The sequence below is a fragment of the Lissotriton helveticus genome, chromosome 7 (genome assembly GCF_964261635.1).
Source record: "Lissotriton helveticus chromosome 7, aLisHel1.1, whole genome shotgun sequence".
In the NCBI taxonomy this organism is placed as follows: Eukaryota; Metazoa; Chordata; class Amphibia; order Caudata; family Salamandridae; genus Lissotriton; species Lissotriton helveticus.
Genome location: NC_136068.1, coordinates 793,434,926 through 793,579,104, shown reverse-complemented (window position 1 = coordinate 793,579,104; position 144,179 = coordinate 793,434,926). Strand labels below are relative to the sequence as shown.

Sequence of the window (144,179 nt, the reverse complement as noted above, 5' to 3'; positions counted from 1 at the left end):
AAATGTCCTAGTAATGAAAAACTCTTAAAATAAATGTTCAACTTCCGTGAAAGCTACCTCTCCCATAAGATAACATTGGGTTGTCTGATTGAATTTAATAAGTGTTATCTTTTGATTGGGAAAGGTAAGCCTTTCAAAGTGGTAAACATTGTTTACCACGCATAGAGACAACATATGCCATTACAATGGGGTCCTTACAACAACCACGTTGTTACAACGCATGTCATTACAACGCAAGTCGGAACTTGCGTTAGGGGGCAGAACGTGTTGGATTTAAAATCCAACACCTTCCCTACTGTTGCACAGACTAGAGTTGGAATAGTAAATTATACTATTCCAACATACAGTGCCCCCTACAGCAAGTTGTTGTTCTGACTTGCATTGTAAAGGTATGCAATGTAACAATGCAGTCATTGTAACGACCGTGTTGTAATGGCATGCGTTGTAAACACATGCAGACTAACGTGCCATATTCTTCAGAGTATCTGACAAATTGTAATTAAAAATCCTCTTTAATGGTAAAGTTGGATTTTAAGTTGCAATTCTGAAAATGCCACTTATAGGAAGTTACCATTTTCCGGCCCCAAACTATTTGGTATATACAGTCTGTACTGGGTCATATGACTGGGTGTACTTGTCAGTTGGACTTTGCTTCCTTCTCTCAGACAGTCACACAATGGAGGGTTTAGGTTTTCCTGTATGGGCAAACTGAGCTGGGCACAGCCCCACTTGAAACTGAACAGACTGTGATCTGGCTTCACTCAAAGGACTTGTCTCCCTTGCATTGTTCATGCTGCCAGCTTGGAGCCTGGAAAGGGGAGTCAGAAAACTTCAATAACTTCAAATGAAATTCTCTTGAAACTTCTTCACTTCAAAGAAGGCAGCATGTTTAAAAGAAGGGACCCCCAGATCCACTCTTCATTTCTCTTTCTGGACCTGTGGAAGGACTCTCAGAGGACTGCCTGCTGCCTTGGCCTGCTGTGTACATCAGAAGACTGCTTTGCTGTACCTGGAGGGACTGCTTTGTTGCCTGGAGACTGCTGTAAACCCTTAGAGGCATGCCCTGCTGCTTTAGCCCCATTTCATCTCTTGAACCCAGAACTACTAGATTGACTCCAAGGGCTAATTGGCATGCCTCCTGATTAGAGTTTGAACTCATACCTGGACCCATCCTGCGTGAGTCCTGAAACCCAAAATGAAGCCCTTCAGTCCTGGACTCTTGGTTGTGGAGTTTGGGGTGCCTGAAAACCAATCCAAAAACTGCTCTGAGAACCGAGGGAAGATCAAAACCAACCTGCTCGTCTACCTTGGTGAGTCACCGGTTGACCTGACTTTGTGGTAGCTCCCTTTATCTTTTTCTCCACATCAGAAAATCCTCTTATGTAGACATTTGCCAAAAAAGTATCCGGCCTTGTGACATCTCATTAGCTACAGTCTCCCTCCTCATCGTGCTGGAGGTTTTTTGCTTCCAAAAAATAAAGACAAGTCCGAACAAAGAAATCTTCACAGTGACTTTGTCCAGCATTTCCCTGATGATGATGCTCCCTCTTCGGATATCACGTGCAGCCTTGCCCTGCTGAAGTTACTTTCTCAGGACATTTTGTTAACAATTTCTTCTCAGCCTGAAAGTAAGCATCCACTGGCCCAATCTACTCTCTACATCCAATCCACATCCAAACACGGTCAGCCATATTTTCAACTTTGACCTGGTCTTGTGTGAACAGATATCCGTGGTTGGCGCTTTGATCATTTAGATGCTAGATTTTTCCTTATATTTTAAAAGTTCATTACTTCGGTTTTACTGTTTTTTGACATTTTGGTGTCCAATAATTTATTAACATTTACTCTATGTTTTGAATTTGGTATAGAATTTTTCTTGTGTTATGTTTTCATATTATTACTGTTTGTGTACTGGATAAATACTTTACACATTTGCATTGTAAAGGTATGCAATGTAACAATGCAGTCATTGTAACGACCGTGTTGTAATGGCATGCGTTGTAAACACATGCAGACTAACGTGCCATATTCTTCAGAGTATCTGACAAATTGTAATTAAAAATCCTCTTTAATGGTAAAGTTGGATTTTAAGTTGCAATTCTGAAAATGCCACTTATAGGAAGTTACCATTTTCCGGCCCCAAACTATTTGGTATATACAGTCTGTACTGGGTCATATGACTGGGTGTACTTGTCAGTTGGACTTTGCTTCCTTCTCTCAGACAGTCACACAATGGAGGGTTTAGGTTTTCCTGTATGGGCAAACTGAGCTGGGCACAGCCCCACTTGAAACTGAACAGACTGTGATCTGGCTTCACTCAAAGGACTTGTCTCCCTTGCATTGTTCATGCTGCCAGCTTGGAGCCTGGAAAGGGGAGTCAGAAACCTTCAATAACTTCAAATGAAATTCTCTTGAAACTTCTTCACTTCAAAGAAGGCAGCATGTTTAAAAGAAGGGACCCCCAGATCCACTCTTCATTTCTCTTTCTGGACCTGTGGAAGGACTCTCAGAGGACTGCCTGCTGCCTTGGCCTGCTGTGTACATCAGAAGACTGCTTTGCTGTACCTGGAGGGACTGCTTTGTTGCCTGGAGACTGCTGTAAACCCTTAGAGGCATGCCCTGCTGCTTTAGCCCCATTTCATCTCTTGAACCCAGAACTACTAGATTGACTCCAAGGGCTAATTGGCATGCCTCCTGATTAGAGTTTGAACTCATACCTGGACCCATCCTGCGTGAGTCCTGAAACCCAAAATGAAGCCCTTCAGTCCTGGACTCTTGGTTGTGGAGTTTGGGGTGCCTGAAAACCAATCCAAAAACTGCTCTGAGAACCGAGGGAAGATCAAAACCAACCTGCTCGTCTACCTTGGTGAGTCACCGGTTGACCTGACTTTGTGGTAGCTCCCTTTATCTTTTTCTCCACATCAGAAAATCCTCTTATGTAGACATTTGCCAAAAAAGTATCCGGCCTTGTGACATCTCATTAGCTACAGTCTCCCTCCTCATCGTGCTGGAGGTTTTTTGCTTCCAAAAAATAAAGACAAGTCCGAACAAAGAAATCTTCACAGTGACTTTGTCCAGCATTTCCCTGATGATGATGCTCCCTCTTCGGATATCACGTGCAGCCTTGCCCTGCTGAAGTTACTTTCTCAGGACATTTTGTTAACAATTTCTTCTCAGCCTGAAAGTAAGCATCCACTGGCCCAATCTACTCTCTACATCCAATCCACATCCAAACACGGTCAGCCATATTTTCAACTTTGACCTGGTCTTGTGTGAACAGATATCCGTGGTTGGCGCTTTGATCATTTAGATGCTAGATTTTTCCTTATATTTTAAAAGTTCATTACTTCGGTTTTACTGTTTTTTGACATTTTGGTGTCCAATAATTTATTAACATTTACTCTATGTTTTGAATTTGGTATAGAATTTTTCTTGTGTTATGTTTTCATATTATTACTGTTTGAGTACTGGATAAATACTTTACACATTGCCTCTAAATTAAACCTGATGGGGATTGTGGCTGTTGCTTGAACAGGGGTCTCCAACATTAAACCAACAATCCAATTTCTCACACCCTTTTTGCAATAACTTTGAGTCCTGTCCTTGTTCATGAGTAGGAACTTGTTAAAAAAATTATTCCTCTTTTTTTTGTTGGGCGCTACAGCCTTCTCACTTTCTACTACTTCACTTAAGTCAGATACATCACTTTCTTCCCTGGTGTGTGATATTTCTGTTGCACCTCTAGATGCTGCTGTAGACCTCCTCTACAGACCATTGGTGTAATTGTTTCAGGTTCTTGTGTCATATTGCTGAACAACCGTGCTCTCATATCAATGTATTTTTTGCTAACTTTTAAAACACATCCAGTTTTATATTCACATAAGTCTCTTTGAAATTTTCTTAGTTTTTTAGCTTGAATATCATACTTAAGTTCTCCAAATTCACATAGATTTTTGTTTTATGTGTTTCAATCTCCTCCTGATTCTCAAATTTTTTGGAATTTGTCAAAATAGCAACCGATCTCTAGAAGGCATCAATCACAATATTTAATAGCATATTTAACCACATTTTTCAGCATTTTAATGGAGCACAAGTGGTTGTTCTCGTACCATTCTTCTATCAATGAGTCTAGTTCTTCATACGAGGGAATGGTGACAATTCTCAAACAGAGGCTCTCAGAATATGACCTACATCAATGTATTTCTGGAGGGTAGTTGCTACCCAGCACTCATTTATTTATTTCTTTAATAGTTATCCCAAACCTTAGAGTAATGTGTGACTGTTCAAATCAGTGTTTGTATCCTTTTTGTCCCTTGCAGAGTGTTCTCCTATATCCTGCAATATGGCCAGAAAAATGTAATCTGCTGCTGTTTTTCTACATGCTAAGGAGAGGGGTCCCAGCAATCATATGAAGTAATTTACAAATAGTACGCAATCAAATACAAGAAACTTTATGGGCCTGCATTGTTGTTTATTCACAATGTAGGTATGAGCTAATTATTATTCATTTTCAATACAAAATCACACAATAATTCAGAGTGCCCCTGATAGGGAGGGAAGCGATAGTGCAGGGTAGTGTAGGTAGGAATAGTGACAATAAAAAACAGCCATGAAGGGCCTCAATGTACTATGTAACCGAGTTTCAGACATAGACAAAACAAAAGACCATTGGTTCAATACGTCATATTATGATAATCATGCTCCACCTATCACATTAAATGAGTAATTTATGGAAATGAAGCTGACTAAATACAGAAAGCTGTCGAGGTTTTGACCCTCTATAATTGGCAGGCATTAATTGAAACCTTGCAACCTATTTAATAAACAATATAAATGCATTTAGCACATGTTTGCATTAATCAAAAGGCAATTATTAATTGAGCACACATAGATGGAGACAAGACATACCAGAGGTTGCTTGTCTCTAGGCAGGATGACGAGGAGATCGCTCTCAGGGAGGGTGGTAGTCAGATTCTACAATGAGGGGATCATGATTAGTAACCTAACATTTAAAATTGTCCATATTAAAACGGGAAGAAATCCCACTTACATATAATCACGGTGTCGAGCAGCCAGTCGGTCTACAAAGAGAGTCAAAGGTGAAGATACCATAAGTAATGGGTTATCACCCACAAATTAAGTTGTAGATTGAATGGACTCGCGGGTATTGCAAAGTAACTTACAGAAATTGGAGCATGTCTATGTCTCTCATTTCTAAAGCTGGTCTGATGATTCCATCGTGCTCATTCGTTATTCGGAAAAATTTCACAATGCGTCTGGAAATACACTCATCATCTAGAAATTAAGGACGGGATTTAGAAAAGGAATGCCTAAGGAATGCAGATAAGAACTCATCTGGGTATCACCCTCTGCATACTTAAAGCTATCTCACCTGCATGTAACGGTATCAGAACTGAATCCGAATACACAATGCTTTCACGATGATACTAATTCAATGAATGAGGAGCCCGCATTGATTCGTCGGTGTCGGGAGATACATTCACCATCTAAAATTGAAAGACAGAGGTTAAACTTGCGGTTCTCACGAGTTTCGCTCTAAGCTTGTTAAGATAGTTAAACTGAATTGGCCTCAACATATCCTTGTGTGGATTGAATCCGCATCAAGGACGCCTCGCTTCGTGTAATGGCGATCGGCTCAAAAGGCTTGGCAGAAGTAACCTAGGTTACCCAAACACGTGATCAATGTAGGTCCGTGTTGAGATAAAAGAAAGACTGGGCATTACGCATCACCATAGTTACTCAACCACGAAAGATCGGAAATTTATAGAATTTTATAGAAGGACATACCGTTGCAAAAACAAGCTACTGTGAAGTTTAACGACATTATCCAGATCTTATTACTACAGACCGATAGTAACTGCTCAGGATAATAATTCTCATACAGTCTGTTTAGATATATACTGACAAATGCTCAACAGGTTGTTGGGGCTGGAGACGGTAATTAGTTGAAAAAGTGCTAGTCTTGGTTGGGGCTGGAGAAGGTAATTAATTGGAAAAGTGCTAGTCTTGAATATTGCAGAGCGGACATCTCACATGGATGAATATTATCACAGATTATGCCATGCCCAGCATGTTACATTACAGACAATTTGCGAAATAAAGAGATTTGGATTGGCATAGTTTAAACAAATTAACATTGTTGAAAGAGACACAAAACTGTACCCAGTGTGGAGTTTGGCACCTATTCAGATATGCCTTAGTACAATAGCAAACCCATCTTATCTGTCATATGATGGTATAGGCCACAGACATAAACACGTTGTTATAGGTGCTTCACAGATTATGGCATACCTGGCAGAGATTTGTAACAGCTAATGCATATATGATTATATATAATGAAGAGTGCACAATACTGGTCTTAAAATTAAAAAGCTAACTCCATATATAACATGATGCATGTAAGCAACCCTGTATGGCGTACCTATCATAAGATGGTAAAGGCCATTTAAAGATTGCACTATCATAATTAATACATGTTACTTGTAAGCACATATATAAGACAGAGATATGTTGATTATGCCCATTAGTTTAGTGTGGCCAGTTGGGAAAAGGAACTGTCTGTTTCATTAAGGCCATTCTCAATCGAATCAAAAAAGAACATCCATTTCAATTCGCGGATATTCAGGATGTTGGTGACATTACCACCACGTGGGCCTAGGGTTACTTTCTCCAAAATCACCCATTGGAAGCTGTCGGGGGGATGTAGAGCAACTCTGAAATGATCAACCAATGGTGCACCATGTACATCACAGCGGATGCGGCTGGTGTGTTGAAGAATTCTCATTTTGACTTTCTGTTGTGTCTGACCAACATAAATTTGATTGCACGGGCATATTATAGCGTAGACTATATTGGAAGTGTTGCAGTTAGTAAATGTTTTCAATTGCACCGTACGATGATTGTGTTCAAACTCCTTGGCTTGTATGGTGCTGATACAGGCCTTGCATTGTCCACACTTAAAATGACCTACGATTGGTGGTAGATTCCACATAGATGCGACCGTGGGTTCATCTTTGGTTGGCAAAAAGGATCGTACTACGTGGTCCTTCACACTTTTGCCTTTCTTGAAGGCATGTAATGGTGTATTATGCTGGCCCACATAATCTGCAATCAATTTCCAATATTGATTGACAATCCGTTTGATTGTATTGCTTTTGGTCGAAAAAGTGGTAACGCATACCAGCCTCTGTTCATGTTCATCTGTTTTGTCTTTGGGACTAAGTAGACATTCCCGAGGGTAGAATCATGCTCTTTTTCGGGCTTTCTTAATCAGTCTCTTAGGATACCCACGTTGTTCAAGACGGTTTGCAAGGTCCTCCGACTCTTTGAAATAGTGTTCTTTAATGGAACAGTTCCTACGGATCCGTAGGAACTGTCCAAAAGGCAGATTGTCCCATAGTGCTCGGGGATGGTGGCTATTATATTGTAGAAGTACGTTCCTCTCCGCTGGTTTGCGGAACAATGTCGTTTTTAAAATACCTGCATCTTCATAGATGGTAATATCCAGAAAATCAATTGTCTTTTTATCAGAGTGAATTGTAAATTGAAGATGGGGTGATTGTACATTAAGCCAACTATGAAAAGAAGTTAAGTCCGAGGATTCTCCATGCCAGATTAGCAGAATATCGTCTATATATCTCATCCAGAGACCAAGATGGTCTCTGAATGGATAAGACACATTCAAAACAGTCCCCTCTTCAAACATTGACATATATATAATAGCCACATCTGGTGCAAAAGGAGCCCCCATTGCTACCCCCTTTGTCTGGAGGAAAAATTGTTTTTTAAATACAAAAAAGTTTCTGGTCATCGCTATCCGTAATAGAGCTACAATAAATTCAGTGGGAACCGCCATAGGTGCAGGACGTTGTTGTAGGGATCTGGTTACCACAGCCAAAGCATCTTCTTGAGGAATTGACGTGTAAAGCGAGACCACGTCACATTTAGCTAGTATTTACTTACTAGGATCAAATGGTAATCCTTCCACAATGTTAATGGTATGCATTGTGTCCCTTAGATATGTCTTTGTTGCCTCTGCCAGGGGTTTCAAGAAATGGTCAACATATCTTCCAAGTGGTTCCAACATTGAACCACATCCTGAGACGATGGGACGTCCCGGGGGATCAACCATACTTTTGTGGATCTTCGGTATGGTATAGATGGTTGCTATTCTCGGATGGTCTTGATTGAGATACCTGAGCTCTTTAAGTTCTTCAGAAAGATTTGTTTGAAATATTTCTTTCGGAAGTCCCCACCTTACCAGAATCCATCTCACACTGGCCTTAGGATTTCATCTACCTTTGTTCCTCCATCACAAGCCATGTCACACAACATTCTGGCATATGAAGCTGTTGCCTGGAGAGACGTCAACCAAACATTGTTAAAAAGAACATACACCAAGTTCAATGTAAGCAAAGGGGAAAAGGCTGCACTCCAATCCCTTGCCAAGAACATTCAGGTAATCATCAAGCCAGCCGACAAAGGCGGGGCGATTGTTGTCCAAGATGTTTCAAAATATGAGGCTGAGATTCTCCGGCAACTTAATGATGGAGTAAGCTACAAACTACTCAGTGCCGACCCTTCAGCATCTCTGTCCCGTGAGATCTTAGAAGTCACTACAGAAGGACTGGATTTAGGTTTCCTCACAGACAATGAGTTCAGGTATCTCAATCAAGACCATCCGAGAATAGCAACCATCTATACCATACCGAAGATCCACAAAAGTATGGTTGATCCCTGGGACGTCCCATCGTCTCAGGATGTGGTTCAATGTTGGAACCACTTGGAAGATATGTTGACCATTTCTTTAAACCCCTGGCAGAGGCAACGAAGACATATCTAAGGGACCCAATGCATACCATTAACATTGTGGAAGGATTACCATTTGATCCTAGTAGGCAAATACTAGCTACATGTGATGTGGTCTCACTTTATACGTCAATTCCTCAAGAAGAAGCTTTGGCTGTGGTAACCAGATCCCTACAACAACGACCTGCACCTATGGCGGTTCCCACTGAATTTATTGTAGCTCTATTACGGATAGCGATGACCAGAAACTTTTTTGTATTTAAAAAACAATTTTTCCTCCAGACTAAGGGGGTAGCAATGGGGGCACTTTTTGCACCGGATGTGGCTATTATATATATGTCAACGTTTGAAGAGGGGACTGTTTTGAATGTGTCTAATCCATTCAGAGACCAACTTGGTCTCTGGATGAGATATATAGACGATATTCTGCTAATCTGGCATGGAGAATCCTCGGAATTAACATCTTTTTATAGTTGGCTTAATCTACAATCACCCCATCTTCAATTTACAATTCACTCTGATAAAAAGACAATTGATTTTCTGGATATTACCATCTATGAAGATGCAGGTATTTATAAAACGACAATGTTCCGCAAACGAGCGGAGAGGAACTCACTTCTACAATATAATAGCCACCATCCCCGAGCACTACGGGACAATCTTCCTTTTGGACAGTTCCTACGGATCCATAGGAACTGTTCCATTAAAGAACACTATTTCAAAGAGTCGGAGGACCTTGAGAACCGTCTTGAACAACGTGGGTATCCTAAGAAACTGATAAAGTAAGCCCGAAAAAGAGCATGGCTCTACCCTCGGGAATGTCTACTTACTCCCAAAGACAAAACAGATGAACAGGAACAGAGGCTGGTATGCATTACCACTTTTTCGACCAAAAGCAATACAATCAAACGGATTGTCAATCAATATTGGAAATTGATTGCAGATGATGTGGGCCAGCATAATACACCACTACATGCCTTCAAGAAAGGCAAGAGTGTGAAGGACCACGTAGTACGATCCTTTTTGCCAACCAAAGATGAACCCACGGTCGCATCTATGCGGAATCTCCCACCAATCGTAGGTCATTTTAAGTGTGGACAATGCAAGGCCTGTATCAGCACCATACAAGCCAAGGAGTTTGAACAAAATCATTGTAAGGTGCAATTGAAATCATTTACTAACTGCAACACTTCCAATATAGTCTACGCTATAATATGCCCGTGCAATCAAATTTATGTTGGTCAGACCCAACAGAAAGCCAAAGTGAGAATTCTTCAACACACCAGCCACATCCGCTGTGATGTACATGGTGCACCATTGGTTGATCATTTCAGAGTTGCTCTACATGCCCCCCACAGCTTCCAATGGGTGATTTTGGAGAAAGTAACCCTAGGCCCACGTGGTGGTAATGTCACCAACATCCTGAATATCCGCGAATTGAAATGGATGCTCTTTTTTGATTCGATTGAGAATGGCCTTAATGAAACAGACAGTTCCTTTTCCCAACTGGCCACAAACTAATGGGCATAATCAACATATCTCTGTCTTATATATGTGCTTACAAGTAACATGTATTAATTATGATAGTGCAATCTTTAAATGGCCTTTACCATCTTATGATAGGTACGCCATACAGGGTTGCTTACATGCATCTTGTTATATATGGAGTTAGCTTTTTAATTTTAAGACCAGTATTGTGCACTCTTCATTATATATAATCATATATGCATTAGCTGTTACCAATCTACGCCAGGTATGCCATAATCTGTGATGCACCTATAACAACGTGTTTATTTCTGTGGCCTATACCATCTTATGACAGATAAGATGGGTTTGCTATTGTACTAAGGCATATCTGAATAGGCGCCAAACTCCACACTGGGTACAGTTTTGTGTCTCTTTCAACAATGTTAATTTGTTTAAACTATGCCAATCCAAATCTCTTTATTTCGCAAATTGTCTGTAATGTAACATGCTGGGCATGGCATAATGTGTGATAATATTCATCCATGTGAGATGACCGCTCTGCAATATTCGAGACTAGCACTTTTCCAATTAATTACCTTCTCCAGCCCCAACCAAGACTAGCACTTTTTCAACTAATTACCGTCTCCAGCCCCAACAACCTGTTGAGCGTTTGTCAGTATATATCTAAACAGACTGTATGAGAATTATTATCCTGAGCAGTTACGATCGGTCTGTAGTAATAAGATCTGGATAATATCGTTAAACTTCACAGTAGCTTGTTTTTGCAACGGTATGTCCTATAAAATTCTATAAATTTCCGATCTTTCGTGGTTGAGTAACTATGGTGATGCGTAATGCCCAGTCTTTCTTTTATGTCAACACGGACCTACATTGATCACGTGTTCAGGTAACCTAGGTTACTTCTGCCAAGCCTTTTGAGCCGATCGCCATTACACGAAGCGAGGCGTCCCTGATGCGGATTCAATCCACACAAAGGTATGTTGAGGCCAATTCAGTTTAACTATCTTAACAAGCTTAGAGCGAAACTCGTCAGAACCGCAAGTTTAACCTCCGTCTTTCAATTTTAGACGGTGAATGTATCTCCCAACACCGATGAATCAATGCGGGCTCCTCATCCATTGAATTAGTATCATCGTGAAGCATCGTGTATTCGGATTCAGTTCTGATACCGTTACATGCAGGTGAGCCATCTTTAAGTATGCAGAGGGCGATACCCAGATGAGTTCTTATCTGCATTTCTTCGGAATTCCTTTTCTAAATCCTGTCCTTAATTTCTAGATGACGAGTGTATTTCCAGACGCATTGCGATAATTCCCGAATAACGAATGAGCACGATGGAATCATCAGACCAGCTTTAGAGATGAGAGACATATACATGCTCCAATTTCTGTAAGTTACTTTGCAATACCCGCGAGTCGATTCAATCTACAACTTAATTTGTGGGTGATAACCCATTACTTATGGTATCTTCACCTTTGACTCTCTTTGTAGACCGACTGGCTGCTCGACACCGTGATTATATGTAAGTGGAATTTCCTCCCGTTTTAATATGGACAATTTTAAATGTTAGGTTATTAATCATGATCCCCTCATTGTAGAATCTGACTACCACCCTCCCTGAGAGCGTTCTCCTCGTCATCCTGCCTAGAGACAAGCAACCTCTGGTATGTCTTGTCTCCATCTATGTGTGCTCAATTAATAATTGCCTTTTGATTAATGCAAACATATGCTAAATGCATTTATATTGTTTATCAAATAGGTTGTCTGCCCTGCCCCCCCGTCCTGATGAAGACCCCGATGCAAGGATTCAATTAATGTCTGCCAATTATAGAGGGTCGAAACGTCGACAGCTTTCTTTATTTAGTCAGCTTCATTTCCATAAATTACTCATTTAATGTGATAGGTGCAGCATGATTATCATAATATGACATATTGAACCAATGGTCTTTTGTTTTGTCTATGTCTGAAACTCGGTTACATAGTACATTGAGGCCCTTCATGGCTGTTTTTGATTGTCACTATTCCTACCTACACTACCCTTCACTATCACTTCCCTCCCTATCAGTGGCACTATGAATTATTGTGTGATTTTGTATTGAAAATGAATAATAATTAGCTCATACCTACATTGTGAATAAACAACAATGCAGGCCCATAAAGTTTCTTGTATTTGATTGCGTACTATTTGTAAATTACTTCATATGATTGCTGGGACCCCTCTCCTTAGCACTTAGAATACCCAGGTCCCAGCAACTTTCTGGGTTAACCCTTCTCTTTAACGCTGTTTTTCTACAGGCCTCACACTCTGCAGTTGTCATCACCATTGTAATGTCCACAAGCACCTCTGCCAGAGTTTGCATTCAGCTGTGAACACCTGTCTCAAATGCAAGATATTCTTTGATACATAAATAAAAGAAAGCCACCTGTCTCAAATGCAAGATATTCTTTGATACATAAATAAAAGAAAGCCCAGTAAGATCTCACCTCAAACATCTTTCTTTATTTTTTTGGCAAACTGTAGAGCTGGGGTTTCTGGTTTTACAGACAATGCTCTCTGTACAATCAGGAACCACCATTCAGGTTAGGGTAAGCTGAATCCACCCTAAAGGTTAACCTGTGCTCACCCTCTGGCAGCTTGGCACAGAGCAGTCAGACTTATCAATGTGTAAAGTATTTTTGCAACACACACATACACACTCACACACACACACAGTAGCACAGAGAAAAAACACCACACATACTCCACACAGGGTTAGAAAAATATATTATAGTTTTATGTGGAAAACAAGACAAAAACAACAAAAATCACAAAAGTAGAACCAGAGATATGAATTAAAAAAAAGAAAATCACAAGTACTGTTTAGAAAAAGTGAGTAGGGGTTACTTGAGGTCACGCAGGACCGGGGTAAATCCAAACCTCAGACCGATCGTGATGGAGGGCAGGATGGCTACAGGACCCACACAGGTCCCACTGAAAAAGAACCTTGGATTGAGCAAGAGTCTTTCCTGAAGACTTGATGTTAGGAGTAGAAGAGGTGATGCATCGTCGTTGATCATATGGATACATGCAATGCATAAATTCCAATAAATGCTGTTGAAGAAGGCTTTGTCAACAAACCCCTTTAGGAGGCAGGTGCTACATTGTTGTCCAGCCGAAAAGTCTGTGAGCATTGAGCCGTGCAGTCCATCGCACCAATGTTATCGATCAGCTCCTGCATCGGCGTCGAAGGTCAATGCGTCGGTTCCGATTGGTGCAAAGTCGTCACTGCATCAATTTTGACGTCACAATGGTCAGCAGAAATTACCTTTCAATGGCCCAGGACTGCTTTGGCACCACTTGGTGGGGCAATACTCATAGATGGCAGAGTCCTGGTGCTGTTGCAGGGTTGAAGGAAGTCTTTGATAGCCCTGAGACTTCAGAACAGTGGGCAAGCCAACAAGTGCTTGGAGTCACTCTGGGTTCAAGGGAGATGGGTTCAGGGCAGCACAGCAAAACAGAATTGCGGTTCTTCCAGAGCAGATGTTAAGCAGAGTGGCAATCCTTGTAACACAGCAGTCTTTACTCCAGACAGGGTACTTCACAGGTCCAATACTGTACTGTCTCTGTAGGGTCAGAGGCCAAGTACTTATAGTTGTGCCTTTGATGTAGGGATGACTTTAAAGCAGGCCCTTAACATGCACAGGTCCCACTTTCTTCTCAGTCCTGCCTCCAGACTATCAGTAGGTGATAATCAGCCCTTTTCATGGGAAATAGGACACTGCCTTTTCAGGTGTAAGTGTCAGTCTCTCCTTTCTGCCCAGGAAGAGCTATCAGAATGCAGATTAATGCAGATGAGTTCTCTGTCACACCCACCATTCATGTTTCTGTCTAGACAGAGTGCACAAAATTGTAGCTGCCTCCCACCCCAGACGTGTATTGAAGACAGGCTGAAAGTAACACCATGAAATGTCCACTTTTTAAAAGTGACATTTCTAAAATATTAATGTTACATTCTACTTTACCACTAAATCAGAATTCTCATTACCATTTAAAAGATATGAACCATGATGCAGCTACTCCCTTTCAATCAGAAAATACACCTTAAAAGTGTACTTTCCCAATGTTAGCTTCTGAGAAGAGTAAGCCTCACAGTAGTAAAAAATGAATTTGGGTGTGTCACCACCAAGACATGTGAAACTTAAAAGTACATGTCCTACTATTAATTTATACAGCAGCCTGCCCTTAGGGGTACCTGGGATCTACCTTAGGGGTGACATCTATAAAAAAGGGGAGTTTAAGGCTTGGCAAGAAGTTTTAGATGCCAAGTCGAAGTGGCAGTAAACTGCACCCATCAGCTTTGCAATGGCAGGCCTCAAACATGTTTGAAAAGCTACTTGTGTGAGTATCACAGTCAGTGATGTAGGCCCCTTAGTAGCATTTAGGTTACATGCCCTGGGTATATTGTATACAATTTTGCAAGGGACTTAAAAGTAAACTAAATATGTCAATTATGTATACACTAGAGTTACCATGTTTAGGGGTGAAGCACATGCACATTAGCACTGGTCAGCAGTAGAGTCTTAAAGCCCACAAATAACAAGGCCAGAAAAAGAGGAGGAGGAAGGCAAAAAGTTTGGGATGACCCTTCAGAGAGGACAATTTTCCAACACAAACATATTTTCTAAGAAATAAAATGAAGAACTAAAGCATTATGTGATTAGTTAATAGCAACATGTGGGTTATAAACACAGCCCAATACTACTAAACACCCCCAACAACCATAGACACCCTGATGCCTGTTGGAAAGTAACACCATCTGGGCTCTAAACACAGCCCAATACTACTAAAAACAGAGAATAAACATTGAGACGTTGCTTCCTGTTCGGAAGCGATAAAATGCTCTATTTCTTCTTGAAAGAAATAACAGAGAAACTGAAAATGATGCATTATGGCCTCCATATACATATGTTTCTATATAAAATGGATCTGTACGGCTGTTCTAGGAACAATAGCTACCAAACGAACTGAGATTCTCTTGGGAACATAAATGTTTACATAGTCTACAATTAAGCACCACTATTACAACATTAGAAAGATTTGTAAATCTACCAATATCTGATTGAAAATCTATGCTATTGAACAATGTAATATAAAGCTGTGGTAAACAAAGGATGTCCAAAATGTAAATGCATACTTGTCTCCAGACTTTAATGTAACTTAATGTTAACAATGGTAAACAAAAATGTCATTTTTATCATTCAAACATGTTTTATCTGCTTCTGACTCCTATCCTTCTGCATGCACCAAACCTGGTGGAATGAATTGCTTGCAGATATTTTCTCATTCCCATAGACATGCATAGCATCTATGGGTTGTTTTCACAATTCAATTGCCTGGTGTTTCTTGATAACAACTACCATATAAGCTGTAATTGTGTTAAACGATGACATAGTAATGCAACAGAAAATGCGGTTTTGTCTCAAAATACATAGAAAGAACAACAATAATACATTTACTATGTACTAAGTTAGAATTCTGTTTTAATAAAGTAAAAAAATACACATTTTATGAAAATATCAAAGGTTAAAGCTAGTTATAGTTAGGAATACTTTTTATATATTATTTTTGTTCCATACCAACTTAAACTACAAAACGATTAGAAAATCTACTGATATAGTTAGAACTTAAAGCTATAATGTACGCATGCCATAAACTTAATATAGGCCGTGCACCTCCGTACACAATGTTGTAAACTCGCTAGCCACACTGCATTAAATATAACTCAACACACTACTATGCTCAGTGTTCTGATAAATTATATAATTTGTGATGTCATAAGTGTTATCATGAATGCTATGATTTCATATGCTATAAGTGATGTCATACGAATTTGAATTATGTGTATAAGCAGTGCATCGGGAAGGCAGGTCATATAGTTAATAAAGTGTGGTTAGCGAGTCAACAGCATTGTGAATGAGGAGTCACTGACTGTCGCTGTTCTAGCACAAAGAGCCAGTCATTGCTGGAGCTTCTCTTTGTTGATTGCCACAAGTTGACGATGCTGTAGCACATAGTGCAGGTCTCATGTTGCCGGTTGTTGTGAATGGTCACTATTGGTGCAAAGAGCTGATCCTGAGGTAGCTTTACATTGGCTGTCATCATGGGTGATCGATCTTTGCAGTCGCAAGGAGCCCAAACTTCACGATTTTCACCTTTAAGTGTGAAGGAGATCTTGCTGATGGACCAGGGAGTACCTCTTGGGTAGCAGGGCTCACTTTTGCAGAGGCCAGCAGCAAGGCGCAGGTCAGTCGAGGCAGGTCCAGTGGTGCTGGTTGTAGAGAGGCCTCTGGAAGTTTATTGTGTCCCTGAAGCTCACACATGAGGTTAGTCAATCGACCCTTGGAGTCACTCTCGGTAGCCTGGGATAAAGGAAAGCAGGTCCAATGTTCCTTCTTCAGACACAAAGGAAGTCCTTCTAGCAGCAGGGTAGACCTTCTAGCAATAGGGCAGTCCTTAATCAGAATGTTCCACAGGTCCAGGAGTGTCTTTAAGAGTAATTCTAATTTTTCTTCCTGGTGTCATCCTCAGTTGCAGCCCATGCAGGTAAGAGTGGTGGGGCTGTGGCGTCGGGTGGGGGGCTATTTCGACAGACGATGATGAGGGAAAATGTATTACTTATTTAATTTTCTATCGCCATTGTCTGTTGAAATGCCCCATCACCTGGCCCCACCGGCCCGCCGCCCTTACCTGCACGGGACACAGCTGGCCAGCCTTTGTGTGGTTGAATCTCCTGACCTACCCCCAAAACTGGTTCTGGTCACTTCTTCCCCTTCCCCTGGTCCTGCCTCTAAACTGTCCAGTGTGACATGGGCAGACACGGTGTTAGGTCGCTTTGTGGGTGCTGGGGTCAAGGTCCGGTGAAATGTAATCAGCGCAGGATACAGCTCCTCCCGTGCCATCCTGCCAGGAAGTCCCTCTTTCGGCTACATCCAGGTTCCAGTGTTTCCTGTTGATGACGGTGAGAACATTCACGTGCTCAGGCAGCTGAAAAATCCTAAAAAGGCTTTCAGAAAATTTGGGCAAGAAAATGCTAACTCTCTAAAAGTGGGATTTTGAAATTTTAGCATTAAAGAGTGTTTTAAATTACAATTCATTTGAGTGTGAACAGCTTATCTCTATCGGCTTCCAATCTGAAGGTGGCACATATTAAATCTATTGAGGTAATCCAGTATTAGGCTGTGGAAGAGACAGGTCTAACAGTGGAAAACGACTTCAGAGGTTTCTCACTGTCAGGACATGTGAAACTTAAGCACACATGTCTTAATTTGTAAAATACCATGCACTCTGCCAAATGAGCCTCTTGGAGTGACCTATAAGTATTACAGAGAATGCTTAGGCCTGGCAAGCGTTTAATTTTGGTATGTTTTGCCAGGTTAAAATGCAGTTTTAGGCTTCACTACAGACCGTAGAAGCAGCCCTGAGAGAGGCTTCATGAGTCTACTTTAGGGGGTGGCACACTGAGTGCTGCAGCCCACTAGTAGCATTTAACATACATCCCCAGGGTACATGTACTACCATTTACTAGGGACTTACTAGTAAATTAAATGTATCAATCAGGTGTAGGTCAATGTCACCATGTTTAAAAGGGAGAGCACAAGCACTTTCTCACTGGTTAGCAGGGGAAAAAGTGCACAGTGTCCTAAAAGCCAACAAAAACAGTTTCAGCAAAGGGAAAGGAAGACAAAAATATCTGGAGTGACCCTACCAGAAGGGTTATTTCCAGCACAGATGGATGCTCTGATGTTGATTGCAAAGATGCATTGTGCTACTGTTTTGTCAATGAGTGTGAGGTGGGTAAATTCACAGTGTTTATTTGTCCTGTCCTATAGTGAAGCAACTTAGCAGGGTGATAAATAACACACATATAAAACAGGTATGGCCAATGAGGAAAAGATGCATTTGGGGTGACGAGACCTTCAGTGTAACTGATTCTAAATAACTGCAGACCAATTATTTATATAACTAAAGAGGGGTAGTAATGTGAAAATGGATTATGAGATCATAGGGCCACATATATGAAGTATTTTTGTAGTTGGAAAAGGCCAATCAAGCCATTTGCGACCACAAAAATGTTTTTCCATATGTAAAAAAACACAATTTGTGATTTGGTAGCACGTTACCGAATCGCTCTTTGTGTTTGTGATTCGGTATTTGGAAGGAGCTTGTTTAGGGTATCTCTTCCAAATATCAGATCTGAACGCGATGAATGAATGTTTTGCGACTAAATTGCGGCTGCAAAAATTCATATTGTACCAACTCCTAGAAGGAGGTGGTAACCCATTTGCAACTGTGAAGGGATCCCCAGGGGACCCTTCCCCTTTGGGAATGGAAAACAAATATACTTCTAGAGCAGGAAGTGGTCCCATGGGCCACTGCCTAATCCTAATAAATGAAACTGCAAAGTTTCATTTTTTCTTTTTAAATGCATCCCATAAAGGAAAATGGGCTGCATTTTATAACAAAAAAGAGATTGTTTCATTAAAAAGCAATCAAAGACATGGTAGTTTGCTGACCTCTGCAGGCCACCATCCCTTTAATGTCTGTGATTCCTTATGGGACGAAAATTGCAACGTACATTATTAAAATGCATGACGTAGGTCTATTTGCGACCGCCTAGGAATTGCTCATGAAGCTTAAAATAATTTCATTCATTAGGAATACCGATTTCCAAATTGCGATTCAGAGATAATTGCAATTAGGAAATCAGTATGCCTAATGTTATTTTCTTTAGCCCATAGTTCCTTAAATCTATGCTTTCTTAAACATATAGCAGTAGCTTTAACAATAGGTAAATAAGAATATCATAGGACCTTGAAATACAGCATATACTGAGATGAAGTCATTAGACTACATAACTAGACACAAGCCTTGAAGATTGCACAATTGTAAACCAATATTTAACTCAGTTTCAGTACAAACGTAATTGAGTTTGTCAAATTATTTAGTTGTCACTTAGTTTGTTTGTCACTTATCTTGTATACTTCGGCTTGATATCATTCTATAAGTACCTAGTTATTAACTTTGAAACAAGTTAGCATCATTTTGGTACTATCTGAGGAAATAGAACAGGCAATAGTTTATAATGATATTCTCTGAACGCTAAGATGTCTGCCACATCATCAGTACCATCATCAGAGAAAGTAATTAGGACGCTGGGCAACAATACATTAATTGTTTGCATATTTCCTTCAATTTAACTGTGATATGTGCACTTATTTCCTTCATTGTCCAGTTGTTCTGAAACAACACACACTGTCTCAAATGATCAAAATTAATATATGTGTAATTCATACTGTACTGTAGATCTTTTTCCCATTTTTGGTGGAGTAATAGTTTTGACTATGTGGATACAGAGGAAGATCTGCAGGTAAGGAACAGTCAGTCAGATTTATTTAATTTATTTTGGATGGGAAACGTTATATTTCTTTGCTTTTGGTTGGTTAGGTTGACATTTGTCATGTAAATTATTCATATATTAGTAAGTAAGTGAAGTATTAGAGAATAATAAGAGAGGCAAGCACTTTCCCAGGAACCCACAAACAAAGTCCCAGACGATGTACCCCCTAAAGTCCCTGAGTTCATCAGAGGCCAGCTACCACATATACACACTTTAAAATGTTTAATTGCACAATCTAAAAAAAGCACCACCTGCACTCCTCATGCCCCTAGAAGATACCAAGGGGCCCATTAGGATGTCGGGCCGCATTCAAATTACCCCGGCCATATTAGTATGGCGGGGGGGACCTCGGCGGACGGAAAGACCGTCCGTAGCTTTTCCGCCCCGGTCGCCTTGCGGCCGGGGTGGAAAAGGATTAATATGGTGGCGGTGTTTATTAGACACCGCCAGCCCCTGCATTTGCATAAACGCTTTGTTTATGCAAATGTAAAAGTGCATTTTTAGCATTGTGGCGGGCGGTGCTGAGAGCACCGCCCGCCACAATGCTAAAAATACAGGATGCGCCCGCCACAGTGACTGACGCATCCTAATACCCCCTGCGAGACCCCCGCCCTTATGGCATAGCAATACCTGAACATTTAACAACAACACATATTGAGGAATATTTTCTTTTATATGAAAACCTAAAGAATGATAAACAAATCATAAAACTCTGTATAGCAAATAACTTATTAAAACTAAAGGCCTGATTTAGATGTTGGTAGATCAGATCCCACTTTACCTTTTACAATGGTCTTCCCATCCAGTGACTTGGTGTTCCGACCGCTGTTTTTAGATGTTGGCGGGTCTATGAAGGAAAGACCGTCGGAGTCGAAGGGAGTCCAGCTAATATTCCCGCTGTCCCGATTACAATGCGCTTTTTTGTCAAGGCAGCTGTGATACCTCCTGCTTTGAGTTGGCGGAATCAAAGGAAATGAGAGAGGAACATACCTTTTTTTAATGTTTCCTGCTTCCATTCCCATCTTGAACCCCATCGTACAGGTCCCCCCTGTCTGCAGCTTTGACTGCACCACGACGCCAAATGAATCCATTGTCGCCAGGATCGCAGGTAAGCTACTTTACTATTGTATTGCTATGAATCATGTGTTGACAATTGCTGTATTTTTGCATTACTCTTACATGCACTATTTTCTCATGTGCAATACAGTAGTGTTAATTTTACAACTTATCAAGGTAAAATTCACACACCTGTATTGACACTCAAAAAAATATAATGGTATTGTTGTACGTTTGGTACATGTGGCTGTAGATTCAATAGTGTGTTTATGTAGTTGTAGGTCAAAGCTAGTTGAGAAAAGGGCATTACAAATTACCTACATATATATTAAGACACATTCACAACATATATGTTTAGTAAGATAATGATGAGTAGTACTTACCTGTCTCTACACCACCATGGCCACGCTCAGTAAGGACTCTGCCAACAGATCACCGCCAGAACAATGGGAACATCTAAATTGACCAACTTTGATTAGGTTACACGAATCACTGACAGAATATGGACGGACACAATATCGACAAAATATCGACCTATCTACAACATGATAAGTACAAAAATATCTAAAACAATATATTGATGTTTATTAATATCGTAATTAAAAATATCCGTTTTTTTGTAATTAAAAAAGTGTAAAATAAAGTAAATAATACTTATAAACCAAATAAACATAGTTAAAAATATTTAATAATGTTTAAAATTAATAAATAATACTTATACAATAATATAACATTAATTAAACATTTACATAAAATATGTAATATATACTAAATTATAAGTTTTAATCATTATTTCAATAACTCATAAATTATTAAAGAATATGATAAATTACAAATACTTCTAAACATAAAAGACTAACAAATAAAAAGTAAATAATTATATTTAATACATTAAAAAATTAAATATACTTTCAATATTTTAAAAATTATTATTATACTACATTATCAAAAATAATAATAAAAATAATAAATAGATAAATAAAAAAAATAGTACTTTTCAAAGTCCCTAAAAAACGACAGCAATTAAAACATTGGTTGCTAAAGCAGGGAAAGCATTGGATAGCATAGGGGTAAAAATTAGTATTCCAACTCCAGAGGGGGCAACAGTAAAGAAAGCGTTGGATAGCGTAGGGGTAAAAATTACTATTCCAACTCCAGAGGGTGTAACAGTAGGGAAAGCATTGGATAGCGTAGGAGTAAAAATTACTATTCCAACTCGGAAGAGTGCTACAGTAGGGAAAGTGTTGGATAGCGTAGGGGTAAAAATTACTATTCCAACTCCAGAGGGTGTAACAGTAGGGAAAGCGTTGGATAAGGTAAGGGCAGAAATTACTATTCCAACTCCAGAGGGTGTAACAGTATGGAAAGCGTTGGATAGCGTAGGGGTAAAAATTACTTTTCCAACTCCAGAGGGTGTAACAGTAGGGAAAACATTGGATAGCGTAGGGGTAAAATTACTATTCCAACTCCAAAGAATGCTACAGTAGGGAAAGCGTTGGATAGCGTAGAGGTAAAAATTCCTATTCCAACTCCAGAGGGGGCAACAGTAGGGAAAGCATATGGATAGCGTAGGGGTAAACATTAATATTCCAACTCCAGAGGGTGTAGCAGTAGGGAAAGCATTGTATAGCGTAGGGGTAAAAAGTACTATTCCAACTCCAAAGAGTGCTACAGTAGGGAAAGCGTTGGATAGCGTAGAGATTAAAATTACTATTCCAACTCCAGAGGGGGCAACAGTAGGGAAAGCATTGGATAGCATAGGGGTAAAACTTACTATTCCAACTCCAGAGGGTGCAACAGCAGGGAATGTGTTGGCTAGCGTAGGGGTAAAAATTACTATTCCAACTCCAGAGGGTGCTACAGTTGGGAAAATGTTGGATAGCATACGGGTAAAAATTACTATTCCAACTGCAGGGAGTGAAACAGTAAGGATAGCGTAGAATTTAAATATAACATACTTATAAATAATTTTATATTTAAAATAATAAAATATTTAATTTTTAAATAAATCTACATCATTTACAAACAATTAATAATTATTTAAAGCAATTACAATTGAATAATTAAATAAGAATAAATTAACAATAAATACAAATAAATATCAATTAATAAATATTAATCACCAAATAATAAATATTAAACAATAAAATATTTTTCAATACAAAAAAATATTAATTATTTAAAATGAATTCACAATTATATATTATTAATCAATACAATTCTTTTTCATACCAAATAATACTTTTTATGAAACATTGATTACCAATTAATTAAAACTAATTTCCAAATAATACAAATTAATTACCCATTAAAAATATTAATTGCCAAATAAAAGCATTATTTACCAAGTAAAAAATAATTAACAATTAAAAACATTAATTGCCTATTAAAAATTAATTATCAATTAAAATAATAAATTGCCAATTCCGAATTAATTATAAATAAAATAATTATCCATACCAATAAATAAATAAATATAAATCATTAATGAATTACAAATAAATTACTTCCCACCCAATTCCCCTATAAACCCACAACCCGCTACAGAAATAAAAACAAAAATAAATTAAAATTAATTTATTATTCCTAAAAATTAATAATTCATTTAGTATATTTAAATTACTTCCCACCCTATTCCCCTATAAACTCACAACCCGCTCTGGTACTAAAACATAAAATTTACTTAAAAATAACATTATTAATATATAAAAAAAGTACACATATAATTTAAAACAATTAAAATACTTAACAAAAACATATTACACATACATAATAAAATACATAACAATAATACAAATATCGGTATTAGTAACATCGAGATTAGTTACATCGATATATATGCTATCGATATTACTAACTTTGATGTTACTTACATCGATATTAAAAAAATCCATATTACTTACCTTAGGGTCGATATTCTGTCCAACGATATTCTTGACCTCAATATTCTATACCTTCAATACTTCCAACTCGATATTTTTGTAGGTCAATATATAAAGCTCGATATTTAGACTGTGCACCGGTTACACAATGATAATTTTGCTCGTGTAAGGTAGGGGAAACAGGGGTAACTCACCTACCCGATTAAGATCCGGCGGGGGGTACGCCAAGGATACGTCTTGGCCACCACCCTATTTTGGTGGTGCTCCCTCATTGGCAAACCAGAAATAGTTACACTACTGTTTGCAGATGATACCCTTTTGGTATCTAAGACCCCTATGGGCCTTCAAAAGCTCCTGAACCAATTTAAAGCCTTCTGCGACTTGAGGGGCTTGGTCATTAACACTACGAAAACTAAATTGATGATGATGAACCCCTGCAAGTCTTTTAAAAGAAATCTGGTTCTAGACAATGTCCCGCTAGAGAGGGTCAGCTCTTTTGAGTACTTGGGCATCAAACTGTCTGACAAAATAACTTTGAAGAACCACTTAGACAAAGTGTCCCTGAAATTTTCCCAGCTTCCTGGGGCTTTGCGGCGGGAGCTTCATCTTTCATATACCAAGCCTGTCGCCCCAGTCCTAAAACTATATAGCTCTAAGGCAGTTAGTAGTGTGCTCTATGGGGCAGAACTCTGGGGATCAGTGGATGCCAGCTCGCTAGTGACAGTGGAAAATAAGTTCCTTAGTAGTCTGGTATCACTTCCCAAAAGTACCCGCTCCTCCCTTTGAAATTGGACTTGGGTATTAGATCAATTAATGACCAAGTGAGACTGCGGCCTTTGCTTTTTTGGTACAGGCTGGTCACCACTCCCAACCTGGCCCTTTATGCCGCAGCTTTTAATAAAGTTTTAGCATTGTATACAATAAAAAAATTGTGTGGTTCAAATACATTAATAATACCCGGCAGCTATTGATCTCCCAAAAGAGCTTGTGGGTTCCCGGCCCTCATACTCTAAGGTCCAATTCAAGTCATTATATTGGTCATGGATTGAGCAGAACATTTACCTGCAAACACGCCAAGGTAGTTTAACTGAAGCTTTTCTAGATATCAAATCTGGAAAACTGCTTGAGCATTTTTTTCGACATCATTAAGGAGCCAGTAGACAGGAACCTGTATACTCAGTTTAGATATGGCTGCCTACCCATTAATGCTCACACTAACTCCTGGTTGGCTGATAATATCCAGCCCAAGGGCTGCCTAGCTTGCTCATATGCGCGTGAATCCGTAGGCCATGTTTTTTTTGCATGACCAGCGTACACCAGACCAAGAAGGACTTTGCTGGCACCAGTATGTAGACAGTTGGGAACCTACAGTTCTAATGAAGCTCTTCCTATCATGAAATCAGACACGGGACCACTCTATGGGGCCCATTATGATGACGGGCGGACTTAGTCCGCCCGCCATCATATCGGGACCCGGGACCGCCCGCCATAAGGGCGGGGGTCCCGATCAGGGCATTAGGATGCGCCCGCCACACAGGCGGGTGCATCCTGTATGGTTACCATTTCGGCGGGCGGAGCAGAAACCTCCACCCGCCACAATGTTAAAAGTGCACGTTGTGCTTTTCAAAGCGCAACATGACAGGCACCGCGCGGTGCCTGCCATGTTGCGCTTTGAAATGCGGGGGGGTAACATAGGTACCCCCCATGTGCAACCCCCCCAAGCCATGGACTCCCAGGGGGCCCGCAACGGGCCCCCGCAGGGAGTCTCCGCATGCCGCCACGGAAATTCATTGGTGAAAGCCCATTGTAATATGGCGGGCGGTGTCTAACAGACACCGCCACCATGTTACTCGTTTTCCGCCCCGGCCGCAAGTCGACCGGGGCGGAAAACATGCGGGCGGTGTTTCTCACCGCCGCGGTCCGCCCCGCCATACTAATATGGCGGGGGGAATTGGGCTGTGGATGTCGGGCGGATTTCCTCCGCCAGGCTGGCAGTGGCTACCACCAGCCTGGCGTAGGAAATCCGCCCGACATCCTAATGGACCCCCATGTATGTGCAGTCGCCAAATTCCTCGGCCAGTTCTGGGCAACTAGGCATAGGCTTGTGACTGCATCCTTGAGTGGCACAGCCCAAATGAATGGGAGTTCTAGGAATTGAGAGTCTCCTATATTCTTATTGTTTTTTTTTTATTATGCCTAAACCTGGCATTAATGCATTTTTAATGTGTTTATTTTCACGATTTTATAGTACAATGCGGTAAAGGGCTCCTAAAAGACTGGTTTATAGTAGAAGGGGTGTAGATCATATTAAATCGATAAATGGCAGTTACAAATGCACTTGCACTTTAGTTATACATCAAATACCCTTGATTAAGATGGCAAATAGTTAAATTCTGTCCTCTGTCAATCTTCCCTCGTGTTTAAATATTGTATTATGAATTATTTGATCCTTTGGGTCTGATGCAAGGAATAGTTCTTTCATTTTTATTTCAAACACAAATGTATGTGTTTGTATCTTTATGGGTTTATCAACCGAAATAAGGATTTTATGAATGAAAATCGGTTCAGTGCAAACCTGCCGGCATAATGGTGATGGAGTACAGTTACCCAGCAGAGAGGACGGTGGCCACCACAGTAAACTCTCTATTGCCACAATATCTAAACCACTGTCAGCTTGACAGAGTACTTGGTACCCCCGCCGCAGTAGAATGGCGATAGTCCCACCAAGATCTAAATCGGACCCTAAGCCATTGTCAACCTGGATGATGGATGGAAAATGTGTCCCAAACCACTCACTCAGATATATACCATACATGTGAATATCAAATAACAAATATCCCTTTTATATATGCCCTACGACCAAATAAACAAAGCAGCACTTACTACATTATCTTAAACCACATTAAACATAAGACAAATAACTGCTACCCACAAATTATAATCATAGGCTTTGAACAAGCGATGATTCCAATCAATTTAAAAGTTTAACCCCACACAGCCATACAAGGGATTACTATCATTTCACTCAAAGCATATCTAAGACACCACCAACAACTTGCACTAGGAGCAGAATATTCTACAAACATCCAATTTGCCTATGAAATAAGAAAAATGATAGCATTAGCCCATGTCCCTGTCATAGAGGTAGATAACCACTACAATCTTATAAAAGAATTTGGCCCAAAATCTAAACCAACATGATAAATCATTTTTTTATATCAATAATACCCATAATAGTTTATAGTTTATTAAACGTTAACTAAAACTCCAATCTTAAATAATACTAAGATAATAAAACTATACATCAATTATTTACATGCAAAATGTAAATGAAATCATCCAAAAACAATAACATATAACAATTTGCATCCAAAAGAAATAAAATATATAAGACTTATTTTTCAAAATTGACACATCATGGACGCAACCACCAGTAAGCCTCAAACTACCCATGTACATTGTTTTCTCAGCAAATCGATGCCCGCCATGAAAAAGCAGAGGCGTAGCTTGGTCAGTATGAGTAGGGGTGTGTGAGCAACATGTTTCTAAGTAATCATGCTGTGACATCTTGCAAACACATACTTCATGAGAATTAGGACATGAGGGGGCCTGAATGAGCAGTGCAAAGAACACGTAGTGCAGGTTGTGTAGCAGGGCTTGAAGTGATCTGGGGTCTGCCAGTGCTTAGCACCAGCAGTTCGAAAAAGCAGATGCAGAGATGGATACCCATCGGACTCTCCATTTTTGCCCTCACCCTCAGGTTGTGAAATGAATTCAGCGCTGCAGCAGTACCACCTTTCACTTCCGCACATGTAACTGCAAATAGACTCGTAATGGTCCATTCACAGTCATGTCAGCATTATCCTAATCCCATGAAATGAAGCCACAGTTGTTTCTGCAATGTCTAATTCAACTAACAACCATTGACTAATTCAATAGTCCTGCCTTGTTGTAGGTGCAAGGTAACTCGTTGTATCGGATATCAGAATGTTGAAGAATCAAAGAAGTAGTATTATAACCTACGTGCGGGACACTATGCCAATCACAGATGTACAGCTTACATACTTGTAAGCCATGCCCTCATGTTTATCAGCCACGACCCTGTGAGAGACCTTCTCCCCAGTACAGCCATCCCACTCAAAGTCCTGTTGTGGAGGCCACAAAAAAACACAATGAAACACACAATTCACACACTGCTCAAGTCGAACACAACATAGAAGACAGGGAGCATGTTTGTGTCAGTATGGGCGGGTAAAACATTCCAAGTTAAAATTTACGGACACTTCATATCACCTGACTGAAAGCACTCCTAGCCAAATATGTCCTACAGGATATATCAATCATGGGGTTGTGACACTGAATACACTCCCTTAGAGATACAGGACCGTGGAGAAGGATAGGGGTATTGAATCCCTGGTCCAAAAATATTTTGTGGGTCCCTGTATGCAACATCACTAAATGTAATTTCCCAGCACATCTGAATGATGCACTCCATGCCCAGGTCACTGCAATGTACAGGCACACTCAACATGTGTGCATATATCTGAAGCTGGATTACTGATGTGAGAAATAAACAGTGCCACAAAACATCACCTTCTCATGAATAATATAGCAATCAACTTCTATGACACCTTCACATTGCTCATAAGCTATGTCCTGTGACATCGAACATACATCAGTATGGATGGGTCAGGAAAATAAAACACACCTTCACTGCTAAAGCCCTGTAATGGGCCTTCACACACCACCCACATGAAAAGGAAAGTCAGGTAAATGGGATTCCCAAACACCACTGTGTCAATCATTCAAAGGCTATAATGTAAAGACTCCCTGCATATTGGGGTTACCCAAACCAGGGGGAGTCCTGGAAGGCTTTGGGCCAAGGCCGCCATCCATATTTCACCTCCCTGAAAGTCTCCATTTGCACAGGACCTATGGCATGAAGATTGTCAGGGACAACCAATATTGTCATAAAGTGGGGTGCACGTGGCAAACTTGTGAATGAAAGTCCTTTAAAATAACACAGCAGCAACAGAAGTTGTCAGACATCTATTACAAGTATATGGAAAGAACACACATGAAAATGGTTACATATCGATCCAAAGTACCAATTAGGAATGACAATACAACCCATGTGTGGAGAAACAAATAACTACTTTGCAAACATTAAATACATATCTACGTTTCAGATCGAGACCGGCTGACAATTTTTTTCGAATCCGATTTGCCACAAGTCATTAGATACTGACAACTTCTTCACATTAGATAAACACGGCATTCAGAAAGTGTATCTAATGACTTGTGGAAAATCGTATAAGAAAAAACATTGTCATACAGTCTCGATCTTAAACCATTGTTTACACTGTACAAAATGACACTTGCAATCCTTATTCTTCTCTGATCTATCCGCGAGCACCCTGATCTACACCAACTTTCCACTCACTGTGAAGCTTCTGTGTCACATGAATTAATGTGTATAGAAAGTGATTTATACATTGTTTATATAAACAAACTTGATATTCATGTCTTTGAGTGTTTTTGTAATGTGTGATATCGGGCACTACGTTGTTCTTAACTTGAAGAATTGCACACTCAGGGCAGCAAGGGAGCCAGGGGCAGGTGGTGAGGTGCCTGGTGCAAAGGAGATGGCTCCCTTCTTACTATAGCTGGCCCGGACAGCAGAAGGAGGGTATAGATGGAAGAGGGGTGGTAGACATGGATGTTGTGGATGCAGGAAATGGGAGGTCCACCGCTGCCAGGGAGTTGCCACTGGAGCTCAACTCTGATGATGGCGATGTGTCTGCAGGCTCCTCCATGGCACTCCCCTCACCCACTGAGCCACTGTTTCCAACTATGTCACTGCGCGAAGGAAACCACTGTGGCCAGCTGCTTGCCACCGGTCTTGGTCCTGTACCCTCCGCTGCCCTGGATTGATGCTGAAATAATAGTAGAAATAGGTTAATTGCATTTGTGTGAACACACTGGGCAAACAGATCATAACACAACACATTACACATTTGCATAGATCACAACAAGTACTAGGATGATTACATTGGCTCCAACACTGGCATGAGCACATGCATGAATGCTACATGACATGTGCACAGTCATACATAATGGTGTCATAATCACAGTCTGCCTAAACTGCATGTGTGACCTTGTCCCAAATCTACCCTCATGGGTGTAGCAGGAGATATTGTCCCCATGTCAACCTAATCCCTTGTAGCATACTATAGTTACCTTATGTCATCAAATGGGATGTCTAGATGAAATGCATTGCTACCTATCCACACAGGGCCCTGCAATCAGCAAATGGTCTGGTATCCCTAACCCACAAAATGTTGAACTGCTGAGCACCTGCTATAGCTACGTTGTAGTAGTTTATTTGTTAAACCAGAATAAGGTGTCATGGAAGTGCCCATTTCACACTAGTCACACTTCCCAAATGACACTTTAATGTCTGTCCACTGTTAAATGACGCAGCTGATAGCTGCACATGCGTAGCTTAGCTAGGAGTCACATGTAGTACAGAAGAGTAGAAAGGAGACAATGTGGCCCTAAGAACCATTGTTTATGAGTCTGCCTGGAGAAATCCCCAGTCAAGATTGGTTCATATGAGTGGTGTTACTCATGCTCAAAAGGTAAGAGAATTTACTGCACCTTCCATTTCTCACAAACTCAAATACCAGTGCTGTACTGAGTTCCATCACACACATATGATCCCAATATGTCAGCATGTCACTCCCTGGTGCATGTCAACAGCCAGGGAATGACCCTCCACAAATGCTCATGTGCATCACATCTAACTGAATTCATCCTTCTCCAAAGCAAGCAAACTCACATTGTTTGGGGCTACTGTCACACATGACATTAAAAGATCATGGAGATTATCTGTGAAAATAGGCAGTCATGTGGTTGTTTAACTCTGGAAAAGTGACATTTCAATGGACCCTGCTTAATTCCAAGCGACATGGACAATAATCTACAGTTATCACCATACACCTACTACCAGACCTACACATGCAGCACCTCTCCCATTGTGTGGGACATGAATCACCTTCAAGGTTGATGGGGAACAAGATTTGAGTCACAATGAAAGGGCTGGCATGTGTGTCAGTGTGAGCTTTCACTCTGAGGATCAGTGGACATGTGATTTACTCAATTGGAAATCATTCTACATCTGAATGTGTTTGTGTGGGAAGTGCTGGCATCACGGGACACACAGTAAACCATAAGTGGCAGGACATTTGGAACAACATCCACATACTATTCTGCATGCTGCCTGCTTGGTCATTCTTGCACAGTTGCTATTGCACTTCGGAACTGCACTGCAGATGTAACCAACTATCTGCAATGTACACGTTTCACATGAGCAATGTTCCGGTACAATGCAAGCATCACTCATATGACAGTAAAATCTAAGACATGTGGGAGTAAGGGGCCTATCTTAAGCCAATGACACATGGTGACAATATGGGTCCATGGACATTAGTCTGTGGGTCTCATCATGCACTATACCAAATGTAGTAATACTAGGTACATTTAGGCCAACTCAAGGTCCTGTTCCACTAATTTAGGCCACATCTGAGGATCAGCAGATTCATAGGGAGACTACTCTCTGCATCAGTTCCGTAGCCACATTAAGTCTGCTACAGCCTGGGCCATGGACCATACTGGGCACAACTCATTGTCAGGGTTTGCTCTCTGTAGGCTGAGCATCCTGTTCCCACATGACCATCACATGCCCACATTTTCCATACCTAACAGTACATCATGTGGCCCTTCTATATGTATGGTTGCATTCAGGACGGCCTAAAGGCAGTTAAAGGTAGTATATTGTGGCAATTCACTGTCTTTATAATGTTATGGTCTCTAAGGGCTGCTATCAATAAGTGTAGGTTGATGGTGAAAAAGTTATAAAATGTACACAGATACAAGTTTTACTTATTTCATATGTTTTTTGGGTTCACCATAGGGTGAAGCCACAAGCCTCAGGAAATAAAGAACTGAAGTGGGGGGTGCCTCCGGGCACATCGCTTAGTCCTACACTCTTCAACATTTATATGGCTCCACCGGTACATGTGATGAAATCCTACAATGTAAAGATCATTTTGTATGCTGATGATACCCAACTCCTGCTCGCGTATGATGGGAAGCCCGAGGGTGCAAGGGCAGCCTTTGCCAACTTTTTGGTAGCACCGTTAGGCTGGCTGAAGACAAACAGAATACAGTCCTGGGCTGGGTCGGTGCTTGGTCTGACAATGGTCCTTCAATCCCCCCCACAACAATGGTGGCCAGAAACCTTGGGGTAATGTTCGACTCCCAGCTCTCATTCAGAGCACAAGTGCCAGCAATGGTGAAGTCTAGTTTTTGGATTTTTTGCATGTTAAGGAAGTTTCTGCTTCTACTCCCTCACGAGGCTCAAATCACAGTGGTTATAGCTTGATTTTATCCAGCTTGGACTACGCAAACGTTCTGTACCTGGGTCTCTTGGAATATTGATCCATTGGTTGCAGGTCATGCAGAACACAGCAGTCTGTTTAATGTACAAAATTCCGAAATTTACCTCAGTGTCAAGTTTCTGGCATAAGCTCCACTGGTTTCCAGTCCATCAGCGAATTAAGCATAAAGCATTATCCCTAACACACCAAGCCCTTAACATGAGGGACCCAAGTATCTCAATGACTGTGTCAAAGCATACTGTCCTGGGAGACTGTTGTATTCCAGCTCAGCGCGTCTCATTGCAACACCCCATTTTCTAAAACAGCTGAGGGGTGGCTCTTCCTTCTCCGTCAAGGCTGCAAATATGTTGAATAACCTACCGGACTCTCTCAGACAGATCCCTGAAGAAGGAAAAGTCAAATAGGAGCTCAAAACATTCCTATTTAAACCCTAACAGAGAATATGGGCACTGACTTTGTGGCCACTCACTTGCAGCATACCTAAAAGCGCCGGGACACTCTCTGAGTAACCGTGCACTATAGATATGCTCCATTCATTTATTCATTCATTCTTTAAATACTTTATTGGTTCCCATAATGATGTCAATGATTACTGCTCATAGTATATGTATATATATATATATATATGTATTTTACTATCTTTAATAAGTGCATTCATGCTTGAGTATTATTTTTGTTAATTGCATCTAGCTACACAATTATGGATTTCATATGTGGTTTGTTGTGCTTGAATCTTGACAAAACCAATAGACTCACTTGATATGTTTGTATGACCCCTGTAGGGTGTCAAATGTGATTATGTAATGTCGCCTATTGTTTTTTTCCATCGGACAATGTACTATTTTTGTATTTCTTTTTAAACATTTTTATTTGGAGATAATTAATTTTTAAATATTTTTTTTGGGAGATAGTTCATCAATCCTTATTACAATAATGTAAAGAGAAAAGACATTAATACCACTTCCTATGTATCCCCATGATTTGAGCAATTATTAAAACCACATACAGTAAAAACAACATGATTAGTAAAGTACAATATTACAATGCAGCAATCGTACAATCAGATTTATAATCATTAATAATGTATAAATAAATATATCCAATCCTGTAGCATGTCAACCCCTCACTACGTTCCAACTCGAATTCTCCCATAAAGTCTTAAACTTTTATACACCCGGATCAGTCCGGGTTTATGCCGCACAGGAACACAGCGCTAAATTTGCGGCGACTGCATGGTATCCTGGCCAGAGCTGACACCATCACCACGCCGGCAGTTATCCTGGCACTTGATGCCAAAATGGCATTTGACCTGGTGGAGTGGGAGTACCTTTTCGAAACGATGTCGCGTATGGGGTTCGGGCCTCGGTTTTTAGCATGGGTCAAACTGCTGTACACAGCCCCTGTGGCCCATGTGGTGGCGAACGGCCACATTTCCCGCACTTTCCCGCTGGGACGGGGCACGCGACAGGGATGCCCTCTGTCACCCCTGTTGTTTGCCATCTCATTGGAGCCCCTTGCGACTCTCCTACGAGCCACCCCCCTCCTCAAGGGTATACCAGGGACCGGGGGTTGGGAAGACCGTCTGTCCTTGTACGCAGACGACATGCTGCTGTATCTAACAGACCCCGAGGAGGGAATACCGGCCTTGTTACGTATTTGTGACACGTACGGCAGGATCTCCGGCTACACGCTAAATTGGTCCAAGTCTGAGATATATGTCTTACGAGGCCCGGCTCCGGATCTCGGAGATACTTGCCCGCTGCGACTGGCGGGACCCTCTTTTAAATATCTAGGCATACACGTTACTAAGGACCCGACTGAATTCATAGATAAGAATCTGAAGCCGCCCTTAGATAGACTCAAGCGGGATGTGGAGTTCTGGTCCGGCCTGCCGTTAACGCTCCTCGGCAGGGCAGCGCTTTACAAGATGATGGCGTTACCACGCTTCTTGTATGTCCTTGACAATTCCCCCTATCCTGTGCCACCCAGGTTCTTCCAGAAAGTAGCGGCTCTGGTATCCAACCTACTTTGGGGAAACCTCCCGGCGCGAGTGGCGCAGTCCAAGTTACACAGAGACTGGTATAGCGGAGGCATTGCGCTACCGAATTTAAAACTGTACTATTGGGCTGCGCAGCTCAAGCCCATCAATCAGTGGATACACGCACCACATACCGAGCCAGCGTTTCGCTCGGATAGGGTGCAGTTGGGCGCTGATAGTCTATTGGGTCCACTGTATGATCATCGCAAGGTGCGCACTCTGGTCGGCCCCACTAAATTAACAGTGCAGATATGGCACGCAGCTACGGCAGCTCTGGGCTGGAAGGGGAGGGTCACGGGGATGACTCCGCTGTGGGACTCACGCACACTGGGCAACCTGAGGAACACCAAGGGGTTCGCACAATGGGACACGATAGGCATCTCTGCGGTGGGTGACCTGTGGGAGAGGAATGAAGTGGTCCCCTTCGCCCGACTGAAGGAACTCTATGAGCTCAATGACAGGGAACTCTACAGATACATTCAGGTCCGTCACGCGCTGCTGGCAGTCATTCCGGCAGGCACACCGCTCCCTGAGTCCTCACCTTTGGAAGATCGCCTCCTCACCGATTACATGTTAGAACGGGCGACATCCCTCACTTACCGTAAGCTACTCAATAACAGCCCTGACCCCACGTCGCACCTGAAAGAGAAATGGGAGGGTGAGATTGGCGACATGGATGAACCTGAATGGCACGAAGCACTTGGGTCCCCTAGAGAGGTAGGCATCTCGGCACGCATGCGGCTAGTGCAATTTAAGATTTTACACAGGGTTTACTATACCAGGACGATGCTGCATCACATACACAGGGCGCCTCATCCCTACTGTCTGCGGGGGTGTGGGGAGGAAGGCACGTTCTTCCATACTATATGGGACTGCTCCAAGATCCAGGATTACTGGAAACAAGTGCTCCGCACACTTTCGCAGACATTGGATCACTCCATACTGCCTGACCCGAGGAGGTGCTTGCTAAATATATGGGAGCCTACCGACTTAACCAGATACGAACGACTTTGGGTCACGGCGGGACTAATGGTAGCGAAACGAGACATAGCACAGCGCTGGGGGGCTGCAGAACTGCCAACCAAGTCCATGTGGTGCTTGAACATGGATCGAGTAATGTTGACCGAGCGAGCAGTGTACATCAACCGAGCCTGTCCCGGGAAATGGAATAAGATATGGCTGAAATGGAATGAATACAGGGGGGACATCTGCGAACCTTTGCGCGAAGATGATCAGGATGAGTCAGACGAGGAGGGAGAGGAGGGCTAAACCTAGGCGGGTGGAGGGGACGGGGTGGTGGCCCGGGCTGCTGCAGGGGATTTCCTCTTAGAGCTTAGGCAGGTGAGACGAGGGGGCGGGGGCGGGTGAGGTGCGTGGAGGCATGCGCGCATGGTGTAGGGCTGTTAGGTTCCCATACTCCCAAGAGACACTAGAAACTTGAAATTCTTTGATTTGTGTTGGACCACACTGTCATTCCTAACTGTTGTTGTTATGTGTTTGTTATTTTTCGAGCATCGATCGAAAACCAAAAAAGTGAAAAATCCATCAAAACCTCAATTTCTGCCTTGAATAATTGCTCAACCGGCGCTTTTATTTTTTCAGTATACTCCATCTCGAATTTATTGTAACTGTAATTTTGTTATCCTTTTTGCTGAAAATCACTGTATACAACGATCCTCTGATAGCGGCCAGCCCACAGGGTTGTAGGCATTCCGCTGTGTACTATGCAAAGTGCAATAAAGGTTTTGAAAAAAAAGCACAAAAAAAAAAAAAAAAAAAAAAGTCTTAAACTTCCTGTAGGAGCCCAATCTTAGTGCATATTTTCTTTCACACTCCTTAATCCTGTCTAGTTTACTGAGTAGCTGTGAAAAAGTTGAAGGATGAGAGACTGCGCTACCAGGACCAATATCACTGAAAAGGGGTGTTATAGTTAGTTGGACATTTCACTCGTGCAAAACCATAGAAATTCCACTGTTATAGTTGGTTCAGCTAACTTTAACTTACGCGCCCGCAATGCACTGCTGGTGACGACACGTATTACATCACTCATGACATGGTCAATGATATCACTCATGACATCACTGATGACATCTCAAAGGACATCACTCATGACATCACTGATGACATGATCCTTGTGATAGAGTGGCAGACCTCCTCTCACCCTAATATAACCTTTGATACACACACTCAAAAATACAAACTAACATTTTCAAAACAATGGACATACCAATACCAGTTATAACACACCTATTCAGTAATTTCAAGCTCGACACACACATCCACTCATTCATCAACAGTCACTATACAGTCAATCATACATGTACTCACTCATCATATGTACTCATACACCTAAACATCACTGCCACTCATCCATAGAGGTACTCACACACATAGTCACACATGCAAACAAAGTATCAAACATCCATGTACTTGCATATACAGTTATACACGCACTACCACACTTACTTCTAATGAAATGTACACATGCTTACTCTCTTAAGCAATCATTTAAATACACACCTACTTATTTGTACAGGAACTCTTCTAATCTCACACTCTCACATATACTCACTTATATACACCTATACTCACATATACTAGTTTAAAACATATGTAGTTACTCATAAAGACACTATTGAGACAGTCATTCACTCACTAACACACCCATACACACGCTCATCCACCTATACAGTCCTGCACACATGCTGTCTCCAACACATATAAACAGTGAGTCACTCATTCATGCATTTATGCACTAAGCAATACTCCCCACCGAACCATACAGACACTCAGACACTCATTCTGATAATCAAAAAACAACTAATAACCCATATAGACACTCATGTTGCTACTCAGCAACCCATGCAGCCACTTATACACAAAGTGAGAGACTGATACAGATATTTTCATATTGAAACATTACTCACTAACCCATGTATTCACTAAGATCCACTTAATCAGTCAGTTATACAATCAATTTTACAAAAAAGTAATCCTTTTAGACACTTATATACCCATTTATTCTTCCATCGACCTTGTGATATACATATATAAAACATATTTAATTTTCAGAAAAACACACATTCATTGGATGATGTCATCATTGATGTCATCAGTGATGTCATTTGAGGTGTCATGAGTGATGTCACTGACCATGTCATGAGTTATGTAATATGGGACTTCATCAGCAGTGTATTGCGGGCGCACAAGTTATAGTTAGCTGAACTAACTATAACTGGGGAATTTCTAAGGTTTTGTACGAGTGAAATGTCCAACTAACTATAACGCCCCTGAAACCAATGTTTTTTTCAGTGAATTTCTAAGGTTTTTTAAATGCTAATATCTAACTATAACGTGCCTGAAACCTATGTTTTTTTCAGTGAATATATATTTATATTTATTAAACTATGTATACATGTGAAAATGTCTCGGTCTGCCTGTTTGCCTCAGTGACACTGAAAAAATGGGTGCAACTGACGTCAGTACGCCGACGAGGTCCTCTTATGGCTCCGATGATGTCATACGATGTCACGAGCGGAGCCGTGCTATTATGATGTCCTTGTTGACGTGGGAGAGCTATGAAATAATTTCCCTTGAAATGCTGGTGCAGGGGATATTCACCTAAGTGTTCAGGGTAGTCCTTGGGGAGCAACTGTTTATGTTGCCACTCCGGAAACCGAAACCAGTGATCCAAGGGCAGAGGCCCTGGAGATGGCACACGAGGTGGGGTGCCCAGTTATGTGCACCGGCGGGGCAGCGAAGTGACAAGCACCACAACCCACAAAAAAAGGTAACAAGGACACTGAATAACACAGGATCTTCTCTTTGAATCTGGCAGGAACAACAAAGTTAAAATGCCCTAGTACCAAAATGTGGAATTAGTGCTACAATGGTCTTCGAGAGGACCGGCGATTCTGCTTCTGCCTCCTGTACCCTGGAGGCGGCACATGGGTCTGGCGGTACGGTCATACTGCAGTGGGACTCACACTCGTTGATCTCTCATAGCACTGCTCCACACTTCAGGAACGACGCTTTCCTTTAGCTATATTTTCTGATGATGTGTCGCGCTGGCCCCGTCTAACAACAGAACTCCCCGGAAGTGAACCAGGCTACGCGGACACTTTCACAATACAACAGCCGTGAATGCACTTTTTGGTAAAAAAAAACACATTCCTTCCTCCTAACTATTCAAATAAACATCTCACTGAAGAACAGGGGCCAGCTTTGATCGGTAAATAGACGTTACAACGACTTTTTTACTTTGCGATACCATTACAAGGCATGCTTTACCCCGCATGCGTTGTACATCGCAAAGTCGTTACTACGCATTTTTTTAGAACGCTTGGTCATTTACCACGGATGCCTTTACAGCAAATTTTGTTGTAAAGGTATGTATGGTAAATGACCATGCGTTCGAAAAAACATGTAGACGATCCATGTTGTCGTAAGGAAACAGAGGCGGTTCCGTTTCCTCACAACAACGTGCACCGTCCCTCAGAGACGACGTGAAGCAGGAATCATGAGGAGAGGATAACCACAAGGATCGAGAGGTAAGGGGGGTTGGGCATGGGATGGGGGTTTCTTTTCTAGGGTTTAGGGTAGGGTAGTGGTGTTTGGGTAGTGTAGGGGGTTGTGCTGTTTTTATTAGGGTTTAGGGTAGTGCAGTGGTGTTTGGGTAGTGTAGGGGGTCGTGCAGGGGGTAGAGGTTTAGGGTTTAGGGTGGTGCAGTAGTGTAGGGGTCGTGCTGGGGGTAGTGTTTTAGGGTTTAGGGTGGAGCAGTGGTGTATGGGTAGTGTAGGGGGTCGTGCTGGGGTAGTGTGTTAGGGTTTAGGGTAGTGCAGGGGTGTTTGAGTAGTGTAGGGAGTCATGCTGGGGGTAGTGTTTTAGGGTTTAGGGTAGTGCAGGGGTGTTTGAGTAGTGTAGGTAGTAATGCTGGTGGCCGTGTTCTAGGATTTAGGGTAGTGCAGCAATGTTTGTGTAGTGTAGGGGGTCGTGCTGGGGGTAGTGTTTTATTGTTTGGGTAGTGCAGTGGTGTTTGGGTAGTGTAGAGGGTCGTGCTGGGGGTAGATGTAGGGTTTAGGGTAGTGCAGTGGTGTTTGGGTAGTGTAGGGAGTCATGCTGGGGGTAGTGTTTTAGGGTTTAGGGTAGTGCAGTTGTGTTTGTGTAGTGTAGGGGGTTGTACTAGGGGTAGTGTTTTAGGGTGCATGTTAGTGCAGTGGTGTGTGGGTAGTGTAGGGGGTAGTGCTGGGGTAGTGTTTTAGAGTTTAGGGTAGTGCAGTGGTGTTTGTGTAGTGTAGGAGGTAGTGCTGGGGGTAGTCTTTTAGGGTTTAGCGTAGTGCAGTGGTGTTTGGGTAGTCTAGAGCTACATGCTGGGGGTAGTGTTTTAGGGTTTAGGGTATGGCAGTGGTGTTTGGGTAGTGTAGGGGTCGTGCTGGGTTATATTTAGGGTTTAGGGTAATGCAGTGGTGTTTGTGTTGTGAGGGGGTCATGCTGGGGTAGTGTTTTAGGGTTTAGAGTAGTGCAGTGGTGTTTGTATATTATAGGGGGTTTTGGGTAGTGCAGTGGTGTTTGTGTACTGTAGGGGGTCATGCTGTGGGTAGTGTTTTAGGGTTTAGGGTAGTGCAGTCGTGTTTGTCTAGAGTAGGGTGTTGGTTTTTAGGGTATAGGGTAGTGCAGTGGTGTTGGGTAGTGTAGGGGTCCGTTTTGTGTTAGTGTTTTAGGGTTTAAGGTAGTGCAGTGGTGTTTGGGTAGTATAGGGGGTCTTGCGTGGGTAGTGTTTTAGGGTTTAGGGTAGTGCAGTGGTGTTTGTATAGTGTGGGAGGTCATGCTGGGGGTAGATTTAGGGTTTAGTGTAGTGCCGTGGTGTTTGGGTAGTGTAGGGAGTCATGTTGGGGGTAGAGTTTTACAGTTTAGGGTAGTACAGTGGTGTTTGTGTAGTGTAGGGAGTCGTTCTGGGGGTAGTTGCAGTGAACAGGGTTTTAGTAGACAGGAAGTACTGGCGCTCAGCTCGTATTTCCGTAAGATATTAGAGTGGACACAAATTTGGTATGGTGCTGACAGGGAAGGGGAGACCCTCAAAACCCCTTAATCCGTTCAGGAGAACCCAAACACAAGTAACCATAGCAGCTGACCTGCGCACTCATACAATATAAAAAAACACGAATGTGCATATTATTCAAAAGCAAAAGCAACTAATCCAACGATTAAGTCTTTTTATTTCTTTAATTGGTCATCAAGCACAACACACAGCCAGCCGACACATGTTTCATCAGAGAAACAGTGTTCTCCCACTCTTCAGGGCTCTGTGGCTGAGTTCAAAAACAGTGGAATCCCAAAGCTGGCGATAATTCCAACCCGGTAAGGGTATATAAGTCTGGGTGGAACAGTAATAGGTCCAAAAGCAGGGTAAGACATTGGTCAATCCAAACTCAAGTACGAGCTGAAATAGTTGAAAGAAAGTAGTTCTTGACGCCAGCACAAGTCAACAAATCGGAATCCTCCCAATTGAAACTATTACATGAAGAGGGTAACTTCAGTGAACGATCAAACCCGGTTTTACACGTGTGAATGCAATTCAAACATTTTACTGAGAACGAGTTCAGGCGTCCTGACATCAGCGACTCTGAGTTTAGTGTAGTGCAGTGGTGTTTGGGTAGTGTAGGGAGTCATGCTGGGTTAGTGTTTCAAGGTTTAGGGTAGTGCAGTGGTGTTTGGGTAATGTAGGGGGTCGTTCTGGGGTAGTGTTTTAGGCTTTAGAGTAGTGCAGTGGTGTTTGTGTAGTGTAGGTGGTCATGCTGGATGTAGTGCAATGCCTGTTGATTTGACGTCATTAATAATGACCAAAATGTTCAGCCCATCCTACATCTGCATGTTCTTAACTCTTTAGGTGATGTACACCTACTAATATAAAACTGGACTGAAAACATAGTCTGTACACGGATATATATATATATATATGTATATATGTACACGTATAGATATATAAAGTGAGAGTGTGAATAGAATGCATTGGTAAATGGAACACTATTGTAATTTTCTGAAGAAATACAAGACAGGGCTAAAAAGATCATCTGTAACAAGAACATATATAAAGTGACAGTGTGCATAGCTAAATTGACCCATATTATAGTTTCCTGAAGAAATGCCAACTATTTCTCCTGAAAAAAGTGTCAGGAACCTAAGGTCCCTCTCAAAAATGTCTTTACATTTAGAGTCAGCTAACAAATGGCTAAAATACATCGCAGAACCAGGAGATTTAGCTAACGTGTCTAGCTTGAAGTGTCTGTGCCAATAATCCAAGTAAAGTGACCCTGTGGTGCAAATAGCATCTAAAGTGCATGAAGAAGTTACAGTACTACCTGAGGCGTTAGCTTGATTGTAATACGTTTTTCCCCTGACATCATGTGGATACCTTGAGATTTAGAAGAACAATCTGGATTTTTCAACCATGCTTCCCCTGCTCACCCTGTAAACCCCCCGGCCCTTGAAGAACTATCCAACCCATGTGTGTGCAAGAGTGGGCACATCTCCTCCAAAGCCCCCTGGAGAACTCGGTGTGCAATGTGTCTGCACCTCCCCTTTGTGCATTTCTGCCTCCTGTCCCCCAGCTCATCCCACCCACTTCATTGAAATGCTCTTACATAAGTTCATTGAGATCAAAGCCTTAACAACTGAGGTCTTGACGCTTCCAACATGCGTCACCGCTAGTGATATGCCTCCCTATCCGCCCTCCTGAAGTTACACCACAAACTGAAGTGCCGGCTTCTAGGAGCAACATCGCTGCTTCTGAAGGTAGTCACAGTGGAGGACGAGGCTCAGCAATGACCTGAGGGGTGGAATAAGGATAGACAGCCACAAGGAGCCATGTCTGTGTGAGTTCCTTGTCTTCTTCACTCAATAAGCCTGGTTTTTCACGCAGAGTCAAATTTATTTCTACCGGTCAAGAAGATTCGGCGGCCTAATCAGTGGGGGGCACTATAAAAACAAAGTACTTTGTTAAACACGTGCAAGCCAAACCAGCTGCAGGAAGGGTCTGGAGGGAAGAGACGGCGAAGTGAGAGGGATAAGGAGCAAAAGCTGTTGAGAAAGAGGACATCACACACTCTAATGCTCTCTGTGGATGGAAAAAGGGAAGAGTGAAGGAGGAACAAAAAAGCTTAAAGCAGAGGGTGGTTGAGAAGATGACGAAATAAATAAGCAATAAGTAATAAGGTGGAGCCTAGAAGTATGCACATGATTAAGCACAAGAATTTAAGTACAAATCTTTTACAGAGTAGTCAGACTGGTAATCAGCCGAGTTTTACATAGAAAAAGCTTCGTAATAAACCAGGTGTAGAGAAAACATCAGGTAGCTCACATGTGTTCTGGAACGCACAATAAAGAGTGGACTTAAAAGTACAGCACCTGCTAGCTGCAGAAAAAGTACAGACTTTGGAGACACTGGCTGCTCATTTTCGTGATTAGGCAAACAGGCAATCAACAGATGTTATGTTATTGGAGGTTTTATTGAGTGCTCAGCTACTCAGACAAGAGTGTCCCGGCGCTATCAGACCAAACACAGCAAAACCCCGGTGGTAGAGGAGCGATCAGAGAACGAACAACCACGTTTTCAGCTCTTTCCTGAATGAGGCCAAATTCTCGATCTTTCTCAGAGCGAGTGGCAGAGCATTCCATGCCCGCGGCGCCAGATATTTAAAGGACCGACCCCCCGTCCGCGCACGTCTGATTGCCGGGACTGTGGCCCAGTGCCAACGTGGCCGAGCGTAAAGCTCTAGATGGGTGGTGAAAGCCAACTCTCTTCCTCAGATAGCGAGCCCCGGTGCCATGGAGAGCCTTAAACGCTATGGTAAGAGCCTTAAACTTAATGCGTTTCCGGATTGGCAGCCAGTGAAAGGATTTCAACAATCCCGTGGCATGAGAACTGCGGCCAAGGCCAAAGATTGCTCGCGCCACCTTGTTCTGCACTACCTGCAGGCGGGATAAAAGACATTACGGCAGGCCAAGGTAGAGCACATTTGCGTAATCCAGCCTCGAACCGACCAAGGCTTGCACCGTTATTTTCCTATGGGAAATAGAAAGGAGGGGGAGGAATTTTCTTAACATTTTTAGAATCCCGAAACACTGACGGACCAGACCAAGAATCTGTGGTTTCAGTGAGAGACAGTTGTCCATCTTGATTCCAAGATTCTTCGCTACCGCGGAATCAGTGGAAGGCGGGTCCATCCCAGCTGGTCACCAGGCCTTCCAGCCGGGATCAGAAGGGCACCCAAAGAAGAGGAGCTCAGACTTATGTGGTAAATAAATAAATAATACCCTATTTTTGAGTGCATGAATGAATAAATAACAGATAGCTCAATAAATAAGAGTCAAGATTCGAGGTAGTAGGAGTTTTGCAGGTTTATTACAGCATAAGGACAGGATCAGGACAACCTGCATAGGATGAGCAGAACGACAGGGCCCAGCAGGACAACTGGGACCCAGTAGGGGAAAAAGATGCCCAGCAGCTGCTGGGGCTTGGTCTGGGATGAGCGCGCTAACATTCAATAATAAAACACAGGCATATATACATAGCGCAAACACATAGCATTACATTGCAGTAGGCGTAACAGTGGGTGGAATAGAAGGCGTGACGTGTAACAGTCGCGAGAGATAACAGTAAAAAGAGGTGTAACTGGGAGTTTACTTAGACATGTGATGCAAACGTAACAGAATATGTCATGAATGGGCGGAAACATAGGAGGGGGCTACCTAAGGAGCCGGGACCTCTAACCTAATGGTGCGCGAAAACTGGCAATGACGTGTTACTAGGAGAAGCTGGGGGCTACGAACTCTGTGCTAGGAGCAGAGACTAGAGTCTGGAGGGTCGGAGCGACATGTACCTAAACCCTATCTGGTATCTAATGTTTAGGGAACATGTTGATATAAACTAGAAGTCATGAGGGGAAAAGCTAACTTGATTCTAAGACTGGACCATGCATTATTCTACATGTAGTGCGTGAAGAATATTAAATGACCATTAAATACAGTATTTCTCTAACATGGAGACGAGAAGGCTAGACAATGACGGAAACTATTGATGCAGTTCAGTAGCTTAGGAATGCAGAAGAGGAGGACTGAACTGATAGCTGGAACTATAACATACTTTTGGCAGACTCAGAGGCAGAGCCGGGGTGCACCGGGCACTGCTAGGCAGGAAGTAAGTGAAGGGTCGAGGATACAGGTGGGGGCTGTATCGCTCCTCAGCGAGGCTTTCAGGAGACAGGAGCTGAATCTGTGGTCCGGGCCCTTTTGAGGCCTGGAAACGGGGACTTTATAATGGAATAACGTGCACACTGAGAAACGTGGCAACATTACTTACATAGGCCTGATATTCGTAGTATTCACGAGGACTGGAAACTAACATACTAGAGGTGGACACAACTGTAATTGCGTCTTCAATCAGAAATGGGGAATAACATATGCATATTGGTCATGCACACATAACATATGATGGATGAGGCGTAGGGACACAGAACATGGCAAAATTTACTTTTCCACATTCCCTCCTTGTCACTACGTTTCCATCAGGAAACATCAATATTCATGATACCGTCTATCATTTCATACAGTACCATTTGCTCGTCTCGAATTGTCTTGGAACGGGATTTAGAACGGGGCTTGGGACTAGGAATACAAGAGGTAGCACACATGCTGCAAATCGCAGGGCCACATTGTATACAGAGGCAGCAGCTAAATATGATCGCTACTGCAATACCTATGAAGGACAGGACTTTCCATCCCCATGCGGAAATTATATTCCAGAACCAACCGGACCATGTCCAGGTGCCTGGATCTTGATGTAACAGATGGGCAATTTTATGGAGTCTGGTTATAGCTGAATAAACAGACGGCGCGTTATTTGGAATGAAAATACAACAACTGGATCCGAGAATTCTACAGGCCCCGCCCCTATCGGCCAGTATGACGTCAAGGACGAGACGATTCTGTAAAACGACAATTCTCATAAAGGATTGCTCTTCAGTTAAGTTACCTAGAGCGGAGGCAGTCTCATCTACTATTGCTTCAAGGGTTCTTGTTAACCTACGAATAAGCTTACTATTTACAACTGTACCTAAATAAGGGAAAACACCTTTATCTATATCAATGAATTGCTCTGCGGCGGTTTCAGTATAATCGATAATCGGGAGATTTCTCTTGTGTCTAGTGTGTACTAAGAAAGAATTCCTATGATAGTCAGGTGGGGCTAGAAAAACAGGTGGCAGTAGGAAAGCAATGTAACATGTCCCCTCCCAATCGAGGGGCAGACGGACATATGCAGTTTGACCACAAATAAAATAAGAATGACGTGAAGCTTTAAAAATAGATTTCCTACTGTCACTATACTGGATAACAGTAGTACATTCACTATGACCTATATGTACAGAACCATAACTACGGACACATAATTCGCCTTTGACTGGTAGTACTGAAATAGCGGGTGAGTCTGGAGTAGTATCAGACTGAACATTCAGGACCATAAAATTCGACGAATAATTTCCTATATTATATACTTCATTTTCTAAATCTAAACCTGTCCCGTGGGGGAAACCTTGCTTGTCTGGGAAACATGTACTGTTAAGAAAAGACATATCTGTTGAGGATGATGTTAACGTGGACCATGCTCCACACGAACCATTGTGTGAGAATGGATAAGGAAAGAGTGGCAGAACTCCCTTCGATGTCTGGAAAGGGGGGAGTCGACCACACACCCAACAATTAGTGGCATTGCTGGTCTGGTGTGAATAATGTAACATACGGATGAATGTGTTATTACGCATGGCAAGGCGGTATGCATATTCGTGAGGAGGCAGATCACTAAACGCGTGCTCTACTGTAGCATTAGCAGACATATTTACATGAGGAACTGGTAAATACAGAAAAAATGCGTAGCTGGTGCAGGAAATCATTAGGCTGAGAAATAATATGAAACTCAGAAAAACGATGCATTGTAGTGAACTGCGACTGACTCTCTCACTATGGGGGTCTATTTTATACATGTCAGAAACAGTCTAACCGTTTCACCTAGGGGAGGACTTATACAATCAAACTGGCTGACTTATTAGACCTGAGCTTTAACTTATACTCCTGTTGCGGAGTTTTCTCTAACAAGGGAGGGGTTGTAACAAAGTCTGGTGCGGGACAGTCCTTTAAAACAATGTTCTGGCAATCCTCCGAATCCTGGGAAATGTTCTTGGCAATGTCTTTGAAGTCTGGCTTTGGTCCTTTAAAAAGTTTTACATGAGAAAGGTGGACCCACCCCTTCCTGCCTTCCAACTTGACGGCAGTTCGGGTGGTCAAGAGGACTTGACGTGGCTCTTTCCAACGTGGTTCCAGCGGACTTGATCTGTCAAAGTTGCGGATCATCACCAACGACCCTGGAACGATCTCGTGCGGTGCCACCTCGGTATTGTCTGGAAATGCGGCGGCAACCTGTGAACGACATGAGTTGAGGGCAGACATCAAGGAAGCTAGGTAATCTGTCAGCATATTACATGAAACATCGGTAATACTTCGGGGTCTAGGAGTACCCCACATGTTAGGGCGGCGGCCGAAAACGACCTCATACGGGGACAGACCTGATCTGGAATGTGCGACCATACGCATGTAAAACAGAGCGACTGGCAAAGCTACTAACCAGTCCACACCCTTGTCTTTACAGATTTTTGCTATACGGATTTTCAGAGTCTGATTATGTCTTTCTACTAGTCCAGCTGCTTCTGGATGGCGTACACAATGGAACTTCCACTGGTACCCTAACAAAAGGGAAACGTGTCTCATGAGTTCGGATGAGAATGGCTGACCGTTATCAGAATATACGACTCTAGGGAGTCCATATCTAGGGAAGAATTCACGAACCAACTGCTTGGCAGTGGTCGCGGCTGTGTAATCTGGGACTGGATATGCTTCTGTCCACCTGGACAAAGCGCATACTACTACAAGGACATACTTGAAACCTCGACATCGCTCCATTTGAATATAATCCATCTGGAGGACCTCAAAAGGGTGGTCAGGGGGCTGGAAACCACCTTGTTCCACCGGGACACTTTTACCTGGATTAAACTGACAACATATCATACAGGTACGGACTTTCTGCTTGGCTGCAGCTCGTAAATGCTTGTTGAACCAAATGTTCTGGATACTGTCTAACATAGCCTTTTCTCCTAAATGTGCTGGACTATGTGCGGTATTGATAATGACTTGAACCATAGAGTCGGGGAGAAACCATGTGGCTCTACCCTTCGTTAACCATCCTTGATCTGTCTGGACCCCTCCTTGTACAGACCATTTCTTGATTTCATCAGGAGTAGCATGTGACTGAATATCTATGACATCTTGAGTAGGGTCTTTAACTGTCATGCATGTAATCAGATCTGGAATATGTGTCATGTTTACTGGAATGTCTGGAGTCTGTGCTGTAAGCTTGGCTGTGCGGTCTGCTAAATCATTACCTTGGGAAATAATGTCAGTAACTTTCGTATGTGCTTTGCACTTCATGATAGCAATAGATGTCGGTAAATGTATGGCATCTAACAGGGCTTGAATAAGGAAACCATGCTGAATCTTGGTTCCATGAGAAGTCATAAAACCTCTCTCCTGCCAGAGTACTCCGAAGTCGTGTACAACTCCGAATGCGTAACGTGAATCTGTGTAAACATTAACCTTCAGGTTCTTGGCGTGTATACAGGCTTGTGTCAGAGCGACTAGCTCTGCTGCTTGAGCGGACAGAGTATCAATACGGTGTGTTTCAATAACTTCAGTGTCAGTAGTCACTGCATACGCGGCGACTAGTTCTCCTGTACTAGTTCTCATACATGAACCATCCACATAAAGTGTCAGGTCAGGATCTGGTAACGGAATGTCTGTCAGGTCTTGTCTTGGTTTTGTCGTAATATTAACTACTTCCACACAGTCATGTGGGTCTGGATTTGAATTAACTGATGGTAACAGTGTAGCAGGATTCAGAACGTTGCAGCGTCTAATTTCTATGTGTGGCTGGAACAGTGTCAATTCATAACCTGTTAAACGTGCAATTGTCAAGTGCTGAGTTTGTGTTCGGTTTAAAAGAACTTCTACTGAATGGGGTACTTGTACTGTCAGGGAATGTCCTAAAACTATGGAATCACTTTGTCTGATAGCTAGTGCTGTGGCTGCAACTGACTTGAGGCACGCAGGCAACGCCTGGGCGACTGGATCTAATGTGCTCGAAAAATAAGCACAGGGCTTGTATTGACCTGCTTGATCTTGTGTGAGGACAGATAATGCTGTACCTTCGCGTTCTGTAACGAAAAGTGTAAAAGGCTTACTGTAGTTCGGTGTAGCTAGAACTGGAGCTTGACATAGGGCTTTCTTTAACTCGTTGAAACTAAGTGTATGGTCAGATGTCCAAGGGAGGACAGTCGATACGGCTGCCTCCTGTGTCGTTAACTGTATCAGTGGCTTGGCTAGAAATGCATACTGGGGAATCCATTGTCTACAATAAGAAGTAAGGCCGATAAAGGCACGTACCTCCTTCTGGGTTCTGGGCTGGGGAAGACTCGCTATTAACTGGATACGGTCGGGTGTCAACTGCCTACCCCTCTTGGACAGCAAGTGTCCTAAGTATACCACTTGCTGGACACAGAATTGAAGCTTCGAAGGTGACACCTTGTGCCCCATCTCGGCTAGAAAATACAGAACTGTAAGTGATGCTCGCTCGCAGTCACGTTCAGAACGGGCTGTGATCAGTAGATCATCGACATACTGGAGCAGGGCAGTGTCAGTTGGCATGTGAATGTTGTCTAGTTGTCTCTTGAGTGCTTGACTGTAAATACTAGGGCTTTCTGTGAAACCTTGAGGAGCGCGTGTAAACATATAGCTCCTTCCATTTAAACAAAATCCGAAAAGAAACTGGCTGTCTGGATGAATTGGAACACTAAAAAATGCATTCTTGAGGTCAATAACAGTGAAAAACATGGCTTCGGAATCAATGGCTGTTAACAGGGAAGAAATGTCTGGAACAACTGGGTACTGAGGAATAATACATTTGTTAAGCTCTCGTAAATCAATCACTAATCGATATACTGGGGGTGCATTTGGATCAGTACGTTTCATGACTGGAATGATCGGAGAATTGCATACATTGGAGTCAGTTTCTACAACTACCCCTTGAGCCATGAGCTCGTCAATAATTTTGGATAAGGCTGCTACAGCCTCAGGTGGCAATCTGTACTGTCTGATTCGGGGTAACACTACACCTGGTTTGAGAGTCACACGATAGGGTGTGATTTGCATGTAACCTACATCAGTTGGACCTTGCGCCCATAACTGCTGCGGAACATTAGACAATCTTGAATCAAAATCTCGTAATACATAGTGACCCTTAAAGTCACGTAGGAACAGACGTATTCCCTCTGGGGAACAACAAATAATTGCACCTAATTCTTTCAATGTCTTAATACCCAATAGATTTTCTGGACATGACTTAGTAAGTAACAGATCAGTAGTACGGGACAATGGACCTACTTCTAGAGTAACTGGCTGAGATATTTCATTAACTATGGGTTTTCCTGAAAATCCAAGGGAAACATTTCTTGAGCCTGAGAGCGGAGCCCCTGGAACTTCGGCATGACTAATTGTGGTCCTACTTGCCCCTGTATCGATCAAAAACTTTCTGTCTTTCCCTAATACTTGACTATGAACATAGGGACCTTCTTGGTCTACAGGTACCTCGATGAGAGGCAAGCCTACCTCCCTCTCTAGGCTGTTTCATGAATATGACTGGTACTCTGGATACTCAGACTGTGCATACTGGTACATCTGCGATGTAACGTGCTGTGTTGCAGCAATAGGCTGCGGTACTGTAACTGTCTGTTGTGCATTCTGTGACTGAGGAGCCTGTGAAACTTGTTCTTGTCTAGGCGGACGTGGTCTTTCTTTAGTCTTACCAGTAGCTATGTTGTGCTTCAGAACTGCACACTCGTTTATAAAATGACCTGGCTGTTTACAATAATTGCAGTTCCCTTTAACGGGAGCTGCAGGATGACTGGCTTGATTCGGACCCCTCTTCTGACTGTCTTGGGGAATAGATTGTGCAACTAGCACTTTCATTTTCGTGTCTTTCATACGTTTTCTCTCGTGTTCTTGCTCTTCTCTGATTCTATTCTGGTGGTACTGGAGCATCTGGAGCATCTGGGACGGACTATTTGCTTGCCAGGTGCTTTCGACTTTCAAAACTCGGTTTTTAATCTGTGGACTTGAATTCTCGACCAATTTGGTAACGAAAAGATGAGGGTATGACTCACTACTTGTCTTGAGACCACTGTTAATACTGAAACATTTCTCGAATCTGGAATAAAAATCACTAATATCTTCTTCTTGTTTCTGTTTGCAGGCTGAGATTGCATCCCAGTCTTCTTTCCTAGTTGTCAATAATCTGGGTAAAACTTGAATCAATAATTCTGGTAATTCTTTACATTTATCTCCAAGACCGGTCCCTGGTACTCGTGCCTTGTCTTCAGCTTCTAGAGCTGTCCAATCGATCTTTTTCTCTCCCACCTCCCATTCTTTTTCCTTTAACTTTTCATACACCCCTGCGGGTAGCAGAACCTTTAACATTTTAATGATATCTGGGTAGGTGTATTCTCCCATACGGAGCATGTCTTTTAATTCTCGATGGAACCCTGCTGGATCTTTGTCATGACAGGGAATTAATTTCTTCATCTCGAGGAGTTCCATCTTTGATATCGGAGTGTATACAAACACTCGTTGCATGTCGCCACCCGTCCCTCGGACTGGGTGGACTTCTCGTAACGGATTCTGTCTGTCTATGTAGAATGGTTTACTTTCTGGGGGTGAGACATGAACAAAATGCGGGTTCAAAAACGTTCTATACTTGTGGCGCTGTTCTAGAATGACACTAATTAAATCGGTACCTAGACCTCTCCATCTATACTGGAGTAACTCGTTCAGGATATCGTGTAACGGGCCTGGATCAGAATGTTGACCCTCATACAGAGTAATGAGGTGCTGGATCATATACATACCCACCAGTCGTTGCTCGGCTGGGGGCAGTTTCAGAAACATTTGTGCCACTATTTCGTCTGGAAAAGTAGTAGGATCAGTAATCCATCGGACTGCTGACCGGGCTAGTTCTTGTTCGTGCATAGTACTTAGTTCGCTATAACCGACTCGTGATTTCAGAATGTGATCGGTAGCTTGAAATACTTGTTCTAGAGAGCGCGGCTCTCGTGCTGGATGATGAAAAATAGACTTAGGTTCTGGACGTAAATGGCGATCTGGAAATCTGGATTTTCCTACATACGCTATTCTGACGGGATTCTCGTCTTCCTCTTCAGGATCAGAGACACTTTCTTTCTCGCTTACTTGTGCTGCTTTACGCTGTTCGTGTAACTTTATTATTTCTTTACGAATTTTCTTGTACATACTTTCCATGGCACTAATGGTCTTGTGCTTACCCTCGGCTATATTATCACTCCACCTTGTCAGGATTCTCATTTCGGCGGGATCTTTAGACGGGTAATCTTGTTCTCTTATTAGACAATTGATCAGGAACTTTAATATCATGAGCTGAATCTCGGCTTTCCTTTGAGACATAATCTCGCCAATACTTTCTGGATCATCCCCTGTACGGATGAAACGATATATTCTGTCTAGATCTTCTTTCATATTCGGCAAGGTGACTAGATACTCGGTCACCCTTCTTACGCGTACGGAATATAAAACCATATTATACTCGCCTGGGACTGTGTCATAGACACATTCGGCAAGGGCTTGTCTGATTTCTGTAACAGACTTATTACTTTTAGGAGTACGCTGTGATGCTTGAGCATGTAATTCGAGTGCTGATAAACGCTTGTGTGGCGGCGGGGTTTGAGGAGGACCTCCTCCTGCGGCCCCTAGACTAGAATCGTCAACTGACATTCTTCGTGCTTGCAGGGTCGGTAATTGTAACGTGGGCTGAACTTGTATGGCGGGCTGACCCGGGGGTACCGTAACAGGTACTCCGGTGCCTGGAAGAGCGGGAAGTGCCTGATTTACAGGGACAGGTGGAGCGCGAACTGGATTTGCATATTCTGGGACTGTGTCATCCAAATAGGACGAAATGAAAATATCAGCTGCGGTCGGTTTGTGATGTAGCTTGGTCGGAACTAATGGTGGCGGGAAATTACTGGGTGCCTCTGGGGTCGCTTTTGGCAAGCCTTCGGCAAGAAGAGGATACATACCCTTAATAAGGGCATGCCTCTGTCTGTCTGACTGTTCGGCTTTGACTTGTTCACCTATCTCGATTAATTCTCTTTCTTGGGCTCGTTCTTGGGATTCTCTACTTAACTCTGACTTTCTGACTTCCTTTTCCGTTCTTCTATGCGCTTCCTTACGCCATAACTCGATGGCATCTTTCTGTGACTGTCTGGCTTTCTTTTTCCATAATGCTTCTTCTACTCGCATGATACATTCGGCATCCCATGTACCCGATACGGGCCATCTATACTTTTCTTCTAACTGTTTGGTATACTCTACCCATAAATCTAGATACAATATGGCGCTTATGCCATGTTTCTGATACATAAAGTGACCTGGACTGTCCCTAGGCGGAACAGGAACTGCTGCTTCCAGCAGACCCTTTCTAGTTTTTAACTGACGTAACTTGGAAAAGAGCGGCATTCTAAACTTGAATCGGAACACAATACAATACACGAAAAACAGTAACAATTAGGAAAACAATTCAGGCATACCACGACATTGAAAATACATTAAACAACATTATAAATGACAGTTCGAACAGAATACTACCTGGAAATACTGAAAACAGAAACAGAACAGAATTCTCGAGAACGGAACAGACTAGAGTTACTGGATGCACTGCTGTAACAGTACGGAACATACCGGTCCCATAAAGGAACGCATCAAGACCCGTATCCACCTAGGTGAACACTTCGTTTGTGGGCTTGGGTACCACCAACCCACGGACCAGGAGTCATTTTAAACTGACCCTGTCTAGATACTACCCCAGCAATGGTACTCACCGGGCAGCACGGAACGGAAGGCCTCGGACGAGACTGGACTACGACGACGAACTTCGGACTTCGAACTTCGGACTTCAGTTACAGGTGGACCTCCGGATACCTCGGACCTTGGACTCTCGGCTTGGGCTCTGGTCGGGACTCGCCGCGTTCCTCCACCGTCTCGTTCGGATGCTGGACCGCCTCCTCCGTCTCCTCCGTGGGCCTGAGGGATACTTGAAGCAGAAATATCTGCACTTGGCCAATATGGTTCCGTCACGACTGCAGAGGGTCAGGGGGTCGGCGTGGCTTCACCGACGCGTGGGGAAAGGGCAAGTCCCTATTCGGGCGCCATTATGTGGTAAATAAATAAATAATACCCTATTTTTGAGTGCATGAATGAATAAATAACAGATAGCTCAATAAATAAGAGTCAAGATTCGAGGTAGTAGGAGTTTTGCAGGTTTATTACAGCATAAGGACAGGATCAGGACAACCTGCATAGGATGAGCAGAACGACAGGGCCCAGCAGGACAACTGGGACCCAGTAGGGGAAAAAGATGCCCAGCAGCTGCTGGGGCTTGGTCTGGGATGAGCGCTAACATTCAATAATAAAACACAGGCATATATACATAGCGCAAACACATAGCATTACATTGCAGTAGGCGTAACAGTGGGTGGAATAGAAGGCGTGACGTGTAACAGTCGCGAGAGATAACAGTAAAAAGAGGTGTAACTGGGAGTTTACTTAGACATGTGATGCAAACGTAACAGAATATGTCATGAATGGGCGGAAACATAGGAGGGGGCTACCTAAGGAGCCGGGACCTCTAACCTAATGGTGCGCGAAAACTGGCAATGACGTGTTACTAGGAGAAGCTGGGGGCTACGAACTCTGTGCTAGGAGCAGAGACTAGAGTCTGGAGGGTCGGAGCGACATGTACCTAAACCCTATCTGGTATCTAATGTTTAGGGAACATGTTGATATAAACTAGAAGTCATGAGGGGAAAAGCTAACTTGATTCTAAGACTGGACCATGCATTATTCTACATGTAGTGCGTGAAGAATATTAAATGACCATTAAATACAGTATTTCTCTAACATGGAGACGAGAAGGCTAGACAATGACGGAAACTATTGATGCAGTTCAGTAGCTTAGGAATGCAGAAGAGGAGGACTGAACTGATAGCTGGAACTATAACATACTTTTGGCAGACTCAGAGGCAGAGCCGGGGTGCACCGGGCACTGCTAGGCAGGAAGTAAGTGAAGGGTCGAGGATACAGGTGGGGGCTGTATCGCTCCTCAGCGAGGCTTTCAGGAGACAGGAGCTGAATCTGTGGTCCGGGCCCTTTTGAGGCCTGGAAACGGGGACTTTATAATGGAATAACGTGCACACTGAGAAACGTGGCAACATTACTTACATAGGCCTGATATTCGTAGTATTCACGAGGACTGGAAACTAACATACTAGAGGTGGACACAACTGTAATTGCGTCTTCAATCAGAAATGGGGAATAACATATGCATATTGGTCATGCACACATAACATATGATGGATGAGGCGTAGGGACACAGAACATGGCAAAATTTACTTTTCCACACTTATCAGAGTTGCATTTCAGCTGGTTGAGTTGAAACCAGGCAAATACCGCCCCCAAGCAGTTCTTAATGCTGTCTCCATCAAAGTCCGAGTTCCGTCCGCATGTGAATAGAAGCTGGGTGTCATCAGCGTACGAGACAATCTGGGCGCCAAATGACTCTGCCAGTGCCGCGAGAGGGGAGATATAGATGTTAAAAAGAGTGGGGCTCAAGATCGACCCCTGAGGAACTCCCACCTCCAAAGGCGGCACTGCAGCAGAGTACGGAGGCGCCCAGACTGTCTGTTGTCGGTTGGATAGAAACGACTCAAACCATCTGAACACCGTTCCCCTAACACCGATCTCCAAGAGTCTTACCAGGAGGCGGTCATGGGGAACGGTGTCGAAGGCAGCCGATAGATCTAATAACACGAGCAGTGCCTTCCCTCCGTTGTCAAGGACTTCCTTAATGGCCTCTGACACCTCCAACAGTGCCGATTCGGTACTCAGGTTTGCCCTGAAACCGGACTGGGTGTGATGCAAGGTCTCATGTGATTCTACAAAGTCAGCCAGGACCGCATGTACATGTTTTTTGGCCACCTTGGCCAGGACCGGAAGCAGCGATATAGGCCGATAGTTCGCATGAATGCTGGGGTCCAGGGATGGTTTTTTTAAAAGCGGGAGAACCATCGCCTGTTTCCATGCTTGCGGGACAACTCCCGTTACCAGAGACCGATTTAAAATTGGATTAACAATTGGGTTAATGATGTGTGCTGTTTTCGCTAGAAACTTGGCGGGGCATGGATCCAATGGGGAGCCGGATCTCATTTTAGACAGGACATCCAGAGAGGATTGAAGCTCCATGGGGGGGAAAGTTGCCAAAGTGGGCTGCCCAACGGCTGCCGCGGAGGAAAGGGGTCTTGGGTTAGGCACACCCCTGATTGCCGCAGCAGGGAAAGTTTCCTGGATGCTTTTAATCTTATTCGCAAAGAAGCTTGCCAATTGGGACACCCAAGGTTCCGAAAAGGAGCGCGTAGGTGTGATGGCAGTAGGTGAGGTAAACTCCTTTACCACCAGAAAGATTTCTTTACTGATAGAAATGGCCTCCTCAATCCTTCTGGCAAAGTACGCAATAGATTTCCCTATGGTAGGCCTTAGGGAATGATGATGATGATGATGATAGATGATGTTAGAAGCCACAGAACTACAGGGGGGGGATTTCTCTGAGATAAGATCGGAAGATATGAATACTTGTATGGAAAGGGTGGTCCTCCCTCAGAAAACATCTATGGTAGAGTCTTTTTCCACCCCACTTGTTGCAAGCAGTTCCCGTTATTTTCCAAGTCTCACTTTGTAACAACAGTCACAGCTTCTTCTAGTCAGCCCTTGGTTCCATGCTAATGCAGGCCACTCCAGCTCCCGCTCCTTCAACACCTGCACCTCTACTCCCCATTACGCTATTTTTGGACAAAATAGAAGATCCTATAACTCACCCCTTATTGGGAAGCACGGCCTCAAACAGCAATGGCGCAGGTCTTCAAAGAGAATGGGAAAGAAACCGACCCAAAAGTACAAAGCATGTTTGAATGAATTTTCTCTGGAAATTACCCCATTACACACAAGGCCTACCCAAATTGAGGACTTTATGGAAAAAAATTCCAGAACGGCTAATTGAATTTGAGGAACTTGTGTCCAATCTTGAAGATAAAGCAATGACTTTTGATCATGAAATCTACCAAATTAAACAAAATTCAGAGGTTCTTGAATCCCATTTGCAGGACATGGAAAACTATAACAGAAGATCCAATCTACAGTTGGTAGGCATTCCCAAAGCTATTGAAGGGCCTCAGGTGTGAAAATGAGTTGAGTCTTTATTGAAGAAAGCAATTCCCGGATTAGAAGGGAACCTAACCATCACTAGAGCCCATAGAGTCTCCTTTCAGCCCCGACAAATGCAAAATACCCTTGTACCATCTTGTTAAACTTTGCCGATTCCAGAATAAAGGAGAAGATCCTCTCTAAGGCTATTGAGAAAAGAAAATTGTCAACACAAGAAGTACCACATTTAAACATTTTCTCAGACATTTCAGCAGTGGTAGCAACGAGGCGCCGAGAATTAGTAAGAATCATCAATTTGTTTAAAACAAAGGGAGCACAGGCAGCTATCATTCAACAATCAAAACTAAAAGTCTTGGCAAAGGGGACATTTTATTTGCTGAACAATGTTGTTAAAGCACAAGAACTACTACAACAGATTTCGGATCAAGACTAGGGATATCAGAAAGTGATAATATGCAATCAGTAAATGGCAGATGTGTGGCATAAGGAATTGACAATGTACATATTTGTAAATTATTGTGTAGGATTTAGTAGTGTGTGTGAAATAAATGTACTTCTCCTTTTCTAAAGAGAAAGTACTGACTGGACACATTTATTGAGTGCTGATATTGTGTAGCAGGGAATGGTGATTACTTGCCCACGTCACTTCCCCAGAGTAGGCCTTGGACTGCTCCGCCTCGCTACCCTAAGTGTCAAGCTCTACGATGGGTGCTGGGATGACAGTAAGAAAAATTGTGGCCCTATTACTTGTGCAGGACAGATAACTAATAACCCAATTTCCTACAGGGTGCTATTCTGACTCAGCTTGACATCTGCACACAGGTAGTTTGGTGCAAAACTGTGACCTATACTGTTGGACTTGGCCCTTTTGGCAGGTTTACCCAAAGCTTTTTGCATTCTCCTACCCTTTTTCTGTAACCTGGTGTTGGTGATTTTAGGCTTCTGAGCACTTTAGCACTGTGGTCCAGTGTAAAGTGTGTGCACTCTCTGTGTATGTGTGGTGAGACTGACCCGCCCTCCCATAGGAATAGTGCAGGGGCGGGTTTGGTATGTATGAACGCGTGAGAATAAATGCTGCGCAATGGTGTGCGCAGATTTATGGTGACTGGTGGAGAAATGCCACTTTTAGAAGTTGGAATTTTTGTGAACTGTGTGTCTGCCTGTCTGATGTGAATTGCATGTCCGGCTTGTGATTGACAGGAGCTGAGAGGTGTAGGTGGCTCCAAGAGACAGGAGGGAGTCTGCCCAGTGGTGAATAAAGAGATCTGCATGCAGATGGGAGGGAGGAGTTGCACCTTGGGACCTGAATAGGACTGTGCTTTCCCTCCACAATGCTGGCGACACCCCCTGTGGTGCCTCTGAGCACTGACAAAGGAGAAAGGAGCTGAGCAAAACAAAGTGCTCCAAAGATCCCCTGAACCAGTTGCATCTGGTTCCCCCATGTCCTGCACCTTTACACAAAGGGAAAGGTAGTGTAAATGTAGGGGCTGTGACCCCATGATATTGTTCAGTTGTTCAATGGACTTGATGGGGGTGTTCGCTGCTGCTGGGGCCCAGGAGGGACTGCCATGGGCACTGCCTCCCTGCTGGAGGGCCCTGTGTGCTGGCCCCTGGGCCCAGCTCTGCCCCTGGAACCTCTACTGGACTTTGGCTTCATCTGGTGCCTGGGAGCGCTGAAATTAGGCTCCTGAAGGAGCACTGGAGCTGTGCAGCGTGCCGCAGCATATTGCCTGAGGGAATCTCCACTAGAGGGATTCCCCCGTGATGCGGCCGTGAGCGGGTGCCCACCCACTTATTTTTATATTTTACTTGCGGGTGCCCACCCCGCTTACACCTTTATTTTAGTAGCAGGAGCCCACCCTGCTTTATATTTTAAACCGCGAGGGAGCCTAACCCTCATTACTGCTGAAAAAAAATCACCGCAGCCGGCCCGATTCGGTGTAAAAACCGGAAGTAAGGCACCCACGCCTGACTATGGGCGGGGCCTGCAAAGGATGTCCGGTGACGCGGAGCTCCCGCGAGGAAGGGAGAGCTCCGTTGTATGAGGAGTGATGGCGGACCCCGCTGCATCCAGGAAGAGACCAGGGTCCCAGGAGGAAGCAAGGCAATAGCAGAGGCCAGAGGAACCTGTGGGCTGGGAGATGGATTCGCATGAGCGGGCCAACCATCGCGGGCCGCTCTAATTCTTTAGGGGGTATTATTTGTTTACAGAGCCCCAGGTGGCTCCAACAATAGGGCTTAATTGTTCTTAGAGCCTAGGTGGCTCCAAAGACGGGGCATAATTGTTCTTGGACCCTACGTGGCTCCAACGATGGGGCATAGTTATTTTCAGAGCCTACATGGCTCCAACTATAAGCGCATTTATTTTAGAAGGGCCCAGATCGGCCCAGGCACTTTGCCCTTTTGTGTGACCGTTCCACCACAGCTGCCCCGTTTCGCTAGATGACAGCTGCGACATCGTGGGGGCTCCCAGATCGGAGCACATTGTCGGTCCTGGGGCTCCTTCCAGTTTGGGCACATTTGTTTCCAGGGCACAGTGGTACCAGGCCTCATTGGATATTTACAGCTGCCCAGCAAGTAGTGGGCAGCTGAAACGTTTAGGCCATTTGTTTCTTTGGGGGACATGTCTAAGTCAGGAGTGAGATGCGCTCCTTTGTCCCTGACATTCACAGCTGCTCAGCACTTAGTGCCAGCTGCAACGTTTAGGCCTGCGCAGATTGCGCACCCTTGACTTTCGCTGCTTTGGCAGCGCGCCCAGACGTCTGGGACATAGGGCATTTGAGCCCCACTTTGAGATGGCCAGTTGGCCAGGGGGACCATTAGGATTGTAGGGCACCAGGCCTTAATGTGATTACGTGGTGCTAAGAAATGTAAGGTATGTAGTATGTTTTTGCACCCTGTTTCTTACCTCTATATGTGTTTTTATGATTATGATGTTGTACCTACTATGGTTAGGTTTGAGATATTCTCTACAGTGTTTTATTTCCCAAACATGAGTTATGTTTAGGAGGTTAGGGTCTAATGTGTTTAGACTTATGAGAGGATTGTATAATGTCTTTATGCTGGTGAGGTTGGTGCAGAATGTAATTCGCGCCTCATGTGATACTGTGCATAATATAGTTTATGTTACAGGCTGATGCTAAGTACAGTTATTACCAGTGTTTACTGGTTGGACATTTATGATCTTTTTTACTTTTGCTAAGTTTGCTTTGTGATGCTTCTGACAGTGGTCCAGTGGGCCCTGTCAGGTGCATATAATCCCTTGTAGATATGACCCAGTGCCAGGTGGCACTATGTACATTACGTGTTTACTATTCTAATGTGTTATGAGAATATAAAGGCTATTTTTGATATAACCTTGCGTGGAGTTCCTTTTGTGGTGTGCCTGGGATATTGTTGCTGTGAGCGTGTGCAAATGCTTTACACATGGCCACCAGGATACGCCTGACTGCTTGTGCTAAGCTACCAAGGGGTGAGCAGAGGTTATCTTTGGCGAGTAACTCCCTTGCCCTGACTAGAGTGATGGTTTCTGCCTGGCTTTGGCACACGCCTTAGCCAACCTGAAATCCCATTTCTGACACATACTACATGGGATATGGCCTGCCAAAGCTATATAATTAATTTGGGGATCCAAAAATAAAGTATAAATAAAATAGTACTTATCTGAGGTGTTGGATATGACTTTTTCTGTATGGTCTTTCCCCACACATTTTGCCTTCACTCCTCCTGTTTTGATTGCTGAATTTGTTTTTGTTGGCATTAGGACTCTGTGCACTGTACCACTCATAAAGTGATAAAGTGCTGATGGACTCCTGATCTGAGCCTCAGGGAAATAAAAGGCTAGCCAACACCTCCTGGACCCATCTTCAGGGAGTTCCGTACCCCCAAGAGGCACCGCTCAGGTCCTGAACCCTTGGTGTGGCTCAGAAAACTATTAATTCAAGCTTCTGGGCGCTTCACAACATCGGGCAGACGCATTCACACAGGAAGTGCGCCACTCACACAGAAAATCGGGGCATGCCATTGCAAGCCTGTCTCTACACACAGCAAGCACCGTTCACCTGCAAGGTCACCAGCACAAAGCTTCAAACTGTCCAGCCTGCTCTTTGCTCCCTACTGACCACTGCTGGTTTCGCTCTCCTTGCTCATGGAGGCCTTCTTCCAAGCAAACAGGACTCCTGGAATAAAACTTGAGATGGTAAACCTTCAGCTGGACTAATCTGGGACAATTCGACCCACTCTCCGTCGCGGTCGGACTGAATTTTTTACTTTGACCCAGTACAGCACAACCACATAGCCAAGGCTGCCATTTTATGCTTTTAGGCGCTATATTGCAGCAAGACCAGATAGTTGCAGATGGCACGTTATGCTTTTAGGTGCAATTTTGCTATTTATTCTTTTAAAACCTCATAACTCTGCTTCTACTGATTGGATCTTTGTTGTTTTTGTCTCATTTGCCTCATTAAATGACGCTCAAGTCAAGTCTCATGTCAATAACTTTATTCAATCTAATTGATGAACATAGATCATGAAAGTATAAATATTAAAAAAGATAATAAGCAATCTTTCTAAAAATTAATGAGATAAAAGCTGGTGGTTAAAAAATCCTGTGATAGCCCTAACACAATGGGCTTCAATTTATACATTGCACAGAGGTTCACAATTTAATCTTAGTGCTATGTTTTGTATGTGCATTAATTGATCGTGCAGCAATCATCATCCGCCCAGCTAACAATTAATTAATATTTTCAGAAAATTAACTAAAAAGTGAGGCATCAAGCATGTTCTTTAAAAAGCATTATGAAATAACATAGCTTATACATATGTTTTATCAAGTCATAACTAAATCACGTGGGGCTTAGAGCCCAGTTTCTTAATGAAACTAGAGATTGCGATCAAAATTCTCTCCATTGTTAGTGCCCTGCAACCCACCATATGTGACCAAGTTTGTTTTCTGTCAAATAGAACTCCCAAGTAGGAGAAAGTCTCCACTACTGCTACTTTCCTAGTCCCAATATAAAAGGGTGGGTTTCTATTGGGAGGGAGCGGTCCTGACACCATCACAAAATATTTGGACTCATTAACCTTTAAATCCAAGGATGACGTGTAACCCACATAGGCATTTATTAGGCGTTGAAGAGCTACTCCTGCCCTGGCCATTAGGACTGCATCATACGCATAAGCCAGGATCGGTATGATTGCTGGAACGTAGAATGGGAAATCCACACCAGATCCTGTTAAGGTGGCTTCAACCCCATTTTTATATAGCAAAAACATAAATGGGGCCAGGACATAGCCCTGCCTTCTCATGATTTGAAAGGGTCTCGTACATTCTCCATCCCTTCCTTCCATGACGGATGCATGCCGTCGCCTTCGAATACATTTCACGGATTAGACTGAAACTGATAAACTGGGGATCAATGCCCATTTCCAACATTATAGACCATAACTTCGGATGGCTTACGCAGTCGAAAGCTGCTGTTAAGTCAATGAAGGCCATATACATATGCCCTCCCTTAGCTGCAGTGTATTTGGTGATGGGCAGACTTAGGTTCAGGCATTCAACAATTGTGCCTCTGCCCTTCTGAAAGCCATACTGGGTTGGCATCAGGATGTATGTTTCTCTCGTCCAGTCTTCTAGCCTATTCAGTAGGACATGGCCCAGCAGTTTACCACAGCAATCCAAAAGGGAAATCAGTCGATAATTCTGAGGGTTAGATTTGTCACCCTTTTTATACATTGGAACAATGATGCTTGTTTTCCATTACGGGGGTGGCCCCTTCTTAGACATTTCATTAAATATAATATTTAGCAATGGGGCCCACAACTCCTGGTGTTCTACAAAGAAGTCAATGGGGCCCCCATCTGGGCCCAGGTTTTAGCACAACTGCACTTAGCCAATGCAGTTCTCAACTCATCCAAATTGAAAATCAAAGGGTTACTCAAAAGATCCATAGCGTCAAGCAAATCATCCCTCGGCACACTCTTACTCCCAAAAAGACCTTCAAAATGCACAACCCATGTGTCTTCATACACGTGTTTATCCAAGGTTTGTTCCACGTAAGGAGCATTTACGACTTTCCAAAATTTCCCACTATTTTTGGAAGAAGTTGCCTTCGCAAAATCTTCCAAAGCCTCGTCTATCATCTCCACTTCCCTATTCTTCCTGGATTTCTTATATTTCTTGCGTAAATCCTTAATCAGGAGCTGGTCCCTGGGAGATGCTTTGAGGACCCTGCGGAGCTCTTGAGAAGCCTGGGTACAGGCATTGTCAAACCAACGAATTCCCCAACTCTCCTTAGTGGTGTTAGGCCGGATCCGGGACAGCTTTAGGGGCATATTATCAAGAGCGGCGTTAACAATTATCGCCGGGTTAGTGGCAGAAAACTGCAGCTAAAGTGGCAATAATGGGCTTGATAATATGCTCTTGAGAATTCCAATAGAAGTCCATGTTCTGGTGTGAACATGGGCTTCTATTGGAATTCTCCAGGGCATATTATCAAGCCCATTATCGCCGCTTTAGCAGCAGTTTTCTGCCGCTAAACCGGCGATAATTTTAACGGCATCCTTCATATTATGCCCCAAATTCACTAAGTAATTCCTGAAAGTTTGGGATTAGGGTGTCTGATACCGCATCAGGATCTAAGCATTTCATAGCCAAGTACAGCTTGTTTGTTACGACCTGTTTGATGGTTCTCCAATTTGAGCTGGTACCCATTCTGTCTAGCTAAAATTGGTCTGTCTGCTGGAGTGGAACTCCAACTCCAGATAGTTCGAATAGCAGTATTGCATGGTCACTAAAATGGGAGGGTTTGGTATTGGTATGGAGAATGTTTCCATGAGAATGTGCGGAGGCTACTATGAAGTTGATTGTTGACTCATATTCACCACGGAAAAAGTTTTTTTCCGGTCCACCTGCCACTGGATCTATCTTATTACAGATTTCTAGATTCCAATAATTTAACAGCCAGTTTAGGGTATTCCCATATTCATAGTCCATAAAGTGCACCAATGGGTCCCCCTGCATATCTTCTACCCCGCAAACTAGATTTGATGAGTAGAAGCAGAGTTGACCGTTAAAGTCCCCAACCCACAAAATATTAAAGTCCTTCGTTGGCAGACCGCGTATGAATTTTGGGAAGTCCCTCTCCAATGAATATACAGTTGATGCCATACACCCTCAAAAATCATTATTGTAATCATTTATCGGTAGCCATACCTGTGCACTTTCTCCTTTAAAGGCTACAAAATGAAAATTGGAGGAGGAATGTAATCTTAATATTTAAGGTCTTAGAAATTAAAGTGATCAAGCCCTCTTTGGACCTGCCTGAAATAGAAGGAATCACATTGGTTTGATAAGATCGATAACAATTGATGGATATTAGATCTATTGCCCATGTCTCCTGAAAGCATACAATATCTCTGCCCAGCCGAATTGATACCCACTCCAGTAAAACCTGCTTAGTAGCAATACCTGCAACATTCTAGATGGCTATTTGCACATCTCACTTTTGGTGTTCTGTCCCACCCACATAGGAAAATGCACCTAAATTACATATTTGCTCATAGTCGCAGATTACGTTATTAGTATCACCACCCCTTAGATAGTTGTATCTGGCTTGTTGACACCTGCCGTACTGGGGTAATTACCATCTCCTTAGTGTTTGCTTGTAGTACCAATTATGCCCTCCTTGAACAGTCAATCACAGGACTCTAAATCTTCCAAGGGGCAAATTGATTTGATAAATCATACATTTATTCCATTCTATAGTGGCTTGTAAGATCTTGCGTTACAGGAATGGGTGGGCAAAATGGTTGGTGTGGTGCTCTCACGTTGTGGGGTTGTGGGTGTGGTTGTAGGAGTGGGTCTATAGAATTTTGCTAGTAGGGAAATAGTCATCTGTGAATTAAAGGGGGGCATTTGTGCAGACCCTCAGTAGATTCCTTACCACATGCTGATTTTTGAATTTAACAGTCATGCAATCACCATTTGTTGTTTTAACAGAGGGACCTGCCCATCCTACCCTTCTATCCATAATAATATGTGCATCCAATTTAGAGCCCCATAGCCCAAAACCTTTGACGTGAGTACAGAGGATGTATGACGTTACAACGCAGGCTATTACAACGCCTGCCTTTACAACGCGGTTTTTACATCGCAATCCATTACAACGCATAGTGCTTTTGGGTGTTGGATAGTGAATAGTTTAATTTACTATTCCAACTCCAGTCCCCGTGGACACTAGGGAAGGTGTTGGATAGTAAATTAAACGTATTCCCTATCCTGGAGCACCCCCCAGCTCAATGCATTCTAATGGTTTGCGTTGTAATGACCGCGTTGTAATGGTAGTGCGTTGTAAAAGTTTCGTTGTAAAGGTTGTTTACCGAGTACGGAACCAGTAAAGGACTTCAGCCATTAACTGGTCCATTAACTCCCTCTAGCCCCTAGTCAGTGGGGGTACATTGACTAAGACCAGAATGTACGGGAGAGCTGCGGGGAAGACCTAAAGTGTGAGACAGTTTTATACCCACTAGTGGAGGCTCTAGGCTTTGTGTAGTCTCCGCCACTAGACTTACTCTTGGTCCTATCATTTGTAGATTACCTTGTGCTCCCAATGCTCCCTGTGCTCTCTGTGTTCCCTGGAAAAAGGTGTTGGTGTTATCTTGGTTGCCCTTATTTGAACGCACCTGCTTTATAGTTGATGATATGGGAGGGATATGATGGAGGGTGTTAAAGGGCATTCAGTGGTCTAACTGACTGATGTAATTAGTTTGATTGAACTCCTCCTTGTCCCCCCTATCCAAGGACCCTGGAGATTGTGCTGGTACAGGAAGCTGGTCCTCCATCAGGGAATTACTGCCAATAAAGCCCCCTTTAACGAAAAGGACCAGTTTCTCCTCGATCCTCCTCAATCAACTATTCTGTGGCTCAAATAAGCTAAGGACCACTTTCTCCAGTTTTCCAGAGATATCCTCATTTGATCCCTCCCCGGAGTCCTTCCTCTCGTGTGATGGTACAGCAACCATGGGTTCCTGTGTAGATTTGATCACTCTTGCCACCCGCAGAGACTTTGGTTTCTGTTTCCCTCCTGGCTTTTTCCTTTTGACTACCGGTTCTACTACAGAGTCATTGGATGCAGAAGAGTCTGGATGGGGCAACATAATGGGTGATGCATGCACAGTCACAGGGTGGTTAGGGGTAATACATGACTCAGCACCCTCAAGAACTATCGGCTGTGCAGGTGAAAGGATTTGCAATAGGGGGCCATTTTCTCCTTCCTTCCTCCAGGGAAAGGCATCGCTTGGTAAGCTCAATTTCCTTAGATATAACATTTACAGCTCTAACCAGGAAGCAGTCTTACGTATTTACTATCTCCCCTCCTGTTACTTGCACTACAGCTTTGTGCTTACCCATTTTTGTTAGCGTCCACTGACCCAGAAACTTCTTTAGTCTTTGTCCCTTTAAGCTCTTCAGCCTACGATCACAAGTAGGGGCAAAAGGCACAGCTTAGAGGGGGGCCCAGTCCAGCCTCTTCGGGGTTCAGATGGGTGAGGACAGCCCCGCCCTTGGCCCGGTCACGGCCCAGGTGAGGCATGGGCACGTCCTGCGCGATGGAAATTTGGCGTGCTTTTAAGCTCGAGAAAATTATTTACAACAAGGGGTGGTGAGGGACAGAGTCTCTGAATTTAGCAGAATACTCTCACCCAGTCAAGAGATCAGGGCTAGATCCAACACCGTTTTTTAGCTCATTGCACCATCCCAGTTTCAGAACCTGGCTGTATGCAAATTAGTCTGTTCCTGTCCCAGTGCATGATGGGAACAGGGCAAACCAAACTACAAAAGCCAATTCTTACACTGGGAAGGAAACAAGCTTCCGGGGACCGGTTTCTGGCATTACAGCCGTCTTCGGCCCAGCTTGCTTGAATCCTGATGGTGCAATGAGCAAGGGACTCATGTCTGAGTATACCCTTCCACGCTTAGGGTGGACAAAATTATTTACAACAAGGGGTGGTGAGGGACAGAGTCTCTGAATTAAGCAGGATACTCTCACCCAGTCAAGAGATCAGGGCTAGATCCAACACCGTTTTTTAGCTCATTGCACCATCCCAGTTTCAGAACCTGGCTGTATGCAAATTAGTCTGTTCCTGTCCCAGTGCATGATGGGAACAGGGCAAACCAAACTACAAAAGCCAATTCTTACACTGGGAAGGAAACAAGCTTCCGGGGACCGGTTTCTGGCATTACAGCCGTCTTCGGCCCGGCTTGCTTGAATCCTGATGGTGCAATGAGCAAGGGACTCATGTCTGAGTATACCCTTCCACGCTTAGGGTGGACAAAATTATTTACAACAAGGGGTGGTGAGGGACAGAGTCTCTGAATTAAGCAGAATACTCTCACCCAATCAAGAGATCAGGGCTAGATCCAACACCGTTTTTTAGCTCATTGCACCATCCCAGTTTCAGAACCTGGCTGTATGCAAATTAGTCTGTTCCTGTCCCAGTGCATGATGGGAACAGGGCAAACCAAACTACAAAAGCCAATTCTTACACTGGGAAGGAAACAAGCTTCCGGGGACCGGTTTCTGGCATTACAGCCGTCTTCGGCCCGGCTTGCTTGAATCCTGATGGTGCAATGAGCAAGGGACTCATGTCTGAGTATACCCTTCCACGCTTAGGGTGGACAAAATTATTTACAACAAGGGGGGTGGTGAGGGACAGAGTCTCTGAATTAAGCAGAATACTCTCACCCAGTCAAGAGATCAGGGCTAGATCCAACACCGTTTTTTAGCTCATTGCACCATCCCAGTTTCAGAACCTGGCTGTATGCAAATTAGTCTGTTCCTGTCCCAGTGCATGATGGGAACAGGGCAAACCAAACTACAAAAGCCAATTCTTACTCTGGGAAGGAAACAAGCTTCCGGGGACCGGTTTCTGGCATTACAGCCGTCTTCAGCCCAGCTTGCTTGAATCCTGATGGTGCAATGAGCAAGGGACTCATGTCTGAGTATACCCTTCCACGCTTAGGGTGGACAAAATTATTTACAACAAGGGGTGGTGAGGGACAGAGTCTCTGAATTAAGCAGAATACTCTCACCCAGTCAAGAGATCAGGGCTAGATCCAACACCGTTTTTTAGCTCATTGCACCATCCCAGTTTCAGAACCTGGCTGTATGCAAATTAGTCTGTTCCTGTCCCAGTGCATGATGGGAACAGGGCAAACCAAACTACAAAAGCCAATTCTTACACTGGGAAGGAAACAAGCTTCCGGGGACCGGTTTCTGGCATTACAGCCGTCTTCGGCCCGGCTTGCTTGAATCCTGATGGTGCAATGAGCAAGGGACTCATGTCTGAGTATACCCTTCCACGCTTAGGGTGGACAAATTTATTTACAACAAGGGGTGGTGAGGGACAGAGTCTCTGAATTAAGCAGAATACTCTCACCCAGTCAAGAGATCAGGGCTAGATCCAACACCGTTTTTTAGCTCATTGCACCATCCCAGTTTCAGAACCTGGCTGTATGCAAATTAGTCTGTTCCTGTCCCAGTGCATGATGGGAACAGGGCAAACCAAACTACAAAAGCCAATTCTTACACTGGGAAGGAAACAAGCTTCCGGGGACCGGTTTCTGGCATTACAGCCGTCTTCGGCCCGGCTTGCTTGAATCCTGATGGTGCAATGAGCAAGGGACTCATGTCTGAGTATACCCTTCCACGCTTAGGGTGGACAAAATTATTTACAACAAGGGGTGGTGAGGGACAGAGTCTCTGAATTAAGCAGAATACTCTCACCCAGTCAAGAGATCAGGGCTAGATCCAACACCGTTTTTTAGCTCATTGCGCCATCCCAGTTTCAGAACCTGGCTGTATGCAAATTAGTCTGTTCCTGTCCCAGTGCATGATGGGAACAGGGGAAACCAAACTACAAAAGCCAATTCTTACACTGGGAAGGAAACAAGCTTCCGGGGACCGGTTTCTGGCATTACAGCCGTCTTCGGCCCGGCTTGCTTGAATCCTGATGGTGCAATGAGCAAGGGACTCATGTCTGAGTATACCCTTCCACGCTTAGGGTGGACAAAATTATTTACACCAAGGGGTGGTGAGGGACAGAGTCTCTGAATTAAGCAGAATACTCTCACCCAGTCAAGAGATCAGGGCTAGATCCAACACCGTTTTTTAGCTCATTGCACCATCCCAGTTTCAGAACCTGGCTGTATGCAAATTAGTCTGTTCCTGTCCCAGTGCATGATGGGAACAGGGCAAACCAAACTACAAAAGCCAATTCTTACACTAGGAAGGAAACAAGCTTCCGGGGACCGGTTTCTGGCATTACAGCCGTCTTCGGCCCGGCTATCTTGAATCCTGATGGTGCAATGAGCAAGGGACTCATGTCTGAGTATACCCTTCCACGCTTAGGGTGGACAAAATTATTTACAACAAGGGGTGGTGAGGGACAGAGTCTCTGAATTAAGCAGAATACTCTCACCCAGTCAAGAGATCAGGGCTAGATCCAACACCGTTTTTTAGCTCATTGCACCATTCCAGTTTCAGAACCTGGCTGTATGCAAATTAGTCTGTTCCTGTCCCAGTGCATGATGGGAACAGGGCAAACCAAACTACAAAAGCCAATTCTTACTCTGGGAAGGAAACAAGCTTCCGGGGACCGGTTTCTGGCATTACAGCCGTCTTCAGCCCAGCTTGCTTGAATCCTGATGGTGCAATGAGCAAGGGACTCATGTCTGAGTATACCCTTCCACGCTTAGGGTGGACAAAATTATTTACAACAAGGGGTGGTGAGGGACAGAGTCTCTGAATTAAGCAGAATACTCTCACCCAGTCAAGAGATCAGGGCTAGATCCAACACCGTTTTTTAGCTCATTGCACCATCCCAGTTTCAGAACCTGGCTGTATGCAAATTAGTCTGTTCCTGTCCCAGTGCATGATGGGAACAGGGCAAACCAAACTACAAAAGCCAATTCTTACACTGGGAAGGAAACAAGCTTCCGGGGACCGGTTTCTGGCATTACAGCCGTCTTCGGCCCGGCTTGCTTGAATCCTGATGGTGCAATGAGCAAGGGACTCATGTCTGAGTATACCCTTCCACGCTTAGGGTGGACAAATTTATTTACAACAAGGGGTGGTGAGGGACAGAGTCTCTGAATTAAGCAGAATACTCTCACCCAGTCAAGAGATCAGGGCTAGATCCAACACCGTTTTTTAGCTCATTGCACCATCCCAGTTTCAGAACCTGGCTGTATGCAAATTAGTCTGTTCCTGTCCCAGTGCATGATGGGAACAGGGCAAACCAAACTACAAAAGCCAATTCTTACACTGGGAAGGAAACAAGCTTCCGGGGACCGGTTTCTGGCATTACAGCCGTCTTCGGCCCGGCTTGCTTGAATCCTGATGGTGCAATGAGCAAGGGACTCATGTCTGAGTATACCCTTCCACGCTTAGGGTGGACAAAATTATTTACAACAAGGGGTGGTGAGGGACAGAGTCTCTGAATTAAGCAGAATACTCTCACCCAGTCAAGAGATCAGGGCTAGATCCAACACCGTTTTTTAGCTCATTGCGCCATCCCAGTTTCAGAACCTGGCTGTATGCAAATTGGTCTGTTCCTGTCCCAGTGCATGATGGGAACAGGGGAAACCAAACTACAAAAGCCAATTCTTACACTGGGAAGGAAACAAGCTTCCGGGGACCGGTTTCTGGCATTACAGCCGTCTTCGGCCCGGCTTGCTTGAATCCTGATGGTGCAATGAGCAAGGGACTCATGTCTGAGTATACCCTTCCACGCTTAGGGTGGACAAAATTATTTACACCAAGGGGTGGTGAGGGACAGAGTCTCTGAATTAAGCAGAATACTCTCACCCAGTCAAGAGATCAGGGCTAGATCCAACACCGTTTTTTAGCTCATTGCACCATCCCAGTTTCAGAACCTGGCTGTATGCAAATTAGTCTGTTCCTGTCCCAGTGCATGATGGGAACAGGGCAAACCAAACTACAAAAGCCAATTCTTACACTAGGAAGGAAACAAGCTTCCGGGGACCGGTTTCTGGCATTACAGCCGTCTTCGGCCCGGCTATCTTGAATCCTGATGGTGCAATGAGCAAGGGACTCATGTCTGAGTATACCCTTCCACGCTTAGGGTGGACAAAATTATTTACAACAAGGGGTGGTGAGGGACAGAGTCTCTGAATTAAGCAGAATACTCTCACCCAGTCAAGAGATCAGGGCTAGATCCAACACCGTTTTTTAGCTCATTGCACCATTCCAGTTTCAGAACCTGGCTGTATGCAAATTAGTCTGTTCCTGTCCCAGTGCATGATGGGAACAGGGCAAACCAAACTACAAAAGCCAATTCTTACACTGGGCAGGAAACAAGCTTCCGCGGACCGGTTTCTGGCATTACAGCCGTCTTCGGCCCGGCTTGCTAGAATCCTGATGGTGCAATGAGCAAGGGACTCATGTCTGAGTATACCCTTCCACGCTTAGGGTGGACAAAATTATTTACAACAAGGGGTGGTGAGGGACAGAGTCTCTGAATTAATCAGAATACTCTCACCCAGTCAAGAGATCAGGGCTAGATCCAACACCGTTTTTTAGCTCATTGCACCATCCCAGTTTAAGAACCTGGCTGTATGCAAATTAGTCTGTTCCTGTCCCAGTGCATGATGGGAACAGGGCAAACCAAACTACAAAAGCCAATTCTTACACTGGGAAGGAAACAAGCTTCCGGGGACCAGTTTCTGGCATTACAGCCGTCTTCGGCCCGGCTTGCTTGAATCCTGATGGTGCAATGAGCAAGGGACTCATGTCTGAGTATACCCTTCCACGCTTAGGGTGGACAAAATTATTTACAACAAGGGGTGGTGAGGGACAGAGTCTCTGAATTAAGCAGAATACTCTCACCCAGTCAAGAGATCAGGGCTAGATCCAACACCGTTTTTTAGCTCATTGCACCATCCCAGTTTCAGAACCTGGCTGTATGCAAATTAGTCTGTTCCTGTCCCAGTGCATGATGGGAACAGGGCAAACCAAACTACAAAAGCCAATTCTTACACTGGGAAGGAAACAAGCTTCCGGGGACCGGTTTCTGGCATTACAGCCGTCTTCGGCCCAGCTTGCTTGAATCCTGATGGTGCAATGAGCAAGGGACTCATGTCTGAGTATACCCTTCCACGCTTAGGGTGGACAAAATTATTTACAACAAGGGGTGGTGAGGGACAGAGTCTCTGAATTAAGCAGGATACTCTCACCCAGTCAAGAGATCAGGGCTAGATCCAACACCGTTTTTTAGCTCATTGCACCATCCCAGTTTCAGAACCTGGCTGTATGCAAATTAGTCTGTTCCTGTCCCAGTGCATGATGGGAACAGGGCAAACCAAACTACAAAAGCCAATTCTTACACTGGGAAGGAAACAAGCTTCCGGGGACCGGTTTCTGGCATTACAGCCGTCTTCGGCCCGGCTTGCTTGAATCCTGATGGTGCAATGAGCAAGGGACTCATGTCTGAGTATACCCTTCCACGCTTAGGGTGGACAAAATTATTTACAACAAGGGGTGGTGAGGGACAGAGTCTCTGAATTAAGCAGAATACTCTCACCCAATCAAGAGATCAGGGCTAGATCCAACACCGTTTTTTAGCTCATTGCACCATCCCAGTTTCAGAACCTGGCTGTATGCAAATTAGTCTGTTCCTGTCCCAGTGCATGATGGGAACAGGGCAAACCAAACTACAAAAGCCAATTCTTACACTGGGAAGGAAACAAGCTTCCGGGGACCGGTTTCTGGCATTACAGCCGTCTTCGGCCCGGCTTGCTTGAATCCTGATGGTGCAATGAGCAAGGGACTCATGTCTGAGTATACCCTTCCACGCTTAGGGTGGACAAAATTATTTACAACAAGGGGGGTGGTGAGGGACAGAGTCTCTGAATTAAGCAGAATACTCTCACCCAGTCAAGAGATCAGGGCTAGATCCAACACCGTTTTTTAGCTCATTGCACCATCCCAGTTTCAGAACCTGGCTGTATGCAAATTAGTCTGTTCCTGTCCCAGTGCATGATGGGAACAGGGCAAACCAAACTACAAAAGCCAATTCTTACTCTGGGAAGGAAACAAGCTTCCGGGGACCGGTTTCTGGCATTACAGCCGTCTTCAGCCCAGCTTGCTTGAATCCTGATGGTGCAATGAGCAAGGGACTCATGTCTGAGTATACCCTTCCACGCTTAGGGTGGACAAAATTATTTACAACAAGGGGTGGTGAGGGACAGAGTCTCTGAATTAAGCAGAATACTCTCACCCAGTCAAGAGATCAGGGCTAGATCCAACACCGTTTTTTAGCTCATTGCACCATCCCAGTTTCAGAACCTGGCTGTATGCAAATTAGTCTGTTCCTGTCCCAGTGCATGATGGGAACAGGGCAAACCAAACTACAAAAGCCAATTCTTACACTGGGAAGGAAACAAGCTTCCGGGGACCGGTTTCTGGCATTACAGCCGTCTTCGGCCCGGCTTGCTTGAATCCTGATGGTGCAATGAGCAAGGGACTCATGTCTGAGTATACCCTTCCACGCTTAGGGTGGACAAATTTATTTACAACAAGGGGTGGTGAGGGACAGAGTCTCTGAATTAAGCAGAATACTCTCACCCAGTCAAGAGATCAGGGCTAGATCCAACACCGTTTTTTAGCTCATTGCACCATCCCAGTTTCAGAACCTGGCTGTATGCAAATTAGTCTGTTCCTGTCCCAGTGCATGATGGGAACAGGGCAAACCAAACTACAAAAGCCAATTCTTACACTGGGAAGGAAACAAGCTTCCGGGGACCGGTTTCTGGCATTACAGCCGTCTTCGGCCCGGCTTGCTTGAATCCTGATGGTGCAATGAGCAAGGGACTCATGTCTGAGTATACCCTTCCACGCTTAGGGTGGACAAAATTATTTACAACAAGGGGTGGTGAGGGACAGAGTCTCTGAATTAAGCAGAATACTCTCACCCAGTCAAGAGATCAGGGCTAGATCCAACACCGTTTTTTAGCTCATTGCGCCATCCCAGTTTCAGAACCTGGCTGTATGCAAATTAGTCTGTTCCTGTCCCAGTGCATGATGGGAACAGGGGAAACCAAACTACAAAAGCCAATTCTTACACTGGGAAGGAAACAAGCTTCCGGGGACCGGTTTCTGGCATTACAGCCGTCTTCGGCCCGGCTTGCTTGAATCCTGATGGTGCAATGAGCAAGGGACTCATGTCTGAGTATACCCTTCCACGCTTAGGGTGGACAAAATTATTTACACCAAGGGGTGGTGAGGGACAGAGTCTCTGAATTAAGCAGAATACTCTCACCCAGTCAAGAGATCAGGGCTAGATCCAACACCGTTTTTTAGCTCATTGCACCATCCCAGTTTCAGAACCTGGCTGTATGCAAATTAGTCTGTTCCTGTCCCAGTGCATGATGGGAACAGGGCAAACCAAACTACAAAAGCCAATTCTTACACTAGGAAGGAAACAAGCTTCCGGGGACCGGTTTCTGGCATTACAGCCGTCTTCGGCCCGGCTATCTTGAATCCTGATGGTGCAATGAGCAAGGGACTCATGTCTGAGTATACCCTTCCACGCTTAGGGTGGACAAAATTATTTACAACAAGGGGTGGTGAGGGACAGAGTCTCTGAATTAAGCAGAATACTCTCACCCAGTCAAGAGATCAGGGCTAGATCCAACACCGTTTTTTAGCTCATTGCACCATTCCAGTTTCAGAACCTGGCTGTATGCAAATTAGTCTGTTCCTGTCCCAGTGCATGATGGGAACAGGGCAAACCAAACTACAAAAGCCAATTCTTACTCTGGGAAGGAAACAAGCTTCCGGGGACCGGTTTCTGGCATTACAGCCGTCTTCAGCCCAGCTTGCTTGAATCCTGATGGTGCAATGAGCAAGGGACTCATGTCTGAGTATACCCTTCCACGCTTAGGGTGGACAAAATTATTTACAACAAGGGGTGGTGAGGGACAGAGTCTCTGAATTAAGCAGAATACTCTCACCCAGTCAAGAGATCAGGGCTAGATCCAACACCGTTTTTTAGCTCATTGCACCATCCCAGTTTCAGAACCTGGCTGTATGCAAATTAGTCTGTTCCTGTCCCAGTGCATGATGGGAACAGGGCAAACCAAACTACAAAAGCCAATTCTTACACTGGGAAGGAAACAAGCTTCCGGGGACCGGTTTCTGGCATTACAGCCGTCTTCGGCCCGGCTTGCTTGAATCCTGATGGTGCAATGAGCAAGGGACTCATGTCTGAGTATACCCTTCCACGCTTAGGGTGGACAAATTTATTTACAACAAGGGGTGGTGAGGGACAGAGTCTCTGAATTAAGCAGAATACTCTCACCCAGTCAAGAGATCAGGGCTAGATCCAACACCGTTTTTTAGCTCATTGCACCATCCCAGTTTCAGAACCTGGCTGTATGCAAATTAGTCTGTTCCTGTCCCAGTGCATGATGGGAACAGGGCAAACCAAACTACAAAAGCCAATTCTTACACTGGGAAGGAAACAAGCTTCCGGGGACCGGTTTCTGGCATTACAGCCGTCTTCGGCCCGGCTTGCTTGAATCCTGATGGTGCAATGAGCAAGGGACTCATGTCTGAGTATACCCTTCCACGCTTAGGGTGGACAAAATTATTTACAACAAGGGGTGGTGAGGGACAGAGTCTCTGAATTAAGCAGAATACTCTCACCCAGTCAAGAGATCAGGGCTAGATCCAACACCGTTTTTTAGCTCATTGCGCCATCCCAGTTTCAGAACCTGGCTGTATGCAAATTGGTCTGTTCCTGTCCCAGTGCATGATGGGAACAGGGGAAACCAAACTACAAAAGCCAATTCTTACACTGGGAAGGAAACAAGCTTCCGGGGACCGGTTTCTGGCATTACAGCCGTCTTCGGCCCGGCTTGCTTGAATCCTGATGGTGCAATGAGCAAGGGACTCATGTCTGAGTATACCCTTCCACGCTTAGGGTGGACAAAATTATTTACACCAAGGGGTGGTGAGGGACAGAGTCTCTGAATTAAGCAGAATACTCTCACCCAGTCAAGAGATCAGGGCTAGATCCAACACCGTTTTTTAGCTCATTGCACCATCCCAGTTTCAGAACCTGGCTGTATGCAAATTAGTCTGTTCCTGTCCCAGTGCATGATGGGAACAGGGCAAACCAAACTACAAAAGCCAATTCTTACACTAGGAAGGAAACAAGCTTCCGGGGACCGGTTTCTGGCATTACAGCCGTCTTCGGCCCGGCTATCTTGAATCCTGATGGTGCAATGAGCAAGGGACTCATGTCTGAGTATACCCTTCCACGCTTAGGGTGGACAAAATTATTTACAACAAGGGGTGGTGAGGGACAGAGTCTCTGAATTAAGCAGAATACTCTCACCCAGTCAAGAGATCAGGGCTAGATCCAACACCGTTTTTTAGCTCATTGCACCATTCCAGTTTCAGAACCTGGCTGTATGCAAATTAGTCTGTTCCTGTCCCAGTGCATGATGGGAACAGGGCAAACCAAACTACAAAAGCCAATTCTTACACTGGGCAGGAAACAAGCTTCCGCGGACCGGTTTCTGGCATTACAGCCGTCTTCGGCCCGGCTTGCTAGAATCCTGATGGTGCAATGAGCAAGGGACTCATGTCTGAGTATACCCTTCCACGCTTAGGGTGGACAAAATTATTTACAACAAGGGGTGGTGAGGGACAGAGTCTCTGAATTAATCAGAATACTCTCACCCAGTCAAGAGATCAGGGCTAGATCCAACACCGTTTTTTAGCTCATTGCACCATCCCAGTTTAAGAACCTGGCTGTATGCAAATTAGTCTGTTCCTGTCCCAGTGCATGATGGGAACAGGGCAAACCAAACTACAAAAGCCAATTCTTACACTGGGAAGGAAACAAGCTTCCGGGGACCAGTTTCTGGCATTACAGCCGTCTTCGGCCCGGCTTGCTTGAATCCTGATGGTGCAATGAGCAAGGGACTCATGTCTGAGTATACCCTTCCACGCTTAGGGTGGACAAAATTATTTACAACAAGGGGTGGTGAGGGACAGAGTCTCTGAATTAAGCAGAATACTCTCACCCAGTCAAGAGATCAGGGCTAGATCCAACACCGTTTTTTAGCTCATTGCACCATTCCAGTTTCAGAACCTGGCTGTATGCAAATTAGTCTGTTCCTGTCCCAGTGCATGATGGGAACAGGGCAAACCAAACTACAAAAGCCAATTCTTACACTGGGAAGGAAACAAGCTTCCGGGGACCGGTTTCTATCATTACAGCCGTCTTCGGCCCGGCTTGCTTGAATCCTGATGGTGCAATGAGCAAGGGACCATGTCTGAGTATACCCTTCCACGCTTAGGGTGGACAAAATTATTTACAACAAGGGGTGGTGAGGGACAGAGTCTCTGAATTAAGCAGAATACTCTCACCCAATCAAGAGATCAGGGCTAGATCCAACACCGTTTTTTAGCTCATTGCACCATCCCAGTTTCAGAACCTGGCTGTATGCAAATTAGTCTTTTCCTGTCCCAGTGCATGATGGGAACAGGGCAAACCAAACTACAAAAGCCAATTCTTACACTGGGAAGGAAACAAGCTTCCGGGGACCGGTTTCTGGCATTACAGCCGTCTTCGGCCCGGCTTGCTTGAATCCTGATGGTGCAATGAGCAAGGGACTCATGTCTGAGTATACCCTTCCACGCTTAGGGTGGACAAAATTATTTACAACAAGGGGTGGTGAGGGACAGAGTCTCTGAATTAAGCAGAATACTCTCACCCAGTCAAGAGATCAGGGCTAGATCCAACACCGTTTTTTAGCTCACTGCACCATCCCAGTTTCAGAACCTGGCTGTATGCAAATTAGTCTGTTCCTGTCCCAGTGCATGATGGGAACAGGGCAAACCAAACTACAAAAGCCAATTCTTACTCTGGGAAGGAAACAAGCTTCCGGGGACCGGTTTCTGGCATTACAGCCGTCTTCGGCCCAGCTTGCTTGAATCCTGATGGTGCAATGAGCAAGGGACTCATGTCTGAGTATACCCTTCCACGCTTAGGGTGGACAAAATTATTTACAACAAGGGGTGGTGAGGGACAGAGTCTCTGAATTAAGCAGAATACTCTCACCCAGTCAAGAGATCAGGGCTAGATCCAACACCGTTTTTTAGCTCATTGCACCATCCCAGTTTCAGAACCTGGCTGTATGCAAATTAGTCTGTTCCTGTCGCAGTGCATGATGGGAACAGGGCAAACCAAACTACAAAAGCCAATTCTTACACTGGGAAGGAAACAAGCTTCCGCGTACCGGTTTCTGGCATTACAGCCGTCTTCGGCCCGGCTTGCTTGAATCCTGATGGTGCAATGAGCAAGGGACTCATGTCTGAGTATACCCTTCCACGCTTAGGGTGGACAAATTTATTTACAACAAGGGGTGGTGAGGGACAGAGTCTCTGAATTAAGCAGAATACTCTCACCCAGTCAAGAGATCAGGGCTAGATCCAACACCGTTTTTTAGCTCATTGCACCATCCCAGTTTCAGAACCTGGCTGTATGCAAATTAGTCTGTTCCTGTCCCAGTGCATGATGGGAACAGGGCAAACCAAACTACAAAAGCCAATTCTTACACTGGGAAGGAAACAAGCTTCCGGGGACCGGTTTCTGGCATTACAGCGTCTTCGGCCCGGCTTGCTTGAATCCTGATGGTGCAATGAGCAAGGGACTCATGTTTGAGTATACCCTTCCACGCTTAGGGTGGACAAAATTATTTACAACAAGGGGTGGTGAGGGACAGAGTCTCTGAATTAAGCAGAATACTCTCACCCAGTCAAGAGATCAGGGCTAGATCCAACACCGTTTTTTAGCTCATTGCACCATCCCAGTTTCAGAACCTGGCTGTATGCAAATTAGTCTGTTCCTGTCCCAGTGCATGATGGGAACAGGGCAAACCAAACTACAAAAGCCAATTCTTACACTGGGAAGGAAACAAGCTTCCGGGGACCGGTTTCTGGCATTACAGCCGTCTTCGGCCCGGCTTGCTTGAATCCTGATGGTGCAATGAGCAAGGGACTCATGTCTGAGTATACCCTTCCACGCTTAGGGTGGACAAAATTATTTACAACAAGGGGTGGTGAGGGACAGAGTCTCTGAATTAAGCAGAATACTCTCACCCAGTCAAGAGATCAGGGCTAGATCCAACACCGTTTTTTAGCTCATTGCACCATTCCAGTTTCAGAACCTGGCTGTATGCAAATTAGTCTGTTCCTGTCCCAGTGCATGATGGGAACAGGGCAAACCAAACTACAAAAGCCAATTCTTACACTGGGAAGGAAACAAGCTTCCGGGGACCGGTTTCTGGCATTACAGCCGTCTTCGGCCCGGCTTGCTTGAATCCTGATGGTGCAATGAGCAAGGGACTCATGTCTGAGTATACCCTTCCACGCTTAGGGTGGACAAAATTATTTACAACAAGGGGTGGTGAGGGACAGAGTCTCTGAATTAAGCAGAATACTCTCACCCAGTCAAGAGATCAGGGCTAGATCCAACACCGTTTTTTAGCTCATTGCACCATTCCAGTTTCAGAACCTGGCTGTATGCAAATTAGTCTGTTCCTGTCCCAGTGCATGATGGGAACAGGGCAAACCAAACTACAAAAGCCAATTCTTACACTGGGAAGGAAACAAGCTTCCGGGGACCGGTTTCTGGCATTACAGCCGTCTTCGGCCCGGCTTGCTTGAATCCTGATGGTGCAATGAGCAAGGGACTCATGTCTGAGTATACCCTTCCACGCTTAGGGTGGACAAAATTATTTACAACAAGGGGTGGTGAGGGACAGAGTCTCTGAATTAAGCAGAATACTCTCACCCAGTCAAGAGATCAGGGCTAGATCCAACACCGTTTTTTAGCTCATTGCACCATCCCAGTTTCAGAACCTGGCTGTATGCAAATTAGTCTGTTCCTGTCGCAGTGCATGATGGGAACAGGGCAAACCAAACTACAAAAGCCAATTCTTACACTGGGAAGGAAACAAGCTTCCGCGTACCGGTTTCTGGCATTACAGCCGTCTTCGGCCCGGCTTGCTTGAATCCTGATGGTGCAATGAGCAAGGGACTCATGTCTGAGTATACCCTTCCACGCTTAGGGTGGACAAATTTATTTACAACAAGGGGTGGTGAGGGACAGAGTCTCTGAATTAAGCAGAATACTCTCACCCAGTCAAGAGATCAGGGCTAGATCCAACACCGTTTTTTAGCTCATTGCACCATCCCAGTTTCAGAACCTGGCTGTATGCAAATTAGTCTGTTCCTGTCCCAGTGCATGATGGGAACAGGGCAAACCAAACTACAAAAGCCAATTCTTACACTGGGAAGGAAACAAGCTTCCGGGGACCGGTTTCTGGCATTACAGCGTCTTCGGCCCGGCTTGCTTGAATCCTGATGGTGCAATGAGCAAGGGACTCATGTCTGAGTATACCCTTCCACGCTTAGGGTGGACAAAATTATTTACAACAAGGGGTGGTGAGGGACAGAGTCTCTGAATTAAGCAGAATACTCTCACCCAGTCAAGAGATCAGGGCTAGATCCAACACCGTTTTTTAGCTCATTGCACCATCCCAGTTTCAGAACCTGGCTGTATGCAAATTAGTCTGTTCCTGTCCCAGTGCATGATGGGAACAGGGCAAACCAAACTACAAAAGCCAATTCTTACACTGGGAAGGAAACAAGCTTCCGGGGACCGGTTTCTGGCATTACAGCCGTCTTCGGCCCGGCTTGCTTGAATCCTGATGGTGCAATGAGCAAGGGACTCATGTCTGAGTATACCCTTCCACGCTTAGGGTGGACAAAATTATTTACAACAAGGGGTGGTGAGGGACAGAGTCTCTGAATTAAGCAGAATACTCTCACCCAGTCAAGAGATCAGGGCTAGATCCAACACCGTTTTTTAGCTCATTGCACCATCCCAGTTTCAGAACCTGGCTGTATGCAAATTAGTCTGTTCCTGTCCCAGTGCATGATGGGAACAGGGCAAACCAAACTACAAAAGCCAATTCTTACACTGGGAAGGAAACAAGCTTCCGGGGACCGGTTTCTGGCATTACAGCCGTCTTCGGCCCGGCTTGCTTGAATCCTGATGGTGCAATGAGCAAGGGACTCATGTCTGAGTATACCCTTCCACGCTTAGGGTGGACAAAATTATTTACAACAAGGGGTGGTGAGGGACAGAGTCTCTGAATTAAGCAGAATACTCTCACCCAGTCAAGAGATCAGGGCTAGATCCAACACCGTTTTTTAGCTCATTGCACCATTCCAGTTTCAGAACCTGGCTGTATGCAAATTAGTCTGTTCCTGTCCCAGTGCATGATGGGAACAGGGCAAACCAAACTACAAAAGCCAATTCTTACACTGGGAAGGAAACAAGCTTCCGGGGACCGGTTTCTGGCATTACAGCCGTCTTCGGCCCGGCTTGCTTGAATCCTGATGGTGCAATGAGCAAGGGACTCATGTCTGAGAATACCCTTCCACGCTTAGGGTGGACAAAATTATTTACAACAAGGGGTGGTGAGGGACAGAGTCTCTGAATTAATCAGAATACTCTCACCCAGTCAAGAGATCAGGGCTAGATCCAACACCGTTTTTTAGCTCATTGCACCATCCCAGTTTCAGAACCTGGCTGTATGCAAATTAGTCTGTTCCTGTCCCAGTGCATGATGGGAACAGGGCAAACCAAACTACAAAAGCCAATTCTTACACTGGGAAGGAAACAAGCTTCCGGGGACCGGTTTCTGGCATTACAGCCGTCTTCGGCCCGGCTTGCTTGAATCCTGATGGTGCAATGAGCAAGGGACTCATGTCTGAGTATACCCTTCCACGCTTAGGGTGGACAAAATTATTTACAACAAGGGGTGGTGAGGGACAGAGTCTCTGAATTAAGCAGAATACTCTCACCCAGTCAAGAGATCAGGGCTAGATCCAACACCGTTTTTTAGCTCATTGCACCATTCCAGTTTCAGAACCTGGCTGTATGCAAATTAGTCTGTTCCTGTCCCAGTGCATGATGGGAACAGGGCAAACCAAACTACAAAAGCCAATTCTTACACTGGGAAGGAAACAAGCTTCCGGGGACCGGTTTCTGGCATTACAGCCGTCTTCGGCCCGGCTTGCTTGAATCCTGATGGTGCAATGAGCAAGGGACCATGTCTGAGTATACCCTTCCACGCTTAGGGTGGAGAAAATTATTTACAACAAGGGGTGGTGAGGGACAGAGTCTCTGAATTAAGCAGAATACTCTCACCCAGTCAAGAGATCAGGGCTAGATCCAACACCGTTTTTTAGCTCATTGCACCATCCCAGTTTCAGAACCTGGCTGTATGCAAATTAGTCTGTTCCTGTCCCAGTGCATGATGGGAACAGGGCAAACCAAACTACAAAAGCCAATTCTTACACTGGGAAGGAAACAAGCTTCCGGGGACCGATTTCTGGCATTACAGCCGTCTTCGGCCCGGCTTGCTTGAATCCTGATGGTGCAATGAGCAAGGGACTCATGTCTGAGTATACCCTTCCACGCTTAGGGTGGACAAATTTATTTACAACAAGGGGTGGTGAGGGACAGAGTCTCTGAATTAAGCAGAATACTCTCACCCAGTCAAGAGATCAGGGCTAGATCCAACACCGTTTTTTAGCTCATTGCACCATCCCAGTTTCAGAACCTGGCTGTATGCAAATTAGTCTGTTCCTGTCCCAGTGCATGATGGGAACAGGGCAAACCAAACTACAAAAGCCAATTCTTACACTGGGAAGGAAACAAGCTTCCGGGGACCGGTTTCTGGCATTACAGCGTCTTCGGCCCGGCTTGCTTGAATCCTGATGGTGCAATGAGCAAGGGACTCATGTCTGAGTATACCCTTCCACGCTTAGGGTGGACAAAATTATTTACAACAAGGGGTGGTGAGGGACAGAGTCTCTGAATTAAGCAGAATACTCTCACCCAGTCAAGAGATCAGGGCTAGATCCAACACCGTTTTTTAGCTCATTGCACCATCCCAGTTTCAGAACCTGGCTGTATGCAAATTAGTCTGTTCCTGTCCCAGTGCATGATGGGAACAGGGCAAACCAAACTACAAAAGCCAATTCTTACACTGGGAAGGAAACAAGCTTCCGGGGACCGGTTTCTGGCATTACAGCCGTCTTCGGCCCGGCTTGCTTGAATCCTGATGGTGCAATGAGCAAGGGACTCATGTCTGAGTATACCCTTCCACGCTTAGGGTGGACAAAATTATTTACAACAAGGGGTGGTGAGGGACAGAGTCTCTGAATTAAGCAGAATACTCTCACCCAGTCAAGAGATCAGGGCTAGATCCAACACCGTTTTTTAGCTCATTGCACCATCCCAGTTTCAGAACCTGGCTGTATGCAAATTAGTCTGTTCCTGTCCCAGTGCATGATGGGAACAGGGCAAACCAAACTACAAAAGCCAATTCTTACACTGGGAAGGAAACAAGCTTCCGGGGACCGGTTTCTGGCATTACAGCCGTCTTCGGCCCGGCTTGCTTGAATCCTGATGGTGCAATGAGCAAGGGACTCATGTCTGAGTATACCCTTCCACGCTTAGGGTGGACAAAATTATTTACAACAAGGGGTGGTGAGGGACAGAGTCTCTGAATTAAGCAGAATACTCTCACCCAGTCAAGAGATCAGGGCTAGATCCAACACCGTTTTTTAGCTCATTGCACCATTCCAGTTTCAGAACCTGGCTGTATGCAAATTAGTCTGTTCCTGTCCCAGTGCATGATGGGAACAGGGCAAACCAAACTACAAAAGCCAATTCTTACACTGGGAAGGAAACAAGCTTCCGGGGACCGGTTTCTGGCATTACAGCCGTCTTCGGCCCGGCTTGCTTGAATCCTGATGGTGCAATGAGCAAGGGACTCATGTCTGAGAATACCCTTCCACGCTTAGGGTGGACAAAATTATTTACAACAAGGGGTGGTGAGGGACAGAGTCTCTGAATTAAGCAGAATACTCTCACCCAGTCAAGAGATCAGGGCTAGATCCAACACCGTTTTTTAGCTCATTGCACCATTCCAGTTTCAGAACCTGGCTGTATGCAAATTAGTCTGTTCCTGTCCCAGTGCATGATGGGAACAGGGCAAACCAAACTACAAAAGCCAATTCTTACACTGGGAAGGAAACAAGCTTCCGGGGACCGGTTTCTGGCATTACAGCCGTCTTCGGCCCGGCTTGCTTGAATCCTGATGGTGCAATGAGCAAGGGACCATGTCTGAGTATACCCTTCCACGCTTAGGGTGGAGAAAATTATTTACAACAAGGGGTGGTGAGGGACAGAGTCTCTGAATTAAGCAGAATACTCTCACCCAGTCAAGAGATCAGGGCTAGATCCAACACCGTTTTTTAGCTCATTGCACCATCCCAGTTTCAGAACCTGGCTGTATGCAAATTAGTCTGTTCCTGTCCCAGTGCATGATGGGAACAGGGCAAACCAAACTACAAAAGCCAATTCTTACACTGGGAAGGAAACAAGCTTCCGGGGACCGATTTCTGGCATTACAGCCGTCTTCGGCCCGGCTTGCTTGAATCCTGATGGTGCAATGAGCAAGGGACTCATGTCTGAGTATACCCTTCCACGCTTAGGGTGGACAAAATTATTTACAACAAGGGGTGGTGAGGGACAGAGTCTCTGAATTAAGCAGAATACTCTCACCCAGTCAAGAGATCAGGGCTAGATCCAACACCGTTTTTTAGCTCATTGCACCATCCCAGTTTCAGAACCTGGCTGTATGCAAATTAGTCTGTTCCTGTCCCAGTGCATGATGGGAACAGGGCAAACCAAACTACAAAAGCCAATTCTTACACTGGGAAGGAAACAAGCTTCCGGGGACCGGTTTCTGGCATTACAGCCGTCTTCGGCCCGGCTTGCTTGAATCCTGATGGTGCAATGAGCAAGGGACTCATGTCTGAGTATACCCTTCCACGCTTAGGGTGGACAAAATTATTTACAACAAGGGGTGGTGAGGGACAGAGTCTCTGAATTAAGCAGAATACTCTCACCCAGTCAAGAGATCAGGGCTAGATCCAACACCGTTTTTTAGCTCATTGCACCATCCCAGGTTCAGAACCTGGCTGTATGCAAATTAGTCTGTTCCTGTCCCAGTGCATGATGGGAACAGGGCAAACCAAACTACAAAAGCCAATTCTTACACTGGGAAGGAAACAAGCTTCCGGGGACCGGTTTCTGGCATTACAGCCATCTTCGGCCCGGCTTGCTTGAATCCTGATGGTGCAATGAGCAAGGGACTCATGTCTGAGTATACCTTTCCACGCTTAGGGTGGACAAAATCATTTACAACAAGGGGTGGTGAGGGACAGAGTCTCTGAATTAAGCAGAATACTCTCACCCAGTCAAGAGATCAGGGCTAGATCCAACACCGTTTTTTAGCTCATTGTACCATCCCAGTTTCAGAACCTGGCTGTATGCAAATTAGTCTGTTCCTGTCCCAGTGCATGATGGGAACAGGGCAAACCAAACTACAAAAGCCAATTCTTACACTGGGAAGGAAACAAGCTTCCGGGGACCGGTTTCTGGCATTACAGCCGTCTTCGGCCCGCTTTCCTTGAATCCTGATGGTGCAATGAGCAAGGGACTCATGTCTGAGTATACCCTTCCACGCTTAGGGTGGACAAAATTATTTACAGCAAGGGGTGGTGAGGGACAGAGTCTCTGAATTAAGCAGAATACTCTCACCCAGTCAAGAGATCAGGGCTAGATCCAACACCGTTTTTTAGCTCATTGCACCATCCCAGTTTCAGAACCTGGCTGTATGCAAATTAGTCTGTTCCTGTCCCAGTGCATGATGGGAACAGGGCAAACCAAACTACAAAAGCCAATTCTTACACTGGGAAGGAAACAAGCTTCCGGGGACCGGTTTCTGGCATTACAGCCGTCTTCGGCCCGGCTTGCTTGAATCCTGATGGTGCAATGAGCAAGGGACTCATGTCTGAGTATACCCTTCCACGCTTAGGGTGGACAAAATTATTTACAACAAGGGGTGGTGAGGGACAGAGTCTCTGAATTAGGCAGAATACTCTCACCCAGTCAAGAGATCAGGGCTAGATCCAACACCGTTTTTTAGCTCATTGCACCATTCCAGTTTCAGAACCTGGCTGTATGCAAATTAGTCTGTTCCTGTCCCAGTTCATGATGGGAACAGGGCAAACCAAACTACAAAAGCCAATTCTTACACTGGGAAGGAAACAAGCTTCCGGGGACCGGTTTCTGGCATTACAGCCGTCTTCGGCCCGGCTTGCTTGAATCCTGATGGTGCAATGAGCAAGGGACTCATGTCTGAGAATACCCTTCCACGCTTAGGGTGGACAAAATTATTTACAACAAGGGGTGGTGAGGGACAGAGTCTCTGAATTAATCAGAATACTCTCACCCAGTCAAGAGATCAGGGCTAGATCCAACACCGTTTTTTAGCTCATTGCACCATCCCAGTTTCAGAACCTGGCTGTATGCAAATTAGTCTGTTCCTGTCCCAGTGCATGATGGGAACAGGGCAAACCAAACTACAAAAGCCAATTCTTACACTGGGAAGGAAACAAGCTTCCGGGGACCGGTTTCTGGCATTACAGCCGTCTTCGGCCCGGCTTGCTTGAATCCTGATGGTGCAATGAGCAAGGGACTCATGTCTGAGTATACCCTTCCACGCTTAGGGTGGACAAAATTATTTACAACAAGGGGTGGTGAGGGACAGAGTCTCTGAATTAAGCAGAATACTCTCACCCAGTCAAGAGATCAGGGCTAGATCCAACACCGTTTTTTAGCTCATTGCACCATTCCAGTTTCAGAACCTGGCTGTATGCAAATTAGTCTGTTCCTGTCCCAGTGCATGATGGGAACAGGGCAAACCAAACTACAAAAGCCAATTCTTACACTGGGAAGGAAACAAGCTTCCGGGGACCGGTTTCTGGCATTACAGCCGTCTTCGGCCCGGCTTGCTTGAATCCTGATGGTGCAATGAGCAAGAGACCATGTCTGAGTATACCCTTCCACGCTTAGGGTGGAGAAAATTATTTACAACAAGGGGTGGTGAGGGACAGAGTCTCTGAATTAAGCAGAATACTCTCCCCCAGTCAAGAGATCAGGGCTAGATCCAACACCGTTTTTTAGCTCATTGCACCATCCCAGTTTCAGAACCTGGCTGTATGCAAATTAGTCTGTTCCTGTCCCAGTGCATGATGGGAACAGGGCAAACCAAACTACAAAAGCCAATTCTTACACTGGGAAGGAAACAAGCTTCCGGGGACCGATTTCTGGCATTACAGCCGTCTTCGGCCCGGCTTGCTTGAATCCTGATGGTGCAATGAGCAAGGGACTCATGTCTGAGTATACCCTTCCACGCTTAGGGTGGACAAAATTATTTACAACAAGGGGTGGTGAGGGACAGAGTCTCTGAATTAAGCAGAATACTCTCACCCAGTCAAGAGATCAGGGCTAGATCCAACACCGTTTTTTAGCTCATTGCACCATCCCAGTTTCAGAACCTGGCTGTATGCAAATTAGTCTGTTCCTGTCCCAGTGCATGATGGGAACAGGGCAAACCAAACTACAAAAGCCAATTCTTACACTGGGAAGGAAACAAGCTTCCGGGGACCGGTTTCTGGCATTACAGCCGTCTTCGGCCCGGCTTGCTTGAATCCTGATGGTGCAATGAGCAAGGGACTCATGTCTGAGTATACCCTTCCACGCTTAGGGTGGACAAAATTATTTACAACAAGGGGTGGTGAGGGACAGAGTCTCTGAATTAAGCAGAATACTCTCACCCAGTCAAGAGATCAGGGCTAGATCCAACACCGTTTTTTAGCTCATTGCACCATCCCAGGTTCAGAACCTGGCTGTATGCAAATTAGTCTGTTCCTGTCCCAGTGCATGATGGGAACAGGGCAAACCAAACTACAAAAGCCAATTCTTACACTGGGAAGGAAACAAGCTTCCGGGGACCGGTTTCTGGCATTACAGCCATCTTCGGCCCGGCTTGCTTGAATCCTGATGGTGCAATGAGCAAGGGACTCATGTCTGAGTATACCTTTCCACCCTTAGGGTGGACAAAATCATTTACAACAAGGGGTGGTGAGGGACAGAGTCTCTGAATTAAGCAGAATACTCTCACCCAGTCAAGAGATCAGGGCTAGATCCAACACCGTTTTTTAGCTCATTGTACCATCCCAGTTTCAGAACCTGGCTGTATGCAAATTAGTCTGTTCCTGTCCCAGTGCATGATGGGAACAGGGCAAACCAAACTACAAAAGCCAATTCTTACACTGGGAAGGAAACAAGCTTCCGGGGACCGGTTTCTGGCATTACAGCCGTCTTCGGCCCGCTTTGCTTGAATCCTGATGGTGCAATGAGCAAGGGACTCATGTCTGAGTATACCCTTCCACGCTTAGGGTGGACAAAATTATTTACAGCAAGGGGTGGTGAGGGACAGAGTCTCTGAATTAAGCAGAATACTCTCACCCAGTCAAGAGATCAGGGCTAGATCCAACACCGTTTTTTAGCTCATTGCACCATCCCAGTTTCAGAACCTGGCTGTATGCAAATTAGTCTGTTCCTGTCCCAGTGCATGATGGGAACAGGGCAAACCAAACTACAAAAGCCAATTCTTACACTGGGAAGGAAACAAGCTTCCGGGGACCGGTTTCTGGCATTACAGCCGCCTTCGGCCCGGCTTGCTTGAATCCTGATGGTGCAATGAGCAAGGGACTCATGTCTGAGTATACCCTTCCACGCTTAGGGTGGACAAAATTATTTACAACAAGGGGTGGTGAGGGACAGAGTCTCTGAATTAAGCAGAATACTCTCACCCAGTCAAGAGATCAGGGCTAGATCCAACACCGTTTTTTAGCTCATTGCACCATCCCAGTTTCAGAACCTGGCTGTATGCAAATTAGTCTGTTCCTGTCCCAGTGCATGATGGGAACAGGGCAAACCAAACTACAAAAGCCAATTCTTACACTGGGAAGGAAACAAGCTTCCGGGGACCGGTTTCTGGCATTACAGCCGTCTTCGGCCCGGCTTCCTTGAATCCTGATGGTGCAATGAGCAAGGGACTCATGTCTGAGTATACCCTTCCACGCTTAGGGTGGACAAAATTATTTACAACAAGGGGTGGTGAGGGACAGAGTCTCTGAATTAAGCAGAATACTCTCACCCAGTCAAGAGATCAGGGCTAGATCCAACACCGTTTTTTAGCTCATTGCACCATCCCAGTTTCAGAACCTGGCTGTATGCAAATTAGTCTGTTCCTGTCCCAGTGCATGATGGGAACAGGGCAAATCAAACTACAAAAGCCAATTCTTACACTGGGAAGGAAACAAGCTTCCGGGGACCGGTTTCTGGCATTACAGCCGTCTTCGGCACGGCTTGCTTGAATCCTGATGGTGCAATGAGCAAGGGACTCATGTCTGAGTATACCCTTCCACGCTTAGGGTGGACAAAATTATTTACAACAAGGGGTGGTGAGGGACAGAGTCTCTGAATTAAGCAGAATACTCTCACCCAGTCAAGAGATCAGGGCTAGATCCAACACCGTTTTTTAGCTCATTGCACCATCCCAGTTTCAGAACCTGGCTGTATGCAAATTAGTCTGTTCCTGTCCCAGTGCATGATGGGAACAGGGCAAACCAAACTACAAAAGCCAATTCTTACACTGGGAAGGAAACAAGCTTCCGGGGACCGGTTTCTGGCATTACAGCCGTCTTACGCCCGGCTTGCTTGAATCCTGATGGTGCAGTGAGCAAGGGACTCACATCTGAGCATACCCTTCCACACTTGTGGTGGCCAAAACGATTCAAAAAGGGGGGTGGTGATGGACAGAGTATCTGAATTAAGCAGAACACTCCTACCCAGTCAAAAGATCAGGGCTTGATCCATCACCGTTTTTTAGCTCACTGCAACATCCCAGTTCAGAACCTGGCTACATGCAAATTAGTCTGACCCTGGCCCAGTGCATCATGGGAACAGGGCAGACCAAACAACCAAGCCAATTCTTTACTGGAAAGGAAACAAGCTTCCGGGGACCGGTTTCTGGCATTACAGCCGTCTTCGGCCCGGCTTGCTTGAATCCTGATGGTGCAGTGAGCAAGGGACTCACATCTGAGCATACCCTTCCACACTTGTGGTGGCCAAAACGATTCAAAAAGGGGGGTGGTGATGGACAGAGTATCTGAATTAAGCAGAACACTCCAACCCAGTCAAAAGATCAGGGCTTGATCCATCACCGTTTTTTAGCTCACTGCACCATCCCAGTTCAGAACCTGGCTACATGCAAATTAGTCTGACCCTGGCCCAGTGCATCATGGGAACAGGGCAGACCAAACTACCAAGCCAATTCTTTACTGGAAAGGAAACAAGCTTCCGGGGACCGGTTTCTGGCATTACAGCCGTCTTCGGCCAGGCTTCCTTGAATCCTGATGGTGCAGTGAGCAAGGGACTCACATCTGAGCATACCCTTCCACACTTGTGGTGGCCAAAACGATTCAAAAAGGGGGGTGGTGATGGACAGAGTATCTGAATTAAGCAGAACACTCCTACCCAGTCAAAAGATCAGGGCTTGATCCATCATCGTTTTTTAGCTCACTGCACCATCCCAGTTCAGAACCTGGCTACATGCAAATTAGTCTGACCCTGGCCCAGTGCATCATGGGAACAGGGCAGACCAAACTACCAAGCCAATTCTTTACTGGAAAGGAAACAAGCTTCCGGGGACCGGTTTCTGGCATTACAGCCGTCTTCGGCCCGGCTTGCTTGAATCCTGATGGTGCAGTGAGCAAGGGACTCACATCTGAGCATACCCTTCCACACTTGTGGTGGCCAAAACGATTCAAAAAGGGGGGTGGTGATGGACAGAGTATCTGAATTAAGCAGAACACTCCTACCCAGTCAAAAGATCAGGGCTTGATCCATCACCGTTTTTTAGCTCACTGCACCATCCCAGTTCAGAACCTGGCTACATGCAAATTAGTCTGACCCTGGCCCAGTGCATCATGGGAACAGGGCAGACCAAACTACCAAGCCAATTCTTTACTGGAAAGGAAACAAGCTTCCGGGGACCGGTTTCTGGCATTACAGCCGTCTTCCGCCCGGCTTGCTTGAATCCTGATGGTGCAGTGAGCAAGGGACTCACATCTGAGCATACCCTTCCACACTTGAGGTGGCCAAAACGATTCAAAAAGGGGGGTGGTGATGGACAGAGTATCTGAATTAAGCAGAACACTCCTACCCAGTCAAAAGATCAGGGCTTGATCCATCATTGTTTTTTAGCTCACTGCACCATCCCAGTTCAGAACCTGGCTACATGCAAATTAGTCTGACCCTGGCCCAGTGCATCATGGGAACAGGGCAGACCAAACTACCAAGCCAATTCTTTACTGGAAAGGAAACAAGCTTCCGGGGACCGGTTTCTGGCATTACAGCCGTCTTCGGCCTGGCTTGCTTGAATCCTGATGGTGCAGTGAGCAAGGGACTCACATCTGAGCATACCCTTCCACACTTGTGGTGGCCAAAACGATTCAAAAAGGGGGGTGGTGATGGACAGAGTATCTGAATTAAGCAGAACACTCCTACCCAGTCAAAAGATCAGGGCTTGATCCAACACCGTTTTTTAGCTCATTGCACCATCCCAGTTTCAGAACCTGGCTGTATGCAAATTAGTCTGTTCCTGTCCCAGTGCATGATGGGAACAGGGCAAACCAAACTACAAAAGCCAATTCTTACACTGGGAAGGAAACAAGCTTCCGGGGACCGGTTTCTGGCATTACAGCCGTCTTCGGCCAGGCTTGCTTGAATCCTGATGGTGCAATGAGCAAGGGATTCATGTCTGAGTATACCCTTCCACGCTTAGGGTGGACAAAATTATTTACAACAAGGGGTGGTGAGGGACAGAGTCTCTGAATTAAGCAGAATACTCTCACCCAGTCAAGAGATCAGGGCTAGATCCAACACAGTTTTTTAGCTCATTGCACCATCCCAGTTTCAGAACCTGGCTGTATGCAAATTAGTCTGTTCCTGTCCCAGTGCATGATGGGAACAGGGCAAACCAAACTACAAGAGCCAATTCTTACACTGGGAAGGAAACAAGCTTCCGGGGACCGGTTTCTGGCCTTACAGCCGTCTTCGGCCCGGCTTGCTTGAATCCTGATGGTGCAATGAGCAAGGGACTCATGTCTGAGTATACCCGTCCACGCTTAGGGTGGACAACATTATTTACAACAAGGGGTGGTGAGGGACAGAGTCTCTGAATTAAGCAGAATACTCTCACCCAGTCAAGAGATCAGGGCTAGATCCAACACCGTTTTTTAGCTCATTGCACCATCCCAGTTTCAGAACCTGGCTGTATGCAAATTAGTCTGTTCCTGTCCCAGTGCATGATGGGAACAGGGCAAACCAAACTACAAAAGCCAATTCTTACACTGGGAAGGAAACAAGCTTCCGGGGACCGGTTTCTGGCATTACAGCCGTCTTCGGCCCGGCTTGCTTGAATCCTGATGGTGCAATGAGCAAGGGACTCATGTCTGAGTATACCCTTCCACGCTTAGGGTGGACAAAATTATTTACAACAAGGGGTGGTGAGGGACAGAGTCTCTGAATTGACTGGGTAGGAGTGTTCTGCTTAATTCAGATACTCTGTCCATCACCACCCCCCTTTATGAATCGTTTTGGCCACCACAAGTGTGGAAGGGTATGCTCAGATGTGAGTCCCTTGCTCACTGCACCATCAGTATTCAAGCAAGCCGGGCCGAAGACGGCTGTAATGCCAGAAACCGGTCCCCGGAAGCTTGTTTCCTTTCCAGTAAAGAATTGGCTTGGTAGTTTGGTCTGCCCTGTTCCCATGATGCACTGGGCCAGGGTCAGACTAATTTGCATGTAGCCAGGTTCTGAACTGGGATGGTGCAGTGAGCTAAAAAACGGTGATGGATCAAGCCCTGATCTTTTGACTGGGTAGGAGTGTTCTGCTTAATTCAGATGCTCTGTCCATCACCACCCCCCTTTTTGAATCGTTTTGGCCACCACAAGTGTGGAAGGGTATGCTCAGATATGAGTCCCTTGCTCACTGCACCATCAGGATTCAAGCAAGCCGGGCCGAAGACGGCTGTAATGCCAGAAACCGGTCCCCGGAAGCTTGTTTCCTTTCCAGTAAAGAATTGGCTTGGTAGTTTGGTCTGCCCTGTTCCCATGATGCACTGGGCCAGGGTCAGACTAATTTGCATGTAGCCAGGTTCTGAACTGGGATGGTGCAGTGAGCTAAAAAACGGTGATGGATCAAGCCCTGATCTTTTGACTGGGTAGGAGTGTTCTGCTTAATTCAGATACTCTGTACATCACCACCCCCCTTTTTGAATCGTTTTGGCCACCACAAGTGTGGAAGGGTATGCTCAGATGTGAGTCCCTTGCTCACTGCACCATCAGGATTCAAGCAAGCCGGGCCGAAGACGGCTGTAATGCCAGAAACCGGTCCCCGGAAGCTTGTTTCCTTTCCAGTAAAGAATTGGCTTGGTAGTTTGGTCTGCCCTGTTCCCATGATGCACTGGGCCAGGGTCAGACTAATTTGCATGTAGCCAGGTTCTGAACTTGGATGGTGCAGTGAGCTAAAAAACGGTGATGGATCAAGCCCTGATCTTGACTGGGTAGGAGTGTTCTGCTTAATTCAGATACTCTGTCCATCACCACCCCCCTTTTTGAATCGTTTTGGCCACCACAAGTGTGGAGGGTATGCTCAGATGTGAGTCCCTTGCTCACTGCACCATCAGGATTCAAGCAAGCCGGGCCGAAGACGGCTGTAATGCCAGAAACCGGTCCCCGGAAGCTTGTTTCCTTTCCAGTAAAGAATTGGCTTGGTAGTTTGGTCTGCCCTGTTCCCATGATGCACTGGGCCAGGGTCAGACTAATTTGCATGTAGCCAGGTTCTGAACTGGGATGGTGCAGTGAGCTAAAAAACGGTGATGGATCAAGCCCCGATCTTTTGACTGGGTAGGAGTGTTCTGCTTAATTCAGATACTCTGTCCATCACCACCCCCCTTTTTGAATCGTTTTGGCCACCACAAGTGTGGAAGGGTATGCTCAGATGTGAGTCCCTTGCTCACTGCACCATCAGTATTCAAGCAAGCCGGGCCGAAGATGGCTGTAATGCCAGAAACCGGTCCCCGGAAGCTTGTTTCCTTTCCAGTAAAGAATTGGCTTGGTAGTTTGGTCTGCCCTGTTCCCATGATGCACTGGGCCAGGGTCAGACTAATTTGCATGTAGCCAGGTTCTGAACTGGGATGGTGCAGTGAGCTAAAAAACGGTGATGGATCAAGCCCTGATCTTTTGACTGGGTAGGAGTGTTCTGCTTAATTCAGATACTCTGTCCATCACCACCCCCCTTTTTGAATCGTTTTGGTCACCACAAGTGTGGAAGGGTATGCTCAGATATGAGTCCCTTGCTCACTGCACCATCAGGATTCAAGCAAGCCGGGCCGAAGACGGCTGTAATGCCAGAAACCGGTCCCCGGAAGCTTGTTTCCTTTCCAGTAAAGAATTGGCTTGGTAGTTTGGTCTGCCCTGTTCCCATGATGCACTGGGCCAGGGTCAGACTAATTTGCATGTAGCCAGGTTCTGAACTGGGATGGTGCAGTGAGCTAAAAAACGGTGATGGATCAAGCCCTGATCTTTTGACTGGGTAGGAGTGTTCTGCTTAATTCAGATACTCTGTCCATCACCACCCCCCTTTTTGAATCGTTTAAGCTCGAGAAAGCAGCAGAGGGAGTCTGGAGTTGTCGTCCTCCTCAGCTGCAAATGAAGCTGACACAGCTTCTTCCCGGCTTCCAGCAGAGCAGTGCAAGGCTTTTCACACACAACTATAATTGCCAGAGGAATCCGGCATGCTTCTAAGTGCAAGAAAGTAGCAGATGGAGGTATGGTCCTCCTCAGCTGCAAACGAAGCTGAGACAGCTTCTCCCCGGCTTTCTGCAGAGCAGTGCAATGCTTTTTGCAAGTGAATACATTTGCCGCAGCAATCCGGCGTGCTTTTAAGCATGAGAAAGCAGTGGAGAGAGTCAGGAGTTGTGGTCCTACCCAGCAGCAAACTAAGCTGACACAGCTCCTCCCCGGCTTCCAGCAGAGCAGTGCAAGGCTTTTCACAAGGGGCATTAAATGAAGAAATATTTTTCTAACCTGGTGTAGGAGTCTTTTTCTGTGATGTTTGCACTGGTTTACTGTTTGATGTTTGCACAAATACTTTAGTTAAGCTAAATTAAGCCAAGCTATCAGGGGATTGAGCTCAAGTTAATTTGGCGTTGCTTGTGCCTTACCCTGACTAGGATTGTGGTTGCTGCTTGACCAGGGCTCATGCCTCAGTCAACCAGCAACCCAATGTTTGTGCAGTGACCATACAGAGATTTGGTGTGCACTACCAACCCATATCTAAGACCAATTCAAGTTTGAAATTCTCTGAATGACCTCTTTGCTTTTTCTAAATTCATTCCTATTCTACCTCACTGATTGTGTCTGTGATCTCACCTGCAAAGATGGATTTTGAGCTTGCCAACCTGGAGAGCTACACTGTAGTTGAGCTCAAGGAATTTTACCAGGAGAGGGAGTTGCCCACCAAGAAGGGTATCAAGAAGTTGGAACTCCAAGAGTCCTTGAGGGCATGGGCAGAGGCCCACCAGTTGTTAGTCATAACAGAAGACCAGGAGGAAGAGGAGGAAGAGGAAGGATCAGAGCAGGTCCTACAGAAGGATCTTGGGATGCAGCCTGTTGAGGAGGGATGTGCCCTACTCCCAATATTGGAAGTTCCCTCCCATGCAGTGAACATTTTGTCCTCTCACACCCTATCCCCAGAGGAGCTGGCAGAAAGGAAGGCTTAGGCTTAGAGGGAATGAATGCTGGAGATGGCCAAGATCAGGATGGAGGAAAAAACTGCCCATTGAGGCGGAACAAAAGAAATTGGGTTTATAAAGGGAGAAGGCTTAGGCTGAGAGGGCCTTGGAAAAACAGAAGGCTGAGAGAGCCTTGGGGGAAAATATATTAGCCATGGTGGAAAGGAGAAAGGCCCATGAGCTACATCTCAAAGAGGTAGACAACAACAAGCAAGTGGAGTCCAGCACAAATGGTGGCAGAGTACCACAGCGCCCTCTCATACAAGAGGATCCATATTCCTGAATGTCTGGTGCCTAACTTTGTTGTGTGGGATGATATTGACATGTGGTTTGAGACTTACAGATGCACAAGATTCCTGAGGAGAATTGGGCAATAGTGGCATATTCCTAGTGAGTGGAGGGGCACCCTACTGGCCCTAGAGAAGGAGGACAGAATGAGATATCCTGCCCTTGAAGGTAGCCTTTGTCAGGAAGAATGGTCTGACCCAAGAAAATTACAGATTTAAGTTTAAGGACAGCTAGAAACCGGCCTAACAGACCTGGGTGAATTGTTTGGATTCTTTTTGCAAGGCACTGGATGGTTGGGTGAAGGGCAGTGAAGTAAAAGATTATCAGGGGTTAAAGAATTTGATTGCAAGAAAGTACATGTCCAGATCGGCACCAGCACCTCATTGATAGTAAGCTCACTTTTTTGTATTTGTTCATTTTTTTTACTTTTTCCTAAATATAATGCGTGGGGATCATTGTAGTATTTGTATATTTGTTAAGAAATTTATAATATACTTATCATGATAAGTCAGTCGGACATGGTGTGTGGCGGCGATACTGCCAGTAAAGTGTGGTCAGCTTTAAGAACTTGGGTCGAAAGATAATCAAAGTCCAATGATTATGCCAGAGGTTATAGGCTCGGTCCTCCCAGGTAACGTGTTGAAGGGGAGTCGGACTAAGAAATAGCCTGCTTCTGGGCGATCTCTGATTGCGCTGCACATGGTATCAAGGGCGGAATCGTAGTAAAACCATGAGTGCAAGTGACACAGAGTAGCATTTATGAGGACAAAAAAAGCAACAAAAAAAAATTATAATATATGCTTTTTGCATTTTTCACCTGTACCCCGTGCATCCCAATGGATTTCTCGTTGTCCCCTGGTATCCCCTAGTACAACAGCAATTTTATTGTTGTTATTTTTATTTTATATTTATTTTATTATTTTCTTTTTTAATATAATTACTTTATTTAAAACATTTTATTATAATGTGTTATGTTAGTTTTCTTTTTCTTTTTTAATTCACTTTTTAAAATTGTAATAATTATTTTTTGGTTTATCTTTTTACACCACAAATACGCACTAGGTGCACAGCCCGACAACAGCTTTTATTTTTTAATGATCATTCGAATTTCCCCTGGACCCCATGCCTGCAATAGGTGTACAAAAGGGGGTGGTGATGGACAGAGCATCTGAACCAATCAAACACTCACACCCAGTCAAAAGATCTGGGTTTGATCCATCACCGTTCTTTAGCCCACTCTGCCACCCCAGTTCAGACATGGCTATATGCAAATCAGTCTGACCCTGTGCCTCATGGGAACAGTCCAGCCCGAACTGCCAAGCCATGCCTTCCCTGGACCGGAAACAAGCTTCCGAGGACCGGTTTCTGGCATTCCAGCCGTCTTCAGCCCGGCTTGCTTGAATCCAGTGGCAAAGTGAGCAAGGGACTCACGTCTGAGCAATAGGTGTACAACACACACCAGCATTCCTTTTTTAAGGATTATTCAATTTTACACTGGACCCCCTATCTACCATAGAGTAGACACACACCAGAATTCATTTTCTAAGCATAATAAACATTTACCCTGCACCTCCCTGACAGCCACAGGTTTCTCCTTTAAATCACACAAAGCAAACGGTTACATCTGCATGTTGTTTTCCTGATTGGAAATGAAATATTATGTTATGGTGGTGTGGTTTTATTTTGAAATGCACTGCTGTTGTTAATTATTTAGGATAATTGTCACGGTCTCAGCAACAGCACAACCCAGAATGTGACATCAAAAATGTTCCCATTCTTTCCCCATCCTCTTGGATGTGCACTCTCTGTATTGAAATGTTGTGTGTTCTGTTCACCCAAGGGATGCAGTAGCAACCATTGGCCCATTCAAAAATAGACACTTATCTGTCTGAAAAAGTTAATGATTAGCAGAATCCTCCTGCACATGTTAAACAATCAAAATGTATTACTTTTGTTGGTACGGCAGCTGCTGTAAGTTCCCGCAAACTAGCATTAATCAACAGAACATTGCCTAAGGCTGTGTGGAACATTCCATGATCTCGACAAGTACTTTCCCGCCAGTAAGCCTCAATCACAGAAAATAGCCTGGAGCAGTGTTGAACATTCTATGACCCCGGCAGATGCCTTCCTGCCAATTAAAATCATGTGACTCAGCTTTTAGCAACTTCCAGTTTTTTTGCCCCTTCACGTGCCATGTAGGTGGCCGACAGTTCTATAAATAGACAGCCTAAGCTCATTAGGGGGCCGGAGTGATCTCCTGGGGCTCCTGTGTTGTCCCCCCGGGTGGGTCCATCCGTGCGAGCGGACCCGTCATCTTGGGTGGAGTTGGGACACGTTCTAGTGGTCGGGGCATCGCGGTCTGGGCTCCATAAAAAGATTGCTGGAGCGAGCGTGCAAATCCTAATCCTGGCTCTAAGGGGCATGTCGTGTCTGGCAGGGCTCTGCTAGCACGGTCTTGTAATCCCTGAAATTGCTGCACATTTTTTATGCTGTTTTTAAATAAGCTGGTCCTTCGTTTTAAATTGTTACATTTGCTGCTATTCACTGCTTTTACCTTTGGGGACCGGAGTGATCTCCTGGAGCTCCTGTGTTGTCTCCCCTGGTCGGGTCCGTCCGTGTGAGCGGACCTGCCATCTTGGGTGGAGTTGGGACACCTTCTAGTGGTCGGGCATCACGGTCTGGGCTCCATAAAAACAACGCTGGAGCGAACGCGCAGCGGGCTCGCCAAAGGCAAGCCGTCTGCGCCAATGACGCGCCCAGTGCCAGTTGTGCTGCTCGTTTTCATCACGCTGAGGAGGGTCGACAGTTACCTGGCCTTCTGTACTACTCCAGAGAGACTCTTCTTGATATTGGTCAGCACCACGCTGACAGGGGTACACTTGGGTTGTTGGATTCTGCCTATCCTCTGGCTGATTTTCTCGCCGGGGATCTCCTTAGGTGTGGGCTCCTTAATGTGAGGTCCCTGCCAAGAAATAGTGCGGAAATCCAGCTGTTGATAGAAACACATGAGCTGGATATGCTGCTTATGACAGAGACTTGGACTCGTCCTGACTGGGATGTTGATCCCGGCTAGGCTTGCCCATTTGGTTTTAATTTCCTCCATCTCCCGAGGCCAAACGGGAGAGGTGGTGGGGTTGGAGTTATGCACAACTCTTCCTGGAAAATTGGCACCATCGTCATGGACCCGGTTGACGAAATAGAATTGCTTGGCTTATCTATAAAAAATTGCTCAAGGGTTATCTTTACTGGGGTCTTATGCTATAGACCTCCGGGGCCTTTTAGTGTTCAGTAGCAACAATCGCTGCTAGCTACCTTTACTAATATGGCAGCCTCGCACCATAAGTTAATAATCTTAGGGGATTTTAATATATGGTTAAATGGCCCCCTAGATTCAGGTTTACTAAATACGCTTCATTCCTGTGAAGGCTTGGGCCTTTCTCAGCAAGTCGCAGGAGCTACTCATAAGGCGGGTCACCTCCTTGATTTAGTTTTCACTGTTCCTCGTCTGCTGTTCATGGGGGAAATCCTGCCTATGGACTGGACGGACCACTCCCTCGTTAAGTTCTATGTTAAAATCAAGGACTCTCAGACTAGGGTCCCACGGGCTATTATGGAGTTTGTGTGTAGAGATTGGAAGGCCCTTGCTTGGCTGAAATCCTCCGACTCGGTATTTTAAAGTTGGAGTGTGTTTCGCCTTGGACAAACAAGTTGAAGAGAATTATGCCTCACTCTGCGCTAAGATTACCCTGGCGCTGGACTCTCATGCGCCCGTCAAAACACGTTGTTGTATGGGTAGAACTTCTGCTCCCTGGTTCAATGATACTTTGAAAACTATGAAACTAGGTTGCAAACAGGCGGAAAGAAGTTGGAGGGGTAATTACGAGGAACCAGACAGGATGCTTTGGAAGCGTAAAATCCTGGACTATAAGAATCAGATTAGGAAATCTAAGGCTGACTACTTTTCTTCCTTGATTTGTAATGCTACTAACAGCTCTAGGAGTATTTTTAACATATTGAATAGTCTTACGAGCCCTGAATGTTCCATGAACCCTATAGTCCCCTCTCAGGAACTCTGTGAGAATTTGGCTAAATTCTTCAAGGAGAAAATTGAGCTAATTATCAAGGAGTTGGAGGACTTCTCCCGGATCAGTAGCCCTCTGGTTACTGAGTGCTGGCTTCCGGAGGAAATGGCTAATTGTCGAGTTTGGCCATCAAGAGAATTTTTATCTGAGTTCCCGCTTCTAAGCGAAGAAGCCTTCAGTGGTCTGGCACGGGGTATTTCCTCCGGTTCTCATTTGGACCCTGTGCCTTACAAGATCTGGAAGGAGTTTGAAGAAGAATTATTCCCTACTCTGCACCTGATTTTTAATCAATCGCTTGCCAGTGGCACTGTTCCAGTCCACTGGAAGCAGACTTTGATGGGAAACATCCTTTACAACGCAACTTTTACCACGCCGTGCTATTACAACGCAGGTTTTACAACGAAAACCATTACAACGCATTGCGCCTGGGGGGCGCTCTAGGATAGGGAATAGATTTAATTTACTATCCAACACCTTCCCTAGTGTCCACGGGAACTGGAGCTGGAATAGTAAATTAAACTATTCACTATCCATCACCCCAAAGCGATATGCATTGTAATGGCATGCATTGTAAAAACTGCGTTGTAACAGCATGCGTGGTAAAAGCATGCGTAGTAACATTATACATCCGACTTTGATATCTCCCCTGCTGAAGAAACCTTCCTTAGACCCTGAAAGCTCTAAGAATTTTAGACCCATCTTCCTGCTGCCTTTTCCTGCTAAGATTGTCGAGCGCATGGTTAGCCTTACACTTTTGAAACATTTGGAACAGCTTCACTTATTGGAGGATGATCAATTCGGCTTTCGCCCGGCTCATGGGACCGAAACGGCCTTGGTGACCGCTATGGATGAGCTTCAAAGGTGTGCAGACAGGGCACAGGCAGCTGGATTGATTCTGCTGGACATGTCTGCCGCCTTTGATATGGTTAACTACGAGATTCTGTTGAGCCGACTAAGTGATGCTGGGGTGAGGGACATGGCTTTGATGTGGCTTTGGTCGTTCTTGCAGGATAGACAGCAGGCGGTGTCCCTGCCCCCTTTTCAGTCTGTGTTTTCCCCTGTTCCTCACGGGGTGCCACAGGGCTCGGCAATTAGCCCTATCCTTTTTAATTTATATCTAAGACCTTTGATCATACAGGATCAATACAATAAATTATGCGGACGATACGCAACTGATCCTCTCTTTTGAGGGAGAGGACTCGACACCGATGGATGTGTTCCATAAGTGTTTGCGGGATACGTCACGTTGGCTGTAGAATAACTCGCTTCAGTTTAACGCTGGTAAGACTGAGGTGCTCTTTTGTGCTGGGAATAAGATCCCTCGTCCTTTTCCAGGGAATTTCTGGCCTCCTGAAACAGTGACCAAAGTGAGGCCAGTGGAATCTGTGCGTAACCTGAGGGTCATGCTTGACAACAATCTTAACATGGAGACTCAGGTCGCAAAAATGACTTCCTGCTGCTTTGCAATTTTGCGAGCTCTGCGTAAGATCCTGCCACTACTACCATCTCAGGCGTGCGCCCAAGTGGCAAGATGTACGATACTTAGTAGGCTGGATTATTGTAACGCCCTGCTACTTGAGTCGCCGGGCTTCTTGCTCGATAGGCTCCAAAGAATTCAATCTGCGGCTGCGAGGTTGGTCTTGGGGCTCCCCAGATAAGCGCCGGCGTCAGCTGCTTTGGCGAACTTCACTGGCTCCCCCTGAGACGGAGGGTACAATTCAAGTCCCTCTGTCTCGTTTTTAAGGCTCTTCATGGGATAGGACCTTTACCTCTGCAATCTAAATTGGATTGGTACACCCCTTCTAGGCTACTCCACTCATCTTCGGCCAGATTGGTGAGAGTGCCTAGGTTTAGGAAGGTGAGATCCGGGGGTAGATCCTTTGAGGTAGTAGCTGCCAAACTTTGGAACACGCTCCCTTGGGAGATTAGGCATATCAAGGAGCTTCTTCCTTTTAGGAAAAGTGTTAAAACTTGGCTGTTTCCCAAATAACTTCAGTGGATGTCCTGACTTGGAATCACCCTCCTTTCTTTTTGAGCCCAGCGCCAGGATGCCTGCAAGGTGATAGTGCGCTTTATAAGACAAATAAATAAATGAAATAATAAAATTAGCATTGTTTGGTGTCTCTGCTGACCACTCACGTTTCCTGTGGTCGGCTCCTCTCCTGACATTGTTCCAACTTCTCCAGCGATCCACTGTAGTCTGAACCACAATCTCTAAAAAAGCACAAGAAAAAGATTAAAGAGAAAAGTAGAGGATATCCAGCTTCAAGGTATTCTTGTTCACAATCAATATATGCATATGTTTAAATGCTCTGAGCTCAGTAGAATCTTCTTAACAATTCCATTAAAGGGAAATATTTTTTAAGTACAACATTTAATGTCCTCTGACAGGGCTCTGTCAGACCCCAGCTATTTTCTGGACACATCTCAAGTGTTGGCACTATAAATAGACCAGCTGTACCCAAGGATTTTAATATTGCCTACTCTACTCCTTACAACACTGAGTCATTGTCCAGTTACAAAGCACAAGTCAGGAATTCATTTTTTACAAGTCTTAACCTCTACTCGAAACGTGGCAAGATTTCAACCGCCAGTTAAGTGAGTTCTCAGAAGACTCATTCTTTGGAAAGGACAGTGCCCGGTAGATGCTTTTTTAAGGTATAGTCACAACTAATGGGCTACATAGTACAAGAGGGAAAAAAGACCTTAGGATTGTGAGCTCACCTATTCCCTTGTGCCTTACAGGTACTTCTCAATTGGTGCATCACAAGATCTGAGGCGGGTCCTTGCAAGGTTGACTGTAGTCGCCATGGAGAACCACAGCATCCTGTTTATCCAAACCCATTCCCCTTTCCTCAGGGGGCCTGTGATCGAAACAGTGTTATATCCTGATCTCGTACAGGGGCCCCTAGGAGGAATCTGGGGATTCAATGTAACCCCAGCGGAACCACCTGGGATTCAGGGGAGTGGCCTATTACAATAATAATGATAACTTAAGTAACCACACTAAAATATATTGTCTCTACTAATTCAAAATGCAACAATGCCACGTTTCACTAAATGTTTTCCTTGCTTGTTTGCTTTTAGGTGCACAAGAGACATCACCCACAGTACTGACAGACAGTCATGGGAGTCCTGAATCTCTTCCGCGTGTGCAGCTAAGTGCCACTGCCTACTGACAGCTTCAAGATTGCCCCAAAGAAACAGTGCTGCTAAGAATGTCGCTAGTGGGAAGGAGAAGAAGCAGATTGCTTTCACTGGCATGCCACCCAGAACATTTTCAGCACACTTGTGCCTGCCGCACTGGCCTTCGGGGGGGCAAGCTGGAAGCAGGAGTCCTGCAGCAACTACACCACCTGAACCTAAGCCCAAGCCCATGTCTCTCAGTGAGGCAGCCACTGTAATCATGTTGATGCTGACGAGCAGTGACATTGAACTGGATTTGTCTCTTTCGCAAAGTAGTACCCAATCTTTGCAGGAAAGTTGACAACAGCTGCAGCCAGCAATGGATCTTATTGAAGAAGGAGTAGAACAGGAGTTTGAGCTTCCTCCTGAAGAACTTCATCTTTTACAACCATTGGCTTCCAGCTCTCCAGCAAGGAAAAAGGAAAGGTACTCCACCAACTTCTCCAAGCCCCCCTCATGATGATCTAGATATGGATTTGACCCAAGTTGAGTGCAAGACACGCCAGGAGAGGCTCAGGAAATGGAAAGTTCCTGAAAGCCTTACAATTGCGGAAGGGGATGAGGATGATAACAAGCCAGTCAGTCATTATGAAAGAAGGCGCAGAGGAGTCTGACATTGCCCCTCCAATTCAACCTGCTCCAAGGGTTGTGGAGCCACCACCTACACCAGCTTCCATATTTGTAAGGCCCTCGCTGAGACCTACATCCACTCCTAGCTCTGTAGAAGTATGCACTATAGAGAGCCAATCATTGACACATCCTCCTACTTCCAGTTCTTCTGGCACTGCCAGTAGCACCCATGGCACAATAACAAGGTACCCCTCCAGGTTTTGGACTTCTTTACGGTTAGCAAGCAGGAGGCAAACATTGCAATATACTCCATTTGCATTGCATGTGTTCATCAAAGTAAGCTTGTATCACACTATAGTACTGGAGGCCAAGCAGCCCATTTGGAAAAACATTACACACTCCGCTGGGAGGTGCACCTTAGTCAACTTTCTGCATGTGGTGCTGATCAAGATGAAGTGAGCGGGGTAGCAGCTCTGCAGCCTCTCATCCGAGTGGGAGGTGTAGGTTGTGATGAGGAAGAACAGGGTGACATCTTTATACAACGCAGCCCTCTCCAAGCAGTGCACCAGTATCACCTTCCTCAGCAACCTTGGAATGGCATGAGATTCAGATGGAGACAATACAGCAAAAGCATACAATGACTGGCCTAAGACGGGCATTGATTCTACAGCCTCCTGTGCCTCTCCACAACTGTATCTTTAAATGCCAGTTCAGTTAGTTTAGTTATCAAACACAGATCTACACAAAAAATGACTCAATGTTTCTCTTCTTGTTCATCAATAGTAGAACATTACATGTCGACCTCTCTCATTTGGATCGGGAGTCGGTACAGAGTTGGACACATTTGTTGTTTAGAGTCAGGAGGATGATGGAAGGACTCAGGGTAGGACTACCTCAATGACAAACAGAAGAAGGAAGTTATCAACTTCAGGGAAACCAACATGATGATGACTCTGAGAGGCCAACTCAGCTCCGATGAGCGATGCATTAATTTGGGAAATGCAATGCTGCGGAATTTGTGCGCTGGCTGAATTTGAAACTCCTCCATTATGTGGGCGGGGCAGGTGGGGGCCCTGTTGTTGTAAGAAACTGGAGACAGACATGTTACGTCACATGCTTGGAAAATGTTATGATGACAGTTTTGAGATTGATCTGCTCCAGTACATGCAGCCACTTGTCTGTGATTGGTTGTAATTTACTCTCACTTCTCAGTTAACCCGTTGCGTGCTCATGATGAGCTCAGCTTGTCATGAGGCACGGTTGAGCTGCACTCATGATGAGCTGAGCTCGTCATGACCGTTGGAACGTTCACACGAGGGGATAATTTCCCCGCTGTGCTGAACGTTCCAAAACGACTGTGGTCGTGACGAGCTCAGCTCGTCATGAGTGCAACTCCACTGTGCCACATGACCAGCTGAGCTCGTCACAAGCACAGCGGTGATGCGCGTGGCCCCCCTCCCCCCGCACAGCAGGTGAAAACACCCCGCAGCCAAGGGGTTAACGATTGCGCAAGTCATAAAATGAAAGATTGCAGCAGACTATGCTCTTGGTCTGCCTCTCTGAGTCTACTTAGTGCACTCCTGATAAAGCTTACTTTCTGTTTTGTCCTTCTCCTTGATTCTTCAATATCATGTTTTACAATCTAGAGGCCTTCTCTTCTCCTGCACAAAAGGCAAAAAGCTCCATAACACTCCTTCCCTTATAGCTTACCTTACCGGACCACTTCAACCAGGAACTCAATACTAATTACCAATCCAAGGAGAATGCCGATGCACCATGCAATCTGGCAATACAGTATTATTTTTCTTTTAAGAATCATATTTAGAACTGTGTGGGTTCACTTCACTCCTCCGTAATTTGTATTTTTCCAACCTAGATGAGAGAACATTTAGATATATGATAATTTTAACTTGGCTCTCTTGGGCGGAAGGCCTGTTTGCATTGCATTTAACTGAAATTTGTCATACTCTTTCCTTCATTTCCTTCTACAACAGATTGCTGATGTGCCGCTCATTGTCGCCCAGATGAATGTTCTCATGTAGTGTTTGTCTCTGTCAAACCTTTACCTAAATCGACATTCCCATCCATTCATCAAATCCCTAACCCTCTTCCCCGGGTTGTATGATTTATTGAGGTGTGACTTAATTTAAATCATAAGTGGATCAAACACTTGGTGGGGCAGATGTGGTGAACGTAATACAAACTCACTGGGGGACCTGAGCATAGCCCACCCTGGCTCCATTTCCCACCCACACATACAAGTAATCCATATTTTAGATATAGAAGAAATTCATTTGTCAGCATCATATTCAGACCTTGTGTTGCATAAACGCTTAACCTTGTCCACTACAGACTTGAGTCCACTTTTCCTGACTCGAGGATTTTGTAACTTTAGTTTTAATAAAATACTAGCTCCCCATTGCTCAGAAGAAGTTACTATTGCTATTTTTTGTTATATTATTAGGTATTTTTGTTGTGTCGTGGTAGTAGTAGTCTGGGGACAGACTCAATCATTGTAAAGTTGTGATGTAAATATAACCTCACTAACTGTGGTCTTTTCTTTCAATTTAGTTGCCTGTGATGGATAATCCTTTTGATTCATCTTACATTTGAAGCTCACCTGGTTCTAAGTGGGACATCGCTGTGATGTCTTCCCTGTTAGTGCACTAGCCTGCTCTACTACCACCACCATTAAGAATAAGTATGGCACCTTGGGAAACCCTGCAGTAACTAAGGTTTTGGAAGACTGAGAGAGGTAGCAGTCATCTTTTCAGGTTAGAGAACCGTGGTGTGAAGGGAACCAGGCAATTAGTAAGTAACCAGCTAATTTCTACTGCAGATAAGTAATTGTTTATCTAGGTTGTTGTTGTAGGCAATATAGGTCATGGTAGAATACCTCACTAATGTTCAAGATAGCTACAGAGGGTAGTAAGACAAGAGACTATAACCAACTATAAGTAACAGATATGCACTTTAATATAAGGATAAAAAAACAGGCTGCACAAAAAGGCAGCTGTGCAATGTAAAAGTGATATTAAAAAAACGACTCCAAGAATAAAGTGTGGTAAAATAATGTGTTACTTTATTATTTAACCAAAAAAAAACACAACAGGCCCAACATTCTCCCCAAACAAATCACCCCAACTCCAATCAATGTCCAACAAAGAAGAAAACTGTCCAAGGAACAGCCGGTCCTAACGCCCTTCACACTCTGTCCATATGCAACAAAAGTCTCTCCCACCAAAACAAAACATATTAAAAAGGGGCTCAGAAGAGGGCATCATCAATCCGGGTCCAGAGTTATTCGAGGTTCTGCTCTATCCTTTCTAACTAGCTCTCGAAATGTTCCATCCTCTGCAAGAGGTGGTGCTGGAATACGCAGTCTGAGTAGGAGGGAGAGGAAGCAGTGTCGGTTAGGGCCCCTGACATCTGTAGATGGGGATTTGATTTCCCGTGCGGGAAGCTGCAGCTAGCTGAATGAACTGGGGCCTGAGGCAGAGGCAGATGCTTCCGCCTCCTCATCCTCCGGGGCCACTAGACACCGGGACTCGGCATGGATGGTCTCCAGCCTCTGCTGCAACAGCCGACCGGTATCTCCTGCTGTGTCAGTGGTGGTGGTGGACCAGCTGGAATAGCTATATCAAGAAAAACAAAAGACAAATTGTAAACAATGCTCTGTGAAAACACTTGTTTAATATTAAATAGTGTGCAGCACAGCAGCAGTACATTGCTGGTCCCCTAAGGCCATTGGAATATGATGTCATTAGGAGAATCACAGGGCCATTTTATAGCCACTAATGCCTTACATTAAAAGCACTGACTGTCTGGTTGAAAGGAATTATGGCAGAATAACACCAAATTACAAAAACAGAGTGATTTTATTTTTTTCTTTGAAGGCTTTCCTAGTAAAGAAAGTAAACAGACACTTTTTGTGAAAAAATAAAAATAAAGTACCTCTCATAAATGAGTAAGGCATTATGCACTCTGGTATAAGATGTTGTACTAAATTAATGTAGGCATGCTAGCCAGCACGTCATGTACATTGCTATTCTGTAGTCTGAAGCTGGGGCAGTTGTAATGTATAAGTTATCTTTCTTTAATTTCACTGGCCCTGCTCTTCTCCAAATGCATTTCAAATTCTATCCTGATTCCAAAGAGGCAGATGAATAACAAATAGGATATTACATCACATAAGACACGTATAAAATGTGGAAATTCTGTCTGCTGTAAGTAGAGGTCAGGAAAAGCAATGCACTGCACTTCAGGGAAAGGAACAGGATATATCGATTGTATTTGGCACATTCATCACAGAGTATCCGATCCGCCAAACATAAACTCATGCACTTGGTGAGACTTTACTCCCTGTCCTTGCCCTCCAGTACAAATTATTTCCAGCTAATTTATTTGCTTGGCAGTAGGGAAAGGAAACTTGACTTACTATATTGCAGAGTAAATTAGAGGGATTAGGCTGTGTAGGTAGAGCTTTTGCTATAGAATCAACATGTACCTAGGCTTTGGCTTATTCAGTCACTGTAGTTGACAAAAGGGAAACATTTTACACGTTGTAAATCTGCTATGGGAAACCATGAAATATATTTATGAATCACTTCACATGGCCATACAAATGTGGCACATGCCAAGAATGGATTTATCAAGATTTTGTAGGCTGGGACGGGAGAACTTAGCAAAGAATAAAGGAGTGAAGTACTACTAAGAGATGACTGAGTTGGAGAATGGAAACACACCTTGTATTCAGTTTGCAATGCATTGAAAAATGTGAAAATGCAGCATTACTTGAAGCAGACACACATTGCACAGCCAACACTACAGTCACAAATTGAAACATACCGCACCTAGGTTATGGGTAGCTAAATTACATGGGCAGGGAGGAGGGTGATGCATGATGATGAGAGAGGAGAGTAGACCAAAAATTTGATTACCCCCCACTTTGAAACATAGCTTTGATAATCATAAAACTAAGTAAGCAAAGTAGGGGAGCATCTCCTCTCCAGATGAGCTGCCTTATTTATTCATCAGCATTTCCACATTGCTATCAGGTCAGCATGACGCAAATACATTTTCATTCCAGACCACTTCTCTATTAAGGCATTGATTGCCACTTGTGGTTTACTCTTGCATCGTATTAAAAACATATGTCGATAGAAGCAGCACTAAAGTTGATCATATTGTTATATGGGCATATATTTGGATTTCCCCAAAATCTGCCACAATCTTTGGATACAACCGTGCACTACCTTGAAGGTGCTTCATCTTCGTATGATACTCCTGAACATGCACTAATTGTGTTGAAAAAGCCTGTTTGCTTAATTACAGATTGTTGAAAAATCAGGTGCTTCATGTAATATATCAATTGATACTATGCCAGGCAACTGATCCTCAGTCCTGATGATGATCCCAAATTTTTACGGGATCGAAACATCGTCGACATACACTCTGACCCGATACACTATGCTTTGTAGTATTTTTGTTTTGGGTGCAGTAATGTTTTTCTTTTAATAGGAAGTGACTTAAAGGTGTTATTATAATGTTGGTCATTGTTTGCTTGTCTGTATATGTCTATATGTCTTTTATTGTCAGTTTTTAACACCTGGCTTTCTGTCATTATTGTTTTTCGCTCATTGTTTGTTTCAGTTCTTTGTTTGTTTGATCTCTTGATTCTTGGTTTCTGAAATTATTCTTGCTGGGGCAATTCAAATCTTTGATTGAATTGTTGTAACAAAATTGAAAACTCTGATCATTGAAGCTGTTTATTGAACAGTATTTTCTATCCAGAACAACTGTATTTCATTTTTTGTTAAGTGGCTGTTGTCTCTAGAATTACTCAAGTACCCTTGGTCCTTTACGGTCTTTGGGTTTCCCTTGTGTACACATAGTAATTTCTTCATTCAAGCATTTATTCATTCATCCTTTCATTCTTCTATATTCACCTTTATTAGCCACCATGATTTAAGCTTTTCTTTCTCTCATCCAGTCTTTCACCAAAATTTCCAATCCATATTATCCATCCACATATCCATTCATTCGGTATCCAGCTTTTCAGTCATCCTTTCACCCATCCATCTATTTATCTAATATCCACCCATGCACCCTTTCACTCAGATACCATTTCACCCATCCGTTATTTTACCCTTCAGTTCTTTCCCATTTCCATCAACTCATCATTTTTAGCTTTCATTACGTGAGCATCTGCTTAGTTGCAGATCGAGGAGGCCATTAGAACTGAACCATCCCTACAACTGCTAAAGCAGGGAGTTCATGATCACGAGTCAGGGGTCTCACGAATCACGCATCTGATGCCCTTGTGGCTAGTGACTATAATAGTAATTGTCAAGAAACAAGCAATGTGACTTACCACTGCCTGTCCCTGCTGCCGCTGTCTCCCCCTCCAAATGCCTCTGAAGAAGAACCTGCCCTGGCACCAGTGGTCTGATCCACTTGAAAAAATCATTGCACATATTTTAGATGCCAGATATGCCAACTCTAATCAAAACATTAAAACTACAGTTCATCACTACATTTTGGTTAGCAGTATCTTCCATCAAAAACATCAATCTCTGCATTTTTTTGGTTGCCAATGTTAGAAAAGCCAGGTAGTCAAGCCAACCAAAAATGTTTCGTAATGGAGGGGCAGAGCTATAGCCTATCATGATAACTCTGATTCATTGAAGCACAATGAAGGGGTTGAATAATGGTTTATGAAAGTCATATCATATGGTGTTGGTTGGCATATGAAATAAGACCTCATAATTTCCAGCCATGCTGCACTGTCATGGAAACTGTTGGTATACTGTATATATGATTTAAAGTACAACATTGGGATAGAGGGTCTATGACCATGCCACTCTCTTGTTAACTGTTAGAACATGAGCAAAAAACAAAAGCCTTTCCAACAATCATGTGTTGTGAATATTGCTAGCTTACTTGGGCCTGAAATGATCACAGTAGAGGACCAAAAATCTGTTCTTAGTCTTACAGTACCACAAGATATATAGGGGAGAGGGAAAGCTTACTAATAACGCAGAAGAAAAGTATGGACTAGTACAGACAGGAGAAAGTTAGCTATAAAAAATACCATGAAATATAGAAAAAAAGGATAACGCAGGGATAACAAGAATTTAAAAGAATTGGATATGTAAGTTAAATAAAAAAGGAGACATTATAAATAAAATCAACAAGACAAATTTAAAAGTAGTATAATAGTGGACAGAGGATAAAGTTAGGAAAATAATAATAATAAACAATAGGACTTTCTGGGATGAGCAGAACCCTTGGCAGCGGCACTGGTTATCGACACCTCTTCGACAGCTTCCTGACACACCTCCGAACTGTCCCTCTTCTTCTTGCCCTTGGGTGCTGTTGTAAAAAATAAAGAGGATAGAAAAAATAGAAATAAAATAGAATAATGGTACAGTTAATTTCCCCCCAAAAATTATGCAGTACTTTTCTAAATCAGATCACCTATAGTACTAGTATTGACTATTGAGTTGCTCATACTAATCCTAAAATCCCTATTCTAAATTCCCTTAACAAAAACTACATTTGGAACTAATGCATTACAATGCATGATTTTTTATTCAATTCTCATTTGTTAGCACCCTTGATGGACCAACTCAATCTCCCTTTTTTGCAATGCAAAGATGCATATTACACATCACTGTGAGATTGCTTGGGACTGTACAGGTTACACAAATAAAGTCGCAGAGAACGCTAACTCACTAATATTACTAATGCACCATAGTGGTAGGAGGAGTCTGCAATGGCTTCATAAATAATCAGCCAAATCCAGCATCCGACGAGTGTGCTTAGGTAGTGTCGAACAACTGGCTAGCTCAAACTGAAACACATAATATTCTTAACGCAAACTTAACTTACCTTTGTGTGTGAGAAGCATGCTGTTTGGAATTTTGTTTTTAGCACTTTCTGGCCTGCCGCCTGCTGCCAGCATGAAGGGAAGGCAGTGTGCAAAACATTATATAATGCTGCTGCCTCTGCCTCATAAAAAATAGTGTGTGCTGCTCCCCTTCACAGCGCCACCAACCACAAGTTAGGCAGCTTCCGGTCATACAGGGGGCAAGACGCCCTCGCTCCCCTGCTCGCCCTGCTCCGCCATGGTGCTGGGTGGGGGAGGAAAGAAATGGGAAAAGGAAGGAAGGAAGGAAGGAAGGTAGGAAGGAAGGAAGGAAGGAAGGAAGGAAGGAAGGAAGGAAGGAAGGAAGGAAGGAAGGAAGGATGGACGAAAGAAGGAAGAAATGAGCAAGTAAAGGGAAAAAGTTTAAAAGTACAAAAAAGTCATGAAAAAACACAAGAATATGACAAAAAACATAAAATGGACAAACACAAAGGCACACACTAATACAATAAATTAAAATGAGGGGTGGATAAGTTTGATAGGAGGAAGACTGAAAATATTAGGTAGGTTTGCAAAAATGGGAAATATCCATCACAACACAGTCATTACAACGACCTACCTTTACAACGCAACGGTTACAACGCAACTGCTTACATCACATGTCATTACTATGCATACCATTACAATGCATGCCATTACAACGCATTATAAGGTAAGTAATGGAGATTGTTTTAGTATTAGGGTGGTTATGGGTTTTGGGGTCCATGGGAATAGTAATTTTTACCCCTACACTTTCCAACACTTTCCCTACTGATGCACTCACTGGAGTGGGAATAGTAATTTTACCCCTACACTATCCAACACTTACCCTACTGTTGCCCTAAAAGTATTATGCGTTGTAATGGTATGCATTGTAATGGTATGTATTGTAATGAAATACATTTTAATGGTAGTTTTTATAAATGAATTGTAATGGCATGCATTGTAAAATCAAGCAATCTAATAGTAATCGTGATGTAAAGACTACTGTGTAAAATTGTAATTGCATGCATTGTAACATCATATATTCTGCAAAAACAGGCCCAGCATCATGAACATAACAGAAAACAAGATGGGCGCACTGATGCAAAATGCATGGTGCCGTTCTTCCACACTGTTGAGCGGGAGAACACACTTTACGCTGCGTATAACATAAAACACACATGAACTGGCGCTGGAAGCATCTCTGCCCTCTCGTATAACCCTCCACATGAGTGTTTTGGGCACTAATTTGGAGTTCTGCATAGTGTGACTCCGCAAACTCTGCCTGGGCCTATTGCTAAGGAAGCGGACTGCTGGATCAGCACCAGTGTCCAAAAGAAGGTATCTGGGAGTGATCCCAAGATGGGCAGTTCAGGTTACCCCAAGCAGAGTGAGGAGTGGGTCAAGGAAGACACAGGCAGGACCCAGAGTAAGGGAGAAGGAAAGTGTTCCCATGCTCCGTCTGAGAAACAGAAAGGAGGTTCTTGTGGGTGGTGGCCTAGAGCGTCCCATTTCCAACCCTTTGATTCTTTCTAGATAGGACGCAAGCAGAATGCCTTTGCCTGTCCTAAGACATTACTCACTGGTGGCACTTCTACAGGGGTGGCCAATGTGGTATTAGGGGTAAGTAGTCTCCAGGGGCAGGTCATAGACCTTGCCATGATCTCTCTTAACTGGGAGGTGGACTCAGAGAGTGAGCTGGTGAATCCTGAAGTGGGAGTCATCATTTCCACTATATGAAAGTGAATGGGGTTCCAGTCACTGCTCTGAGAGATACTGGGGCTTTCCAGACCTGGGTTGAGGAAAGGCTAGGTTCCCCAGAGTAGTACAGCGGCCAGGTGTTTAAGGGGACATTTTCCACCCTATGCCCTCGTATGCCTGGAGTGGGGTTGGGAGGTGACCCACAGGAGGGTCATAGTTGGTCCCCAGATGCCCATAGAGAGCATTCTGGAGAATCCTGATGTCAAGAGAACTGGGAGGGGCGGCTGCCAAATGTCCTCTGACAGTTCGGTTGTCTGGTTGACCACTCCAAAGCGGAGGGTACAGGAACTCAGATTGTGGGATATGAGGAGGGAGGACTCACCTGGGCTTATGACGCCACTCTGAGAAACCACAGAAGTCAGAGAAGGCTGGATGACCTGAGGTCAAGCTCTTGGCACTGACAGCTGTCAGAGCCCTCTGTTGGTAGTTTTTCTTATGAACAGAGTTATTTCAGGGTTGGGGACAGACATCTGATCCAAGGGGTGAAATGGGCTACATCATATTGTTGGCCACGGCGGTGCAGTTTACCTACTGGAATTCATCTGAGAGCAAGATAAGATTGGGTGCTGAACAGGTGAGGTCCATAGTGAGGAGAAATGTTCCCCATGGGTCATTTCAGTGGCTCAGGAGGATCTAGACAAAGGGGTCCAGCTGAGTTCAGAGAGGCGTAGAACTAAGTGCCCCTGCAATAGAGGACCATTGTCCATGTTCTATCACCTGAGCAGGCAAAGCCATCAATGTATGATTAATCTACAATGGCCTTAGGATGGAGGGGGTTGTGTTGGAAATGGCCCTTTCTTCAATGTTATCCCAAAACCTTTTGCCTTCACTCCCCCTGTTTTTTTGCTGAATTCTATTTTGGCATTAGGACTCTGTGTGCTTTACCACGTTAACCAGCATTAAAGTGATCTCTCCTAAAACATGGTAATATTGGCTTATTCCCAGTTGGCATGTTTAATTTATTTATAAGTCCCTAGTTAAGTGCAGTGTGTTAGGAATAAGTAGGGTCAGATCAAGATAGTTCTGGATAGGAAACATGTCTTGTATTGCTTTCGTTATTCGTTATTTCTAGTACAACATTGTATTGGTTAAACTGTTTCCTGGCGTTGCATACTGGCTTTTAGCAATGCTTGTTGTTGTGGAATATTGTGTTACCAAGGCTTGTTTTCAAATTCCAAATGTCATGGTTTGTTGTGCTTAATTATTTGGCAACACGTGGAAGCCCTGCCCAAAACGTTCGTTTGTCACACGTGCAAACACAGGCTCACGTTTCCAAGCGTGCCGGGACATCTATAAAAGCCCCTGCCTGACTCGTGAAAGACGCTTTGCTTGAAGACTTCTGCGTCCTTCACGAGTGTTCCAGCGGAGTTTCAGCTTTCCTTTTCGGCCCTCCTTTTCTTGGTTCCCTGTCCCTTTTTACCTGTTTCCCTCGGACCCATCGTTCCCTTCAGCGGCGTCACAAAGCGAAGAGAGGGTCTTCAGCGGCGCTTCGAGTCCCATCCCGAACTTCCGGTTTTCCGTCGGAGCGCTTTTCGGACCGGACCATGTCCCACAGTGATTCCGGCCTCGGCGGAGATCCTTTCCGTTACCTGCATCTAAGGAGACAGTAAGAAAGAGAAATCTTGGCGCATTAGAACAGAGCTCTTTTAAAAACAAACCTTGACAAATACAAATCGAACTAAGTGGAGAAGCATTTCTTTTGAGCATACGTAAATGACAATTCTGGAGTAATGTTAATAATTGCATCAAATCCAATTGGAAGATAGCAATGAGGACAATTTGTGAGGAGTGTTTATAATTGACAGTCATTATTATTGTATATTGACAGTATTCTTAGCAGTGATTAGTAACTGCACAGAAGTACATTAAAAGTGATAACAATTCCTGAGGTTGTAAATGTTTAAGGAATTGTAGGTTCTGTCTTGTTTTGTTTATATGTTTTACAGACTCCCAATTACGACATTAGAAAAAACAAGCAAGGTAAGAGAGGTCAGTTTCTTAAAGGTTGATTAATAAGTTGAACTACACAATAACCGTTTGAGAACCCTGGTTTAATCTCTGAAGTCATATAGTTATTACTTGTATATTTATTTTCAAAGGTGCAAATACTATTATATCACAGTGATTAACATCCTTGCAAAGAAGTATAGGAATGGGCTGACATTTACGTTGGTATGTCTAATTCTGAATGTAAATTCATCAAAGAATCATAGTCAAAGGTAGAATGAATAGTGATTTAACTGTTATTATTCTAGATATTTCAAGTGTTGTGAAAGAACGACTAGCAGCCCAGAATACTTCAATAGAAACAGACGCCAGACCTCTCTAGAAGAGATCCTGTGTTTTCTTTGTTTGTTTCTCTTCCACTTCCCCTTCCCTTTGGGAATTAACTGGTAGTGGCAAGTGCTTTCCTACCTTGTCACGCTGGTTGGATCTTAAAGAGATTGGGATTAAGCATCTTCAAGTCGGAAACAACTGGAATCTTGTGAAGGTACACTGTGACAGAGTGCGTGTGCATAAAGCCCGTAAATTAAATGCTACTAGTGAGCCTGCAGCACTGATTGTACCACCCACGTAGCCCTTTAAACATGTCTCTGTTCTGCCATTCCAGAGCCTCTGTATGCAGTTTAGACTACCGTATCAACCTTGCAAAATAAAACCTGTTGTCAGGCCCAAACATTTCTTTTGGATAAATATAGGTCACCCCTAGGGTAGGCCCTGGACAGCCCAGAGGGCTGGGTTTCATGTATTTAAAACGTTGGAATGTACTTTTAGGTTTTACATGTCCTAGTAGTGAAAACTCTTAAATTTGTTTTTCACTACAGCAAGGTCTATCTCTCCCATAGCATACCATAGGAGTTGCCATATTACATTTATAAGTTTAGCTTCCAAATGGAAAGGGATAACCCCTTCATGTTTCATATCTCTGGAATCCTAATTTATGGTGAAGTCAGATTTTAAATCACAATTCTGGAAATGCAACTTTTTGATATTTGACAATTTTTTGCCCTAGCCATTTGGTGCCTGCAGACTGTCTCTGGTGACACACCTGGGTGCAGTGAGCAGTTGGGCTTGGTGTATTCCAGCTAATCTGTGACAGGATGGGCCACCACTGCAGAATGTGAAGAGGAGCTGGGCCCCGCCTCACTTACACCTGAAAAGGCTGTGTCCTGTCTCCACACAAAGGTTTTAATGATCCTGCATTGTCACTTTAGATAGCTTGATGGCAGGGATGGAACGGAATCCCATGCACTTCAAAGACACTGTCTACAAGCTTCTCCCACCTACCAGATCCAGGGCACCAGTGTAAAGAAAAAGGACTTCAGACACCAACGCTTCTGTACACTTCTGGATCAACCTACACTCAGCCAGGAAGAAGGACTGCTGTGCTGATACAAGGACTGCCACTCTGCTGGACTGCTGCTCTACATAACTGATGCCCTACTAAGCTGACATGCTGCCCTCCTGTCTGGGGAAGGAGAACTGCACCTGCAACTCCATCTTGAACCTAGGACCCCAGAGTGACTCAAAGGGCTAGTCTGCTGGCCTGATGTGAGCCTCAGGGACATAACAGACTATCCAACAGCTCCTAGTCCCATATCCAGTGCATTTCTGAGCACCAAGAGGTATATCTCAGGTTCTGGACCCTTGGTGTGGGTTACTGGCATCTTAATTCAAACTTTTGGGCTCTTTGTGACAGCTGACACTGCAGCGCTAGCTCTGACAATCAGCACAGGCCTCCCACCTACCCATGTGTGACAACTTGCCTGCTCTTTGCTCCCCTCATACTACCACCAGGGACTCTCTCTTTGCTGCCAGTGACCTTCTTCCAAGTGAACAGGACTCTTGGCACAAAAATTGAGAAGGTAAACCTTCAGTAGAACCAATCTGGGACTGTATCCAACCAGCACTCCATCGCGGTTGGCCTGAACTTTTGAATTGACCTTGTCCAACATGAACACATAATTGCGGTTGGCATTTTATGCTTTTTGGCGCTATATTACAGTTTATTCTTTCAAAAGTCATAACTCGATTTTAACTGATTGGATTTTGGTTGTTTTGTGAATTAAATTAAGCTCTGCTTTTCTGACCTGGTGAGGGATAGGTTTTATGTGGTGATGTCACTGTTTGACTGTTCGAAGTGTTGCACAACTACTTTACACATTGCTTCTAAGTTAAGCATGACTGCTCTGTGCCAAGCTAAAAGGGGGTTGAGCACTTATGCCGTACCCTTACTAAGATTGTGGTTGCTGCTTGACCGGCGATGACACCCCAGTCAACCAGTAACCCAATTTCTAACATGTGGTGTTTAAATTGCTTTGCACTTTGGGTAAAATGTACCTAAAATATAACTTTTGATTGATACATGCTATAAGGTTAAATAATGTGACCTTATTTATGAATTGCTGCATTTCAAACCTCTGATTTCTTTCTATATCAGTTTGTTTTCATACACATATAAGATCTGTACATTTCTTTGAACTAGTCTTAATAGGGTTCATGCTTTCAGTTGAATGGCTGGAGTAGTTATTTCCTGTGATGCCCCATCTGGCAGATTAAAGACTTCTGAATATAGCAGACCCATTCCCTGGAAGTTAATTAACTCTTAGCTGCAACACCCTGCAAAATGGCTAACGTGTTGTTCCCACTTGAGGCTAATAGGGGACATGCAAACCTCTCACTCCAGTCACCACAAGATGTTTCCTTTGTTTTTGAGAGGAAAGAAAACAGGAGTTAAGTGGGCATAGCTTCAATCAATCAATCAATCAAAGCATTTATATAGCGCACTACTCACCCGGAGGGTCTCAAGGCGCTGGGGGGAGGGGGTCCGCTACTGCTCGAACAGCCAGGTCTTGAGCTGCTTCCTGAAGGCGAGGTGGTCTTGGGTCCGGCGGAGGTGGGACGGAAGGGAGTTCCAAGTCTTGGTGGCCAGGTAGGAGAAGGACCTTCCTCCTGTGGTGGCTCTTCGGATGCGGGGGACGGCGGCGAGGGCGTGGCTGGTCGATCGAAGCTGGCGTTTGGGAGCGTAGAAGTTGAGGCGGCTGTTGAGGTATCCTGGGCCTTGGTTGTGTAGGGCTTTGTGTGCGTGGGTGAGGAGTCGGAAGGTGATTCTCTTGTTGACCGGGAGCCAGTGCAGGTCTCTCAGGTGTCCGGAGATGTGGCTGCGGCGGGGGATGTCCAGGGTGAGTCGTGCTGAGGTGTTCTGGATCCGCTGGAGTCTCTTCTGGAGTTTGGCGGTTGTTCCGGCGTAGAGGGAGTTGCCGTAGTCCAGACGGCTGGTGACGAGGGCCTGGGTGACCGTCTTCCTGGTCTCTGTGGGGATCCATCGGAAGATCTTACGCAGCATGCGCAGGATGTTGAAGCACGACGAGGAGACGGCGTTGACTTGTCTGGTCATGGAGAGGGAGGAGTCCAGGATGAAGCCCAGGTTGCGTGCGTGGTCTGTGGGTTTGGGTGCGCTGCCCAGGGCGGGGGGCCACCAGGAGTCGTCCCAGGCGGAGGGTGATGATCCCAAGATGAGGACTTCCGTCTTGTCCGAGTTCAGTTTCAGGCGGCTGTTCGACATCCATTTGGCAACATCTGTCATCCCTTCGTGCAGGTTGGCTCTGGCGGTGGCGGGGTCGTTGGTGAGGGAGAGGATCAGCTGGGTGTCGTCGGCGTAGGAGATGATGTTGAGGTTGTGCTGGCGTGCGATGGTTGCGAGGGGGCTCATGTAGACGTTGAAGAGTGTTGGGCTGAGCGAGGAGCCTTGAGGAACGCCGCAGATGACTTCGGTGGCCTCCGATCTGAACGGGGGGAGGCGGACTCTCTGTGTCCTTCCGGCGAGGAAGGAGATGATCCACTCCAGTGCCTTCTCCTGGATTCCGACGTTGCTGAGGCGCTGTACTAGGGTACGGTGGCATTCAGTGTCGAAGGCCGCGGAGAGGTCCAGGAGGATGAGGGCCGCTGTTTCTCCGTTGTCGAGCAGGGCTCGGATGTCATCTGTAGCTGGCGATCAGGGCGGTCTCGGTGCTGTGGTTGTCCCGGAAGCCAGACTGCGAGAGGTCGAGGGATCCGTTCATCTCGAGGAAGGCGGCCAGTTGATTGTTGACGGTCTTCTCGATGACTTTTGCCGGAAACGGGAGCAGCGAGATGGGGCGGTAGTTCTTGAGGTCGGTGGGGTCGGCTGATGGTTTCTTAAGTAGAGCGCTGAGTTCGGCGTGCTTCCAGCTCTCCGGGAAAGTGGCGGTGTCGAAGGAGGTGTTGATGATGTCCCGCAGGTGGGGTGCGATGACAGCGTCGGCCTTGTTGAAGACTTGGTGAGGGCAGGGGTCTGTCGGAGATCCGGAGTAATGGAGTTCATCGTGCGGATGGTGTCTTCGGTGCTGATCGGGGTCCAGGCGCGGAGGGTGGTGGTGGGGGGCGGTGGTTCGGTCGTGGCGTGCGACGGTTGGGTGCTGAAGCTGTTGTGTATGTCCGTGATCTTGTTGTGGAAGTAGGAGGCGAGGGAGTTGCAGAGGTCTTGCGAAGGGGTGATGTCGTTGTTTCCGGCGTTGGGGTTGGAGAGCTCTTTCACGATGTTGAAGAGTTCCTTGCTGTTGTGTGCGTTGTTGTCCAGTCGATCCTTAAATGCGTTTTTCTTGGTGGCGTGGATCAGTTGGTGGTGTTTTCGGGTGGCGAGCTTGAGGGCAGTCATGTTGTCCGGTGTTGGGTCTCTGCAACAGGTTTTCTCGAGTGCTCTGCAGTTCTTCTTGGAGCTCTTGAGTTCGTCGTTAAACCATGGGGCTTTCTTGCTGCGGGGTCTGCTCGGTGGGGTCTTCAGATGGGCGAGGTCGTCTGCGCAGTCGCTGATCCATTTCGTGAGGTTGGTGGCCGCTTGGCTGGGGTTCGTTGTGCTGGTGGGAGGGTTCTTGCTCAGGGAGGTAGCGAGCTGGTCTGCAGTGATCTTGTTCCAGCTTCTGCGGGGAACCTGTTGCTGGTGATGGTGGAACGTGGTCCTTCTGAAGCTGAAATGGACGCAGCTGTGGTCCGTCCATTGGAGTCCCGTGGCGTGGCTGAAGGCGATGTCCTTGCTGGAAGAGAAGACCGGGTCGAGTGTGTGTCCGGTATAGTGGGTGGGGGTGGTCACCAGTTGCTTGAGTCCGAGGTTGGCGAGGTTGTCCAGCAGGGTGGTGGTGTTGCGGTCGTTGTTGTTCTCCAGGTAGAAGTTGAGGTCCCCGAGGAGGATGTAGTCGGTGGAGGGGAGGGCGTGTGGGCTGATGAAGTCGGCGATGTCTTCGCTGAATTGTGTGCGTGGTCCCGGGGGTCTGTAGATGAGGGTGCCTCTGAGGGTGGTCTTGGGGTTGACGTGGATCTGGAAGTGCAGGTGTTCGGTGGGTGCGAGGGTATCGCCGGTGTCGGTCGTGATGTGGATGGTGTTCCTGTGGATGATGGCGATGCCTCCTCCTATCTGGTTGATGCGGTCCCTCCGGATGATCTTGTAGCCGTCCGGGATGGCGATGGCGATGTCGGGCGCTGAGGAGGCGTTCATCCAGGTTTCCGTGAGGAAGGCGACGTCTGGGGCTGTGGTGTCGAGCAGGTTCCAGAGCTCGACGGCGTGTCTGTGGACGGAGCGGGTGTTGAGCAGGATGCACTCCAGGTGGGTGCTGCTGGAGTTCGGCTTGGTGGGTGCTGGTGTAGCGTGGGTCCGGTTGCAGGTGAACTTGCAGGAGTGGCAGCTGAAGGGTCCGTGGGTGCATCTCGGTGTGGCTCGGTAGCAGCCCGGGGTTCGGCCGGTGTTGAGGGCGTTGAGTTCGGTGGCGTCGTAGGTCCGTCGGGTCGGCTTCCGTCGGTGGGGGCCAGGGGTCCTGGCACTGGGCAAGGTCCAGGCGCGGACGGGCGCAGACGGGCTTGGTTTAAAGAGAAAGGTGTGCTACAATGTTGTGGGTGTGGGTAGTTGCTGTTTTGAAAACCTCTACGACACAGCACTGGGCAGAGAGTAGACTGAGTCCCCTGAGTGACACAAATGATTGAAATGATGACATGAACCACCAGGTTGGGTAGGTGTCCTACCAATCAAAGACACTTTATTTGCTTTTTAAACTCCCTGTGCAACTTCTGACAGCTATGAAAAAGCCTGCAAATATGTAGGAAGGACTAGCCTGAAATGAAGCACCACTGCCAGGAGTCTGTATCCCCCTCGCTTTTACTCTGGACTTGGTTTCTCTCCAAAAGCTGGTTGCACCAACACCCTTGAACAGTAGAGGTTGGACTTGCTTGGGCCCGTTGAGAAGGGGTCTCCAAGACTGTTGTGAACCGTTCCTGTTGGAGGATCCCCGCGTATTGCACGACTGAGTCTTGCTGTGCACAGTTTGACTCTGTAGGTGTTTGGAAGGCCAGGATGACTGGGAAGTGCAGGCAAAGAGAGTGGCGTACATGACACATTTTGGGGGGCTGCAGCCAGGTAGTGGTCCAGGTAATAGACTACTATAGCTTGACATTAGTTCAGATCCAAGCCCCTACAACTTACCTTCTGCTGAATCGAATGTAGTAATACCAAATAAAATGCAAGACAGTAAAGTATCCTCAAATTAAATTCTGGACAACCGGGGGCCCCAGATGAATGACCCAGGGGGCTAGAATGTGTTACCAGAAGCCCAATTTAGCAAATCCAGTTTGAAAGGCCCAATGGGTTGGACCTCCCCCCCCCCCCTTTGCCAATACAGGAGTGGCTTAGGGGCATGACAATTGCAGCAGAGGCGGTTTATGAATCCCGTATGGCCACAAAAGTACACCAAGATATGGGGCTCATGGACCGGTCATCCCCAGCATCAGGTCAAAGGGAGCAGGGGCTGGGATTGAACATTGGCAAGGTGGCCAATATGGGTTTAGAGTCTATTTTTTCAGGAGGTGGTGGGGGCACGGGGGCGGAATGTAATGAAAAAAACTAAACTGATTGTCTGGTAAAGACTACGGCACCTGTGTACTGTACCAATCACCTGGTTTTGCTATCATAAAACAATAAATGCGGCCCATAATATTTCAAAACTCCTTAGGCCATTTGTGTGCAGGATTTGTTCTGCAGTGTTGAAAGACACCCTGACAACCAAAACATTGTTAATGTAATTGTCGGTTTCACACTGTGGAGCCCATAATGAGTTTGGCCCCTCTGACAGACATTGGCACCTGCCCAAGCCGTTATAACAATTAGCGGCTTGTCGCAGTGGTGATCAGACGATGAGGAATCCTCTCCGACCTAAGATCCCATGGGCAGCACCATAAAGAGGGAGATTCAAAGCACACAGAGCATCATCTCCCTACATCCACACAGCTTTGAGACCGACACGTGGGCCTGCACTGGATATACATGAGTGACAAAGGTTGGCATAGGCATCAGCATAGAAAAGTTATGTTAGAGTGTGCTGCAACAAACCTAAAAAACTAAGAACATCCTTTCCCTGTGGCTGCATCAAACCGATCATCCTAGGGTGAATATGCATTGAAGCACACATTAACATTTCTAATGTTTTAATTTGGTGTCCGTAAAGGAACCTAGAGACCCGCCAAATGTTGTTTAGTAATATGGGTGCCTTGTGGAGTGAAAGCGACTCCTCCCAAAAAACTCCTTTACATTGAGAGATTTGTGGCAGCCGAAGTCTCCAAGAATGACAAATCAATGGGCCAAGGAAAACTGCTCATGTGCAAATTATTCCTAGGGCTGAGGTTTGTGAGTCGCTTGGGAGTGCACAATCCCCTGAATTGTGGGATTACAAGTTGCTAATATTAATATTATTATTAAATCAGTTTTGTAACGCGCGCAGCGACCCACAAAGGGTTTCCCGGCGCCTAGCACACAAATTGCTAGAAAAGGAGCAGTCAAGAACCATTTGCTACTAAAAGAGCCAAGTTTTAGGATTTCTTCGAAAGCTGAGATAGGATGGGTCATTCTTCATGGACACCGGAAGAGAATTCCAGATTTTGGGGCCATTCTTGCAAGTTTAAATCTGGGAATCACGAAGTCTCCGTGGGCTGTACAACGCAGGGGACGAGAAGGAATGTAAGGATGGATGAGCTCTTGCACATACGCTGGTGCCACACCCCCCATCCCCCCATGATTTTAAAGATGTAACACATGGTTTTAAATGTAATTCTTTGATCAATTCGAAGCCATTGAAGGTCACGTAAATACGGCGAGATGGAAGCCTGTCTAGGAATTTGACAAAGAAGGCGTACTGCAGAGTTCTGAACTACCTGTAGTTTTTTCAGTACCGTTTGGCAGCTACCGAAATAGAGAACATTGCTGTAATCGAGGCGAGAGGTGATGAGTGCCTGGACTACCGTGCATTGGGTTGAGCAGAAAGCATCCAAATGATCTTACGAAGCAACCTCAAGATCGTGAAACAGATGGCAGCAACACTCGCCACCTGTTGACTCATAGAGAGACTATCATCAATAATGATGCCCAGATTACGGACATGGGTGACAGGTAGGGGAAAGGAACCCATTTCCTGAGGTCAATGGTGGGGGCCCCACAGGTCCTTGTGCTTGCCCAGGATAAGGACCTCAGTCTTATCCCCATTTAACTTCAAAAAGTTAAGGCGCATCCACTCTGTCACTTGCCGTAGGCCGCACTGAAGGGCAGATGTCGTAGCGTCTTTAGTGGTGGAAAGCGAAAAGACAATCTGCGTATCATCCGCAAACGAATATAGAGAAAGACCCGCCTCTTCCACAATCTCTGCGAGAGGTCTGACATAGATGTTGAAGAGCAGGGGTCTTAAAATGGATCCCTGTGGGACTCCATGTGCTGATCTTAGATGATGCCTTAGCAGAAAAGACTTGAAAAGTACGGCCATCAAGGAATGAAGCAAACCAGGATAGGGCAGCGCCATCCAGCCCAAGAGACCGAAGGGCGTTAAGCAAGATGTTGTACGACACGGTGTCGAAAGCGGCACTCAAATCTAATAGAATGAGTGCCGCAGTTTCCCTTTGATCTCAATGCTGGCGCAGTTTCTCAGTAACCCCAAGCAGAGCGGTTTCAGTTGAAAAGTTGGCTCTGAACCCGGATTGTGAATAATGAAGAAAGCCAACTTTGTCTATGTGTTGTGTCAGTTGAGTATTGATATGTTTCTCCAAAATTTTGGAGACAGTTGGAAGCAGAGATATAGGTCTAAAGTTAGATAGTACAGAAGGATCTGCTCCTGCCTTTTTCAACAAAGGGATGACCATGGCTCGCTTCCACTCGGGGGGTACCAAGGCCTCCCGCATCGAGGCGTTAAGAAGATCGATAAGGACGCCTTTAGATGTGGCAGAGAGCAAAAAAGGATGTTAATAGGCAAAGGATCAAGAGGAGACCCAGATTTAATACTGTTTAAACACTTTTGGAAAGACGCCTCTTCAAATGGTTGCCAGAAAGTAATCTTGGCTATCTGATCACAATTACTGTCACATGTAGGAACAAATGCAGAAGCCATACTACACAAGGAAGGGGAAGGAGCAGAGAGTGACTTGTAAATAAGTTCAACCTTCTGAATAAAGAAGTCAGCAATGTTGTTACACTGATTTTCATCAAGGACAGGAGGAGGAGGGATGGTATCAGAGTCAGCTAACTTCTTCACTACCGAAAATAGAGCCCGAGGACGATTAGATGCCTTAGTTATTGTGTTAGCAGCGTAAAAAATGTGTTTCTCTTTACACGCTGAATGATAATTTTTAAGAGCAGCTTTGTAAGCAAATGGTCGGACCAGCCTAACTGAAGGGCAGGAGTGCTACAGTCATAGCAAAGATTGGACAAAATTGGATCCAGAAGGTGTCCCGCCTTATGAGTAGGGCCCTGATTGCATAACCGTAAGCTTAGAGCCTCCAAATCAGATACAAAAGTGCGGCAGATGTTATTCTGATTATCTTCTAGGTGAAGGTTCAGGGCACCTAGAATTGTAAAATTCGCTGCCTTTAAAATGAAGGGAGCGATAAGGTCAGAGAAAGTGGAGACCCAGGGGCCGGGCTTCCCTGGAGGGCGATAAATTAAAATGCCAGACAAGGTCAGCTGAGGGGATACACAGAGATTAAACAAAGCCGCTTCACACTGTGTGATGGAAGTAGCTTCAAATTTACAGAAATTAGTAGATTTATAAATTATAGCAATCCCCCCATCTTTGCCTGTGACTTGATCTTTCCTGGCGATGACATATCCAGGAAGAAGAGCAGTGGCAATGTCGGGGCCCGAACTGGCATGAAGCCATGTTTCGGTCAGAAAGAGTGCATCTGGATGTACAGTACTAAGAAGGTCAAAAATATGCTGCTTATTCTTGGCCAGAGAACGACAGTTAAGACTTAGAAAGTACAAATTCTGGCGACATGCCATTTTGGCAGAGGTGGTGCTATGACAGACCTGAAGGCTAGTTCTGGAAATGGTGTATATAAGACGCAATAGTCCCAATGTAAAATTGCATTGAATTCAAGTTAAGCCGCGATAAGGAGGAGTACATACAGCGCATTTAGGAGAAATATATTTATTAAGTCTGTGAAGTTGCGCAGTTCAGTAAGGAATTCTCTTATTTACAGTAATCACATTTTGGCCATAGTTTCTGGCCACTGGGCGCGTCAGGGCACGGACAGGCGCCGACGGGCGAAGACGGGCTTGCCTCTGGCGCGCCATTGGCGCGCCCGCTGCACGCTTGCATCTGTCCACTAAAATAGAGTAAAGGACCATAGAGTGTGGCTAGAATGTCGCTTAAAATGATACCAGCGAGATGTGTCTGTGCGGCTAGAGAGGCTGAAAGTCAGGGGGCGGCCATACGATAGAGTATGGGATCACGCAGAGCCAGGCAAACAACTACCACAGGTACAAATTTAAAACGATTTTAAAACAAGAGCATTCCAAATGAAATACAACAGAAAAATATATATAGAACTAAGTTCTATGTGAATTAAAGTTTTAATGTGCAAGTATGCGAAAATGCATCCTCATTCAACAATAAAAAGTTTTCTCTTTATTAACTTATAAAAAAAGAAAATTTTAAAGTCAATAGGACTAGCTTATGGATGGTGAATGGCAAAAGTTATTTCTTCTTAGCAAAACCATAGGTTGCTGTTCCCTAGTGAGTGTAACTTTATATTGCTGAAGGCTGTAGGCCCGATCTTATAATTGTTAAAACCCTGTCAAAATCAGTAGGCCTGACCTTTTGATTGCGCATATCCTTGCTTGGCATTTTGTAAACATTTTTTATTTTGTTTCTAATATTCAGTTGTGAGTGCATTAAATAGTTTTCCTTTTTTGAAGAAAAAACATCGGCTCGACCATGATGTATTGTTTACTATTTTGTGTATTTCTCAGTTCTGAATATGTAGCTCACTGTACAGCCCTGTGTCTGCCTTGGACTGTCCATTTGTTGCGCTGAAATGGGCACTTAGTCCCTGGTTGATGGCCAATGATGTGGAGACTGCCAATATGCCCGGAGTGAGAGACACAAGTTGGCACAGTTGGGTCCCAGTAATTTCTGGCTCCTCTGGGACCTCTCGAATCAGATTTCTCACATCTGTCAACATAGTTAATTCTTAAATGGCCTCTTTCGCCATTGATTGAACACATTATCGTTTACATTTGCTTTGTTATTGAAATGTATTAAAATGGCTGTAACTTTATAGCCGTTCAAGTAACTTTAACATGAGATATCCTGCGAATTCCTTCGCGCACATTATGATTTATTGTACCATGGCCGCTTTTAATCAGCTCAGCATTTTCGTGTATGAAATATGCAGTGCCCTTGGTCATTCTCCTGTTGTAACAGCACAATCCAAATACATTAAGATGTGATGAACTTTATATCAGGCATGTAGAAGATTGTACAGGTTGTGATTTATTCAAGGCCTTGATGTCCCTATTTGTAAATAAACTGAGCGCGTCTGACTGATAGCCTACATTTAAGGGAATATTCTTCTGCCCAATGTTCTCTCTTAGAATGCCTCCCTTCAAGGGTAGCATGTGATGCTGGAACTGGCAAGCCACGATGAGCCTGCGGTAGCATCCACTGAACAGCAATGTCCTTGGGCCCTTTATCACCTTCGCATGCAACCTCACGCAGTCCATCAAGCTGACAGCTTCTGTCAGGTCACAGAGACAAGCGGCAAGTCACAAATACACACAGACACAAATAAACACACTATGAGCGAGAGGCAGCTGGTTTGCAGACACAGAGCATCTTTTTGGGATGTTCCAGGCAGAAGTGAAAGGCAAACATTCTCTGCCATCTGGAATGTTTTGACAGCTTCAGAAGCAAAGCAAATCAACAGCTGGAAGGCAATACAATCCCCTGCTGTACATGATACTATTTACTGCCCATTATCAGACTGGAAGAAGCAGCTGGAAGTGAATAGGGTGCATACTGACATGTAAAGTATCATAATAAAATATATTAAATAAACATCACTGTTTACTACCTCCTTTAATCATCTTGTGAGTGGAAGGTTCACTGTGATTTTAAATACGCACGTGGGATTCTTTGGTGGGAGTTTTTAAAGCAATATGTCAGCTGTCATCTCTTTTTCTCCTTTGGGCAAAAATATCATGGATTAAAAATGTCTCTAGCACCGGCTGCATATAAGTATTCAGCGCACAATCAATGCAGTTTATGCTTACTGCAGTTCATGTTTTAGATCTGGCCAAAAACAGCTTTAACTATTTTGCAAGCGTCTCGTTTTCCAAACAACGTCCTAAAAAATACATGCATATAGAAAGACTCGAAATCAACATTCTTTCACCATTAGTCTATTCAAATATTACTCAATAATGCTCCATCCCATTACAGCACAAGTGCTGAACAATGGACGAGCCTATGTCGGCCACTGGATGCATTCAGTTTGAGTGAATTAATTTTACTTATACAAACACGTAAAAAAAGAGAGTTTACGGACACAACATCGATGTAAAAAATATCAAGAAAAAAATATAGATGTATAAAATATTGACATTTATATAAATATAAAATAAAAGAATGGATATTAAATATTAAATATAATTTTTTTTAAAATGTAATATACATTTTAATAAAATATAACAAATAAACGTAATATAAAAATGAACACAAACACATAGTAATTTATAAAATAATTAAGAAACTAATATGTTTAATTGATTTTATAAGTTTCAAATAATATAAATAAATATTTATATATATTATTGATTTAAAATATTAAAAAAACATCTACAATAAATTAAAACATTAAACTATTAAAAAATATTTAAACTTAAATTTCATAAAACAATCAGTGAAACCGTAGGGAAAGTGTTGGATAGCAAACGGGTAAAAATATTTATTCCCACTTCAGTGAGTGCACCAGTAGGGAAAGTGATGGATAGCGGAGGAGCAAAAATTACTATTCACACTCCAAAGAGTGCAACAATAGAGAAAGTGTTGGATAGCGGAGGAATTAAATTTACTATTTCAACTCCAGAGGTGCACCAGTAGGGAAAGTGTTGAATAGCAAAGGGGTAAAAATTACTATTCCCACTCCAGTGAGACCACCAGTAGGGAAAGTGATGTATAGCGGAGGAGCTAAAATTATTTTTCACAGTCCAAAGAGTGCATCAATAGAGAAATTGTTGTATAGCGGAGGGGTACAAATTACTATTTCCACTCCAAAGAGTGCAATAGTAGGGACATTGTTGGATAGCAGGGGAGTAAACATTACTATTCCCACTCCTCTGAAAGCAACAGTAGGATAAGTGTTGGATAGCAGAGGGGTAAAATGTACTATTCCCACTCCACCGAGTGCAACAGTAGGATAAATGTTGGATAGCGGAGGAACTACATTTACTATTCCCACTCCAGTGAGTACAAAAGTAGGGAAAGTGTTGGATAGCGGAGGAGTAAACATTACTATTACAACTCCACTGAGTGCAACAGTAGGATAAGTGTTGGATTGCAGAGGGGTAAATTTACTATTCCCACTCCAAAGAGTGCAACAGTAGGATAACTGCTGGCTAGTGGAGGGGTAACATTTACTATTCCCACTCCAGTGAGTGCAACAGTAGGGAAAGTGCTGGATAGTGGAGGGATAAAACTTACTATTCCCTCTCCAGTGAGTGCAACAGTAGGGAAAGTGTTGGATAGCAGAGGGGTAAAAATTACTACTCCAACTCCAATGAGTGCAACAATAGGGAAAGTGTTGGATAGTGGAGTGGTAAAATGTACTATTCCCACTCCAGTGACAGCAAAGTTGGGAAAGTGTTGGATAGCGGAGGTGTAAAAATTACTATTCCCACTCCACTGAATGCAACAGTAGGATATGTGTTGGATATCGAAGGGGTATCATTTTTTATTCCCACTCTGGTGAATGCAACAGTAGGAAACGTGTTAGATAGTGGAGGGGTAAAATGTACTATTATCACGCCACTGAGTGCAACAGTAGGGAAAGTGTTGGATAGGTGAGTGGTAAAAATTACTATTCCCACTCCACTGAGTGCAACAGTAGGGAAAGTGTTGGATAGCAGAGGGGTAAAATTAACTTTTCCCACTCCAGTGAGTGCAACAGTAGTGAAAGTGCTTGAAAGTGAAGGGGTAAAATGTACTATTCCCCCTCAAGTAAGTGCAACAGTAGGGAAAGTGTTGGATAGCTGAGAGACAAAAATTACTATTGACATTCAAACAGTAAAAAAATATATTTATTAACATTGTTTTGAAAAATCATAAAAATAAATAAACAATATTTAAAAAATGGAAAATCAAATATATTAACTATTTAAAAAGAAAATATAATATAATATTAATTACACATAATAAAATCTACAAATACTATATAATATAAATAAAATGAAATAAATAATTATTTTAAACTAGAAAATGTTTGCAAAGAGAAAAAGTAATTAATACATAAATGTGTTTATTTTATTTCCTCCCTATAACACCACACCAATAACAAAACACTTCAACATTTTAAATTAGATTTACTTCCATAAATAGCATAATTCATAATCAATCTTCCCTTTGTCTCACGGTCTAGGAGCAATACGCAAAGACCAACTGCTCGCTACACCTAGTCTTGTGAACCAGGAATAGGCTGCAGGTGCGAAATGGTTAGGACAAGAAAACACCAACTTGCTTATAAGCTACAGGGCCTTTTTCCCTAAGTGCTCAGATTAACCTTCCCAACAGGACCTAACCTGGACCCTGCTGTTGCCAATGATGGAGTGAGTATTGACCCCCAACTGCAGTTTCTGAGGTCATGGGACTCTTGTCTGTGTTTAACTGGACTTTTCCTATCACTTCTTAAAATCTGGGTCTTGAAACATTTTTGGATTTCGAGCCATTCATAGGGCCGGGAGAAAGCTGACAAGCCGTTATGTGCCATAACACAACAACGATGGGTTGAAGAAACAGGTTTCCCCAGCTTGGAACTTCTCAGCAGTCACAAATGAGTTTCATCTGGACCACAGCAAGAAGATATATGGTTTTATGGTGCCCTCGTCAAACACATCCTGCCGCCTTGCCGTGCTGAAGGATTTTGAGTTCCAAAAAAGAGACTAATTCCAAAGGTAAAAAACTTGATTTGGTGAAGGTGAATTTTCTAAAGCTTTGATCATCAAAACCAAAGGCTTTGGTGGGACTTCGTCAATGCCTATCTGATGTCATGGAACCCTCCTCTAATAGAGTCTGCTGATTTGCCCTGCTGAAAGATTGTGACATTGATTTATTAGACTTAGTCCCAAGGTATTACCTCGAATCGGGGGCCTGATTTGTTTATCTCACCCAAATTTCAACACAGTTTGCCTGACGTCCTGTCAAGGGGCGGTCTACTGTGACCAGTTGACCTGCAGTGGCACTTAGGGTTTTCTGGTGCTATTTTTTCTTAAATCTTTTAAAACTCATATCTCCAGTTCCCCTTGTTGAATTTTTTCAGTTTTTGTGTCATTTGGTACACTAACGTAATCTCTACTATTATAAATTAAGTTGGTATTTTTACTGAGTACTGCTTTTTACTCTTTAACTGTGTTTGTATTACTAAGTGCTCTACACATTTTCTCTAAGCTAAGCCTGTCTACTCTGTGCCATAGCTACCAACAACTGAGCTCATGTTTGAATCAATTACAGCTTTTACTGGACCTAACAACATAGTACCTGTATTACTTGTGAGGCATTTCAATCCACCTCAGCTAATAAACCACCTTCTCACACTATGGAAATATTATCAGAATCAATTCATAGGAACATAGATATAAAAAGCATTCTCATAGGCAAAGAAGTAGATAAACTAATATAGTACACAGATAAAATTATGATTACGATTACTGACCAGAACAAATCAATTGCTCCTATGACTAATCTAGCATGCTACAGGGAGGTTTCGTGGTTCAGCATCAAATTAGCCAAATCCCAAATACTGTACTTCCCAACACCAGCTGAAAAGGGGACTGAACTGAAGAAGGATGTGCAATACCTAAGAATTGAACTGGTTTCTACTCGGCAGAAAATGGCATGGGCTAATGATGGTCCCCTTTTGCAAGCAAAAAAAGAAGAGCTGTAGTCTTGGCAAATGGGCAGTCTATCATGCTGTGTCGTGTAGTTCTTACTAATCCGAAGGATCTGCCCGCTTTTTGGACAATATAAACAGCCACGGCCGGCAGTGGAAGTACCTGCAGGGCGGTGACGTGGGGGGGGGAGGAGCAGGGTGGGGGGTAGTAATGTATGGATTTTGGAGTTTTACAGGTAAGTAAACATTTAAATAAATAAAACAAATTTCGTTGCGCGCACTGCATCGCATTTGGGGATGCAGTGCACTCAACAAAATTCGTTTTATTTATTTAAATGTTTACTTACCTGGGAAGCTCCGTAATCCATACATTACTACCCTCCACCCTGCCCCTCCCCCTCCCCACGTCACCGCCCTGCAGGTACTCCCACTGCCGGCCGTAGCTGAACATAAACTAAGGGATTGAAGTCTAGACCTATCCTGGCCACTCCCCCAAAATGCGATGCAGGGCGCGCTACGACATGCATTTTATTACTTTAATTGTTTACTTACCTGCAATCATCCATATTCCGGTGTTTATCACCCCCCGCCCTGCCCCTCCCGTGCCCCGCCTGCCTTCCCCACGGAACTCCCTCCACGGGCCACGGCTGTGTGCTGCAATGGTTAATATGAGAATTGATAGTGGGCAACCCAATATTCCCTTGAGGGTTTGGGCAAAAGATATGGTAGGGTAACAGTACCTTCAAGGGATTTTAATAAACAACAGAATTTAAAAACACTTAGAGAGTCGAATCATATGGCTTAGTAATTTAACCCAATGATGCAGTTTATGCAACAACAGAAATTATATGTATTAGAAGGCTGTCACTTATTAGTAATCAGTGGAAGGAGAGAGCAAAAAGGAATTAAAAGGCGGGTGTATATAGACAAAAAGTGTTTAATCTTTTTTTCTTTTTTCAAATCAAATTAAAACGTTGGGTACAAGAAAAGGCAAAGATGCAGAAGGGTAAATACATTAGTCTACACAATCCTTACTACATCAATTGCTAAGGCTTTTCTACCTATTACAAAATTAATTGAGTGTTCCATGGTAGATAAAGCCAAAGTCGACGTTTCGGTCTCTATTCTTTCGTGTAGGAGACCATCCTCAGGGCATGGATTTCATATCTTGAGTCATAGGTAGAAAAGCCTTAGCAATTGATGTAGTAAGGATTGTGTAGACTAATGTATTTACCCTTCTGCATCTTTGCCTTTTCTTGTACCCAACGTTTTAATTTGATTTGAAAAAAGAAAAAAAGATTAAACACTTTTTGTCTATATACACCCGCCTTTTAATTCCTTTTTGCTCTCTCCTTCCACTGATTACTAATAAGTGACAGCCTTCTAATACATATAATTTCTGTTGTTGCATAAACTGCATCATTGGGTTAAATTACTAAGCCCATATGATTCGACTCTCTAAGTGTTTTTAAATTCTGTTGTTTATTAAAATCCCTTGAAGGTACTGTTACCCTACCGCAATGGTTAATAGGCAGAAGCAAATAAAATGCATTACAAGCACCTAAAGCGTAAGTAGTAGTTATAGTTCTACCATGGTTCTAAACAGCGTATTTCTGCAGGCATATAAACAAGGCAGTAATTGAGCATACTCCTACTATGCGAACCCTGCTCTAAGTGTACCTAGACTGTGTGTAGGTGTGGAGCCAAGAATCCCCCCAAGGGGCGATCCAACCCCATTACCTGACTAGAGCGAATGTGGGAGGCAATCTTTGTCAAGAACTGGACACCGCCTCCAGGAGATGTCAGAATGCTGCGTGATGAAGTCTCAACGTGCAGGGATTCTCGGTGTCAGCTGACATGCATCCTCTACTAATCTATTGGGATGCTCATCTTTAATAATATAAAGCAGCCTTGTGCTGTGCACATCGGTTAGTCATGTTATGGATATATAGATAGCCCTGTTGCCCGGTGGATGCAGATAAAGATGACATATGTACATTTTGCAAGTACATGATGTTCAGGGCATTGTGATAATGTAGTGCGAAGCTGGATGTGTAAGTTAGTTTCTGAGAAACTAATCCAACATTTTTGCGCACACAAATATGTGCAAAAGTTCACAGCTGAAATGTGATTGTGAGGACAATGTAAAAAATAAGCTGCTTCACCACATGGGCCTTACCCGCGTATATAACAGCTGTGGTGGGATAGCAGTGGTTAAGATGGTATGCCTCTTGAAGATCTTATTCATTTTTCAGTCTCATCCACTGTTGGCACCCACTTGACACTATGAAAACCGCAAGGGATGATTGCTACATTTGTGTGGGCTGAGTAACACATATCTAGCTAGCAGTGTCCTGTGAACACCATTCAAGTAAGGGTGCCTTGCCCCCGTGATATACAATATTATCAAACAGCACAGCCAAAACTAGAAGAGTCAGAGAAGCAATAGTGTTTTCTAGAGTGTAGTAGTAATGCTCTTTAGTCGGTTTTTTGAGAAACCATGAAAGCAGAGGTATATATATAATAAGACAGTAGAATCAAATTGAATCACAGTTTTATACCCATAGGACCGTACAGACTTTCAATTTGACAGTTGTATACATTCAGGCATAGTTTTGTTAATTCAAAAGCAAATATTCTAATGTGACAAAACTGTAGAGTAGTCATGTGCAATAAAACTCCTACAGCGTTAACCCATCAAGTCTTAACAATATATGATTTAATGCTTTAACAAATGCTAAACTGCACATCAGTAGATGCCAATTGAATTATCTGTTAGTAGTGCAGGAGCAAGAGTTTTTGAAAACACTCTCATGTTTTTTAAAAAAATAGACAATAATAATCTCCAGTTAAAATGTATGAAAATACAGTCAGTTAAAGATAACTATTGGCTTCTTATAAATTAGATTTCCTCAAGTGTAAATGCTCAAATGTAATAACATCACAGTCAGTAGCTAAACAACCCCGGTAAAAACGTCATTCAAGTTTTTTTTCCCGGAGTTTTATACAGCATGAACTTGACCTGAAGGTATAAGGTATCAGAGCACTTGAAATGAGCACAAGTTGCGTTACACAAGGACCCATGTATTTTTGTTAGGTGCTGGGAGATTAGCCCACAGATGCATCAAGCATCCATTTTGCGATACCTTATTAGCAAAAAATAAGGATTTGCTAATAAGGAATATCAAAATGCTATGCATGAAGAAATCGCTAAAAAAATTGTGATTTCTTAATATTCCTTAATTGCGAGTCGCAAATTGCGAGTCGCAATTAAGGAATACCTCCCCATCCATTCCTATGGGCCTAGAGGCCCATAGGAATGAATGGGAAGACATTCTCAATTTGCGATTAGCAATTAGCGAATCGCAAATTGAGAATGCAATTTCAAGGGTACAAGGGTGTTGCACCCCTGAAATTAATCTGTGCACATATGTTGTGCACACACATGCCCTAAGGGCATGTGTGTGCGCAACATGAAACTTTGAAAAATACACAAAAGTGCATTTTTCAAAGTTTTTGCAAAGTACCATGAAGTTCAACTTCATGGTAATTTGCTTCGCCTATTAGGGAAATCGCAATTTTTTTTACTTTGTTGCATTGCAATTAAGGAATCTCAATTTGGGATTCCTTAAATACAATCGCAATTTAAGCAATCTCATTTTAGAGATTCCTTAAATTGCGATTTTTGCATTTGGGATGATGCATCCCAAATGCAAAAATACCGATCGCAAAGGGGCAGATTCTGAGAACCTGCCCCTTTGCGACCAGATTTTCCTTTCATGCATCTGGTCCTAAGTGCTTTTTACCCAGAATCAGAGGATTTTGAGCATCTTTGCGGAGACTCGAACCCGGTTCCCCAGATTTGAGATTGACTTCCCTAGCCATTAGGCCACATCCTCTCCCCTAAGTTAATCATAAAAATAAAAATACATCTATAAAAACTGTGCATTATCTAAGGACATTACCACTCTTCCACAAAAAGTAGAATTATAACAAATTGGAAAACAATTTGTTACCAGCTAAAAGTCCGTTTATTATATCTCAGGCACCAGGCATGTAACAAGTATTTTGACAATGCAAAAATGAACTACTCAGTGCTATCACTTCTGAGAATTCTGATAGGGGCCCTTAGGCGTCTTGTGGATATAATGTGACAGATCGCCTGAAGTCAATGTACCTAGGACGAAAGAATATAAAACCTTCTGTTTCATGGCTAGCCGAGCACCTTGGACAGGCAGGGGAGATACTACTGCCATTCCATCTACAGAAAAAAACATTTACTGGCTAGATACCATATCGCTTGGGGGGGGTTCAATACGATTAGAAAATTCCTCACAGTGCATGTTATCTTTAAAAACCAGGAACCTTCCTGTTAATCCCCCCTCCAGTACTGATATTCAACCAGTGTCCACTGATGTGGTGCCAGTATCTATTTTTTAGGCAAACAGAAGTGTTTTTTCTGGATACAATCAGAGTTGGACCAGAGTTCAATCATACCCAATCTGATCAGCCATTTCTTGGCATGTTTAAATCAGTGTATTCTCCTTTTAGTGTCAAGACTGATCACATCGAGAAATAATTGTCTCTTTGGCAAGGTATGGGTATTAATAATGTTGCAGCTCCTATATGGTCTCTTGCTCTGTGCACTGGGGGACAGCTCCTTAATAGGAGCTGCAACATTATTGATTTCTCAGCAACACTTGGTGGAACAGAAAGTGAAGCCCCGGGAGCACGCCACACCTTATTTCACGTTAAAAACATTGGTTTAACTTCAGTTGTGCGTGTCCTTTTCGCAATGTAAGGGTATTAGCCATGAAACGGCTCCAAGAAGCAAGAGGTCTAAATGCTGCCACATGCACTATGTAATTGAGACCAAGGTCCAGGCGGATGGGGATTAATCGTGCATTCCGATGTAAACCAAGTATCAAGCGCATATATTCTCAGTTTTTTCAATGCCCCCTACATTATTCAAGTCGCATATCTCCCTGCCATATAGCGCGGCTCTGAGCCCCTTAGCCCTATAGATTTCAATTACCAGAGCAACTGGCCTGAAGTGGATATGCACATTGAGAAAATGATCTGGTTACAGAAGAATCACAGGCACAACTCATCAGTGACAAGGGCTTCTTTAGTAGTATGGGACAGAGTGGTAGTAAATTGAAACCTGACCATACTAGCAGTATCACACCCCTTCCCCTAAGCGCCTTGAGACCCTCCCGGGTGAGTAGCGCGCTATACAAATGATATGATATGATATGATATGATTGATTGATTGATACTACCTTCACATCTTACCACCCTGATAAGGAACACAGAATTTATCACCAGTTTTTACATGAGAACATTCGAGGAGTAGCACTCTAATGGCTGTGGGGGAGTGCGTTAGATGTTTAAGGTAGAAGAGGTTCTGCCTTTTGATCATCTAAAATGCTTTTTTCTTCTTCTTGATGAGACTGCACACTATCGTACAGGTCTGCTGTTGAGAGGGAAATGTCCCTTTCATATGGCTTTATTCACCAGTTAAACTTACATTTTTGGTGTAAGTTTACTATTTTATTCCTATTCACAAACTACAGGTGTAGTTTTACATGCAATATCTGTACGATTGCAGATAATTATACCCATAAAAAGACAGTCTGTGCAGTCATGAAGTTACTAAACGTAAAACTACAATTGCATTTTGTAAATAGCAAAAAAAAATAGTAACTTATACCAAAAGTGTAAGTTTACCTTTGTAAATAAGGTCCATTGTGTGGAATTGCAATCCCTTGCCATGAGAGCTAGCCTGTGTGCATCTGGTATCCTGTTTTTTGATTCTGGTCCTAGCGTGCACCAAGCAAGCCCCCTCATTGGCAGACTGTTGGGCTATTGTCCCTTTTGAGGGTTTAGCTCATAGACCAGTGGTGACAGTGTACCATGTTTCGTGAATCCATCGTCATAAGCAGACCTTTCTATTTGTGTCGCTGAAGTGGAGACCAACTGGCCCTCATGAGTGAAGTTCTGCTTAGGGGCGTGGCTTGAGCGCCGACCGGGATGGCTGCGTGAGCGAGTTGCTCCGCGCCAAGCCCCGTACTTTCTCCTGCAAACCCGAGCCCCTGGTCACCTGACGGCGGACATTGAGGTCCTGGAGGGTCACTGACATAGTGGGCTGCGTCCGGACCCCGACTGGCCCCTGGTTGCCGAGTGTGGGCTGACCTGGAGACTGGCCCGGTCTGGCCGGACCAAGACGGCAAGATGGCGGCGCCGAATAAATGAAAGCGCCGAGGGCTACGCTGTGAGGAGGCGCGAGACTGAAGGAAGGCGCCTAGAGGGCTGCTCCGAGCGGTGAGCCGGGAGGCGGACTGCAGGTGCGGGCCAGAGCAGCAGCGGAGACCGAAGCAGCGAGCGGAGGTGGGTGGCGCCCCTCCCCCCCCTGGTTCCCCGGCCGGCTGGAGAGCTGGGCCCCGGCTTGCGCTGGGCGGGCAGGGTGCGGCTGGAGCGAAGGGCCGCCGGGCCGTTAAGCCAGCCGCAGCGGAGGCAGCAGAGACGCAGCGGGAGGCAAGGAGTACCGGAGTGCTGCAGTGGGAGCTGCCAGTGGCGTCCCGAGGGGCGGATTGGCCGAGTGGCGGCTGGCGGACTGATCGCCGAAGCAGGGCCCGCCCGGGGGCCAGCAGGGGTGCGCTGGGCCTGCACACTGATATTTCGGCCCCAACGAGTGCTGTAGCAGCGGTGGCCTGCGTTCTGTGGCCCAGTTCGGGACATTGTGCACTGCTCCGAGTGAGTCTACGCTGGGCGCCTGGGGGTGACCACGCTACCCGGCGGAGAATAGCAGGATCTGCAGTGGGGCCTGGGGCGAGCTCCCACGATCAACCCAGTGTTTGCCAGGGGAGTGCTCTCTTGCGCCAACGGCTGCCTGTCCCTACTTGAAGAATCTGGGTGGCACCGCCCGCCGATTGCGGCCGACCCTCTCCTGGCGCGGGAGGTGGGCTGAAGAACGCTGGCTCGGCGAGGACGGCGGGTTGGGACGGAGCCCATTCTGGTGCGGCTGGCTGGACCTGCCCGGGGACACGAGCTTCTGGCTGGACCTGGGGCGCACTGTAATTGTTGAGGGCCTGCACCTCTGGACTGGAGGTTACCGGCTGGGAGTGGTGGAGGGGAAGCTGGCCCCGCATGGACATCACAGGGCGAGCCTAGGCCCGAACCGTCCGGAGGGACCGCCACCATTGGCTGTCTTCAGTGGGAACTGCTTGCGCAAGATGGCCGCGCAGGGAAATGGCGTCATGGCGCCGCCTGAGCGTGGAGGCACGGGATCTGAGGACGAGGAGGGCGATATCACGACAGGGCCGTCACCACAGGAACAACGTCTGAATCTCCGCCTTGATGCTATCTTGGCAGCGATCACTGCCACAAAGGATGAACTACACCAGGACATAGCACAGGTGGCGACGGGGCTTGGCCTACTGAGGGCGGACCACGCCAAGCTCTCGGACAGAGTGAAAATCAATGAGCAACTGCTCCAGGAGCTGAAACCGGCAGTGGTTACCGCGGAACATAAACTTGAGGACGTTCTTCATAGAGTGGCGATCCTGGAGCGGCGAGCGGAAGACGCGGAAGGACGTAATCGACGGAACAACGTGCGGGTGGTGGGGCTTCCGGAGAAGATTGAGAAAGGTGACGCAGTGTCCTACATGGAGGACTGGTTTCGAACAGTGGTGGCGCCGGAAGGCCTGTCCCCCTTCTTCTCGCTGGAACGGGCGCACCGGGTGCCCGCCAAGCCACCCCTGGAGGGCAGACCACCCCGACCGATGGTGGTCAAACTGCTGCACTATAAAGATCGGGATCTGCTGATCCAGCGGGCGAGATCCCTGGGGCCCTTCCAGGTGGATAACAGTAAGGTGACGATTTTTCCGGACTACACGCAGGAAGTGCAGAGGGGCAGGGCTTCCTTCCTGTCGGTGAAGAAGGAGCTAAGAGAAGAAGGACTCCAATACTCCTTGCTTTTTCCGGCCAAGCTACGGGTCATAGTTGATGACCGGACTCATTTTTTCCAAACGCCCGATGAGGCATGGTCCTGGCTGGAACTGTATCGTGCGGGGACTGATCGTGCACACAGGCCTACCAGGGATCGACAGCAGCCGGTCAGGGTCAGGCAGTCCCAGCGTATCCGCTCCAGGAACAGGCGCCAACGAGCTGAGCGGGAAGCACAAATGCTGGCCGATAGACAGAGTGCGTTGGAGGCCACGGCTAGCATTACGGGGTCACAGCAAGAAGACGCTTCCAGAGGCTCGGCATCGGAGGAGGAAGGAGTGAAATCCGGTGACGAGGACTCAGAGGCGGGTGGAGGGCTGGGACCGGAGGTCACCCCACAGACGTCAGATGGTATCTTTAATGGATGATGCTAATGGCTGCTGAACACTTCTGGGTGGCCTGAAAGGGCGATTGATCCTGACCTTTTTTGCCTACCAGGTATGGGGCTGCACTAGCAATATGGGGCTGTGGGCGCGGGGTGGTTGCTCTGTCGTCCTGGTTAGGGGCTCCATAGCCCTCAATAGACCCTTAAGGTCTTCTGTGGTGTCGACCACAGGTTAGTGTGATGTGTTGGGTGTTTACGGTTTGGAACGGGGCTGAAGCTGGGTTACTAGGCCCTGTCCTGGGGAGGGGGTTGGGGGGAGTTGGGGTACATGTTTTGAAGGGGATGCACCATTGCTGCAATGCGGGTTACACATATTGGCATGCGCTATTGTTGGGATTGATGCTCTATGGGGACGTTACCTAACCTGAAATGTATCACATGGAATGTCCGGGGTCTTCGAACTATGGTGAAGCGCCACAAGGTACACGCCTACCTGGTGAGGCGGGGTGTTCAAATAGCGATGCTTCAGGAGACGCACTTGACGCAGCAGGAATGTGGAGCGTTGCAGAAGAGGTGGAGGGGTCAGGTGTTTGGCACGACTTATTCGGCATTCGCCAGAGGGGTATTGATCTGGATTAGGGCGGGCACGCCTTTCCAAGTTACTAGTCAGAAGATAGATCCAGAGGGTCGCTATGTGGTAGTGGAGGGGCGGCTACATGGAAGGGAGGTGGTGCTGTGTACCATCTATGCCCCCAATGCTGATCAGGCTCGTTTCTTCGAGGGTTTATCGCGATCACTGGCGTATTATTTGGCAGGCCCCGTACTGTTGGCAGGGGATTTTAACTCCATTACTGATGTGCTGATGGACAGATCGCACCCGCCCTTAGTTGACTCCCCTGTGCGCCGTCTAGCGTCCCATAGGCGGGACTGGCAGGATAAGTGGGGTCTGGTGGATGTGTGGAGGGCGCAACACCCCGAAACTCGAGATTACTCCTACTTTTCAACGCTGCATGACCTCCATGTTAGACTGGATTCAGTGCTGTGTAGCGATGCATTGGCGAGGGTGGTAACTGGCTCTGAGTATTTGTCCAGGACCATCTCGGACCATAACCCCCTGTTGATCTCTATGCAATGGCAGCTGGCGAGATCGGCGGTCCCTACGTGGCGACTGCGTCCGGAGACGCTGGAGGACCCGGTGTTTTGCGACACGGTCCGCCAGGGCATAGATGGTTATTTTGAAGAAAATGCTGGATCGACAGCGGCTAGAGCGATTGAATGGGACGCTATGAAAGTGGTGGTGAGAGGGGTGTGTATGGGGAGGTTTCTGACCGTGAGAGGGGCGGTGCTGAATGACCTTGCGAAAGCGGAAGAAGTGTTGAGAGGGATGGAACAGCAGAGGCCCGAGAGGCCGGAGATTCAGGACCGATTGTTGCGAGCCAAGGAGAATGTGGCGACTGAGACAGAGAGGTTGCGGTGCTATGATTACAAATTATATGCTGTGAAAGTGCATGAGGAGCGGGATAAGGTGGGCACGCTCCTGGCGAAGCTGGCTGATCCGAACCCTAGGGGGTGCACGGTCCTGAGTGTGCGACAGGAGGACGGGGAGGTGGTCTACTCGCAGTCAGCGGTCCTGGGGCGCTTCCAATCTTACTATTCAGGACTGTATGCCAGCCACCTCGAGGCGACGGTCACGGAAATAGGGGATTACCTGGAACAGATTCCTTTACCGTTACTGGATGGGGAGGAAGCCCGGGATCTAGGGGGGCCCATCACCCTGGCGGAAATCAAAGGGCAATTGCCCATATGGCACGGAACAAAACCCCTGGGGTAGATGGACTGCCGGTCGAGTTCTACGCTAAATTTATGGAGGTGTTAGCACCCAGGCTGCAGATTGTATTTGAGGAAGCGAGACAATTGGGGCGGTTGCCCGACTCGATGAGGGAGGCGCTGGTGGTGCCGCTGCTGAAGCCGGGCAGGGATGCATTGGATGTCGCTTCTTATCGTCCGTTGTCTATGCTGACCGTAGATTACAAGATCTTGAGTCGTATCCTAGCTACCAGGCTCCTACCGCTGATGACCTCCCTGGTGCATGGGGACCAGGCGGGCTTTATCCCGTCTAGGAACACTTCGATGAATGTTCGTCGGCTGATCGGGGTTATAGATAGTGCAGCTGAGGCGGAACTGGGCCCAGTGGTGTTGACGGTTGATATAGAGAAGGCGTTTGACAGCTTGGAGTGGGATTTTCTGGATGGCGTGCTGTTGAAGTTCGGAGTTGGAGAGGGGTTCCGGCGTTGGACAAGAGTACTTTACTCCTCGGCTAAGGCGCGGGTACGGCTGGGGACCTTGGTTTCTCAGGTTTATCCGGTTGGCAGGGGCACGAGGCAGGGTTGCTCGCTTTCCCCACTGCTCTTTGCCCTGGCTATGGAACCGCTAGCGGCGCAGGCTAGATCAGGCATTCTTTACGAGGGAATAGCACAGGGTCCTGACTCGCACTATATCTCGCTATATGCCGACGACCTGTTATTGTACTTAGCGGACTCTGGGAGGGCGTTGGAAGGCGCAGTGGACATGTTGAGCAGGTTCGGGAAGCTCTCGGGCCTCAGGGTGAACTGGACTAAGACCTGTGTGTTTCCGTTGCGGAAGACCGCGCACTGCCCACCGCTCACGAGGCCGGTAGTGTGGGAACCCTCTTGCTTTGTTTATCTCGGAGTGCGCATCTACCATGACACAGTGGACCTCCTTGAGGGGAATGTGGGGCGCTGCATCCGGGCGTTGAGGGGTAGTATGGAATTCTGGGCGTCCCTTCCGCTGTCAGTGCTGGGTCGTGTTGCGCTGCTGAAAATGGTGGCTCTCCCGCGGTTGCTCTATTATTTTAGAACATTGCCGATATGGATCCCGCAGAGGATCTTTAGGGAACTGAGGACGTTGGTGACTGGCTTTCTCTGGGGCCAGGGTCGCCGGAGAGTGGCGCTGACCACCTTGATGAGACCCAAATGTGAAGGGGGGATGGCAGTCCCCGACTTTGAGTTATACTATTTGGCGGCGCAGCTCCAGATCCTGACTCAAAATGTGGCCAGGGAATTTAGGGGGCCTGATAGCGGCCGGGGGATTGGCGTTCAGAGGCATGTCTTGTCGGCTATCGTGATGCAACAGAGACTGGCTGATAGGGGTCTTACGATGGAGGAGAGGACGCTTAGATTGTGTTGGATTCGGCACCTGAAGAGGGCTGGGAAGCGCCGGCCGTATGCTCCGGAGATTCCACTGGGAATGCTGACTGCCTTGCCGCATGGCGGTGATTGGTCCCAACTGCTAACATGGGAAGCGGCATTGGGGAACTGGACTGGTAGAACCGGAGCTGACGATGGCGTGCCAATACGTGGTGATGGCCGCGGGCACCGTCAAGGCGGTGACCTGCCTCCACAACAGAATGTTGAACGAGGGACTGGTGCCTTTGGTTGAGTTGAAGTCACGATGGGAGGCCAGCATAGGTAAACAAATCCCAGACGCCGTATGGGCCCAGGTGCTGCACAGGACCTGGAAAGGTACAAGGAACGCGAGGTTCCAACAGGTGCATTTTTTGTTATTCATCGAGCGTATTTGACTCCGGAGAGGTTGCGTCGACACTTTCAGGTGCATGACGCCGTATGCCCCAGATGTCTAGTGCCTGCGGTAGATCTGGACCACATGCTGTGGGGGTGCCCAAGATTAGGGAATTACTGGTCTGAGATAGGAGACATCCTGCAGGCGGTTACGGATCGGGAGGTGGACTTTGACATGGCTGCATGCCTGCTTCTTTGGTTCCCGCACACCAAAAAGACCAAGGTGACGAGCAAATTCATTGGGTTGGGTTTAATACTGGCACAGCGGGAAATCACTTGGCACTGGAAGTCTAAAGAGGGGCCGTCTGTGCGGCGATGGAGGAATGAGTTGCTGAAATGGTTGGGCTGTGAGAGTGTGTTAAGGATGCGTCAGGCAACTAGAACTGGTAACGAGAAATGTTTGGAACTGGCCCGGTCCTGGGAGCTGGTGGTGCAAG

At 45.0% G+C, this 144,179-nt stretch overlaps 1 long non-coding RNA gene across 3 annotated transcripts; it reads right to left on the bottom strand.

The window, feature by feature from the left end:
* Positions 1-28,726: 28,726 nt before the first annotated feature.
* Positions 28,727-114,966, bottom strand: LOC144767051 (uncharacterized). 3 transcript variants are annotated; one of them, XR_013598042.1, is made up of 5 exons: positions 114,809-114,966; positions 111,630-111,871; positions 111,076-111,110; positions 110,110-110,191; positions 106,818-107,371 (listed from the first exon to the last, which is right to left on the bottom strand). It is a non-coding gene; the product is annotated as an uncharacterized LOC144767051 (long non-coding RNA). The 3 variants fall into 3 exon arrangements; XR_013598044.1 differs by lacking the exons at positions 106,818-107,371; positions 110,110-110,191; positions 111,076-111,110; positions 111,630-111,871 and adding exons at positions 28,727-29,628; positions 102,120-102,194; XR_013598043.1 differs by lacking the exons at positions 111,076-111,110; positions 111,630-111,871.
* Positions 114,967-144,179: the final 29,213 nt, after the last annotated feature.